Source organism: Panicum virgatum, chromosome 5N (genome assembly GCF_016808335.1).
Source record: "Panicum virgatum strain AP13 chromosome 5N, P.virgatum_v5, whole genome shotgun sequence".
Classification (NCBI taxonomy): domain Eukaryota; kingdom Viridiplantae; phylum Streptophyta; class Magnoliopsida; order Poales; family Poaceae; genus Panicum; species Panicum virgatum.
In genome coordinates, this window is record NC_053149.1 from 60,609,589 (window position 1) to 60,747,051 (window position 137,463).

Genomic DNA, 137,463 nt, shown 5'->3' on the forward strand with positions numbered 1-137,463 from the left:
AGGCCATCCCGGCGGCCGGGGAGGGGTGGGGGAGCATGAGGAACACGAGAGCTACCTCTGGGTGGTCTCGTTGAGAGTTGGGGGCGACCGGAGAGGCGCCGGCGGCGGGAGCATTGAGCGGCGGCGGTGGCGGCGCCATGAACGAGCATGGAAACTTGTGGAACGCGATGGAACGTGGAGAGCACGAGCTTCAGCGAGTCGAGAGGAGTCGATTCTAGCCGTTGGTTGGTGGAAACTGTGGCCGAGAGATGGAGTTCGGCGACGGCCTGAGTTTCGACGAAACTTTAATGGAGACCGGTGGGCGGGGTGTCGATTCCAACTAGGGAGAGCTTGGCTGGGAGCTGAGGTTGCGGGAGGAGGTGCGGGTGGATGTGGTGCGGCTCCTCGCGGAGTGAATCGAGGCGCGGTGGCCCAGGATGGCCGGAGCGGCGGCGATAGCGGCTTGCTCGGCTCGACCAAGCTAGAGGAGGGACGAACTGGAAGAGGGAGAGGAAGTGGATAGAGATACCGAGGGAGGATAAGGCCGGGGAGGTCGCGAAGGCTCGTGCCCAGGCTGCCACGGGAGACGGCGCGTGGCGCGCACAGCACGTCGGCGAGCAGGTGCTCGCCGCGCGTCACGTGGCCATGGGTGGCGGAAGGGAGCAGATAAACACCGGGAGAAAATAGTTCAACGAAACTTAGCTCGATTTTGACCGTCCAAAACTCAAAACTTCATATAGAAACTCGAAAAATTCCAAGAATGAAAGTTGTTCAAAATTTGATTTCCTCCAACGTTTGTTTTAGGCAAAACTTTATTTGAAGATCAAATCATGGTTCAAAATTTGAAATGTTAAAACCAAAGCATTAATGTCCTATTCAAAGCAAAATTAAAAGTTTTCTTCAAATTTTTGTACTGAAACTTGAAAAACCATAAACACGAAAGTTTTTCGCCATTCCAAACTCTACAACTTTGTTTTTAGGCAAAAGTTTATTTGAGCAAGAATTTAAAAGTTATTTTTAAAGCATGTTTCATTGGATTTGAAAATTAGTCATCATTTCATGTGTTAACAAGCTAGCAAAAAATGTAATTAAAAGATTTTATGCATGCAAGGTTAGTGCTAACAACGATATCAAATACACGATTAACCATAACTACAGGTGATTAACACCTGGGGTGTTACACTTCGCCACCGCTTCCTCTTCGCCAATGTCGATGCCGACCTGTGCTAGCTGGTTCACTAGAGATGTGAGCCGCAACGCGAAGTCCTCGATGGCCTCGCCATCGCGGAACGCGATAGCCTCGTACTCCCACCGGAGCTGCTGCGCCTTTGCCTTGCGCACGCGGTCGCCGCCGAGCCGCATCGTCTCTAGGCTCTCCCACGCCTCCTTGGCGGAGTCCTTGGCGCCGAGCGGGACGACGTACTCGGTCGGCACCGACTTGAGAATGGCCTCCATGGCCGACTGGTCGTCTTCTTCATTTGCGGTGCCCACGGTCACCGCCGCCCACAGGCGCCTCGCCTTGAGGATCACCTTCATCAGCACCACCTACTCGGCGTAGTTCGTGCGAGTGAGCATGGGGTACTGCGCGCCACCGACGTCCCGCATCGTCTTCTTCACGACGTATGTCGTCTGGCGCCCACGGCCACGCTCCTGAGAACGTCCGCGCCCATGCTCACGATCCAAGGAAGCCATGGCCACCAAGCTCGAACACTCAAGCTCTGAATACCATTTGTTGGCACTCCCTCACACACACAACACCCTCTTGCTTGCAGGTGGAGGAAGAAGATGAGAGGAAGAAGGACTCAGGAAGAGCATACGAAGTGGAGCTGCTTAATCTGTGAGCTGCAGCTGCTCTCTCCTTTTATAGACACAAGTAGTCAAGGTAAGCATTTACAAGGTAAGACGCTATAGTGTTATGTAGCATCTACTACTATTAGCTACTGCTACTACTAGTCACTACTGCTACCATGCTGCCAACTGCAGCTGCTACTATACACAATAGTGTTTGCCGCTCAACATTGAAGAGACAGTCTTGAGTGCAGCAGGAGCAAGAGTCCCTACGAGCGTAGATCCTAGACAAACTAGAGCATGTGTAATTATCTAATAGGCCCGTGCTCTCACAAGGATAACACTGCGTCCAGGATAGATCAATGCCTGTGTCAAACATGAGGTACCTCGAGGAGATGCGGTCGAGAGATCCACCGATGCGGAGTGGCACGAGGTACAGACCACGGCGGAAATGGGATGGCACAACCATCTTCTCACTAGCCAATGCATCAGACGATGCCAGTTGAATCTCCTCCTCGAACATATCCCAAGTGGTCAGAGTGGAATCTCGAAGTGGACTCGTCAGGGCATTCCGGTGGATGATGGAGAGAGAAAACCCGCCCTTGAAAGAAGGCTCGCCAAACGGAGGAGAAGCAACCTTCTCATGAACGGAAGAATCGACGGCTACGAACAACAGAAGAGCAGCGAGTATAAGAGCAACAATGCTCATTGTGAGTGTGGGAGAGAATTGGTAGATGTGGGAGTTTTGGCTAGCTGCTTAAAAGCTTGAAGGGGCAAGCATGCATGTGGTAATAAGTTTGAACAACTGATTGATCACCTTGTCTGTGCCGTGGACTTAAGCTAGGAAACCCATTTCCAAACCAGACTGAATCATGCATTTCATGACCTCTAGTCATGAGAAAAAGATCCATGTTTTGGTGGCTCACGCAGACCACCCGTTTGATTCATGTTTTGGTGGCTCACGCAGTCCATCCGTTTTTGTCTTTCTGTAGCAGCACACTCATATCAATATAACTTGAACGTTAGGATGCAGTTCGGTTAGTAGCTAAATTTCAAAATAAACATAACTAGGCGTATAGCCCGTGCATTTCCGCGGCTAGTATTGAAAATTCAAAAAAATGCATTGTCGTTGTATTCTTACTTAAAAGTTATACTATCTTTTACCAGACATCACCCTATTCATTATCGTAAATTATGCCTTATTGTTGGTTAAAATGATTCAAATATGATCTACCTATAATAACAATTTGATTTGTTGAGCTTTAATAATACTATGCATATAATTATTCTTATTTTTATTTTATTTTGATTGATTGTTGTTAGTTTTAGTTTTTTATTAATAGTATATGTTTGTAACTGATACATTTGTAATTATTTTTATTTATGTTTTATTTTGATAACATTTTATTTTGATTGTTATTGTTCGCTTTAGTTTTTATTAATAGCATATGTTTATAACTCATACATTGCTAAATGGTATTTTATATTTAATTTTTTATAATGACATTGGTGGGTGTATTTTAGACTAATTTTTATTATAATGGCAATCGTGAGTAATTTTTAGTTTTCTATTTTTCTCTAATTAACGTGATAATTTCTAACCTTGAAAGCGAACGTGAAGGCTCCGTTTGTTATCCAAATAATAAGATAATAGATGAGCATATAGCTTGAAAATAATTGATTCAATCATGTTGTGTTAAATATAATCCATTCCCTCTCTCTCAAGCCATTATGATATAGAAAGCTAGGGTTTAGGTAATAATAAATTGGTATGAACAATGTAATAATAGATATAGAGTAAAATGCAGCAAAGGTCTATCAACTTGTAAAGAGATTTCACTTAGCCATAAATTCGAAAAAGTGTATTTCTATGTTAATATTTTTTTAAAAAATTCACCACCTACATCCATACCTGTCCACGTGTAAAGCTAGCACTAACATGGCACGCTAATTGAGCATCTCCTCCCTCCCGTCCTTAGTTTTCCATTATTATCAAGCAAGTTGCGCTACTATAAAAAGGGCCCTTAGTACCGGTTGGAAACCGGCTTTGGTTCAGATTCTCCAACCGGCACTAGACAACGAAACTTGATGTCTCGATCTAAGACGCATTTTACCCGATACATAAGGCCCCTTTGGTACGCAGTTGGAAAGATCAACTGGTACCAAATGAGCTGCCAGGCTGACGCAAGCAGGCGGGTTCTTTGATACCGATTGATCTTTCCAACTGATACCAAAGGGTTTTCCCGCTTTCTCTCGAATCTTATTTTACTTCAGTTGTTATTTACAATTTACTATTTATTCTTACAAAATTGCTATGTGTGCCTGAGTTCTACGCTACCATACAAATATTCGTCGCATTCAAATTAAAATAATGTACGAAAATAACTAAAAGTCACTAGCAATCATGTAATTAAGTTATTTAGTTATAATAATATTTACAAATATATAAATAATGTGACATCACGTTTACAATTATTTACAAATGAGTACTCTTTACAAATATAAAAGTTACGTTTGTAATGCAAGTACCAAGCCCTTCACGATGTAGATGCGGATAGCCTATTGATGTGGCTGTCGTTGTAGACACGTAAGCCCCTCACGACGTAGATGCGGATAGCTTATTGATGTGGCCATCATTATAGACACGTCTTTAGGATCTAGGATCTCTCTCATAATAAATTCTATGGGCTGCTCCGACACGGCCCTTATAATATCCAGTCCGTAAACTTCATCTTTGATTTGCATCATCTATCATTTTGAAAAAAAAAAACTTGATATTGTTGCGTCAGTGTAATTGGGAAAATGTAGATGTGAACTTGTCACACCCGGTTTTAAGAACAAAACTGAATGCATAGCTATATGTATACCAGGATTAAATTCCATACATATAGAGATATTATAAGTGAATAATCAGTAACAGTATCACGTAAAAGAGAATTACAACAATTAAAAGACTATCGGAGTTATACAGTTTATCCTGGAAACGAATGCTTCAAACTTCACAGGCAATCGACCGGGGGTTGCGTACGCCTAGAACTCAGCATTATCTTCAAAAAACTTCACAGCAACTTCTCTTCTGAGCAGCTGTAAGCAAGGGTGAGTATACTTATGGTTGGTACTCAGCAATGCCACAAAAAATAACTAGAATATGATTTTTATATCCATCTTTAACTTTATTAATAATGTGAGGGTCCAATCCGCTCTTGACCGTGAGCACGGCTGATATATCAGTTTTACACTCTGCAGAGGTTGTACACTTTACTCACAATTTGTGTTTCCCATGTCGCCCGAGGTAGCTAGCCTCTTAAACACTTCCTTCGGTAAGTGGCTAGGGATTCACTACGAGGTCTTTACAAAAATTCCCTAACAAGTGACAATCCGCTAAGGTTTCAAACCAAAGCAGTCATAACCCTCTCTAATGGTCAGCTCCTAAGCAAAGGCCGCTACCCCAAGAGGACCGAGCTATACCCATCGATGCATCCCCTCTTGCCCTTTCAGTAAGACTGTCACAAGCTAGAGTTTCTAATTAATCAGCCAAGACCAGAGCCATATAGTATTGTGGTTGTACTGTTTTCCTAGGTGGTTCTGCATGTTCCAATTAAAACATATAATCTCATAAATAGCATAGATAGAAGTATGGTTAGGGTCACTTGCCTTTCTCCAACAAAAAGCTACTCTTACTGCTCTTCAGCTCTTCCTCATACAAAGTGTCTTGATTCTTCAAGCTTTAAACAACGATCCTTCTACTCGAAGCAATCATCGAGCAACATACAAAGCAAACAATAAATACAGCTAAGAATAATACACCAAAACAAAAGAAAGGCTTAAAAAGAACGCACTAAAAGATAGGGCTCGCGGCTACGGTTACGAGAACGCAAGAAACGCAGAAAACGAAGCTACGGTTGAAAAGAAACGACTATCGGAAGATTTGTGTTATAAAAGAAATAAAAGAACTATAAATTTTATTTATTTATTTTAATTAGAAACCACATGTGAAGGAAATTTAAAAGAATTATCCTTGATTATAATTAACCCACATTATATTTGCATTTATAAAATCAAAGTAAAACTTAGTCAAATTTTATTTAATTACATATGTACAAATTACTATTTTAAATATTTAATTAGAAATAAACCGTTGAGAACATCTAAACGCAAAACTTTATATGAGTCGTGTCGAACTAAACCAATCAAATTATAAACACATTTGAGTTGATATTAATCAAATTAAATTTATATATAAATTTAATTTTAAAACATGAACTACGACAGAACGACACTACTAAACGATAGCTTATGCTAAAACAAGACCAGCGCAACAAGAACGGGTCTAGACAGATCTAAAACGCAGAAACTATAGGCTAAACGGTGATTCAGGGTCCTAGTCATGATTAACTATAGATTGCGAGGGCTAGCAGAAAAGATTTGCAAGACACAGAAAACTGTGCTCAAAGAGGGTAGTAAGGTGATAAAGCTGTTCACACGTTGCAAGGATCACGTGAGCACAAGAATCGTTGAAAACAGAGTTAAAACGAAGAAGTTAGGGCTAAAACAAGGTTCTAGGGGCTTATTTATAAAGTATTTAAAAGGAAAAGGGTCTAACTGAAAGAAACTGAGGACTAAAACAAAATTAAACCTTAGATCTAGGGGTTAGCATGAAAAACCTAGGGTTAGGGATGGTGGGTTTGATTTTAGAAGAGTTCAGGGGCTAAAACAGAAGAAACAAGGCTGATTTGTAAATATTTTTGAACTAGAGTGGGCCGCGGGTTGATTTCTAGAAAATAGAGGGTCTCTTTTGAAGAGATTCCTGGGTTTGACCGGTATCTCCTGGTTTGACTCGAGTCACACTCGACCTGGGCCTTTGAAACTCGATCGGACGGTTCACGGGCGAAGGAGGGTCTTGGCGGCGGTGCTGGCTGCCGGCGGCGGCGCTGCGCGGCGCCGAGCTCGCCGGCACGGAAAGGTCGGGGAGCAAGATCGCAAGACTTCGAACGCATCCAGGGGATCTGCTCAGGGCTTATGTGAGCGGAGCAGGGCGCTCCACGGCGATGAGCAGGCAGTCTGCTCCGGCGAGCTAGTGCGACGGTGAGGAGACGCGAGAGAGAGGGAAAGAGGGGCGGTGAGAGTCTTTACCACCACTCGAAGCTCTTGGGCGGTGAGACGATGGCAAGGGGCCAGCGGAGCAGCAAAATCGTGGCGGCACCGAAGCTCTCGAGCTCCAATGGCGGCGGCGATTAGGGTTTGGGAAAGAGGCGGCGGCAGAGGCTAGAAGAGGGTCAAGAGGGGGAAGGGACTGTCGCGGCGCGCTTTACAAGGGCGTTCGAGGCCCTTGGCATGCGGGCCCAAGGGAGGGAGCGGTGGCGCGTGCGGCACTCGGACTCAGATTGAGTCCGGGCCGAGCATGAGGTGGGGGACTGTTGACGGCCCTTAAGTCCTAAAATCAGCCGTCAACCCCTGCTGCTTTTCATAACATGTCATCACCAAACTTAGTTGTAGGGCTTATATCTAATCAAGTTCCACGAGTTTTGGTGAATCATGGTCTGCAGGCACCCACAGTCGAAATGCAAGGGAAAAGACAAGTGAATGCAGATGAAATGCACAGATGATCCAGTCCTGCGTTACACTTATAAAAAGGGCCCACAAACCATAGGAAACGGGTGTGACAAGCAAGATGCACCCAAGGGATAAGGTTAGGGCCCACCAGCCAGCTAGCCAGAGGAAGGAGGGCCTGGGGGAGTGCCATCTGGGGCCGGCCGACCCCTAGGGTCGCCTGGACCCAGACGGGCACCCGTCCAGGTGCGTCTTGGGGAGGAGTAGCGCCTACTCAACCTTGATTCCTTCCATATATGCATACGACGGGAACCGACCTCCTCAGGCTATAAAAGGGGACCTCTCTCACCCCTCATTTCACACACCACACAAGAGATGTAGAGTTCCATTGCAAAGGCGAGGTGCTGCCTAGGCTAGTGCTTAGAGTAGTAGGAGGTTGAGGAGTAGTTCGGAGGAGCGCAGGCCTGTCGGCGCTCTTCGCCAACTTGTACCTCTACGGATGTTGGCTTCCTCTGGTATGAGTAAGTTGGTTTTTATGATTATTGTATTGCATAGTACTTTCATATGGGTGAGATCAGTTCTCTTACTTACGGGTTCGTCGCTCCGTATTTATATGGAGTGCTGTAGTTTGCTACAGGATATCAGACGTAGTTAGACTGCAGCAGTAATCAGTAGCGTAGACGTGGAGTCTAGGCTAAGGGTTACCTTCGTTTGCCTTATATCCCACGGTCTGTGAGGTAGGCCGCAGATGGTGACAGACCTGTTGGTCCTTAGTAGCCCTCCACGTTCGGATATAGCGTAGAGCCGTTGGCCGGAGTCTCCTGACCATTTCAGGGGTATGCCGGTGCCCGAAGCGAGTCTTACCCGAGAGATCGACCTTTAACTCATCTTTAGTGCTACCACAGGAATCCTCTCTAGCCTTGCCACCTAATCTTGGTGTGTCCTTGGGCCGACTGAGTTAGGAGTTAGTGCACACACGTTCTCTGTGGATGCGATACCCTTGAATACTCACGGGTGAAAGCTACGACGGTATCCGTGCGCTTGCGGATCTAATTCGCATTGTTAAAATACCCAACAAGCTTTATGGCGCCGTTGCCGGGGAACAGTACATGTACCTTTCTTCTTGCCTAGTCGTCCTCATATCTTATCTTTTCAAAAAAAATCTTTTCTTTTTCTCCTTATCTCTATCTTCACCCCTTCTATCATGGAGCAGCCGTCTATCCTAAGCTTCTCTGCTCCTAAGGGCGAGTTCATTGAGCCACCAAAATCCGAACACCCAATTCTTGCATCTTGATATGAGCTCAGCCCCGAACTGATCGCTTTGGTTCAGAAATCTTCCTTCTCCAGGTCAGATTGCGAAAACCCATACCATCATCTGCGGGAGTTTGAGCAAGTGTGTTCTTGTCGTGCCATCACAGGCATGTCACACGATACCCTCAAGTGGAAGTTGTTTCCCTTCTCCCTTTTTGAGAAGGCTAAACAATGGTACACATATACCGTAGGCAGCGTGAATGGAAGCTGGAATGAACTTAGATACAAGTTTTGTCTCTCATTCTTCCCCCAGTCTCGTATCGTCGCACTACGAAGGGATATCCTCTGCTTTCAGCAGAATGAGAAGGAATCCATAGGTGCTGCTTGGGCTAGATTTTGACTTCTTCTAATGCCTGGCCCTAACCTGTCGATACCCAATCATGTGATGCTTCAACATTTTTACATCGGACTCGACACGGAATCCGCCTTTTACCTTGACGTTACCTCTGGAGGATCCTTTACCCACAAAACTCCATGCGAAGGATGGAAAATCCTCGATCGTATCACCGAAAACACTTCCTTCGTTGCCAACTCCGAACCCTCCAAGGAGGAGTGTACGTCAAGCTATGAGGATATTCTAGCAGCCAAATCTGGTCCTTTACCTCCCACAACTCTAGATTCGGCTCTAGAAACCTCTTCTGAACCACAGGCTCCGGAGGAAGAAATTCAACCTTCAGAGTTTCCTTTTGAGTTCGAGGATGATCTTTCTGAAGACTTCGGAAACACCTCGAACTATCACTGCACAAGGAAGCCGCCGGTTCCCATCCCCTCCACGGATTCTATAGAAGCCACATTCCTTAGGGAAAATGTTAAGAAGATAACATCCATTATGGCTAGTGAATGGTCAACGGAGGTAGAGCTCTCATCGGAAGTTCTCTGGATCAACGCCCCTCCATCAACCATTCCTTGCAACATACGGGGAACCCCGGTAGACGTTCTCTATTGTCCCACTATCGGAGCCAACATAATCTCCAGTGAATGCGCGTTCCAACTCTTGGGAGATGAGCCGTTGGTTCAAACCGACAAAACCTTCTAGACTTCCTCTAGAGAAATCCTAGAAGGAATTGGGATTTTGCAGAACGTGACTGTTAAGCACGGGAACATCGATGTGATCCTTGATTTTCATGTCTTCGATGCCCAAGACTTCGATCTCATGATCGGGCACCCATTGAGAAATTGCTCATGGATGCTCCGACTCAAGGTAAGCTCAATGTCCGTCTATGGAAGGAAACCTTTTTTGTCCAAATCTCTAGAGCCACAAACTCTATGGCCGAACCTTCCCCTGAGTCTGAACCGATCGTGGAGGTTACGGGAATTCTCAATTTTTGATTCACCAGAATCCCTCCTTGAAAAATATGCTGAAAAGTTTATTAAAGAGGAGGATGAACCCACAGAACCCATAGAAATATCCGAGTTTGAGACCCCCCCATAGACCTCCAATCAAATTGAAACCCTTACCCGCAGGCCTCCGATACGCCTTCCTACACGGTGATACCGAGTCCCCAGTAATCATTAGTGATAAACTTTCATAAGAAGAATCTGCGAGACTAATCACCGTCCTAGAGAAACATCGAGCCGTTCTGGGATACTCCCTCCATGATCTAAAGGGAATTAGCCCAACTCTTTGTACCCATCGCATCCCCTTGGAACCAGATATCACACCTTCTAGGGAACATCAAAGGAGGTTGAACAATGCGATGAGGGAAGTCGTTAAGAAGAAGGTCCTAAAACTCCTACACGCCGGAGTTATCTACCCCATGCCGTATAGTGAGTGGGTCAGTCCCGTTCAAGTAGTGCCTAAGAAGGGAGGGTTGACAGTTGTCCCTAATGAGAAGAATGAGTTGATCACTCAATGTCTCCCTACTGGATGGAGGATGTGCATAGATTATAAGAAACTCAACAAGGCTACAAAGAAGGATCATTTCCTGCTGTCCTTCATTGATGAAATGCTGGAGCGGCTTGCAAATCATTCCTTCTTCTGTTTCCTTGATGGTTATTCCGGTTATCATCAAATCCCCATCCATCCCGATGACCAAATTAAGACCACGTTCACATGCCCTTATGGAACGTAAGCCTATGTAGGATGTCGTTCGGGTTGTGTAATGCACCCGCTTCATTCCAAAGGTGCATGATGTCTATTTTCTTGGACATGATTGAGCAGATCATGGAAGTTTTCTTGGATGACTTCTCTGTCTATGGAAAAACCTTTGATCATTGCCTTGAGAATTTAGATAAGGTCTTACAACGATGCGCGGAGAAAGATTTGGTGCTTAATTGGGAAAAGTGCCATTTCATGGTCCGCGAGGGCATTGTCTTGGGGCACCATATTTATGAACGTGGGATAGAGGTGGACCGAGCTAAGATTGAGGTTATAGAAAAGCTTCCACCTCCTGTCAATGTCAAGGGAGTCCGTAGCTTCCTTGGCCATGCTGGGTTCTACTGCCGTTTCATCAAAGACTTTTCTCACATCGCTAGACCTCTCACGAGCCTCTTAGCTAAGGATGCACCCTTTGATTTCACCGATGAGTGCCTCGCTGCCTTTCACACTCTCAAGAAGGCACTCATTTCAGCACCAATCATCCAACCTCCAGATTGGACGCTGCCCTTCGAGATCATGTGTGATGCTAGTGACTACGCCGTAGGGGCCGTCCTCGGCCAAACTAAGGATAGGAAGCATCACGCGATCGCTTATGCTAGTAAGACTTTGACAGGAGCTCAACTAAAATATGCTACCACTGAAAAAGAGCTCCTTACCGTTGTCTTTGCTATCGACAAGTTTAGATCTTACTTAGTAGGAGCAAAGATTATTGTTTATACTGATCATGCTGCTTTGAAATACTTGCTCACCAAGAAAGATGCTAAACCACGCTTGATACGTTGGATCCTTCTACTCCAAGAATTTGACATTGAAATAAAGGATAAAAAGGGAGTAGAAAACTCTATTGCAGATCATTTGTCGCGTATGCATTTCACTAACATGTGGGAGCTACCGATAAATGACTTCCTCCGAGATGACATGCTCATGAAGGTAACGGACACCACACCCTGGTATGCGAATATTGTGAATTTTATGGTTGCAGGGTATGTACCACCCGGAGAAAACAAGAAGAAGTTGATCTACGAAAGTAGACGTCACTTGTGGGATGATCCGTACCTCTATAGAGTTTGTGCTGATGGCCTGCTGAGAAGATGTGTACCCATAGCGGAAGGAATGAGAATCATTGAGAAATTTCATGCAGCACCTTATGGTGGACACTATGGTGTATACCGTACTCAGGCCAAGATATGGCAAAGTGGATTCTTTTGGCCAACCATGTACGAGGACACCAAAGACTTCATTCGAAGATGCAGAAGATGCCAGCAGCATGGAGGAATTACTGCACGAGATGCAATGCCCCTACAAAATAACCTCCAGATAGAACTATTTGACGTATGGGGCATTGACTTCATGGGATCATTTCCAAAGTCTTATGACAGCGAATACATCCTGGTGGCAGTTGATTATGTGTCCAAATGGGTAGAAGCAATGCCATGCTGTGCGGCCGACTCCAAGCATGCTCGACGGATGTTCCAAGAGATCATATTTCCTCGTTTTGGGACACCAAGGATGGTGATAAGTGACGGAGGGTCTCACTTCATTGATAAGACCTTCCGAAACTTTCTCAAAGAGCTTGGAGCAGAGCACAACATTGCAACTCCATATCACCCCCAAACCAATGGTCAAGCAGAAACATCAAATAAACAAATCAAAAACATTCTGCAAAAGAGCATACAAGAGATGGGGAAATCATGGAAGACAAAGCTACCCAATGCACTTTGGGCATATCGAACTGCCTACAAAACACCACTGGGCATGTCACCCTATCAGCTAGTGTATGGGAAGACATGCCACCTGCCTGTCGAGCTAGAACACAGGGCACACTGGGCAATCCGAAGATTCAACATGGACTTTAAGAAAGCCGGAATGCACAGAAAACAACAACTATCAGAGCTAGAAGAATGGAGGAACAAAGCATACCATAGTGCCAAGATCTATAAAGAGAAGACCAAGAAGTGTCATGACAAAAGGATCAAGCAAAAGGAGTTCAAGCCAGGAGATAAGGTATTACTCTTTAATTCCAGGGTTAAGTTATTTGGACATGGGAAGCTTCGGAGCAAATGGGAAGGACCGTACACCGTCGCATCACATGGAGCAATCACTCTTCAAGATGACGAAGGTAAGACCTTCAAGGTAAACGGTCATCGTTTAAAAATCTTCCTAGAACCCGATAATAAAGAGTATGATGTGATCAACTTCATCGAAGAAACCTAGCCTTAAAATCAACTTCCAAAATAAAATAGGCTAGATAACACTTATCTTCCTAGGCTCCTTTTTGTTTTTGCTTTGTTCCCTAACAAATTACAAGCAGAAGAATAAGTGTGTGTGTGGGGGGGGGGGGGTTGTCTGACCCCCAGATCATTTACACGCAGCGAAGGTATGCAATTCCAAGCTTCACTCTCCTTGGTTCTAAGTTTGAATAAGTTTTAAAACTGATCTTTTGAATCAAGCTCAAATAAAATGAATCATCATGCTCCGCCCGCTCTACATACTTTCTATGGTTGGCTTGCATTAGTTATATTCCATACTTATTATCTTGATGCTTGTGAACAAATTTCTCTAGGACAACATGCTCATCTAAGTAGTTGATGTGTGCGATATGGTTTGATGACATGATCTTCACTCTTAATGTTTAAGTACTTGGGCAAATTTATTTTTTAAAAAAAACTTGCAAAGCTCCTCTTTGATTTGCCGAAGTCCTACCAAAGCCATATGACTAGTTTTCTTGAAAAGTCTTTCCACATATGCAACTTACTTTCTCATTGAGCTTTGTCAAATTGTTGCGACCCATCGTGAGATTCATTTCATACTCATGTGATCAAGATCATGTACACGTCCACTCACATGCTTTACTTCCACACTGGAAGATAGCAAGCACATCCATCCATACACTCAATAAAACTCCATGCCATAACATGACTCTCTTTCTCTAAGTTACCATCAAGGATACGGGCTATGAAAAAAAAGAAACAAAAGATGCATACCCAAAGAAGGTATGCCACATGCCCACAAGACATGTAAAAATAATAATAATAATAATAAAGATGCATACCCGAAGAAAGTATGCCACATGCCCACAAGGAATGCCAAAAAAAAAGAGAAAAGGGTAGCCCATATCCAAGAAAAAAAAAGGGGAGGGATCGTGCAAATGAGTTCATCCACCATCCACCCAAAAAAAATTTATCCACACACCTGCCCATCTTGATCAAGGTTTATGACTTAGTTCTCCTTTGGATCCAGTTTTTGACTTAGCAAAATATGAGAAGCAAGTTTGCCTTCATATCCTCCATACCTACAGCTCCACAAAAAAGATGCCATTAGGAGTAAGGTGAATAGGAAAGGTACATAAAAGGCCTTGGTGAGGAATGAAACATCATGAGCGATCTAAGAGTATCAAATGAGGAGCTAAGCAAGGTTTGTTTTGAAAACTAAGAAAAAAATCCCAAGCTACTTGACATAAGGAGTTGAGGTGACTTGATTCAAGACCGTTCTACTCCTCAACTACCCGAGATGGCATGATAGACACTTCAAAATTCACAAGTGCAAGGTGAGGTTTGGAATATCTCTTATGCTCATTTCATATCTTTGGAAGTTATGTTTCACCTTTGTCCTTTTTCCTTCACTTGAGGACGAGCAAAGGCTAAGTGTGGGGGTGTTGTTGACGGCCCTTAAGTCCTAAAATCAGCCGTCAACCCCTGCAGCTTTTCATAACATTTTATCACCAAACTTAGTTGTAGGGCTTATATCTAATCAAGTTCCACGAGTTTTGGTGAATCATGGTCTGCAGTCACCCATAGTCGAAATTCAAGGGAAAAGACAAGTGAATGCAGAAGAAATGCACAGATGATCCAGTCCTACGTTACACTTACAAAAAGGGCCCACAAACCATAGGAAACGGGCGTGACAAGCAAGATGCACCCAAGGGATAAGGTTAGGCCCACCTGCCAGCTAGCCAGAGGAAGGAGGGCCTGGGGGAGTGCCGTCTGGGGCCGGCCGACCCCTAGGGTCGCTCGAACCCAGACGGGCACCCGTCCAGGTGCGTCTTGGGGAGCAGTAGCGCCTACTCAAACATGATTCCTTCCATATATGCATACGGCGGGAACCGACCTCCTCAGGCTATAAAAGGGGGACCTCTCTCACCCCTCATTTCACACACCACACAAGAGATGTAGAGCTCCATTGCAAAGGCGAGGCGCTACCTAGGCTAGTGCTTAGAGTAGCAGGAGGTTGAGGAGTAGTTCGGAGGGGCGCCGGCCTGTCGGCGCTCTTCTCCAACTTATACCTCTACGGATGCTGGCTTCCTCTGGTATGAGTAAGTTGGTATTTATGATTCTTGTATTGCATAGTACTTTCGTATGGGTGAGATCAGTTCTCTTACTCACGGGTTCGTCGCTCCGTATTTATACGGAGTGCTGTAGTTTGCTACGGGATATCAGACGTAGTTAGACTGCAGTAGTAATCAGTAGCGTAAACGTGGAGTCTAGGCTAAGGGTTACCTTCGTTTGCCTTATATCCCACAGTCTGTGAGGTAGGCCGCAGGTGGTGACAGCCTTGTTGGTCCTTAGTAGCCCTCCATGTTCGGATATAGCATAGAGCCGTTGGCCAGAGTCTCTTGACCATTTCAAGGGTAAGCCGGTGCCCGAAGCGAGTCTTACCCGAGAGATAGACCTTTAACTCATCTTTAGTGCTACCACAGGAATCCTCTCCAGCCTTGCCACTTAATCTTGGTGTGTCCTTGGGTCGACTGAGTTAGGAGTTAGTGCACACACGTTCCCTGTGGATACGATACCCTTGAATACTCATGGGTGAAAGCTACGGCGTTATCCGTGCGCTTGCGGATCTAATTCGCATCGTTAAAATACCCAACAGGGACGACACCGACAGGTGGTCCGCACCTGGCGGCGAGAGAGGGAGGGAGAGGAAAGGGAGATGGCGGACTGGGCTGAAAGAAGTGAAAACGGGCCGGTGAAATGGGCCGTGCAGGGAGAAAAAAAGAAAAGAGGAAGGGCAGAGGGGATTGGACTGGGCCAAAAGGAAAACGGGCTGGTGGAAGAGAAAGAAAAAGAAAAAGAGAGAGGGATGGAGTTGGGCTGGGCTGAAAGCAGTGAAGGAAAAAGGAGGAAAAGGAAAGCCCTAAGAATTTATGAACAAGCAATCCAATTCAAATTTAAATTCCAAGAATTCAAATTCAAATTCAAATTGAACTCAACGACAAAACAATGCAAAAAAGCATGAATGCAAGACAAAAAGAAGAACCTTATTTCATTTTGATAAACAACTTATTATTATTATTTTTACATTAAATTCCCTATAAAGAAAATAAATGTTGGGAAAATCTTTAAATTTATGACAAAAATGGTTGTTTTATTTTTACTTTTAATCACATCCTGAAATTTAAAAATTTCAGTGTGTGACAGAACTTTTTGTACATACTTAGGTCCTCTGTCGTAATTGTAGGATCCAGGATGTCAACTAGAGCGGGGTGAATAGGCAATTTTAACTAAAAACACAAACACTAGAGAAAAATTGAGTAGTAACACAAGAGAGCTCCTATGTCTAGAAAATCTATCGCCGGTGGGGTTTGCAACCTAGGGTGATAAGAGGCAAAACAAACTCTAGGAAAGTAAAGTGCTCAAAGTAAATTGCAAGAAATCAAATAAGCAAGAGAAATAACTAAGCTTGACACAAGAAATTTTTCTCGTACGTTGTGTCAATTAGTTGCCGATCACCCCTAATCCATGTTGAGGTGGATTCAAAGAATTAACCACTCCTCTATCAAGATTCCTCTTGATCTTGAGCCGGCTTGAATCAATGAACCTCTCTAAACCTCAATTCCACTAGAGTTGCTCTTCACCACTTCGGCGAGGTGAGCACAAGGATCTCTCACAACCAATTTCGGGGCTCCTCCACAAACTTCTTGAAGGGTATCACGAAATCACCTTCTCCAAGCCGTCTAGGGAGCGATAACTCCCAAGAGTAACAAGTCGAAGACGCTTGCTTGAAGATTCTCTAGTGCCACAATGCTCAAACACTTGATGCAATGCACTAGGATGCTCTCACACTCACAAGGATGCAATCTCTAAGCAAAGAGTGAGAGAGAGGAGGAGGAGGCTTGCTCAAATATGTCAAGGAAGCTTTCAAATGTGCCAAGAAACTTCACCCACGGCCGGGCATGAGGTATATATAGCCCCCTTCTCAGGATCTAGCCGTTACACTCCAAATCCGTGAAAACAGAGTTTTCGCGGACTGTCCGTCTCAGAGAAACCGAATTGTCCGCAATTCAAAACTAGTGAGTCAGAGTGCAATAAATGTGTATCAGAGATGACTATTACAGATCGGTCAGACTGTCCGCGCCCTGGGGGCGCATCGTCCACAGTACAAAACTCCAAATGTGCAGAGATGAAAAAAAACTCTCTGTCCAAGTCTGAAAGATACCGGTGGACCGTCCGCCATTCACCCATCGACGCCCATTAGAACAACATTTGCTTCTGTCAAAAATTTGTGTTAGCCGGCAAACTGTCCGCCCCCTGGGGCCGGACCATCCGCTGTTATCCATTTCAGTGCCACACAGAAGCAGAATGTTTATGTCCAAATTTTCAAGAAAGTGGCAAACTTAGTTTGTCATTTTCCAAACGAGTTAGCCCTCATTCATGCAATGCAAATATTTGAGCAAAATGGCACTATAGAACAATCAAGCAAAGGCACAACGACCCCTTTTGATAGTACGACTATCTATCCTATTAATTTGGTCACTTTTCATCCTCTAAACACCTTATGACTGGCAAAATAGAAAGAGACCTATCTTTATACCTTTGACTTGAGCTCATGCCTTGAACATCATCTCCAAATCTTTTCATGGCATCAATGTATTTTCATTCACCCATGGACCAACCTATACTCATTTTTCTCTCAAGAAATTGTTAGTCCATAAATATTGTCATTAATTACCAAAACTTGAATTAGGGGCCTAGATTCTATCAGTATTCCTCCCACAACGGATTAGAGAGTGCATGAACTCGCATGCGTAGTACCCTCCTTATTTTTGTCACGCACACTATAGGAGAGATAAATTAGTTATGCAATATTAGTGGATGCCTATACAAAACAATTGAGATTAGAAAAACATTTGCGACCCCACATATCGGAAAACCATTCTAACATTCAATTCCTCCTTCGATTGACAGCTGCTTTTGTTCCTTTTTCACAATTTTTTTCCACACCTTGTGTTTAAAAATATGTTTGATGTTTAACTAATCTAAAAATAAAAAAAATTTAATTGTGCAAATTAAACTTACCTGTTTATATATTGGATTGCCTCCTTTTTCTTCCTCAACAAGTCGAACACTATGACTCTGCCGCTCTCCATGCAAAGTACGAGCAATACGCAATGAAAACTGCAGATATAAAAATACAAGCATTAGACTTAGTATTTATTTAGGAATTTAAAAGAAGTATCTATCAAGACTTACTAAAAGACCTAGGGTATCATTATATAGGGTTTGTAATATTCTGCAGTCAGGGAACTGTATATGTTTTAACACATCTCCTTATAATTGTCTCAAATTTTTATCGTTGATTAGCAACGGACTCATGAAGCCCACTGGATGTTGCCATCCTTCTTTTCGGCATTTTTGAATCTCCATACCACATGATACAATATAAATTACATACTACATGATACAATATAAATTAGATAGTGCACAAAAAATATGACCCTGGTTAACAAAAACTACTAATCTAGAGCTTAGTAGATACTTACAGAACTCAAATGGTGAGGATAGAGACGTCGAGGGCTTCTCGACGGTATAATGCATAGACAGATTCGAAGTCCACCTAGAAGTCGTTCTCCCCATGGAAGAAATCATGGTCGCGATACTTAACTCCAAATAATCTCATTTCTTCATTCAACTTTTGCATATACAATTATGGAAATTGAACATCTGTGTGCCTCGATTTATCTCCTCCTCCTCAGTGACAAAAGGTTTTCCATGCTTGTGTGGAAAACCAACAACTTCAACGACTGAGATATCATCTGTCTGACTGGCTGCTTGCTCATGCGTCAATCCTGTTTCATGAATAAATTCTGTCGTGTGTTGGTCTTCCTCCCTTGGCACCTGGAGGGCCTCGAGTTCTCTTAATTTTCTGGTGGACCTTTATCAGCATACGGTCGTAGTTTGAGGGTAGTTTTCAGTCCTGGTGGGTTGTTCAAGCATGCATAGACCTCTGCTGCTGCAACTTCTGGATCTACTGGCACTCTCTTCTCCGACACTTTAGGTTTGAAATGTTCTGTTACCTTGCGGGCCACTTGCTCCCTCATTTCCTCATATGTGATCTCATAATCTAATTTCTTACGTGGGCATATTTTCTTTTCGACCTTTCTCCGCTTCATAATGGAGGGAGCATAGCTTTTGCTATGCATCTAGACATATATTACATCTAGGTGCATAGAAAAATTGATGCATCTAGAAAAGTCATACCAATAATTTAGGATGGAGGGGGTAGGAACCAGTATAAAGCAAGCACCGTGCATTAACAACCATTGTAAAGGATCCATATCAATGGTGAACCTCTCTATAACCCAATGGAGGACTCTTGTAAGAATCTTTCTTTTTATAACTACAATCAATGAATACGAGATATTTTGTATGTTTGTTGAAATAAACTAGATGTTTTGCATATATGTTGCCATTAATTAATTGTTCTGAACTTGCCACCTTGTTTGAAATGTTATTGTTATATTCTTTATATAGTAGCATAGTGCATGTGTGTTGCTACGGTTAATATAAATTTTACCCAATTTTTTACTTTTTCATTTCGTGTACAAGCCTTGCTGGTATTGTTTGTTCGGGTTTCGATTGAGATTCTGATTTTGATTGACAGACCAAGAAATTATTGTTTGCTTTAGAAACAGTATAGATAGAGACAGAGATAGAGATTCCCTGAATTCATCATTAAACTTTATGTATTCTCGTAATTGCCTAGTCAGATCAACAAAGAACAACACATACATGCAAGCAAGTGTAAACAAACCACATTCATGTATTCTTCATAACCCATCCACTTCGCTTGCATGCACACCACAAACGGTGAGTGAATTTGAATTCTCAAAATGACGGGGAACTAATCAACACGCATTAGTTAATGGTCGTAACTTGCACGTCCGCTGCATATGCACGTATTTTAGACGGAGTCCAATTTTAGATGGATAATCTACCTAAAATCTCGAATGGATCCAAAGTTTTGCTCCGGCATTGATTATATATATAATAATGAATCTTAGCGTTGATTACCGTAATAGCTCTCGGCTCGGCACGATAGGCTCGCTCGCTGTATCTCGGGCGCATAGGCAGTTGGACCCAGGTGAGGGCCAATCCTAGTGCATTGCTACAGGTAATACAAATTTTACCCAGATATATATAAGAGCCTACCAATTTTATGCTCTTTCACTCTGTGTATAAGTCGTATCTTGATCATACGAGGTATTAATTATTCGAGTTCCTATTAGGATTCGGATTTGATTTATTCGGATTCTGATTGATTTGTGTAAATTTATGAATTTAAAATATTTCTAAAAGATATATTTATAATAGATTTCAAAATGTGCAAAAAAGAATATGAGCAATCTAGTCGCATATCAACAGTTCCTGAATTCGATATTTGATTGTAGAATTATTCTGAATAAAAGAAAAAAGAAGCATGTTGCATGCTTACTTAAGGTGAATGTGTAGAAGGACCGCTTTATTTACTTTGCTCAGCTGGTGGCGTCCGTGTGTGTGAGAAAAGAGGCAAAGAGAGGAAGGAGCATGATGCATGGGTGAAAGCGACATGTGCTGATCTATTACTGTGGATGCTGTTGTATATCACGGGTACGAGGATCGTGTAGGATTTATAGCTGGAGTAGAGGGGACTTAGAAAATGTAAACCGATACGGAAACGGTCAGGATTTTCTATTTTCCTTTGCTCGGCATAAGAAAAGGATCGATGGTGTCACATAATGATGGACGAAGCGAACGGGCAGAGTTCACGAAGGATTCGCACCGTGCTTTAAAATTAGGAGGAACACAAATAAACAAATATGCTCTTACGATGTTATGGACAAATTTAATATATGTACCATATATATATAATTGTCCGTACGACAACTTGTAGGGATCTATGTGATCGAGCCGTGAATGGAGGATTGGTCCGACGACTCGCATAAGATATGAACTAAAGACTGAAGTCCATCTGTCAATGACATAAGGCAGATCAAATCAAAAATTTAGATGAACCAAACCAACAAATTTAGATGAAAATCTTACTCGCCTTAGAAATATGTGTAGAAATAGATATATATTGCCCGTAATAATACACAAGCATCAACCTTGTTTTTTTAAGAAAAAAAAAAGAGAACTTGAATAGAAAGCCCTAGCTGTTACGATACGTATACAAGATGGAGATTGTGGCCCAACTAATTCTCATAAATATACATTGGGAGGATCTCTTGCAGCCCTGAACCGCCGCCGGTAGTTCATATGGGCACCTTCTCCGTGCGTGGCGCTCGCTCGCTCGCCCTCGTGCTCGTCGCGTTGCTCCTCGTCAATGGCGATGCGGCGTCCACCCATCGGGGGTTTCAGGGTACGTAGCACACTACCATCCCGCTCCCGCGTTGCTCATCTCTGCTCTCCTCAATCCCATCAGCTTCTGTTGTTTGACGCGTGCAGCAGACACCGAGGCCTCCAAGCTCCTGTGGCAGGACTGGGCGAACATGACCGCAGACACCGACGCCAACGAGCTCTTGCTGCGCGGCATGCTCTGGGCTAACAACGAGACCGACCCGGTGTACGCGCCGATCGCCAGGCGCATGAAGGCCGTCGGCGCCACCTACGGGAACGCTAGGTGGTGGCTCTCGTGGAGGTGCCCGCGGAGGGAGAGGAACGGGACCCTGTCTCGGATAGCCCGGCGCTGCTACGTTCGCGGGCTCAGGTCGCTGGAGAAGGAGGCGCTGCTGAAGTCACGGCCGCCGCCGCAGGAGACCCCGGAACAGGAGGCTCGCCGCAGAGTGTGGAGCTCTTGAGCATCTGCCCGGTACAGGTGTATCCCTGGCCTAAGATTATTCTCAATCCAGTGATACAGACAAGATTCCGCACGGACAGAGGATCCCTTCTCCCCCGCCGCAAGTCCTGGCGTAGATGGTGATTCCTCTTTTGTGTGTGTGTGTGTGTGTGTGTGTGTGTGTGTGTGTGTGTGTGTGTGTGTGTGTGTGTGTGTGTGTGTGTGTGTGTCATCTGACCTGTGAAAACTGTTCAATGCAGTCCATGTTACTAAAACTGCATCGCAGTGTGATCTCTATTGGAAGCTCTGCCTATTTTCTTTTATCTTGCAAACTGATTGGAAGCTCCACCAAGAGCCTCTATCCTATTTTGTGATTAGAATGTTTTTTAAGTCCAAAAGGACCCGATTAGGGAAAGAAGATTGTAGTCTTGCAAAGAAGGCTACTAAGCAGACCTCACAGAAGAGAAGTCAAGTGAACAATGATAATTGCGAAATCTATGACTTTATTCTTGTGAATATGTTTAGCGCATGTGGTTACAGGTAAAATTAAGTTGATTATTCCTGCAACGCAAAAGATTAATCCTACCATTGGACAACAGAAACTCTGAAGGTACTACGGCACACAACTTCAGGGCCTAGGCAGAGTCAACACTCTTAATGGAATCTCATTCAATCCAAATAAAACTTGGAAGCAGAAAGCATAATACACGTTCCACCAAAGCAACAGGGACTAAGGACCACGGCATCAAAAAAAGATAACTTGAAATTGTGTGGAGAAGGTGATTCAGATGTATTAACCGAAAATGCTACATGATTGTTACAGATAGAAGGAGGCTCAGAAGATTGGATGTAGAAAGCATACTTGCAGTTGCATGCACGTCATATTGCAGTGGAATTAGAACATCCTTTTCTTCCCAGTGGGTGAGTTTGTTCTTGTGCAGAGAACCTTCCTGCCTTTGGCACGCCTGCGCTTCAGTACCTTCCTTCCAGAAGTAGTCCGCATCCGCCTGCGGAAACCATGTGTACGGGCAAGTGACTTCCTAGATTTTGACCTCTTGGTCATGCAGAGGGCAGCCTTTCCAGCCCTAATCTGCAGACCACGTGATCTTCGTGTTCTCATTCTGTTGTAGCTGAACTCAATTCCCAAAGATGAACCTGGCATACAATATGTTAAAAAGTTTCAGAACAATGAAGGCACACGGCATTCATAATCAGTTATTTGTGAATACCCTCTGGTTGTGTTTAGAGTTTGGAAAGAGGTTATATATGCTTAAGTATTTTATTAAATCCAATTTTTTCTATGTTTATTTTAGGAGCTTTGGGATTGCTTTCAGCTGGCTGGTTGAAATGGCGGCAAGCTTCTGGCATCCTTTGTGACAAGAGGGTGCCACAAAAGCTAAAAGGCAAATTCTATAGGACAGCAGTTCGTCCGGCGATACTATACGGTGCTGAATGTTGGCCTACAAAAAGGCGACATGTCCAGCAACTGAGTGTAGCAGAGATGCGGATGTTGCGGTGGTTTTGTGGGCACACAAGGAGGGATAGAGTCCGGAACGAAGTTATTCGGGATAGGGTCAGAGTGGCACCAATTGAGGAGAAACTTACCCAGCATCGGCTGAGATGGTTTGGACATGTCCAACGAAGGCCTCCTGAGGCGCCGGTGCGTAATGGGGTTTTTGAGCGGGTCGATAATGTAAAGAGGGGTAGAGGTAGACCTAAACTGACGTGGGATGAGTCGGTTAAGAGAGACCTTAAGGATTGGAATATCTCTAAAGAGATAGCTTTGGATAGGAGCGCTTGGAGGCTAGCTATCAATGTGCCTGAACCTTGAACTTATTTCTTTCGGGTTTCATCTCTAGCCTACCCCAACTTGCTTGGGAAAAAAGGCTATGTTGTTGTTGTTGTTGTTGTTGGGATTGCTTTAGGTAATGGAAATAACGACTGGGATTAAAGTGGTGTCAGAGCATGGATCTTGAGATCAAGTTTCTTAGAGGTGATTCCTTATGCTTCAACTGTGTTATCTGATTTGTTCTGTCTTGCGGTTAATGGTTAGGTTGTGTGCTGCCCTTATTAAAACTTGATTTCTTGTCAAGCAAAAGAAAAGGCCAATTCAATGTTCTAAGAGGTTGTGATGTCTAGATGATTCAGGACAGAAAACAAGAGGCAAGTTCTATATGGCTGTAGATTTTGCAACATATAAATGATTCAGCACAGAAAACAAAAAGTAAGCACTATGTAGTTATTTTGTAAGAATTTGGCACTTTTGCGATGTTCTCATGATTCAGGACAAATTAAGATGCATGCAGTCTTGAATTCATCAGAAGTTACATGGAGATGACAACAGAGATAAGTGTTTCATATTTACTCCCTTATAGCCCTGAAAACCCCCCATCACATTCACTGAAATAGTCAGGCATGAGCATAGTCAGTTTCATGTTTGGACATTAATACAGCTGGCTCTACAAATTAACTTCATCCCACATTCAAATTACAAATAGAACTTTGCTGATCTGTGATTGATTACAGGAATGCTCAACTGCAAGATATAAATTTCAGATTCCAGACAACCATCCATATCAACTAACAGGTTCAGCATTAACTTAATTTCAGATTTTCATAATACCCACCAGACAAATTCCAATATTTTCAGACAAATAACTAGGATACCTTTATAATTCTGTTTCCACATGTTAAAGCAACACATAGGTCCCCAATTTTTCTTCTGTTCGCTATATCGGACTAGAGGAACACACTATACAAACTCCACCTTCCATGCATACATTTCCACCTTTCTGGTATCATTTATTAACTCTGTATAGCAACACCTACAAAACATCCAATTCAGCAAAACTAGTGCCAACACGGTAACACACAGTGCGGGAAGTCGTAATTTGAAAGTCATTTCCCCGTGCGAGCGCAGTAAGCAACAACCCCCTAATTCCCCATAGGCTTACAAATGGCCGCCCCAAACGCTAGCAAAGGAGTATGGAGAAGAAAAGGAAGAATGATCCATCCTCACCGGCGAACGAGGAAGACGACGTGAAGGCCAGCGACGCCGAGACCGCCGCCGAGAGAGAGGCGGGGGAGGGGGAGGCGGACGACGTGGAGGAGGACGAGACGAAGGAGCTCCTGAGGAACGGGGAGGCGGAGGCGCCCACCGGAGTCGCCCTGCCAGTGCGGGCGACGCCGCCTATAGCCGTCGCGGAGATCCTCCCCGAGCGGAAGGAGAGGGACGCCATTGGAGAGGCCAGCGCGAGCGCCATGGTTGGAGGACTCGCTTGTGCTGCGGGCTGGCCACTCCCAGGCGCTTTGTTTCCTTTATCTTATCCACCAACCCACGCAGGATGAGACAGGCCTTACGGGCCTCAATTTTGGACCCTTTCACAATGGGCCCAGTTGCCAACGCTTCTTTTTCTTTTCTTTTCTCTTTTAGCGTAAACTCATTCTCTTGCTGCTCCTCTCTTGCAATTTGGGACTAAGACTGTGTTTAGTTCATGAATTTTTTTGAATTTGGATACTATATCATTTTCGTTGTTATTTAGTAATTAATGTCCAATCATGAGCTAATTGGGCTTAAAAGATTTATATCGTCATTTACAGTTGAATTGTGTAATTAACTGTATTTAATACTTCATGTATGTATCCGAAGATTCGATGTGATGGGTACTGTAGGAAAAATTTTAGAAATTAAACAGAGCCTAAGCACCCTATTCATCCATCCAAAGAATGGAAACTTCTGATTCCGAACACCACAACGCTAACTCTGACTGAAAGTTGTTATAACGAATTAACGATATATGGACCGCTTTCGGAGATAAGATTTTGTCTTTTTTTTTGGTAAACTCAACTCTATGTAAGGCACATCAGTTCTGATTTAGTTTTTTTTTCTTTTCCTTTTCACCTTCCCAGATTGAGTAATCTAAATCACAATCGAAGCAATGGAGGAGAAACAGGTAAGCTTGCAACATCGCGATAGTAACAACAGAGATCTTCTGTATATATCTTGAAACATTGGATACTGGTTATTGTTGCATATTGCTGTTCTTCCACGAGGACAGAAAATGAACGATTTCAAGTTTGACAGCACTAGTGGCCTAGTGGGCGTACTGTACAGATCTTAGCGGAGCGATGGAGCTAGCTACTGAAGCTATGCTATAAACATGAACGGTGTCCAGTTGACCGTCTGGCACAAAGTATGGCACGTGCTCCTTATTTCTTCTTGAAGGTGATGGCGTTAGGCTCTTCCGGGATCTGCGGCAGGCGCTGCTTCTCTTCCTCCACTTGCTCCAGCAGAGCTTGCAGCTCAGCCTCCGTCAAGCTCTCCAGCCGTTTCTGCAACAAAAGCGGCAGACCCACGGCGATCAGTTTCTATTCTGCAGTGCTAGCAGGTGCGAGAATTCAGAAGCCGCGAAGCAGCTACTCTATTGTACAGAGATCAGAGATGGTGCCAAAGCTGTGCCAACCTCCATGACTTGCTTCTCGTAGTCCCTGAGCTGCTGCGCGTAGGTCATGTCCTTGTTGGCCACCCGGAACATGTAGGTGGAGATCCACCCCACCGTCATCCCGAGCACCACCAGCAGCTGCACCACGTTGCCGGCCTGCAGGGGGTCGACGCCGACGAGCTGCGCGTAGCGTTTATGAGTTACTGAACGAGCTGAAAACCAAAAGCAGCAAGCTTCTTGTAATGGTTGGACATGGCGGCATGGCGCCTCACCTCCAGCCCGTACTTGAGTCCGACGCCGAAGGCCGTGACGCCGGCGCCGATCAGCAGCACGTCCTTCCTCGTGTACCCGAACGGCGCCTGCAACGAGACGCGTGCCCGGCCACCGCGTGGTTAGTTCTGGGTGTTCCGTTCCGTGGCGTGCGTGCTCGTGTTTTCAGTTCAGGAGTTCATCGGTTGGGGGACTTGCCGGAGCAGGACAAGGATTACCTTCTCTTGTTTCGGAGATTGGGAATCGCCCGTGCTCGCCTCCGGGGGCGACGAGGTGCTGCTCCGCGTCGCCAGGCGCCTCCTCTGCCTCGCCGATCTGAGCAGGTCGGTCGGTGGCAACACAGTTATGGCTGGGGAACAGCAGCAAAAAAGAGCAGGATTGCGTTGGATTCCGATCAAATCAGCGGCGAGATGATGAGAAAGCCAAGGAGTAGCAGTGGCACACTGGCACGTACTGGAACGGCGAGTAGTTACGGAGGCTATCCTGGCCGGGCGGACGCCGCCGCCGGGGCCGAGCGTCGCTGCCGCGGGGGAGACGGAGGCGACGGGGGCCGCCAGCGCTGCCGGAGCCATGCTTGCCGAGTGCTGTCGCCGCTCGCTCGCGCGGCTCCTACTATATCTTATCCGCAGGCGGCTGACAAGAGGAGAGGACGCTGCCGAGCCGCGCGTACGCACGCCACTCCACGGACACGGAGGCAGTCACACGAACAGAACAGAGCGAGAAAATATCGCGCGCGCTCATCTGATCTGGATAAGGCGTCGCGCCGCGCGAACCAGACGCGACGCCGTGCCGCGAGCAAGCCCGTTTTTGTGGCACCCATGGCCTCTTCTGTGTCCTCCCCGCTCTTCGCCTCGCTCCGGCCGCCCGCACCCACCAGCTCGCGCTGCTGCGCTGCTCCCCCGCAGGCCGCTGCGCCGTCGGCGGAGAACGCCGTCCCGTCGCGGCCGGCGCCTCTCGTCGCGGTTGGCAGCCACCGGAGGGAGCTGGTGCTAGGGGCGGCGCTGGGCACCGCTGCCGGCCCAGGCGCGCGAGGTCGAGGTCGGCACGTACCTGCCGCCGGCGCCGTCCAATCCCGGCTTCGTCTTCTTCCGGGCCTCCCCCAAGGACACCCCCGCCCTCCGTGCCGGTGACGTCTCGCTTCTTGCCATTCTTTCACCGCAAGTCCAATTGCTCTGGAACAAGGTTGCGTGGCTTCAGTTCGCCGATTGAGCTCATTCGTACCACTTTCCAGGCAATGTGGAACCGTACGAGTTCGTCCTGCCGCCGACCTGGAAGCAGACGCGGGTGGCCAACATCCTGTCCGGGAACTACTGCCAGCCCAAGTGCGCCGAGCCGTGGGTGGAGGTGAAGTTCGAGGACGAGAAGCAGGGCAAGGTGCAGGTGGTGGCCTCGCCGCTCATCCGCTTCACCAACAAGCCCAACGCCACCATCGAGGACATCGGCAGCCCCGAGAGGCTGATCGCCTCCCTGGGGCCCTTCGTCACCGGCAACACCTTCGACTCCGACGAGCTCGTCGACACCAGCGTCCAGAAGATCGACGGCCAAACTGTAATTGAACCTGAACTGAACCCCCTTTGTGGCGCGGGAATTTCCTGTGCAGCAATTGAAATCTGTTTCGTGGTTCCGTTGTTGCAGTACTACAGCTACGTGTTGGAGACTCCGCTGGCACTGACCGGTTCTCACAATCTGGCCAAGGCCACCGCCAAGGGGAACACGGTGGTGCTCTTCGTCGCAAGCGCCAGCGACAAGCAGTGGTCGTCGTCGGAGAAGGTTCTCAAGGCCATAGTGGAGTCGTTTCAAGTATGATTGCAGCAATGGACTCTGTGAGATGCTTGGTTGAGCGGGTGATGACTGATGAATTTTTAGCTAGCAACTCAGGTGATGAAGTGATGAGCTGCTTATCTAGTTATCTGAAGCTCTGAAGTATGAGGTATATAATCTGACGAGGCAAACTGCTAGTTTTGAGGCTTGGGAATTTGGGAAATGGATCGAAGAACATTTTTTTATATGGACTTGCTATGTATACGAGTCTGCTCATAGCTTGCTTATTGAAGAGAGGCTAAGTGTACATCTTATCTTACTATCACTAATTGGAGGCTTTTGAAGGCTCCACGTAAAACCACCTAGGATCTCCGAAAAAAAATAGAGAAATCCCAGAAATTTTCAAAAAATCAAAAACATCCAACCATCAATTCGGCAACTCTAACTACAATAGTCATTGGATCTGTTATCTTTTCTAATAAATTACCCACATCTGTCATTATGAAAATCAACTAAAATAACCCCCTAAATATATCTTGAAATTACCCACCTCTATCATTATAAAAACTAAAGTAACCTCCTAATCTTTGTGTAAATTATTCACCTATGTCATTATAAAAATAATGCAAATAAACCTATAAATTTACATATAAATTATAAAATTATGTCATTACTAAAAGTTAAAGTGACTTCTAAATCAAAATCTAAATTATATAATTATAACAAAATATTAAAGTACAATAATATAACATTCTAAAAAATTCTAAATTACTATTCCTACCATTATTAGTATATTATTTATGTTATTGTTTATATAAAAATACTACTTGGTGTCACCATGTATTCATGTATGATGAAGATACTAATTCACAAACAAATTGTTCAATTAAATATATATCAAATACATATAGAGGTGTGATGCAAAATAAATTTGTTGCAACTAGATTATATATATATATATATATTAGAGTATGTGTTAGAATATTAATAGATGAAAGAGGATATGAGATAGATAATTATAATTATTAGCTATAAGCTTTATTTGTTATATTAATTGTAATTAGCACGTGTAGGAGCACGGGTTGATAGGCTAGTTATTTCTAGTAAGAAATAAAAGTTATAATCAGCTTATTTGGGTATCTTGCAAATGCTTTTCAATATTGCCACTTACTTGTCCGAGTGCAAAAAAACAATCAAGTGCAGTCCATCCTGTGAAACATGTACAAATACAAATTAATCTTCCGGGCCTCATTAGAAATATCCTACCATGATGGAAAAGTGGAACAGCAACCTTGATTTCTAGTACAAGTGTACATCACAAGTTTGCTTTGCGTTTCAAATTTGGTCTGTGGCTAGACTATCATTTGCTCGCCTCCCTGACTTGTCTTTGACTGTGCGAGAGCAGTGAAAAATACACCCGCAAAAATTTGTTGCCTTGTAGTAGTTGTCAAGCTCCACCAAACTCGCTCGGCAGTCTGCCCGTAGTAGCGAAAAATGTCGACGGCGGCCGCGTCTTGCTCTCGGCATGTGGTGGCGGTGCCGTACCCGGGCCGCGGCCACATCAACCCCATGCTCGTCGTGTGCCGCCAGCTCGCCGCCGCCGCCGCCGACCTCGCCGTGACCGTCGTCGTCACGGAGGAGTGGCACGCGCTGCTGGCCGCCGCGGGGGTGCCCGCCACGCTCCCCGGGCGCGTCCGCCTCGCCGCCATCCCCAACGTCATCCCCTCCGAGCGCGGCCGCGGCGCTGACCACGTCGGCTTCATCGAGGCCGCTGCCACCAAGATGGGGGAGCCCGTGGAGCGGCTGCTGGACCGGCTGGCGCTGGAGCGGAGGCCGGACGCCGTCGTGGTCGACACCTACCTGACGTGGGGTGTGGCGGCAGGCGCGGCGCGCGGGATACCGGTGTGCTCGCTGTGGACCATGCCGGCCACGTTCTTCTTGGCTCTGTACCACATGGACCAGTGGCCGCCGGTGGATGGCCCTGAAGTGGAAGAAGGTTATACTTCATCACCTTCCTCTTTTTTGCAGATGTGCTGAATGCTATATTGCAATTTGATCGTGAGGAGTTCGATTGTTCAAACGTAGGGTAAATAAAATCTTTGTGTGTGTGTGTGGGTGGGGGGGGGGGGGGGGGCTGTTTTCTTCTTCTTCCGGCCGATTTAAAGCAATCACTTACAAAAAAAAAATCGCGGTAGTCTGATATATACTCCGAACTGTGTGGTCTGAATTTTCCCATTTCTGAAGAAAACTTTTCCTGTGGCCATTGGCCAAGACAATTACTTAACAAAGATACCTAAAAGGAGAATACCAAATGGCTAAACAACTGTCCTTTTAGTAACACTAATAGTGAAGAACTAAGAGCCATGTTTCATTTTACCATTGTCTATGCTGAAGATTCATGAGTTGTCATGCAATCATGAAGGTTCAGGTATCTGAATGTCTAATGAGCAAAGCTGCTTCCAAGAACTTGGATGCGAAAAGCTTGAATAGTGTGCTGGTGGTTTCAATCTAGAAAAAATTTAAGCGGATCATTTGGTTGAGTAGTGTATTGATGGTTTCGGTCTAGAATAAGTTTAACTGAATCTTTTTCTGAATTTGGTGCGTCTTATTTCATCCAGAACCCTCATAACACTATTAGCAAGCACATCCAAATGCCATTATCCAGGAATAATATGTATACACGCTCAAAAATTCAGGATGTAATCATAATGCTCATCAATCCAGGAAGGTATGCAAGGATTACTAGATTAGACTGTTTCCCACTGCTGTTGTTCGATGAATAAATATCCCTGACATCACTAGCAGATTTTATCCACAGCTGATTACTAGAATCTCTGGAATGCTTGGTCATGAATTTTCAGTTAGCTTGCTTCTGAAACTTTATGCTCATTTTCTGTTTGTATATGTACTAATTCAGTAAAACCCCTGGTTCTTGCATCTGTGCTAATTCTGAACTCGTGTCTTCCGGTTTCCATCTTCTGAACAAGAAAGTTACAGATGCTTATGATCTTCAGAATTCAGAATAACAAAAATCACTTTCTATTAATAAAAAAAATATGAATTGTAGCCCACAAAATTATCTATTGTTGTACCATTAATCAATATCTTTACTCTTTAGTTGATCTGCTGATGGAAGTTCCAACTTCCATGCATTCACCATCTCCAACTAAAAGCACAATGATATTCAGAAATATCACTGTCAATTACAATGCTAATGTGTTTGCAAATGTACTTTTAGTTACTCAACTCAGTAACTATAGATATCTGATCTTCTGTGATCTGCAGGACAAAGCTGCAAGTCCTTGGATCAATATTTGCCATTCCCAACCCTGTCGTCAATAAAATGTTCTGATATCAAGGTATTTCGCTCCTGGGAGCTGCCGATGAAACGAGCTGCGCAAGTGTTCTCCAATGTGCGCAAAGCACAGTGTGTCCTCTTCACCTCCTTCTATGAGCTTGAAGCTGGTTCTATCGATGGAATATCACAAGTGCTTCCATGCCCCATATATACACTTGGTCCTTCAATTCCACATACGCCACCTGAAGGCGAGTCAGACAAGATTCTGCGTGAGAAATACTTGTTGGTGATATGCCCAAGAGCCCATCATCACAATACGGTTTAAAGGCCCAAAAGGATATTGATCCAAGAGGGATTATGGTTACTAATGGGCCTATGAGATAGAAGCTCATTAGTACGCCCTATATATACGAGGGAGGGGCTAGGGGGCGAAACCCTGAGCTGCGCCACCTCCCTAGCCGCCGCCCTTGCCGTGCGTGCGGTGCTAGCACACCGACGCCCGGCGTTTCATCCCCGTACGTGTGGACTCCGTGGAGGCGCTGCTGCGACTGCTGCGCTGATCGGCTGCTGGGATCAAGTACGAGGAGCTCGGTTCGTGGGACGTGATCGACTACTTCCTCTACATCGACGCGCGACTTCTTCCGCTGCGCTGCGCGTCTAGTGGTAACGATCTATGATCTTCTACTCGCAAGCGTCTTGGGTATATGCGGTAGTGGTGCTAGCGTAGCCTACCCGTTTACCTACAGTGGTACCAGAGCCATCTTGCGTAGTTTTTTGTCTGGATCTTTTGCATATAGGTGATATGTTGTTGTAGTAGATTGGATCTATTACTTTTGCACGATTTGATTAGATCAATTGGTCATAAGGGGTTAAAACTGGAGCGAGTTGATTGCGCGGCATGTGACAAAAGATTAGTTTGTGTTCTTTCTCTGTTATGCATACGACATGTCCCTACCGGCTGGAATCACCATCGGGACTAACTGTGTGCATAGTCAGCAGATTGAACCAACAGATCGAGGTCATGTGTAGATGCAGTCTTCTCAAGTGCAAAGTTTGCATGGTCAATGTGATTGACCTAGTGAAAATTGAGGCATTATGAATGGCTCGGATTTGAGGTGATGCGATCACTCTGATGAGATTTTCATAGGGATTCCATAGATGCGATCTGTGTAATCACTCTGTGCAAAGTTTTCATAGGGACCGCCGTTGCTTTCTCGCTGTAGCGGCTTCCCAAGCGCTACTTTGGTAGAACACGTCGTACGCCTAACTTGTTTTTGCAGGCTGTGATGTGAATGGTATGGCCTCAATGTCATGTGATGATGTATGTGATGATTTGTGCGGCCTGCGTGTCGCAAGTTAATACAACCGGGTTGAGGTTGCACCATTATTGTATAACGAACTGCGTGTCGACTTGTGATGTTTGAATCCTCATGTAATTATTTCACTAGCTATTAGATCTAGTAGCTTAGTATCTTTTCATGGAGGCTTCAATCATGATGGCGATGATGATCACCACAAGACAGGACGGATGGCAATGGAGGTCACCTTGGAGCCATGGCGATGGAGCCCATTGTGATGCAAGAGGCCATACTATTCACAATATAATATGATTATATGTATGTGATGTTTATTTTCCTGTCATACTATTCTTTCATGCTTTTACATATGGTGGATGCTTTAATCATGATAGAATAGCTTCCCTCAGAAAAGGTTGAGTTTTTTATGCCTTTTACCAATAGCTGCACCTATAAATTTTGATCGTTGTGTGGTAGGTTTACCAAAGTAGAGTACCCTCAGCTATCACTTTTGTATAGGGTGGATGTCGGACATTCACAAGCATAGTATTGGTTTACTCAGCAAAGCTATCAAAACAGTTTTGGGCTTTAAGGCATAGGGTTGTGGCCGGGGCATTGGATGCCACCCAACAAACAAGAGTCGCATAGAGATGTGATTAGTAATTTGTTACTTACCTGTATCACTACTTTTCTAGCCGTGATGCTAAAGCTCACTAGAATTTTAGTGATTATGGATCTTGAACCACTATATGTTATTAGAGGGAAGATGACTTTGATATAGTAGGTTGTCTTTTGTTAAATCAGTTAATGAAAGTCTTTATATAAACTTAGTGCTGAAATCTTGCTTTACTTTAATGTTGTAGATCATGTCTGCCAGTAATAATTCCGCTTTCAATTTGCGTTCTATTCTTGAGAAAGAAAAGTTGAATGGAACAAACTTTATTGATTGGTACCGCAACCTGAGAATTGTTCTCAGGCAAGAGAAAAAAAAAAGAGTATGTTCTTGAGCAGCCATATCCTAATGATCTCCCTGACAATGCAACTGCTGCTGATCGCAGAGCTTATGAGAAGCACTGCAATGACTCACTTGATGTCAGCTGTCTGATGCTCGCCACCATGTCCCCTGGTCTGCAGAAGCAGTATGAGCATGCGGATGCTCATACCATGATCGAGGGGCTGCGTGGGATGTTTCAGAACCAAGCCAGGACTGAGAGGTTCAATATCTCAAAGTCCTTGTTTGCATGCAAGCTGGCAGAAGGTAGCCCGGTCAGTCCTCATGTGATCAAAATGATTGGTTACATTGAGACTTTGGACAGACTTGGTTCTGAACTTCACCAAGACTTGGCTACTGATGTTATTCTCCAGTCGCTCCCGGCGAGCTATGAGCTTTTTATCATGAACTTTCAGATGAATGGCTTGGATAAAATATTGAGTGAGTTGCATGGGATGCTAAAGACAGCAGAGGAGAGCATTAAGAAGAATCACAATCATGTGATGATGATTCAGAAGGGGAACAAAAAGAGGAAGCGTTGGACGCCTCCTAATCCCAAAGGTAAAGGCAAGGAAAAGAGTTCCGGTGGTGAGTCCTCGGGTTCTAAGCTAAAGCCAGCACCTAAGGCCAAATCTGGCCCTACTTCTGAGGATGAATGCTTCCACTGTCATGAAAAGGGACATTGGTCTAGAAACTGCAAGAAGTACTTGGAAGAAAAGAAGAAGAAGAAGGGAAGTGAGACTTCCACTTCAGGTATAAATGTTATAGAAATAAATATTGCATTATCTTCTAGTGAATCATGGGTATTTGATACTGGATCGATGATTCACACTTGCAAATCGTTGCAGGGTCTAAGTGAGACTAGAAGATTTGCAAGAGGCGAGTTGGACGTTCGTGTCGGCAATGACGCAAAGGTTGCGGTGTTGGCGGTCGGCACCTACCACTTGTCTCTACCCTCCGGATTAGTTTTGGAATTAAATAATTGTTATTGCATTCCTACTTTAAGCAAGAACATTATTTCTTCTTCATGTTTGGAAGAAGTTGGTGATTTTAAGATTGTAATAGAGAACAAACGTTGTTCTATTTTTTGCAATGGTATTTTTTATGCTCATTGTCCATTGGTGAATGGATTATATGTTCTTGATCTTGAGGATAAATCTGTCTGTAACATTAATACTAAGAGGTTTAGACCAAATGATTCGAATCTCACTTTTATTTGGCATTGTCGCTTAGGTCATATAAATGAGAAACGCATTGAACAACTCCATAAAGATGGATTGTTAAGCTCATTTGATTTTGAATCATTTGACACATGTGAGTCTTGTTTGCTTGGAAAGATGACCAAAGCGCCTTTCACTGGTCAGAGTGAGAGGGCGAGTGACTTGTTGGAACTTGTACATACCGATGTATGTGGACCAATGAGCTCAATAGCCAGAGGTGGTTTTCAGTACTTTATTACTTTCACTGATGACTTTAGTAGATATGGCTATATCTACTTAATGAGTCACAAGTCTGAATCGTTTGAAAAGTTCAAAGAATTTCAGAATGAAGTACAAAATCAATTAGGCAAGACAATTAAATTTCTGCGGTCTGATCGTGGAGGAGAATATTTGAGCCTTGAATTTGGTGATCATTTGAAGCAATGTGGAATTATTCCGCAGCTAACTCCGCCCGGAACGCCTCAATGGAATGGGGTATCCGAACGGAGGAACCGAACCTTGTTGGACATGGTTAGGTCCATGATGAGCCAAGCTGATCTTCCATTGTCATTTTGGGGTTATGCTCTTGAAATTGCTGCGTTCACACTGAATAGGGTTCCAAGTAAGTCTGTTGAGAAGACACCATATGAGATATGGACTGGGAAGCGTCCCGGATTATCTTTTCTCAAAGTTTGGGGATGTGAGGCTTATGTCAAACGTTTGATGTCAGATAAGCTCACTCCAAAGTCAGACAAATGCTTTTTTGTGGGGTATCCTAGGGAAACCAAAGGATATTATTTTTACAATAAGGCGGAAGGCAAAGTGTTTGTCGCTCGCAATGGTGTTTTCTTAGAAAAAGAGTTTCTCTCAAAAGGATTTAGTGGGAGCAAGGTGCAACTTGAAGAAATTCAGAAAACACCCGAAACTGTTTCAGCAACCACTGAACATCCACGGGATGTGCAAGATGTTGCACAACCCGTAGTTGAGGCACCAGCCCCACGAAGGTCTATAAGGGTACGTCGCGCTACTGACAAGCTCAACCTCCTTATTACGGAGGAGCGCCACATATTATTGATGGAAAATGATGAGCCCTTGACCTACAAAGAAGCAATGATGGGACCCGACTCCGACAAATGGCTTGAAGCCATGGAATCCGAGTTAAAATCCATGCATGATAATCAAGTTTGGAACTTGGTCGATCAAATTGACAGTGTGAGACCTGTCGACTGTAAGTGGATTTTTAAGAAAAAAATTAGACATGGATGGAAATGTTCACATCTATAAGGCACGATTGGTGGCGAAAGGTTTCCGACAAATTCAAGGTGTTGACTATGAGGAAACCTTTTCGCCCGTCGCAATGCTAAAGTCTGTTCGGATTCTCCTAGCAATTGCCGCATATTATGACTATGAGATATGGCAAATGGATGTCAAAACCGCTTTCCTTAATGGACATCTAAGTGAGGATGTGTATATGACACAGCCTGAAGGTTTTGTCGATCTTAAAAATGCTGGGAAAATATGTAAGCTTCAGAGGTCCATCTATGGATTGAAGCAAGCATCTCGGAGTTGGAATATTCGTTTTGATGAAGTAGTCAAAGGGTTTGGCTTCATCAAGAATGAAGATGAGCCTTGTGTTTACAAAAAGGCTAGTGGGAGCGCACTTGTGTTTATGGTCCTATATGTGGATGACATATTACTGATCGGAAATGATATTCCAATGCTTGAAGCCGTTAAAACCTCATTGAAAAAGAGTTTTTCGATGAAGGATTTAGGAGAGGCGGCTTATATTCTGGGTATTAGGATCTATAGAGATAGATCAAAAAGTCTAATTGGATTAAGCCAAGACACGTACATTGACAAGATATTGAATCGGTTCAATATGCAAGATTCCAAGAAAGGTTTCTTGCCAATGTCACATGGCATTACTCTAAGCAAGAGTCAGTGTGCTACGACACCTGATGAGCAAAAGAGGATGAGTACGATTCCTTATGCTTCAGCCATAGGGTCGATCATGTATGCTATGCTTTGCACGCGCCCAGATGTTTCCTTTGCTCTAAGTGTTACGAGCAGGTATCAGTCAGGTTTCGGTGAAGCTCACTGGACAATTGTAAAGAGTATCCTTAAGTACTTGAGAAGAACTAAGGATATGTTCCTAATATTTGGAGGCGAAGATGAGCTCCTTGTAAAGGGTTACACCGATGCCAGTTTTCAAACAGACAAAGATGACTCCAAATCGCAATCCGGTTTTGTTTTCTGCCTCAATGGTGGGGCAGTGAGCTGGAAGAGTTCCAAGCAAGATACGGTGGCTGATTCGACGACAGAGGCCGAGTATATTGCAGCTTCCGAAGCTGCAAAAGAAGCTGTTTGGATCAGAAAGTTTGTTTCTGACTTGGGTGTTATTCCTATTGCGTCCAGTCCAGTGGACCTCTATTGTGATAATAGTGGTGCCGTTGCACTAGCAAAGGAGCCTAGAACAACTAAGAAGTCCAGACATATACTGCGGAAGTATCACCTCATCCGTAACTTTGTTGAGAAAGGTGATGTGAAGGTTTGCAAGGTGCACACGGATTCAAACGTTGCTGATCCGTTGACGAAGCCTCTCCCACAACCAAAGCATGAGGCGCACATGAGATCTATGGGTATTAGATACTTACATCAGTGATTCTAGTGTGCGTGGGAGATTTTGTGTCATGAGTATGTTTATGTAATAATAAATAATTGTTATTTGTTCCATGGATGATTATTTTTACATTGATTATCAAGTATGTGACTTGTTAGTGAAACTCTTTGTTGACAATGATATGATTCTAAATTATCCCTAGTTTATGTCGTTGTGTGGGACAACAATGACGTTGAGACTAGCACATGCATTAATTGATGATCATGTTTCACGGATCATGGATATGGAGATATCGGATTAATGATGTGGACACATGTTGGTGAACATGGTGTTGGATTGACCCACTCCAAGATAATGTTGGGATTGTTATTTTGTATGTGCCATCAGTTGTTCTTGAGTGTTATACCTACTGGATCCTTAGACCTGAGATCGCCATTGTTTCTCACTGTATGTAGTGGTGCATCTTGGGGCTACTAAACGCTACTCCGTGACTGGGTAGTTATAAAAGTAGCTTACAGGTGTGTCATGAAACATGGAATGAGATGTGAGCGGATCAAGATGGAATTTGCCCCTCCTAGATAACGGGAGAGATATCTCTGGGCCCCTCGAGATAGTTGGATTTGAAAGTGCATGGCCATGCCAAAGTGATTAAAGAGTTAATCATGATGACTAAAGGTTAGTTATGAATAGAATCCATTATTAGATCGAGAGAATGGTCGAGCTATCACAAAGGTGGCACGCATCTCGCTTTAAGCTTGACTGGTATCGTGTGGCAAAGGGATTGGTGTATGAGTATATCTAAGGTTCGGCCGATATGATCTTTATGTGTATTTGTGAGTCACTATGCCCTGCTAGGTGCCGCTATTGACTTGTGATTCGGAAATGATTTCCGATCACGACCACCTACACATGAACCTAACGGGTCACACACTTAAGGGGTTTGGAATGTTGGAAAGCTTGCATGTATGATTGTCTCTAGTACAAGTGGGAGATTGTTGGTGATATGCCCAAGAGCTCATCATCACAATACGGTTTAAAGGCCCAAAAGGATATTGATCCAAGAGGGATTATGGTTACTAATGGAACTATGAGATAGAAGCCCATTAGTACGCCCTATATATACGAGGGAGGGGCTAGGGGGCGAAACCCTGAGCTGCGCCACCTCCCTAGCCGCCGCCCCTCCCTCTCTCTCGGCCGCCGCCCTTGCCGTGCGTGCGGTGCTAGCACACCGACGCCCGGCGTTTCATCCCCGTACGTGTGGACTCCGTGGAGGCGCTGCTGCGACTGCTGCGCTGATCGGCTGCTGGGATCAAGTACGAGGAGCTCGGTTCGTGGGACGTGATCGACTACTTCCTCTACATCGACGCGCGACTTCTTCCGCTGCGCTGCGCGTCTAGTGGTAACGATCTATGATCTTCTACTCGCAAACGTCTTGGGTATATGCGGTAGTGGTGCTAGCGTAGCCTACCCGTTTACCTACAATACTCTGACTGGCTGGATGCCCAACCGAAAAATTCAGTGCTGTACGTCTCTTTCGGCAGCCTCGTTTCAATGCCATCCTCACAGTTGGAAGAGGTTGCCATGGGGCTTCATGACAGCGCAGTCAGGTTCTTCTGGGTGGCCCGGGACAAGGCCACCACCACCACTCTACAGCAGATCGCCGGTGACAAGGGCTTGGTGGTGCCATGGTGTGACCAACTGAAGGTCCTGTCCCACCCCTCGGTCGGCGGCTTCCTGAGCCATTGTGGGTGGAACTCGACCCTGGAGGCCTTATTCGCCGGAGTGCCTGTGCTTGCGTTCCCGGTTGCTTGGGATCAACTGGTGAATGCCCGGCTTCTTGCTGATGAATGGAAGGTCGGGATCAACTTGAGGGAACAGAGAAGGGAGGATGGCACTGTCAGCAGGGCCACAATCTCTTCTGCCGTGACAAAGCTTATGGATTTTGGCGATGATAGTAGGCAAGAAATGAGAAGAAGAGCTGCAGAATTGCGTGACGCTTCACAAAGAGCCATTCAGGAAGGTGGATCATCAAGCCGTTCTTCCAACAGTCTCGTGAGAGATCTCATCGATGGAAGACTGAACGTTGCAGAAACTTCACAGTAGTTGCTCACAGGCAGAAACGTTGCAGTTCTGCACGAGTAGTACGAAGTAGCCAATGAAGTTGTCAGATATGAGGCTCCTCTCATGTTTGGCCCGGGTATATTAGGATGAGTAAAATGCACTGTGGGTCCTTAAACTAGTTGACCTGTTCTGTTTAGGTCCATGAACTCCGAAAGTGCATTTCTGGGTCCCTAAATTTTTTAAGTCGTTCACCGCAGGTCCATACGCATCCATGTGGGTAGCTAGCGCTGATGTGGCACGCTGACTAGGCGCTGACCGTCTACGTGGATCGCCAAGTCGGCTCTGACGTGGATTTTCTTTTTATTGTTCACCCCTCTCTCTCCCCGTCCTCCCCCCTCCATCACGCCTCCGCCTCCGCCTCCGCCTCCCTCTAGCCGGCAGCGCCCCCTGCTCTCTCGGCGCCTCCTCCCTCTCCGGCGAGAAGGGGCCCGGCCCTCCCTCCCTTCGTCTCCTCTCTCTCCCTGCCGGCGAGCCTCCCCAGCCATCCCTTGCTGCCCCGGCCGCGAGCCGTCCCGTCCCCTCCGGCGCGCAGGGCCGGCGGCGGCACGCGCGCCCAGGCCCATGACGGCGACGGCGGCGCCCGCAGGCCCCTCCTCCCTCATCCCTCGCCGCGCAGCCCCCTCCTCCCTCCTCCCGCGCTCGAGACCGGCGAGCCCGAGGCCGCGCTCAAGCTCCGCCGGCCCCCTGCGGCTTTGCGGCGACTCCTTCACCTCCCTCCCGGCGGCACCTCCATCCCAACCCGGCAGCACCACGGCGACCCGCGCGCAACACGGCAGCAAGGTCGAGCTCTCCCCTGCTCCCCTGCCTAGCTCTCCCCTGCGCGGCGGCCAGATCCGCACGCTCCCCCAGCGTCGGGCCTCGCGGCGCAGACGAGGGCGGCGGCGGCGGCGGGCCGGACTGCCACTCCAGCGCCGCCCCTCGAGCCCGCCGTCTGCTGCCTCCTCGCGCGGCGCCCTCCGCTCGTGGTCGGGCCTGTGTGGCGCGGCGTGCGCGTGCGCGGCGGGGCGGCCGCGGCGGCGCGCGCTCGCGCGGCTGGGCGGATTCCGCGGCCATGGCGCCTCCTCGTCCTCCCCCCTCCTTCTTGGGCAGCGGCCATGGCGGGTCCTCCGCGATCCGGCGGCCGGCATGGCGCATGGCGCACGGCGAGGCGGGGCGGCGCGGCCGCGGACCGGCGCGCACCCTCCGCCCCACCGCCGGCGAGGCTCTGTGCTCGCCATTCTCCCTCTCCCCCACCTTCGCAGTGGGCCCCACTCACGGCCGCCGATCGGGAGCTCCGCCGGGCCAGCGCGCGCGAGCTCCACCACGGCCGACGCGAGGACCCGAGGAGGAGCTTGGGAGGGAGGAGGGAGGCGTGGAGGGATAGGGCGAGGAGCGGAGGGGAGGTGGTTCGCCGCCGTGGCCGCTCGCCGGCCGCACAGCGGCCGCCGGTCCGCCCCGCCGCAGCCGCCGCATGGAGGGGACAGGGGATCCGCCGTAGCCGGTCGAGGAGAGGGAGGAGGGGCGAGCGCGGCGTGGCGAGGAGGGAGGAGGGACGGCGGCGCTCACGGGCGGCGTCGCCGCCGTCCAGGTGGGTCGGGGCTTGGGAGAGAAAGAGAGAGAGAAAGAGAGAGAGCGTCTAGTCAGCGCCTAGTCAGCGTGCCACATCAGCGCTAGCTGCCCACATGGATGCGTATGGACCTGCGGTGAACGACTTAAAAAGTTTAGGGACCCAGAAATGCACTTTCGGAGTTTATGGACCTAAACAGAACAGGTCAACTAGTTTAAGGACCCCCAGTGCATTTTACTCTATTAGGATTGAGACGCCACGCTTGGGCGCTTGGCACTCCACCTGGTACGTCCTTTTGCATGTGTTGAATTCTAGATTGAAATTTGACCGTGAGGAGCTCTGTCATTCAAATGTATGTAAAATAAATCTCGTTCTTCAGCATACTGGTACAAGACAATTGCTTGAAAAATCGCTGTAGACTGATATTTCCACTCTGCAATTCATTATCTGAGTTTCCCCTCATTTCTGAAGGAAATGTGTTCTTTCACCATCTGTCCAGCATATAGTCACCAAAATTTCCGGAACGACGGATCGAGGAATGAGGAACGAGAAACAAAGAACAGCGTTTGGGATGGATTTTTACACTGCAGGAACGAAAATATTCACGGTTCCCATCCCCCGAAATCTCGGCTTCATACACTTCCTTGTATTCTGCCAGGGCCCTACTTCAGGTTCCGCCAAATTTGAGGAGATATTCTCACACGACAATATCTCTTTGATATATATAAAAAATCCAGTCTTTGCTGAGTTGTGACACACTGTTTCGGTGTTGATTAGTACAAGGATATCTAAAGCGGAAGCTGCTGATACGGGAAGATCTCCGTCTCCCCGGACTCTTGCGCGCACCCCGCATGTGCGCCGCTGCCAGTGGCTGTGCCTGTGCTCGTCGGATCGGAGGGATTAGGGAAGGGAGCAGTCGTCAGTAGTGAACCCCAGTGGAGCTGTCGCACACCACCGTACGCTTCGCTCACTTGAGCAGCAACAGCAGCCATCGAGCGCCCAGGCGAGGCGAGGAGGCTACGCTACTTAGAGCCACACACCGAGACGCCAGCCACGAGCGGAAGCGCCGAAGCGGATGGCCGCCGCCGCGGGGGACGAGCCGCGCGCCCGCGGCTGCCACATTGTGGCGGTGCCCTTCCCGGGCCGCGGCCACGTCAACGCCATGATGAACCTCAGCCGCCTCCTGGCCGCGCGCGGCGCCGCGATCACCTTCGTCGTCACCGAGGAGTGGCTCGGCATCATCCGCTCGTCCTCCTCCTCCTCCCCGGCCGGCGGCGTCCGCCTGCGCACCATCCCCAACGTCATCCCCTCCGAGCACGGCCGCGCCGCCGACCACTCGGGCTTCCTCGACGCCGTCGCCACCGAGATGGAGGCGCCCTTCGAGCGCCTGCTCGACGGGCTCGAGGGACCGCCGCCCGCCGCGCTCGTGGCGGACGCCTACGTCCCCTGGGTCGTCGGCGTCGGCAACCGGAGGGGCGTCCCCGTCTGGCTGCTCTTCCCCATGGCCGCCACCTTCTTCTACGCCTACTACCACTTCGACCGCCTCCCGGCCTGGCTTACCGGCGACGGCGAGCAAGCGCCGGACTCCGGTGAGACTGTAGGTGAGAGTCCTTGCTGCCATTGCCTGCTGCTGCCAGGGTTTTAGCTTGTCGTGAATCTCCTGATTAATGAATCGTCCACGCATAATAACTCGACCTTTGGACTTCTGCATCTGTATCCTGAATTATGCTTCTAGGAGTGAATTGCTGAATCTGGAGCTAGTATCTGTTTTCTGATTACGAATTTATGTTCTGAAGAAAGCATTTCGTGTTTGTGTGGCTCCCAAAAATTTTCACGTTCTACAGTAACTTCAAACGTATGACCACTAATTAGAAGTACTAGTCTATTAACCCGTGCTTCCATACGGGCTAATTAGAATTAATATAAAGATAAATTCAATAATTATAATTATCTATCTCACGCCTTTTTTATCTATTAAATATTCTAACACATACTATAAAATATATATTTATCATTATCTAATTACAATAGATTTCATTTTGTGTGCACATCCATATGTATTCAATATATGTTTAGTTGAACTATTTGTTTGTGAATTGATATTCTCATCTCTTTCATCATGCATGAATATATGGTGACATATATTGCGGGTAGTATTTTTTATATAAATAATAATATAAATAATATAATAATAATGAAAGAAGAAGTAATAATTTTAGAATTTTATATTGCTGCACTTTAATATATTATTATAATTATATAATTTAGATTCAGATTTATGAGTAATTTAACTTGTAATAATAATGACATAATTGAATAATTTATATGCAAATTTAGAGGGGTATTTATATTATTTTTATAATGGTATAGGTGGATAATTTTCACAAAGATTAGGGGGTTACTTTAGATTTTTTTTTATAATGTCAGAGGTGGGTAATTTAGATACATATTTAGAGAGTTACTTTAGTCTATTTTTATAATGGCAGAGGTGGGTAATTTATTAGAAAAGATAACAGATCCGATGGTTATTATAATTATAGTTGTTGGATAGATGGCTGGATGTTTCTAATTTTTGTGAGAATTTATAAGATTTCTCTATTTTTTCAGAGTGTCCACTTAGAATCCTAGATGGTTATTATAATTACTATTACTAATTGGAGCCTCCAATTAGTAATAGTAAGATTAAATATGGATAACTGGTGAACCCCATTCCATAACCCCCGGGCAAAATCGCGAGACGAATCTAATGAACCTAATTATGCAATGATTAGACAATATCGTGCTACTGTAAACAACCTCTAATGACAAATTAATTAGACCTAATAGATTCATCTCGTGATTTTCCGTCCATCCGTGTAATTAGTTTTATAATTAGTCTATGTCTAGTACTCCTAATTAGTGTTATAAACATCCCAAAAAAAGTTGCCCAAAATTTTTTGGGAAGTAAACGGGCTTTGTGTATTAATACTGCTGCACATATGCTGTTCGCCAGGCTGTTCAGCAGTCTATACAGAAGTATTTCTCACAGCGGATTCAAATGTCATTATTCATTTGCACAACCCGAAGTTACTAAAGTGCTTCTGGAGGGGTGCAAACAATTTAATGGTAACGAGGCATGGATCACATGGAACTCTGCACTTGTCATGGAGTCTGCGATAACCTCACGTGATTTCATTCTTAAAATATGCTCACGTTCTTGAGGAAATGCAATCTTCAGCAATCACCCTAGCTTAAAATTGTTATTTAGTACCCCGAAAATTTAACAAATCTCCAACCCTGCTACTCATACTCAATAATCGCCTTGCACATTCAGCTAACCACTAGGATTTGTTTTTTGGTGGGAAGTTAGGCTGGATGGCCACCATACCCAACCGGTTTTGATGCCCTTCTGGTGCTGCATGGTGAGTCCCTACTTCAGGGGGAAAAAAGTAGTACATCAAGCAGAGTATGAGCATTAATCAAGCTTGCAAAACTGTTACTTCTCACTTTGTCTTGGTAGAATTAACCTGTTTCACATCATGCTAATTCGTATATTTTCGATTCCTCCACCACACCACAGCTTTGGAACTGTATTTTTCGTCATTGTACCTCATACTTCTCATTTCTGGTGATTCTATGTCAAACACTGATAAGGCAGGCTGCAACATTTTCTCATGCATCTATTTTACGACCTGCAGATAAATCTGATCAGATACTTGGGCACCATATCTCCAGTCAAGCTTCAAGTTCGATAAGGTTGTCTGATCTTGAGCCCTTAATTCACAACAAGAGAGCAGTAAAGCATATCCTATCAGCGATCTCAAGCGTTAGAAATGCTCAGTGCCTCCTTTTCACCACCATGTATGAGCTTGAGGCCAGTGTCATCGACTCACTACAGCCAGTACACTCTCGCCCAGTGTACCCAATCGGTCCTTGTGTTCCCTACATGACACTTGAAGACCACCGGACCCTGAGCAATGGGGATACCAGCCAAGTAGACTACTTCACATGGTTGGATTCTCAACCTGTAAACTCAGTGTTATATGTGTCCCTTGGAAGCTTTGTCTCAGTGTCAGCCGCTCAGCTTGACGAGATTGCGTTGGGGCTAGCAGCAAGTGAGGTCAGGTTCTTGTGGATTCTTCGCGAACAATCCCCTCGGGTGCGCGAAGTCATTGGTGATACTGATAAGGGGATGATACTGCCGTGGTGTGAGCAGCTGAAGGTTTTGTGCCATTCATCTGTTGGGGGCTTCTTATCCCATTGCGGGTTGAACTCGACACGTGAAGCCATCTTTGCTGGTGTACCCATACTTGCCTTACCACTATTCTTTGATCAACCGCTTGATGGCCGATTAATTGTGGAAGAGTGGAAGATTGGCCTGAACTTGAGGGATTGTGCTAGCAAGGATGGTCTGATTGGGAGAGAGGATATTGCACGGGCTGCAAAGAGGCTGATGTCTTCTGATGAACCTGAGACAAAGGCAGTGAGGAGATGTGCTCTTGAGTGGAAAGAAGTTTCTCGCAAAGCAGTTGACAAGGGTGGATCTTCATACCGCAATCTGAGTGCATTGATGGAGATGGCATGTTCTTCAGCATAATTGGAATCAGTATGGTATGTGCTGAAACCGATCTCGTCATACTCTAATGGTGTTGTAATCATCAGTGTTTCAAATACGGATGCTACAATCATCCCTCTTTAAAATTCATGCGATTTCTGAAAGGTGAAAGGTGACGCACATAATCACCTTTACTTATGATTTGTTCGACATACAAACCAGTTCTTTTCTCAGAGTTTCATTTGGATTGTACTACTACTATGGCTCTCTGTCATCTTTTAAAGAAACAACAGTACTTACTTTTAGATGTTATATTTTGCCAAATGCTGAAATACTGGTATACAGTGTTTTCTTCTCATTATTGAAATTTAAGGCCTTGTAGGATCTAATGTATGAACGATGTAGGCCTTGTGGTATACTGGTATAGCTTAAGATTTTGGTCCTCTAGACTTCAACAATTTTGTCAAGGACAAAGGTGCCTGCGTGGTCTGCTCTCAACCCAACAAGATGACACTATGTATAATATCTGAAGGCGGTAATGGCACAGGACAAAAATATATGTAAGCGTCTGAACATCAGCATCACGGCATCACCTACACGATATTTCTTCACCGAAGACGCAGCGGCTGACGAGTGGAGGGACGCACCGCTTTGGAGTGGTAGCAAGCAGCAATGGCTTCCCTCGAGATGGCGGGTGGCCTTGGCAGACGCCAGCCTCGCCGTTGACCGTTGGCCGTGTCACATCGTGGCGCTGCCGTACCCAGTAACCCAGACAGTGGCCACATCAACCCCACGCTGAGCCTGTGCCGGCTGCTCGCCGCGCGCAGCAGCAGCATCGCCGTCACCGTCGTGTCGTCCTCACCGAGGAGTGGCTCGGCCCGCTTGGCGCGCCCGAACCGTCTCTGCCACAGCGCGCCCGCCTCGCCAGTCGCCACCATGCCGTGATTCCCTCGGAGCACGTTGACAGCAATGACATACACGTCCTGTGGTGCAACCAGGAAGGTGCTGTGCCATTGTTCAATTGGAGGCCTTTTGCTGGGGTGCCAATGCTCACTATTCCCATAGCGCTGGATCAACGATAGCTGTCTTATCGTTGATGTGTGGAAGATTGGGTTCAGTCTGACAGTCTTAAAGAGAAGATGCGATCTCACGGGCTCATTGGAACAGAGATGGAGATTGTGCTGGCTGTTAAGAATCTGATGAGTGTGAATGCATCAGACACAGACAGCAAGGATGTGAGGAGAAGAGCAAATTTGCTGAAAGGAGCTTCTCGCAGATAATTGAAGAGAGAGAGAGGGGGGGTCTTTGTGGGGTGATATCATCTCTCTCTCTCTCTCTCTCTCTCTCTCTCTCTCTCTCTCTCTTTGAGGGAAACAGAAGGGGGTACTGGAAGTGCAGTTGACAGGTACTGAAATTCCCATGTTCGAAATGTGTACAGGACTTTTGAGTTTTGAGCATCATACATAAGGAGCATCATACATAATAATCATCATCATCAGTTGATCATAATACTTCGTGACTGCTGTTCCTTATGTGCTTTACATTTTTTTTTCCCTGAAGATTTGTGTATCCAAGCAGTCGGTCAAATAAAATCCAGATGGATTTTCCAGACAACATACATGATAAAAGTTTGAGAAATGTTCTAATCTGCAACCCGATCATGCTTGATTCAGATTGAGCAAAACGAATTTCCAATCAGCAAACATTCCAATTCATCATTCATATTTATGAATAACTTGTTACTGATAAATTCTGACAGACTGGAATATACACCAAGGTGTATACACAAGATAGTAGCAGAACATCCCAAATCCTAATTGCCAATACAAGTCAGATAGCATTACTGACTCCTTCCTGAGAACAACCCAGCAAACAAACGACTGTCTCAAGTGTTCAAATTTTCTTCAAACAAGCATAAAACCTAGCGAATGTCAGGACGAATTTATCTTCGTTTATTTGCAGATCTCCTCTGCCGGTGGACGTAGTGCGACCCCCCCATACTTCTCGCTGGAATACTTCTTGTAGACGACCCTCAACTTGCTCTCGGGTGCAGTCAAATGTGCGCTCACGAGCATTTTTGTGCATTCCCTGAAACCATCACAGCAAAAGGTCATTATGTCTAGTCCAACTTACGTTGTTACATGATTTAGGAAGAGATGGCAATTGGCAATGGGGTCTTACATTAGCTCCGACTCTCTGAAGCCTGTGTGATGCTTGAGCGTGTCAGTCCAAAGTGGAGCCCTCTTGAGAGTGAGCCTTGCCGCATAGACAGCAGAGGCAGCAACCATCGAAGGCAGGTGCGTCACCAAGCCGTATTGCATCAGTGATAACTCCGCGAAGAAGAAGACCATGTTCTCCATCTGCATTCAAACATCAGGATTTTAGATCATTCAAACATCAGAATTTTAGATCACAACAAGATCGATATTGCTGCACCTCTGGATGACCAACCCAATGAGAACAATTTGGATCTTTACCTCTTTGTCAGTTTTGATGCCCGAAGACGCCGCCTTGAGAAAGCGAACGAGGAACATGTATGATGTAGGAACAGTTAAGTTCCATTCAAGCCTATTTAGTATTCCCTTCTCCATTGAAAGAATCTGCTCCCTACTGTATGCACTATCTGATATCAGGATGAAATCGTTGACCTATGAAGCACACAAACAATTAGAACAAGAACTTGAAAAAAGAAGCATCAAACAGGGTAGGAGAGAGACATGGAAGCTTTCTGTGTACCTCGGGGGCCCAAATCTCCTCGTATTTGCAGGCGATCAGCATGGCTGAAACGCCCACAAGCTGCAGCTCCCTTCGCAGGACTGGTTGCAGCGAGAGATATTGGTCGACGATGTACATAGTCAAGTAGAGAGTCTCGGGCATCAGTTCAAACTTGTGGTGTACTTCAATTATCCAATCGGCCAAGATAGCCCTCATCTTTGAGTTGATCTCCACCTGAGTTTCAATGTAGTCACATGGCCGGCTCTCATGCTGCAATAAACCAGGAAGAAATTCTTTCAGTGACTGCTGCTAACAGATGACGTAATTTACATAGCAGATATCTCGGTAGTTACCTGTGCAGTCCTGTAGAAGGTGTAGATGTCCTCAATATACTCCACGACAGCGAGCTCATTATTGGCGTCCAACTTGTCGATGTCTTCAATCACTTCTCGAGGCTTGTCAGTGATTCCACAGGCAGCCTGACATTCAGATGTACAAGAATCAGACTAATTCCTCCTGCTTTCTGTGGAACTGGAATTACTAGAGCAAGGAAATCTTTGACAGATCACGCACCTTTGAGCGAGCCGAGAGAACAGAAGTGAGGGTGTTAATGACCTTCTTCCTCGAGCGGACGGAGCTGGCGCTGCTCTCAGACTGCGTGTTGCTCTGGTCGGAGTCGGAGCTGATCTCTATGACATGCTCGGGAGGAGGCGGCCTGGTCCAAACCTTCCTCTCCTGCCTCGGCGCAGGCCTCGCAGGTGGGATCGCCGCATTCTGCTGCAAATAGACGTTCCACAGTCAGAAACAGACGGAATGGAATGCTTCAAGTTCCAAATTACTCTTGCAGGAAGAACCAATAGAGAAGGGTACCTTGATTGCGGCGGCATTCGCCTGCGCGCTCTTCACAAGTTGAGCACCGAAGCTTCTCGTGATGGGGCGGTTGACATGCTCGTGCGGCTTCCTGCAACCAAGAATGAGCTCGTTCTCAGAAGAAGAACGGGCAAGGAAACAGTGAGAAATAAAACAGCGCTTGGTTTCGTTCGTACCCTTCGGTCGCGCGGACGCCGACGAAGTTGCCGATGTCGCCCAGGGGGGCTCGCCGGTTCATGGCGTCAGCTCGGCCGGCCGCGACGGCCTTCTGCTTTCCCAGAGCAGGAACACCACCTGACGATTGCACAGGAGACACGAGATGAGAAATTCTTTCTTCTAGAATCCGGCAGTCGAACAGAGACAAGAACATAGATTAATAGATTAGGGGGACGAGGATAACAAAGATCCAATATTTCTCGTGAATCCGGGTGAAAGAACTTGCTAGAGAGGCTAATCGTTCCGAGATCACCCAAAGTCACCTTCAGCAAGAAACCAGGAAGGGGGCAACCAAGAACTCAGGGGATCCATGGGCAGATGGGCTCACCTCGGTTGTGATGGTGAAGCTGCGGAGCGGCAGCGGCGGCGGCGTTGCGGTCGCGCGTGGCCATCTCTTCCTCGTCCTCGCCCTGTCCGAAGAGCCCGGAGAGCACGGAGGTGAAGAAAGACTGGAGGCGCGCCGCCCGCGTCCCCTCTTCCCCGACGGCGAGCGCAGCCACCGCGGATCCCTCCTCTTCACTCTTTCTCCTCCCTTGCCCCCTCCCTGTTCAATCAATGGAGTCGCGTGGTGGTACAGTTCAGAGTAGGAGGCTATAGGCTCGGGAAGAGGAGGAGCCGATATATCATATATCGAGCGTGCGGGCGCTGTCAGGCCAGGGGCGGCGCGGCGGGGAGCGGGTCTGGGGGGGGAGCGGCTCCAACGGTCGGGAAGGGTTCGTATCGCAACGGTCGGGAGGAGCGGATCGGACGGCTGGGATCGGCTCCAGGGGGACTAGCCGTTGCGACGCCGAGTGGGATTCGCTCCCGAGCTGGAAAGGGCCTGGCCTTTCTTTACGGCGTGTCGAGTTCCTTTCCTGATAAAGATAGTCGCGTAAACAGGGCAAGCGCAGCAATAAATGACAGGGATTCGCGTTATCGTCGAGTTTTCGCATCATCAACGTCTCACACAGTGATGCTGGCTTCGGTTCATCAGTTTATGAATTTCTGTTGTTGGTGTTTGGGTTTGGGTTTGTGAACGCCAAGTCAAATTCCGTTCAAAACTGCTTGTCAGATACAGAAATTTGGATGAAATTCACGGGAGCGTGTACGGCTACTTCATCGTGGAAAAGCCAGCTAACCTTATCTGGTCATCCGTCCAATGAACAAGTTGGGGCATTGAACGGCCGGGAGACACCAGTCGCGTACTCATGTGACGATGCGGTCCAGGTCAGTACTCGGTACTAGCCAGCGGATAGACTCGCTGACAAAAAGGCTCCGTGCTTAGCTTTGGACCGAAGATAAATGTCTTCAATTGCGTCGCAAGCATGTGACTATTCTTCCCAGAATATGAAATAGTATATTGTAATGCTCGTCAGTTCGTCCAATCAGAGATTGACGTCTATTTTGGCTCATCCGAGTATTTTACACGGCACTTTCTTTTTTATGTTTAGATGAAGTGTGTGGTTAGCACTTATCACTCCTTTGCTCAGTAAGTCTTCAGAGTTTCAGAGTCGTATTCACGCTTTCAGGCTTTAGTTATGCCACCTCATGCTCCAGCTGATAATCAGCAGATAAAACTCTGAGTCAGGTTGGGCTACACCAAGGTGTCCACACATCACAAATCCACTAAATACCACCTGAATAACATCAATAATATGACTTCGGGAGACCAGCTGTCTGTACATCTTGGTAACTCAATAAGGTAAGTCTCCCAGCGAGACTAACGACCAAGCCTATTCCGCTCAGTATTACAGGCTTAACGCACAAGAACAGTGATCGATTTGCACATCTGGCAGGCAAACAAAAACAATGCTTCCATAAAACATATGAAAAGGGGAAAGCCTCACGCAGTGTACAACCTCTAGTGGACAACCACCCAATCAGCCAATCCACACCCTAATTATGTACTGTGTCACTGTCAAAAACATGCATGATCACTTCATCAGGTGAATTGATTGCCTGGGCCAGTGAGAGCGACCTGCAGAGCCATTAAAAAGGCATAAACCATGTTGTTTTCTGAATACCATTCGCACAGCAACACAAAACCTGAAAAAAAAACATACATTGCAATTTGAAGCAAATTTGCGAGCAATCATAATGGCAGCATTCCTGTCCCTGTCTGTTTCGAAAGCTAGAGTATAGGACAAGCCTTTCCTGGCTTGCCAGAAAACTGCCCTAGCTGCAGCATTACCGCCACCACGGCTCCCACATAGCTGTAAATGGAACAAGAAAAATAGGTAATCAGAAAATTAATCAAAAATTAGTCTTGAATTTTAAGGCTTGGGCTACAACATAAAAAAGTTCTGTCAAAGAATGAACATGTCCAACGAAGGCCTCCTGAGGCGCCGGTGCGTAATGGGGTTCTTGAGCGGATCGATAATGTAAAGAGGGGTAGAGGTAGACCTAAACTGACGTGGGATGAGTCGGTTAAGAGAGACCTTAAGGATTGGAATATCTCTAAAGAGATAGCTTTGGATAGGAGCGCTTGGAGACTAGCTATCAATGTGCCTGAACCTTGAACTTATATCTTTCGGGTTTCATCTCTAGCCTACCTCAACTTGCTTGGGAAAAAAGGCTATGTTGTTGTTTTTGTTGTTGTTGTAAAGAATGAACAGCATTTGACACTCAAGTCACAGTCAATGAACTAAGCGCACATAACACATGCAACAATAATGAGCACATGAGACCAATATTCTTTTAAACATGTCTACCACTACAACACAGGATAGGCAATATGTCAAGCAAGTGCATCTTAGTTAAGCCCTAGAGTACTTTGGTTACACATATACTGTGATCAGACTTTACCTTCATCGTAGTAGAATACGATTCTCTTGCTTTTGTAGACCATCCTTTTCGGAGTTTTATTCTTAGCTTTCCAATGTGAAGTACATGGACAGAATTTGATGAGTAATCCTTCCCATTCATATGGGCGACTACCACCTGTAACGCAGCGCAGGTGCAAATCTTAGTTCAAAACGTAAAAGCTCAAACATTGCTTTTCTACCCGCAAATACTCATGCCAAAATACAGTCAAATTCAGTGTTCAACTGATTGAAAAATGAAGGGCCTGATCACATGTGGGGGGACTTGATGAATTCATCTTTGGAGGCTCAGATCCACACCCCCCCCCCCCCCCCCCATCTGAGCAGGCCCTAAATAAGTTCAACATAGTGCTCACTGGTTTCAGTAACTCATAGAAGGTGGTTTTCGAAAAAGAATAAAAGAAACTGTATCATATAGGGTGATAGGCAAGATGAAATCATACATTGAACTCAATATCTGTCCTTCTCATTAGTGAGTCCACATAACGTTCAAGTCCTGCAGCTGTTCGAAGCACAAGTAGTCAGCTATTTAAGAGCTTCAGAAGCTTGTATTGAACTAGTAGTGCCTTGCTGCTTTTGCATGATTGCTATAAAATATGACAAGACAATCATACAATGCTTGTATTATCTGATATATGATAACTGTCATATCAAGCTGTAATTTAACAGTAGGAAGAGAGATAAAGACACAAATGTAGTAGGAATGCACAAACAAGGAAAGTCAAAATAGTGAGTGTCAGAGATAACTCAATATCAGTATTTTCTGGAAGACATATTTAGGATTGCCATTGCAATTAGTTTACAAGATAGATTGGGAAATGAATTAAATATGTTAAAAACCTTGGGAGAGGACTAACCATTCTCTATAGGACCATCTGTCTGAACTATAATTTTATCTGAATTCAAAACTATCTCTGCTTGCAATAATCGACCAACATCAAACGGTTCCGGAGCATATGTAAATTTTGTTGCTCCTGCAGGAAGAGTTCAAAAAATCTTACCACATATATATGAACAAAGTGGAATGGGATCAATTTACAAATTTTAGGAATGACTGCATGAGATGCCAAAGAAAATACCAACAGAATGATAGTAATTATAAATATTATAATCAAAGGAGACTGTTTCTATGAATGACTTAGGAAGAAATCATATTAATTTGTGTGCACTTTATTGATAACATACCGGATATGAGCTCTCTGGTGCCTCCAGAAATTACGCGGTACCACTGAATTGGACAGTTTGTGATGTTTGGAGCACCATCAACTCGAGGGATAATACAAAACTGTGATCCAAGGGTATCAGAACCTTCAAGCTCAAAGAGGTCGGAACTATCCTCCTCCAGCCTCTTGATCATGGCAAGCTATAAAATAGAAAGTAATGGATGATCATTACTAACATTAGAAGACCCTATGAGCTCTGCATTATATATCTGACAGGAAATACCTCTTTCTTTAGCTGATTGCAAAGCTGAGTTTTCTCTGAGATGAGGGTCCGCAGTGCCTTAAGTTCAAACTCCATGTCCATGACCTGTGATTGTTTTTACAGCCACTAGTAATGAGAAGATGGTCTGTTTTTTTACTAGCTACCTCAAACAAACTGCAGAGAATGTACATCAAGTAGATTGAGACTTGGATGCAAGATATTTAAAGAAAACCATGATAACCAATGATGTGAACAAACCTTGCTTGGCTGGTGTAGCATTTTTATTCTCCTAGCCTCTCGGACCTCTTTCCTAAGTTCCTCTATCTCCTGATTATTAGGGGGTGCACAGATCAATATACAAAATAAACATGGGCTAATGGCAACTTGCAACAACTCAAAGAACAAACTATACACTGGTCACAAGTCAAAGGAACATTCAGTGTGATGATGCAGTACCTCCTTCTCCCTGCTACTTGAAGCAGAATCATGCACCTGCAATGCTTTCTCAACCTTTTCTATTGCAGCTCTAGCCTTTTCAATTTCAGCAAGCGCAAGAGCCCTTTCCTCTTCAGCCACTTTACGTGCATCTTCAGTAGCCTAAAATAAATGTGAAAGTCTGAAATATTACGGTTCAACTAGGCTAGTCTGCTAATAAGTCTCCAAAAAAAGGAAGCCCCTAGGTTGCAGTAAGAAAGTAGGATGCGTATAATGTGGTCGATGTATTGCATTGAGCCCCTAGGGCGAATATATAGGAGTACATGGCTTGGAGGGCAAGTAGCCTCTTCTAGAGATAAGGAAGGTTATCCCGGGATTACAATCAATCCTAAACTAACCATATCCGGAGTTGCCTAATATACTCTAACATCCCCCCGCAGTCGTAGCGGTAGCAACACGAACAGTTAGACTGGAGAACAATGGAGATGTATCCCCCCTGCAGTCGGAATGCCGGTGCGAAAGCTTTGACTGGAGACTCATGCAGATGATAGACTTTTAGTGCCGTAGTAGCCGAAGTCGAGGTGGACGTGGTCGAAGCCGTGGAAGGGGCGCGGGGTCGAAGCGTCGTCGAGGTGCTCGAGTACACAAACTCAGCAGCTTCTTGCCGAAGACAGCAACAGGACAGTGCGGCGGATGACGATGGTAGATGGCGCGGTTTGCGACTTAGGCCACGCTCAGGATAGGGGTGGCGACGGCGCAGGTTGCAGCAAGTGTCGCGCTCAGATCAGGGGTGGCGACGACGTCTTCCTTCAGGAACATCGGCGGCTATGTCCGCGCGAAAACGGCTGGAGGCACGGAGGCGGATCGAGTGCCTGCTTGACGAAGACCGGCGGCGAGTGGCGCCACCGGCTAAAAAGGCGATGACACCGGTAGGGTGGCTTGATCACGAACGTCGTCGCTGCAGCCTGGAGGGCGCAACAACAACCTCGTCCTTCGGGAGTGTCGACGATGAACGGCGACGAACGGCAGGGCGACGCAAACCGATCTTAGATCGTAAAAAAAAAAAAGAAAATCAGCAGCAGTAAACGAACCATTGATACATTCTCGGGGTACCCCTAGCGGTGCCCCTCCCCCTCCCTTATCCGTTCCTCCCGTGGTCAACACAGGAAGAGAAGAAAAGGAGGGAGTGGGTCGTCGGCGCTGCCTTCTCGATTCCGGCGCGGCGGTGGCGTAGCGGCGGGCCTCCGTCTCCAGCAAGTGGATCCGCTCCAGGAATGCGCGGATCGGGACTTTGGGGGCGGCGCCGCTGCAGAAGGCGCGGACGAGGCCGGTCTCGACGGGTCGGGAGGCGACGGCGGCGAGGACCTCCGATAACAATGCTTTCATATATCTCCTTCATGTAGTCCTCCATACTGCAGCACTTTTTCTTTGGTGGGCTGTTAACCTCGTTGTCCTCGGCCGCTCTTTTGGAGGAGGGGCCAGCAGGATCATGGCTTGGAAGGGTGGTTGACTCACTTAAACCGCCGGCACACATGAATGATCCCCTATCTTGGTGGGATCAGAACAGAATATCCAGTTTGTCAAGGTTAGGAGGTTGTGCACCACGCGGTTTAGTAGCCTCTGCGGTATCCTGCAGCAGAGAGGTGGTTAGCTCAAAGAGATTGGCCCCAATGCAGAATTGAGAAACAAAGCAAATGAGTATCTGACTAGACTTACCTCCGTCTCTATGGCATCCTGCTGGGTTTGTTGCTCATCCCACCAATCGGCATCGAAATCAACACCACCTGTACTCTTGTTACGCCCTGGGCCACTGGTGTTGTGCAGATCCTTCCAGGCCCGGTATCTTTTTTTCAAAGCCTGCAGTTTGTTGCTCATCTGCTTGTTTGTATATCGAGCGCCTGCAAGTTCTTTGAAACTGCGTTGCACGTTATGCCACCCGTCCCTAGTTAACCCCTGATTAGTGAAGTTGAATTTATCCTTCTCAGCAATACAGAGGTCAAGGAACAATCGGGTAGTTGGGCCGTCCCAATTACAACAGTCTCGATCCATCTGTGGACAAAGGCATTGTACAGTTTTGGGTGCAACGGGCAGGAGAAGCAGCAGAAAATAACAACATAAGAGATGTGGAATGCAAAGGAACGAAAACTTGCCTTGCCTGTGGTCTTCACTCGTTTTGCACGCAGGTTGTACTGTCCAGCTGAAGGCAAGGAGCACGATCCTGTAGAAGAAGGTGCCAGCGCTGTGACTGGTGAGCAAGTTCACAAGATGTTTTGACGTGGCTGTCTTCTCCAAATGGCACGACCTGTGGGTGAACATAGAGCTCACAGTTGATTCAGCACTCAAAGCAAATCCATCTACGAATGCAGTACAATGAGCACGTACAAATACAACTAGTTCCTTTCTTTGGCTTGCACAAAATCCGAAACTCTAACTTTCCCCAATGGACTGACCTGCACGAGGGGGTACTGCAGCAACGAGCTCCCACGGCCGTATTAGGTCGCGGCGAAGACGGCCCCCTATAGCGCCCCTCGGAACCAAGCGCAGCGAGTGCAGCCCACTCGACGTTGTCGTGGTCAATCGCAGCGGCGGCGCCCACGGACCGCCGCACCGCGTGCCGACGACAGCGAGGAGGACGGTAGTGAGGAGGCCGGTCGCGCCGCAGACGACGACCGGCCTAGAGCACGAGGAGCAGGCCGACGCCAGGGGACACCGAGGAGGGGGTGGAGCTTGAGGGAGCCGGCGGTGGGGCCGAATCCATCGGCAGCGGCGCGAAACGGTCGGGACCCGGCTGGATCTGCGCGGTCCAGACGGCGGGGAAGACAGAGGGACGCCGATGCCTCCCGCGGTGACGACGGGAATGGCGGAGTGTAACCTAGCGTCTGCGATCTTGGATCCGGACTGAGGGAGTCTTCGAGAGCGAGGCGGACGGCGACCGGGTCTGCTATTTTTGGGCAGTTGCCCAGCCGAACGGCTCGGGCTGCTGCAGAAGCAGCCCAGCAGCCGAGAGCAGCCGAAAAGAGTACAGCCGAACAGAGTGAATGTGCGGTGCCCCGACGGTCGGAGTAGCTCGTGTACTCTGCAAGTTGTTGGCTGCCAAAGCCTTAACACTGGTACCAGTGAGAGATTGCAGCCGGTCCGGTCCTGGTGCCGTGTGCTGTGGCCGTGGTCACGTCTCCACGGTGGATGGCTCGATCAGGATTCACTTCGACCGCTCGCATGTTCGGACCGGACGAGCAGTGCCGACTGCCAATTGCCCAACACGCATATGGGCATATGGCAATGCGTTTCCATGGATCCTAGGCCTCCCATAGAGAAAAGCATTTTCACCACTGATTGTGTTTCGCAATTGTCATTGTTGACACCATTTTTTGACATGTGTCAAAGAAGGTGATTTTTGTGAAGAGAAGGTGGCCGATTTGGAAGAAACCAAAAGATACATAGTGTTGGAATCGACCGATGGAGTCCGTCCGATGGACCAGAGGAATATGCCGTGAAGATGCTGATTTGTTCGTTCTGGTGTTCGGCCGATAGATAGTTGTCGATGAAGTCAAGTAAGGATGAGAAGATACGGACTCTACGAGAATCTTGATGATTCGGTTGTAGTATTTAAAGTAGTTTATCTTTAGATGGTTTTTTTTAAGTCAAGTAATATTCGTTGTAATCAGCTAGGACTTGATAGCGCTAGACTATAAAAATGGGTTGTAAGGGACTGGAAAAACTCGATACACATCCAATACAACAAATTTTACAATTTCTTTGCACTTTTTCGGCGACTTCGCCTTTTCTCTTCTTTTTTCGACGAGTTCTTTCAAGTTGATCAAGGACGCCTCACATTAGAGCGACTTGATTTGCTGGTGAGTTTTCGTTTTACCGAGTATATTTGAGATTTATCTACCGGGCGCATCGCTGTAGCTTCGTTCAAATATATTCAAAAGTTATCGAGTTTATCTAGGCTTTGACTTCTGGGCGCGTCGCTGTCGTCTCGTCTAGATTTATTCACTAATTATCGATATCGGCTAGATTTGTAGGTTTTCCTATGCTTTTTGGCCATTATCACATCTAAAAACATATTAGATCGGCTTTAGGTTTTGGAGTAACACTTTTGTTATCTCAAGAGTCGGTTTAGATCTGTTTTTAGCTTCACATCATCTGAGTTACACATTCATAGTTTAGATCTTGTCATACATACACGATCGACTGTTCAAAGCTGGTTTTGTCGTTTAGTGTATCGGCTAATCCTGCCGATACGCTCGTTTACTACGCGCTTGCATTTAATATCTTTTTGTCGTCTATAGTATCGGCAAAGCTTGCCGATACGCCCATCTGAGAGATATTCGGAATCCCGGCCGATACGCTCTCGAATTTGACTTTGTTTTCTTCCTTGTCAATTTCAGGTCAAATTGACTGGCACGCTTGGTTGACTTTCCGTGACTCGGTGAACACCTGTCCTCGGATTCCAGTGTATTGATTTTTGCGTCAACACATCTTTTGGCACGCCCAGTGGGACTGAAAGTTTCAACATAGTGGAAATCATAGATAAATCTGCGGTCAGTGAAGAGAACCAGATTCTTGTTCTTGAAGATAAGCTCAAAGAAGAACAAAAGAAGGAATATGATGAGCTGGTGGAGAAATTCAAAAGTGAATGCCTCAAGTCGTACAGCGTCAACAGATCTGGTGAGGTGCTCAAGAAGTTTAATCTTCCATCTTTCCAGCAATTGACAGAGGCTCAACGTGAAAGCAAGATGATAGACGCAGTTGGCCAATCTGTGGCACAAGCCTTCATCAAGAGTGCAACAATCATGGGCAACACGGTGCACAATACAGTGGTCAAGACTTTTGCTGAAGGCACGTTTCCAGGGTGCATGGGTCCTTGTTATATACAACCAGATCAAATGCAATATACTCCCTTGGATGTGTCTATGGTAGCAGCCCTGTCGGCTCAAGATAGCCAGGCATAAACAAGCAACAGTCAAACTCCGCCCCAGATGACTACTGCAGCATCGGCGGGTACAGCAGATCCTATCTACTCAACCACGCCGCCGATTGCTACAACTGTGCAAGATGGATCTGCGTCTGTATTTCCTAAAGGGTGGAATCCTGCTACTGGGTATGGTATGCATCCAGATTTCTTTTCTACGCCATCCAAGATGCAGTTTAATGCATCAGCTTCTCAGTCTGATCCATCGGTCGTTCAGCTGAATGCACAAGGCGCATGGAGTCCACAATAGATGGCGTAAGCTAATGCATCGGCGCCATCGCCAATGATCCCACAACAGCGTCTTGCTATCCTGCTCCAACCCCAGTCTCCTTCAGAAGTGTTATTGTCGCAATCTGTGCATCAGAAGTGAATCAACTTGGTATTCCATAATCAAGCAACTGGACAGATACAATATGTCAATGTGCCATACATGGATATTACTGGTCAACAATCGGCTAACCCATCAGCTACACAGCCGACGATGACTCAGCAGATACCCAATCGGATGTCCCAGCAAGCACAACAGATGCAATCGGCTGGACAGCCGATGAACCATGTAGCTCAGCAACTTGCGATGATGACCAATACAGCGAGCACGGTTTCCCCTCAGCAAATGCCAATAGTTGAGCCGCAAGTTGATTGGAGCACAAAGATAGATAAAGTGATGAGGGAGCAGTTTGGTTTGAGGCCAATGCAACAATCTGTTATGTACAAGACTCCCTATCCTCCGGCTTATGATCAGATTCCTCTCCCACACAAGTATATGATGCCTGACTTCACAAAGTTCTCAGGGTAGGGAGAAGTTTCTATGATGGAGCATGTTAATATGTTCCTTCTACAGTTGGGAGAGGTGGGCAACCATGATGCACTCAGAGTCCGTTTGTTCTTCTTGTCTTTATCTGGATCGGCCTTTACTTGGTTCACCACTTTGCCGGCAAACTCCATATTATATTGGGCCGATCTAGAGAGACAATTTCATCAGTTCATCTTCTCTGGGATTACTGAGTTAAAGTTGACCGATTTGACCGGTTTGAGACAAAGAAACGATGAATCGGTTGCTGCTTTTATCCAAAGGTTCAGAGATGTCAAGAACCGATGTTACAGTTTGGTTCTGTCCGATCAGCAGTTGGCCGATGCAACATTTAATGGGCTCTTGCCACGTATTAAAGATAAATATGCATCGCAGGAGTTTGAAAGTATTAGCCAGATCGCGAGTTGGATGACAGGAGAGACTCGATCCTACAAGTTCAAGAAGCCTTTTCAGAAGAAGATCAACTATGTGAAGTATTCTACCAATGATGAGTCTGAAGAAGAGCAAGAAACGGTTGCATCGGCTGAGTGGATACAGAACAGTAAAAAGCTGGTGACGTGTCCGTTTGGAAAGAAAGAGCCTGAGTCGTATGTGTTTGACATCACCAAAGCCGACAAGATCTTTAACTTGTTATTGTTGGAAGGGTTGATCAAGTTGAAGCCATATCACAAGATTCCATCGGAGGACGAGGTCAAGAATATAAAGTACTACAAGTGGCACAACGCCACGTCGCATGACACAAATGAGTGCAAGGTCTTTCGACAACAGATTCAGATGGCTTTCGAACAAGAGAGATTGAAATTTGAGGCTCCCAAGAAGGTGATGAAGATCGACGGGCATTCTTTCGCCACAAACATGGTTGATGTGGCCAGAGATGAGGGTTCTCCTCAATCCAAGATTCTGACATCGTCATCGGCCAAGAGATCTGGGGCTGTTGTTCCTAAAGCGCAGATAGCGGCCGATGAGGTCAAAGGAAAGGGCCCGATGAAGGATGTTGGACGTTCATCGGCACCACGTAGACGTGTAACGTCTCAAATGCTGTTGAACAAGTTTCAGCATGATCGTGAAAGGCGGCAGCGTAGAGAAGAAGAGGAACGACGTGAGCAAGATCATTGGAGGTGTCCTTTCTTTGTCTACTGCTGGGAAGAATGGTTGACATTGCCATCGGCATATGATTGTCCCGAATGCAATGGTTAAGGCAGCCGATCATATGAAAAGTCACGTCATGAGCCCTATCGGCGTGAGCGCACTCCTGTGTATGATCGGCTAGAAAAAAGGGTATCGGTGCATGATTGACTGGGGGGCAGGACAATGCTGCGTGATCCTACTGGGAGAAGAGTACCTGCACACGATCGGCTAGAACAGATGGCCAATGAAAGAGTGCAAGATGATCAGCCGATGCGGAGAGATCCAGAACGCGAGCCTGATCGCACGAATCAATCTCAATGGTGCCCAGGAGGTTTGACCAGGTCTCAGAAGCGACGTGTTCAGAGATTACGCCAGCTGGAGATCATTGAAGAAGAACAAGAACAGATTCTGCGCAAGAAATGGATCAGGTCACAAGTTTGGCGTGCTAAGCCCAGGGCCGATAGTGATCAAGATTCTGGATCATCGGCTGTGCCAATTAATATGGTTTTCATAATGCCGAAAGAGTTTATGGCGCCAGGTGACGAAGGTCATGAACCAGAATTAGAGAAAGCCATGGCACAGTTAAATTTGGAACCATTGCCAGCAACATTTGAGAAGCCAGAAAATGATAAGAGGTAGCATCTTAAGGCACTGTTCCTGAAGGGATTCGTTGATGGCAAGCCTGTTACGAAGATGTTGGTTGATGGAGGTGCAGCCATGAATATAATGCCCTATGTTATGCTACGCAAGCTTGGGAAGAATCAAGATGATCTGACGAAGACTGATATGATGCTCAAAGATTTTGAATGAGTCGTATCTTCTGCTTTGGGGGCATTATGCGTCGATCTCACAATTGGCAATAAGACCATTCCCACTACTTTCTTCATTATTAATGGCAAAGGTTCATACAGTTTGTTGTTGGGTCGGGATTGGATACATGCCAATTATTGCATTCCATCTACTATGCATCAATATTTGATTCAGTGGATTGACGATACTGTTGAAATAGTATCGGCCGATTCGTCATTCAGTGTGGCATCGGCTGAAGCCTATATAGTGAGTTATGATCGGATGAATTGTCCTTCTGGTCAAGCATGGGAGAAGGATTTCTTTCGGATGGCTGATTATGAAGTTACGTCAGAAAAGTCAGGAGATTCTTCGGGAGAATCTTGATCAATGAGGGATATGGCCAATTGTAGTATCGGTCGGATTTTGTAAGTTATAGCCAATATTATGAAGTATTACCTTTAGTATAAACAATATGTAAAAGCTGATTTGCCAGTTAAATGCATCAGTTGTAACATGGCCGACACGATATGAGTCGCCCTTAGAGCAATAAATCATAAAGATAAATTTCTGGATTAAGATCAAGTTGTCTGCCAATTCTGGAGGTTGCCAAGAATGTCAGAAGTTTGGGAGCGTGCAAAGAGTTCATGCGTCAGCCATGAATACCGTAATCAAGCCGTGGCCGTTTAGAGGATGGGGAATTGATTTGATCGGCTAGATATATCCTCCATCCAGTAAAAATCATAAGTTTATCTTGGTGGCCACTGATTATTTCACCAAGTGGGTTGAAGCAATTCCTCTGAAAAATGTTACGTCGAAAGAGATGATTGAATTCGTCAAAGAACAAATTATCTATCGGTTTGGTATTCCACAGACCATTACGACCGATCAGGGTACTATGTTTATGTCAGATGAATTTGAGGAATTTGCTACTGGAATGGGGATTAAATTGCTGAATTTTTCTCCATATTATGCCCAAGCTAACAGTCAGGCAGAAGCATTTAATAAAGAGGCCATCAAATTGATCAAGAGGAAGATTGATGAATATCCTAGAAAATGGTATATTGTGCTTCATGAAGCTTTATGGGCATACAGAATAGCTTGTCATGGCGCTACAAAGGTGTCTCCATATTATTTGGTATATGGACATGAAGTTGTTCTCCCATGGGAGTTGAAACTTGATTCACGGCGTGTCACGTTTCAGAATCGATTGACAACCGATGAATATTCTGCTCTGATGAAAGATGAATTAGAGGATCTGGCTGGCCATCGGCTGAAGGCTCTTATCAATGCTGAGGCGAATAAAGCCAGAGTTAGCCGATGGTATAATAAGAAGGTAAAAGCCAAAACTTTTGAGCAAGGCGAATTGGTTTGGAAGTTGATACTGCCGATTGGAGCAAAGAGTTCAAAATTCGGCAAATAGTCGCCAACGTGAGAAGGATCATTCAGAGTAAACAGATGCGTTCCTGGCAATGCTTATATTTTAGAGACACTCGAAGGGGAAGAGTATTCTAGAGCTCTTAACGGAAAATATTTGAATAAGTATTACCCTAGCGTTTGAGTGGATGGATAGCCGATTAATTGAGTTATCGGTTGAATTATTATGGCCGACGCGATATGTGTCGCCCTTAGTGCAAAAAATCTGCGCAATCCAGATTGTTCAAATTCGGGTCAGAGTTGGTTTTTTGCAACGTCAATTGAGAAATTGCAATTGGAATTGGCAAGAAAAGGGAAATACTTCATTAATAATACTGTTTACAAAGGGGCCGATCTGAGGATCTGGCCGATACAACAAAAGATTGTTTCTAGGAAGATGTTACTCCTAGAAATCTAATCATCGGCAAAGATGTTGCCGATGACCGCCTCTATACTGACATCTTCGGAGATGGCGGCGGCTGCCATCTCCATGTCGTCGGCGAGCTCTTCGAAGACCCACCAGTCCTCGCTGCCCAGCGGAAGGTGGACCGGTTCGATCTGCAGGAGGTCGTGACCAGTCAGAAACTGGGCAGTAGCAAGGGCTACAGCGGCGCCGCGGCGGACCCCATCTCCGGCGACCTCCCGGACGCAGTTGGGGATGTCCTATAGACGGGCAGCGACGGTGTCACCGCGAGTGTTCACCGACCCAGTTGCGGTGGCGGCTGCGGCATGGAGGGTTTGGACCTGCGACTCCAGGACTGAAGCAAGATGTCAAAAAAAGAGTCAGAAAAATAGAAGAGAGCAATACTTCAGAAGGGGCAACTTACAAGCGACCCTAGAGTCGGCGGCGGTGAGCTGGGCCTAGAGGATTGCCCGATCGAATTGCGCCGCCTCCAGTTCGACGGCAAGATACTGAGACCAGATAGTCTCCTGGGAATAATTCTACCGAGCTTCGTCCTTCTCGTGAAGGAGCTGGCGAATGTACTCCTTGGTGCTCTCGGGAACACCAGGAAAAGGGGGTCCCCCCGAGTTGGAGGAACCAGAAGAGGCATCGTCACTTTACAGAAAAGAGACAAAGAAATTAGAGATCGAAGTTGAATAAAAGCATGGCAATCCAAAGACGGAAGAAAGAGGGGCTTACTCCACGCGGCGACAGATCGCCGGCGGGGCATTGGAGGGACCCTCATCGGGGCGCTCAGATCCCGCCATTGCAACAGGAAGACCTAGGTTTTTTTCTGAAGAAAGAAGAGAGGAGGCTTTTTTAGCTAATGGAGACTTGTTGCCGATATAAGGACGGAAGGTGATATTTATGGCCCAGTCTGGGTAAGTGAAAAGACGAAAGGTGAATCGGCGTATTGGGTTTGTGCGGACGGAAGGTAAAAGGCCAGCGGCAAAAAAGAGTTTTACCCGATCGTATGGGGTAAACCAAAAGATGCACAGTGTTGGAATCGACCGATGGAGTCCGTCCAATGGACCAGAGGAATATGCCGTGAAGATGCTGATTTGTCCGTTCTGGTGTTCGGCCGATGGATAGTTGCCGATGAAGTCAAGGAAGGAGGAGAAGATCCGGACTCTACGAGAATCTTGATGATTCGGTTGTAGTATTTAAATTAGTTTATCTTTAGATGGTATTTTCTTTTAAGTCAAGTAATATTCGCCGTAATCGGCTAGGACTTGATAGCGCTAGGCTATAAATATGGGTTGTAAGGGACCGGAAAAAATCGATACACATCCAATACAACAAACTTTACAATTCCTTTGCACTTTTTCGGCGGCTTCAACTTTTCTCTTCTTTTTTCGACGAGTTCTTTCAAGTTGATCAAGGACGCCTCACATTAGAGCGACTTGATTTGCTGGTGAGTTTTCGTTTTACCGAGTATATTTGAGCTTTAGCTACCGGGCGCATCGCTGTGGTTTCGTTCAAATCTATTCAAAAGTTATCGAGTTTATTTAGTTTTTGACTTCCGGGCGCATCGCTGTCGTCTCGTCTAGATTTATTCACTAATTATCGATATCGGCTAGATTTGTAGGTTTTCCTATGCTTTACAGCCATTATCACATCTAAAAACATACTAGATCGGCTTTAGGTTTTGGAGTAACACTTTTGTTATCTCAAGAGCCGGTTTAGATCTGTTTTTAGCTTCACATCATCTGAGTTACACATTCGTAGCTTAGATCTTGTCATACATACACGATCGACTGTTCAAAGCTGGTTTTGTCGTTTAGTGTATCGACTGATCCTGCCGATACGCTCGTTTACTACACGCTTGCATTTAATATCTTTTTGTCGTCTATAGTATCGGCAAGGGGCTTTGGCGTTTATGCCCTCATTTTGATGTCTAATGGTGATTTTACCCCTATTTTTTTAACTTTGTGAATTTGCCCTTACGATCTCAAAATGAAGCAAAGATTTACCCCTATTCCGTGTACCTCTCCTAACGGTGTCAACTTTCATTCAAAAAGACCATCATGTCCATCTGCCCAAATGATTTTGCCTCTATTTTTTGTTGTGGGACATAACTGCTAAACAGCGCACGGCTTGTCTTGGTTGAGTCTCTGGCTGCATGCAGGGCGCCATGCATGTACTGTGTTCGCCGCTGCTGCCGCACCCATGGTCACGCGCGCCGCGGACGCCGGCCGCTGCTACCGCGCCTGTCTCGCCGCGTTCGCCGGCCGCTACTGCGATGCCCGTCTCGCTTGCCCGCGCCGCGTCCGCCGGTCCCTGCTGCTACGCCCACCCCCGTCCGGCTCGCGCGCGCTGCGTCCGCCGGCTGCTGCTGCCGCGCCCTCGTCCGCCCCCGTCCGGCTCGCGCGCGCCGCGTCCCCCGACCGCTGCTGCCGTGGCCGTCCCTCTCGCGCGCGCCGTGTACCTCGGCCGCACATGCATCGCCCGTCCCACTGGCACGCGCCGCGTCCTCCGGCCGCTGCTGCCGTGGCAGTCCCTCTCGCGCGCGTCGTACGCCGGCCATTGCTGCAGCGCCTGTCCCGCTCGCGCGCGCCGCGTCCCCCGACCGCTGCTGCCGTGGCCGTCCCTCTCGCGCGCGCCGCGTACCTCGGCCGCAGATGCATCGCCCGTCCCACTGGCACGCGCCGCGTCCTCCGGCCGCTGCTGCTGCGGCCGTCCCTCTCGCGCACGCCGGCCAATGCTGCAGCGCCTGTCCCGCTCGCGCGCGCCACTTCCGCCAAAAATAGCACTTCCGCCGCCTCGACGCGCGCTGACGCCGAGGCCATACCGCGGCCTCGACCTGTGCCGCCGGGCGCGCCGACTCCGGAGCCCGACCGCCTTGACCCGCGCGGCCGCGCCGCCTTGCTGAAAGAGATGAGAGAGACGAGGGTGGGAAGAAAGAGATAAGAGAGACACGAGGGAGGTGCTGCCGGGTCGGATGAAAGGATAAGGGGCAATCTAGTCTTTTCCCCCTATTTTGCAAGGTTTTCTTATTTATTTTTAGCTGTTTATTTTGACTGCATGTGACGGAGCTACAACCAGGGGCAAACGGAGCCTTCGTTTTGAAAACACAGGGGCAAATTCACAAAGTTTTAAAAGTGGGGGTAAAAATGCAATTGGAGTTGCTAGCAGGGGCAAGAACACCAATCTCCCTATCGGCAAAACTTGCCGATACGCCCATCTGAGAGATATTCGGAATCCCAGCCAATACGCTCTCGAATTTGACTTTGTTTTCTCCTTTGTCAATTTCAGGTCAAACTGACTGGCACGCTTGGTTAACTTTCCGTGACTCGACAAACACTTATCCTCGGATTCTAGTGTGTCGATTTTTGCGTCAACAGTCAGGACTCCGCAGAGATTTTCAGCCGGTGGCTGTAGGCCCTCCTGGGGCCTCCGACTAAAGCCGAAGACCCATGCTAAGACAGGCCAGCCCAAGGCCTGATAAATCTGAGGTCTATTTTCTCAAAGATTCGTCACGAGCCTGATATGATTCCGGCTGGCCTCAACCCCTCAAAAAAAAAAAAGGTCCAGCCGCATCTGCTTATCATCCAAAGTTCAAAATTATTGCTCGGTTCTCATTCATCTCGCAAGTATCTCAAAACAAAAGGATTCGGCAGGAGTGCTGGACGCCCAAGAGTCATCCATGAGCAATTTCAGGAGCTTCAATCGCTCCGAAAACAAGCTTCTGTTATTATGTAGTAGTGTTTATACAGATCATTCATCAAAAAGTGTACAGCGTGAGAATTCATGTGTCCCATATACTCGGCTTATTCAAATTCACTTAAACGGCATCCACTGTTCGATCGCTGACAGTGTCTGCTACAAAGCGATACTGATTTCTCCAAGCACACGGGGTGTATGTGTTTATAACTTCAAAAATTACCATATCTATGGTTCTCTTCTTCAGTTCACTTGTGTTCTGAGTTTCACGACGTTGTCTCATACAACGTAGCGGTATGTGACGTATCTGCCGGCCGTCTCACTGGGCCTGATGATCTTCACCACCTGACCTCGTCTCAGGCCATAGTACCTTGCAATGGGATCCGAAATCTGTATTCTTGGAAGCTGTTTGGTCCAATGCGTTCAGGAAAAGGAGGGGTTACAAACTTGAATGCATGCTAATTGCTAGCAACGTACTGAAATATGCTGAGGATAGGGAAAAAAACAGAGGCTTTCTGTGGTTAATCTGGCAAGCTAGCAACAATACTGAAGTACTACTGAACAATGCAAGAAACCATTACAGTTTTCAGTGGTTAACCCGGCACACTTCCAACAGGATAACTATGGACCAATTCTCTTGGAGCAAACTGCAGAGAATGAGGACACTCTCTGACAGCCTGACCCATCTATATTTGTGACTGATTTAGTGCTTCCTTCTTTTTTTGGAAGAGCTAGCAATTGTTCAGGTGACCTATGTATGTTTGTCTAATTAGAAAATTTCTACTATAAATGATAGCTACAAACTAGAATTGTGGAACAAAAGATGATCAAAGATGGTTGATCGAAAGTGACTACTGACTACTTAAAATGGCTGGGGCTCTAGAAAGTTAAACTTCATGTTAACCTGATCCTTCACCCAATTGGTAAATTAGAGAAGTATAAATGTATGATTGGCTCCACTGCCCCCAAAAGCTAAACTTGTAAGTGTGAATAAGTAGTAATACCTGAGTCTCCTTTAAGGTGTACCGCTCCAATAGTGTCTTCTTCTCCTCATTTGTGAGCACCTGATGCTCAGGAACAAGAACATGCTCCTTGATGTTTATAAGCAACTCGGCCTCCTGTTCATTTCTTCAGTTAGCATAAGAACATGGCACAATAGCACGCTGACCAAGTGATTCCGATGGTCAAAAACTCAAAATGCAGTGGCTTGTTGTTGTTGAAGACTCACCTGGAAAACTTCCAAGTGGATCTTTGGCTCTAATTCTATGAGAAATGACTTGGCAAATGGAGTTAGATTCTGCTGAAGAACCACCACAGCTTTGGAGACGTTCTCATGTGTCATCATTTCAACATACTTCTTGATGTGTTTCATCCCCACCTTGTCATCGTTGGGGAAGAAAACATATATCTGATTGAACACAGAAAAAAGAAATCACGCACCCAATTCAACTTTACGATTAATATGGATAGAATTGATGCTGACAAAATGGCACAATTGCTATCTGAACCCTCTTTTCAATGCAATCTGAACCTATATCGAATTACCAAAGCATTGAAACGCTGACCACATTAAATTGCTGCGGTAGGTTCACACACTTCATCAACAAGCTAGTAGTAGTTGCAGCAGTTGACTGCAGATGCGGTCGTGCGAATTTTGGAATAGGTCACCATGCTGAATTATGGTGTGACCACACAGAATCTAAACGCTAGTCTGGCATGGTTCGATTCGTGAGCTGGGATCAGGCAGACGACAAGCTCGATCGGGTGCTCAGTGATGGGAGACGCCACTTGTGTCTCTCTGTTCTTCACGGGAAGCATTTAGCTTGCCGCAGTATCCACACCATCGATCGCGATTCGGACCTCGATTTGACCGATCGTGCAAGAGCAGAGCTACGGATTCAAGGAGAGACGCACCCATCCAGAGAAAGGGGCATCAAACGCAAAGGGAGCTGGATCGAGCGCCTAGCTATAGGCGTCCGTACTGTCTGATCCGATCAAGAGCGGCTGGAAGCAGGGGAGGCAGTTGACCGGCGCGGCGGGATTGGATCGGGCGCTGACCGGACCTGAGCTGCTGACTGACCTGATCGGAGGGGTCGTTCTTCTTGTACTTGTTGATGAGGAGGTCCTCGCGGTGGAAGGACTCGCCGAACTTGCGGAGGAAGTCGCGGCGGCTGGTGGCGAGCTCGTGCTCACCCACCAGGTACCCGCGGTCGCGCAGCATCTGCATCACCGTCCGCCGGATCCGGTAGAGCCGGCCCATGGTCGCCTCGTCGGTCACCAGCCCCGTCGACATCTCCGCCGCCTCCGCCGGCTCGCTTCCTCTGCTTCGCGTTCTTCCGGGCTCGACGCTCGAGCGAGGCGAGCTGAGCGGAAGGTGACGTCGTCCTAGCTCCGCACCGCACCGCACCAGCGGAGTGGGTATGGGTCGGGTGCGGGTGGGCCCGCTTTCCGGATGCGCGCGAGGAAGCGAACGTGCCGGATCCACGCATGTGTGCGATGCGGGTGACGTGTGGGGCCACAGCTAGGGGTGGTAATGGGCCATGGCCCTAATGGCCTCTTCACAGCCCAATAAAGCCCTTAAAATTTTTAGTTAAAAAATACATATGTTTAGAGCCCGGCCCTTTTAGAGCCCGATCCTTAGATTTTCTAGTTCAAAATGTTGGGCCCTTTACCACCCCTAGCCACAGCACGGCAGCGGCGCGCGGGAAGCAGCTGTGGGCCGGGCCATCGTTTACAGCTGTGCCGCTTTACAAATTACCACTCTGATTTTCACCAGAAAAATAGTGACCAGAGAGATTTGCTCGGTGCCCATGCTCAATCAAAGCTGCAACCTGCAAGTACGAAAACATAGCGCCAATGGGCCTAACTTTTGAGTTCGATTGGACTCGTTTCCTAGAAGCAGCAACTGGGCCTGAGCAAGCCGTGTTCCCATCTGAAACGATCACGATTCACGACTTCCTGTTATGCTCACCAAATACAAAACTGAAACAGAAAAGGTTACGCTCAAATAATCGGACAGACTGCACGAACGAACAATCCTCCAATTTTCGTTGGGAGAAACCGTACCCGTTGTCAAACAAGTTGGAAGGACGTTTTCGGACACCTGCCGAGCTCAATCATGGCGCATACCTAGCCCCAGGGCCCCAGCTGCTCAGCTCTCGTGTCCAGCAAAGCAACGCCGCAGCTTATCCACAGACCTCACACCTAGCCTCTCTGGCCACTAGTTAAAAAAAAAACCTATCTGGCCAAAGATTCTTCAGGACGCCATCCCATTCCTCCCACAGGCCACAGCCACAGCCCACAAGTGCCAGGCATCAGCCCATGAGGCCGACGGTGTGAAGAAGAACAGAACGGTCCCCCTCAAAAAAAAAAAGAACAGAACGGTGCGCTACTCCTGCCAAGATCCAGTGTGGATGAACAGCTCAGAACAGGGGAGCAACAGAGCACTGACGGCCGCGGGCACACGTGCCCCGCACATGAGGCCCCCCGGAAAAGCTGAGGGGGTGGTCGCTCACATGCCGCCGGGGCCCAGGGCGCCTCGCGGCCTCGCCGGAGCCGTAGCGCGGACGCGTCGGGAACTCGCGCACTGAGAGTCACTGATGGCTGGACCTCGCACCAACCGGAACCCACACCACCTACCAATGAGCGTACCCCAGCATCGCACCCCCGCACATGGGCCAGCCGCTGCCCTGGCCCGCCGCAAACGCGCCCTGGCTTTCACCCTCTCACTGACTCGTGGGATCAAGGATTGATAATCCCACCTGTCAGTGGAGGTGGCTGTCAACGAAGATAAACCCAGCTTGCGCCGACAGGCGGGGGCCAGCGAGGCGAAATGTTACCCCTGGGGCAGTTTGGGAACAGGCCAGGCGGGTCGCGGGCCCCGGTGGGGTGGCGATATTTGCAGGGGCAGTTCGGGTAGTTCGCCCGCAGGGGGGGAAATTTGAAAATCACGCAAGGGGGGAGAGATCCGGGCCGTGCGCCGCGAGGAGGGTTCGGAACGGGAGGGCGCCGGGCCGTCGGATGCCGGCCGCAGGCCGCTGCCTCCGCCGCCTACGGCTATTTAACCCCGCACTGCCGACGCCGCACTCGCCCCGCCCCTCCTCTACCTCCCCGATCTATCTCGCTCCCTCGACGCCGGTCTCCTCGCCGTTTGGATCATCTCCTACATCGTAAGGATCTCTGAACTGCCTTCTGATCGAGTTTTTGAATTGCGCTGCGTCACTTCTTATTATGGTTGGCGATTTGGGCCGTCGTTTTTGCGATGGGACCGATAATGCGCATGGATCTGCTGATTTCCACCGAGGCTTGTCCTGTATCTGTGCTTGTTTTGATCTATTTGAACAAAATGATTCGATTAGGTTAGCGCAAGTGCGTAGTTGTGTGGATCTCTGGTGGTTGGATTTGTGGAATTTCCTGGTACTTCTGCGCCTAATCACTCGATCTCGGGAATGTAACTGTTAGATGTAGCGAGCTTAGTGGGTTTATTATGGTAACCTAAGCACATATTTGGGCATTGTACTTTCGGGCTGAAGCTGGATCTGAAAACGACGTCTCCATTTGAGCGGTTTAGCTCGTGAAATTGTAATCACACGGAATCTGAAGTCGTAGATCTGATATAGATGCTGATGATTCTGCGATTGATGTGTGTAAGATGGTTTGCAAGCCCCAGATCTGGACATGCTTGATCTAATCAACTTGAGTAGGGTAGCAACTAGCAAATGTTTTGCTTTGGCACTGTATTTTAAGTTAGTGCGCTTGCTGCAACATCTGAAATTAATTCCTATATGCTTTCCTTGTTTCTAGGGCGAAGATGAGAGAGATCTTGCACATCCAGGGTGGGCAATGTGGCAACCAGATTGGTGCCAAGTTCTGGGAGGTGGTGTGTGATGAGCATGGCATTGACCCTACTGGGCGGTACACTGGCACCTCTGACCTGCAGTTGGAGCGTGTCAATGTCTACTACAATGAGGCGTCCTGTGGCCGCTTTGTGCCCCGTGCTGTTCTCATGGACCTTGAGCCTGGGACAATGGACAGTGTCCGCACTGGACCATATGGGCAGATCTTCCGCCCTGACAACTTTGTGTTTGGGCAATCTGGAGCTGGTAACAACTGGGCTAAGGGCCATTACACTGAAGGTGCTGAGCTCATTGACTCTGTTCTGGATGTTGTGAGGAAGGAAGCTGAGAACTGTGACTGTCTGCAAGGTATTTTCGCTTGTTGACAACAACTGATTGCTGATATAGCTGTTAAGTTCAATTTCCATTGAAGCAATTAGAGTGAGATGCTCATGTGAAAGTATCTCCTGCTTTGAATTTTTTTAGCATGAATGAGTTTTTACTATGATGCAGCACATCGTGTTCAATTCATATGGCTGATGCTATCCAGGGCATGATGATGTCTTGTTATCATGAAGCTGCTTTTGCTCTTGAACTGTAGTCATTAGGGGTGTCAATGGGTAACCCTTAGGTGCACCCCCAACCCACTTTAATTCAAAATCTTGTACAACGTCTCAAAAATGTTCTGGATGCTATCCCATTTTGGAGAAGTAGTACAAAATTTTCAACTAGAGAGAGTTGAAGGTGCATCTAAGGGTCATCAATTTGCACCCCTAGTAGTCATTTGCTCGTCTTAGTTCAAATCATATGTTTCAGCATTGTCCTAAATGACCTTGATACTTATTACTGATTGCTTGATACTTTTGTATTTGAGTATCTATCCTGTGTGATGTTGGCATGTTTTTTTGTCACCTGGCCAGCAATTATTTCATTCTACAATTTATATCAAACAAATAGGATACGTAACACACTATTATAACTGTGATTATACAATCACCTGTCTGTGTCCTGTATCTTGGTTAGCATTTGTTTTTCTATTGCCTAAGCACCTTTCCCATGTTACAACAAACATTAACACCATCTGTTTGTGTTCAGGATTCCAAGTATGCCACTCTCTTGGTGGTGGAACTGGATCTGGTATGGGTACACTGTTGATCTCAAAGATCAGGGAGGAGTACCCTGACCGCATGATGCTGACATTCTCAGTTTTCCCCTCACCAAAAGTATCTGATACTGTGGTTGAGCCATACAATGCCACTCTTTCAGTCCATCAGTTGGTTGAGAATGCCGATGAGTGCATGGTTCTTGACAATGAGGCCCTCTATGACATTTGCTTCAGGACTCTCAAGCTGACCACGCCTAGCTGTAAGCTCCTTCAATCTTTCACAGTTTTATCTTCTTGGTACTGCAGATATATGCATGCTTGTCTTGCCTCTGTATGATAACATATTCTGCATGTTTTTTAATTTTTGCAGTTGGGGATTTGAACCATTTGATCTCTGCCACCATGAGTGGAGTCACCTGCTGCCTTAGGTTCCCTGGTCAGCTTAACTCTGATCTCCGGAAGCTGGCAGTGAACCTGATCCCCTTTCCCCGTCTACACTTTTTCATGGTTGGCTTCGCCCCACTGACATCCCGTGGCTCTCAGCAGTACCGTGCCCTCACTGTCCCCGAGCTCACACAGCAGATGTGGGATTCCAAGAACATGATGTGTGCTGCTGACCCTCGCCACGGGCGTTACCTCACTGCCTCAGCCATGTTCCGTGGGAAGATGAGCACCAAGGAGGTTGATGAGCAGATGATCAATGTCCAGAACAAGAACTCGTCCTACTTCGTGGAGTGGATCCCCAACAACGTGAAGTCCAGCGTGTGTGACATCCCACCTATGGGCCTGTCCATGGCGTCCACCTTCATCGGCAACTCCACCTCCATCCAGGAGATGTTCCGGAGGGTGAGCGAGCAGTTCACGGCCATGTTCAGGAGGAAGGCTTTCTTGCACTGGTACACAGGCGAGGGCATGGACGAGATGGAGTTCACTGAGGCTGAGAGCAACATGAACGACCTCGTGTCAGAGTACCAGCAGTACCAGGATGCGACAGCTGAAGAGGAGGGCGAGTACGACGAGGAGGAGGAGATGCACCCCGACGACCTGTGAGACCTGAGGCCCATGAGGCTTGGTGGTTGCGTTCATTCCGTGTTGTTGCCATGTTATTACTGCTAGCGTACCATCATCCTCCGTCGCAGTTGATGCTTGTATTTTCCTTGTGCTATGGAATCTTGCTTTTGGTACTGTATCACTTATGCTGCTAGTATGCTCTGCGTTTATGAGGTTTCTCGTAAATTTGAGTCTTTTATGTTGATGCATCTAGCAGTGAGGTTTCTGTTCTATGACCTGACTGCATCCTAGAAATACTTGTTCGGTTTGATGGGTTTTGAAGAGTACTGGAGGGAATTAAAAGGTGCTTAAACCCTTTATAGGTAAGGAATGTCATTCCTTTAATTTCCTTCAGGCAGGATTAATCGAACAAGCTTTGCAACGGACAGTTTCATGATAAGTTCTCGTCCCTTTCATCTCGATTCAACGTGTCTCCAATTTCCTTGAGAGGAGATTAACTGATGACAAGGTCAAGCAACGAGTTACTATATGATGAGCCACCCCTGCCCCGTTTCCATGTCGACTCTACGTGTTAGTCTTCCAAACCCCTCGTTTGTAATTTTAATATCATTGACAAAGGTGGGTTGCGTGGTTAGCCCTTACATCCCTAGCATCCACTTTGCCAGTGTAGTGTAGAGTGCTGACCAATTGAACGGGGAAATGGGATGACATGGCTGGGAAATGCAAGACATTCGGCATTTAATACAACAATGCAAAAATAGAGTATCCGAGCAAGCAAATAGAGAGCTCATGTATTCATTGTGCTTCGTTCCTCTAGTTCTGTGTTGTACAATGGCTTGTTTGTGTCAATAAATTCTGAGATAAAATCTGGTACATAAGAATGAATGAAACACTTCACATCCATTAATGTACAGTGCGTCTATATTTTGACTACAAGGTATCATTGCTGCAGGGCTTGTGTTTCAAGCAGAATGTTCGAGGCCAAATTAACGTCATAGTTTGTCAATACAAGTGCCTGAACTGCAGAGTTACGATCGAAGCCAATGGACACGAGAGCGGCAATAGAGGACTCTGCAGGGTCTTGGGTAGCTGTGTGCGCAGCCTGAATGAAACACAGTGATCAGAAGCAGGAGAATCTATTGTGTTCAAACTACATAGTAGAGTCAAACACAACGAATAATGGACACCAACCTATAAAATGAGATCAGCTGGAGGTTAACATCTTTGGCTAAGGTGTTGGAAATATATCCTAGAGACAATTATATTTCCTTGTATTCATGATTAATAAAGTGTTCATTGAATATTCATGGATGACAACTTGTATTGATTAATGCTTATGTGAAGTATTTGTGAAACTCTTTACTTGTATGAATATTCTAAAGTGTTCCTAGTCGGAGTTCATGTGAGGACACACATGAATATTAGACTAGCACATGTATTAGTTGATTGACTACGTTTCACAAGTCATGGACATGGGGATGTCAAACTAATAATGTGGACTCATGTGAGACATGAGATTGAACTGACCCAACACGAGATGATGACTTCTCATTACACAATATGTACGCTGTGTCCTAAGACCTGAGATCGTCGTACGTACTCAAGATGTGAACCGACTTACTTAGGAGCCATCAAACGCTGCACCGTAACAGGGTAGTTATAAAGGTTGCTTTCGGGTCTGTCAAGAAGCATGCTGTGAGACATGGTCGGTCAAGACGGGGTTTGCCCCTCTCTACAAGAGAGATATCTCTGGGCCCCTCGAGTGATTCGGATCAGGAAATGCATGGTCATGCTAGGGTTAAGAGTTAACCAAGGATTCCGAATCACTGGATCAAGAAAGAGTGGTCGGCTTCCAACTAGACCAAATATCGTGAGGCAAAGGGAACAACATGTATATGATATTGTGGCGGCTCGTCTGATATGATCTTTGTGTGCGTATAGGAGTTGACATGTCTTGCTAGAGGCCACTGTCTACTATTGGGCCGAGTAACAGTACTCGGGCCATGTCTATTCGCATGTGAGCCCATAGGGTCACACACTTAAGAGAAAGAAGCCTGATAAGGATGAGATCCGAATTAGACTGGGCTTAGGTGCACTAATGGGCCTTTTAGGCCCAAAAGGGGGCGCCCAAGGTGGGGCCCAAGGCAGCCCACCTAAGGGGCTATATAAACAGAGGAAGGGCTCACCTAAGTTCGTTCTTGCGGATCTAGCAATCCGGAGTGCGAAGCTTCTTCCTGTACGTGTGGACTTCGTGGAGGTGCTGCGCTTGCTGCACAAGGACGAGCCGTTCGTGAGGTGGTTCACGCAACTGCACTGCCGGCTTCCATCTGCACTAATTCCATGATCTATAACTGCAGTAATCCTGGTTTATGCGGTGGAAAATTTTTGTTTTTGCTACCCCATATTCCTACATAAGGTGCTCACATCCTAGATATTTAACTTATTTGTTTTATTATCCATTTCAAAAAAAAGTATAACAAACATAGTCAGGCATACATAATCAAGACAACTCTCAAGTGTTGTAAATCATGTTCCAGAGGACCTCCTGATTGGCTGATTTAGTACCTAAAATCCGCTGATCGCCCAATATATGTCAACATCTATCAAATATAAGGGTTGTAGCAATAATACTTGCCTCAGTTTGATGTACCTGGTGAGAAGAAATGTTTGCATCATTTTCTGTAGTCGGCAACCCTTGATAAGGATTTCTAGAAAACGGCCACGATACACGCGTGAAGAGTGATGCTACAAACTCTGGGAACTATTAAAGATAATGAAATCGTGTTAGCTGTAAAGAGTGTACTACTCATCACATTTCAGGAAGGATCTTGAAAGCATTACCTTCAACCTGCGGATGCCAAATGTATTCAGGCGATACAAAAGGCCAGCTAGTATGCCAGAAACTCCAGGTACAACAGAACGTCTTCCAGATGAGCAAAGAAGCTGTTGATAGAGACGAAATATGTAAAAGATGTGATATAGAGGAAGACTTGAAACAAGTGAAGCCAAAGGTATTTTAGAACTGAACCTGGAGTCCAGCCAAATATACAAATGACTTATCACTTAAGCTCAGTCCAAATATGCGGAACCTCATTGAGACCGGAATGTCAAAGAAGAATGGCACATAAGATGCAAAAATGAGGCCATAGGGTCCTGACGTCAGAGGATTTATAGAAGGATCTGCAATTCTGACACTAACTTGTCACATAAAAACTATATAGAATATAGTACAAAAAAACTGAAGTTTGTATTGTAAAACAAGAAAAAGGAATGATGACAAGCACAAGTAAAAAATAATAAGGATAGTTAGTATTGTTCATTCTCTTAGCTACTACTTGTTCTCTAAGTTTACAATAGAATAGGCACAATGCATTTTCTTTTTTAATGGACAGTTTAGTTTCCCCAGTTAGAATATGCAAAAGCAATTTAAATGGTGCGGGACTAACAACTCTATAACAAATGTGCCTTCCATTTTGCCCCTAGACAAGTCTTGAACTCTTGACAACTAGATATGGATTTCTAGAATGATGGCTATGGACATGGTAAGTTGAAATAAAGTAGGTGAAATGTGACAACAGTTGAACCAGGATTTAACAGAGGCACATAATACAAAGAACCGACAAAAGGCATACCTTTCAGGTAACCTAAAGCAAGGATCTGAAGCAGGACAGAGACCATGGTTGAGAATATGATGAAGACCTATATGTTCACTACATCAGCATAAGTAAATGATGATCGACAGACTGCATGTCAAATGCCTTGAGCACAAAATTACTTACAGCATACTTGTTAGAACCTATTTGCCTTTCGAACACCCGGAAGTAGTACAGCAGCGCGGCTCCAAATATCAGCTCAGGGGTCGACGAGAAAGCAAACAACGAGGTGATAAGCCTCCATATACTCAAACTTTGGTAAACATTCTGCATTTGATAGTGATGATGGGCCAATTAGCTGCAATATTATGGCACTGCAGTCCCTGTACTCATCTAGGCTCTAGCCGATTGCAGATGAAACAAGGACAAGTGCATGGACAATTCTGCTAGACACGCATTTTCAGAAACAAAAGAGCTAAACACACATATACAACGAACCAGGAATTTCCCTGCAAACCCAACTCGTTAATTCGAAAAAAAAAATCAAGCAGGTGCTGCCCTCGGTGAAAATGTTCGCCGGACCACCTAGGATCTTACTATTTAATACAAAAGCGTAAGGGCGACTTGCCTGGTAGGAAAGGCCGAGGTCGAAGAAGCGGCCGCGGAAGCCGAAGGGGACGGAGAAGAGCGCGGAGGCGACGACCACGGCCCTCGATGCCGGCGCATTGTCTGCGGAGAACCAGATCGGATCGTGGTAAGATCGAAGCCGTAGCACGGCAGCCGCTTCGAATCGAAAAGGAGGGGGGAAATATGAGAACGAGGGAGCTTGAGGGCGTACGGAATCCAGGGAGCCCGCCGTTCATCGCCGGTAACCGCCGTGGCGGAGGCCGGAGCCCCGGAGGCGGCGAGCGGCTCCGTGCCTGACCTGGCCCGGTCTGGTTGGAGGACGCGTGCGAGCCGCGGCCTGCCAGCTGCCAGGGAGCAGCAAGCCAGCAACTTCTGGAAGCGCTGGAGAGTGGAGAGACGAGTCAGTCCACTGGAGCCCGCACACACAGGATGCAAGTTTTGCTGGGCCAACGTTTCAAAAAAAAAAAGTTTAGTTGGGCCCACGAGCGGGGCCATTATTGATACGGGCTCTGGAGCATGGGCCAACCCAGTCGACCTAACACGAAGGGGTTATTGGGCTACGCGCGCAAAAGTTGATGTGTGTGCTTTCAAAAAGCTGGTGTAAACATTTGAACCTTTTTCCCAGCACATCTGAATGATTTTTTTAACACGCTTATCGTATGTGATGGTTGTTAATTTTTACCTATTTGCTCACATATGTATTTTTTTAGTACATGTACCTTACTTTCCGCTTTTTTTATGGCTGAAAGGCCACTGTGTACTGGCAACATGGATTGGAAAAGCACAGCAAGATAATAAACACTAATAAAATATCTAAAGAGTGGTTCCACCAACCGATCTTATCATCTGCCGAATTGTGCTACGCTAAACTGAGAGCTTTTAGCAATGTCGCGATTCCGTGCCCACCGCCCTTGCCAAAGTCGCCATCTCCGATCGACACGTCACGAGGACCCGAAAAAGTGGCGATGCCCTGCGTCGCCATTGTGATCTGCGTAATAATCAAGGGTTTCGACCGCTGTGGCCCACTTGGCTGGTGCAAGAGATGTGGAAGGTTAGTTCCAAACACAGATCGACAGGGATTCGGCAGCCCCATCAATTAGCCCGCCACTTTCGGCGGCGCCATTTTCCTCTCCCAATTCTCAAACCTGTTCAACTTTCACTTGGCAGTAATCTGCCTGCTCGTTGAACATCCCGTCGTCAAGGCCGAGTTAGGCACGGCGCTGCTGGCGGATTCATCCGCAAAGACTTAAAGACTAAGCTAATCTCCTCACTTGCAGAGCATGTTAGGCACCTGACCAGATCGAGTCGTGCAGGGCTTTCAGAACGCACACGCTACCAGCGCAGGTGACACCGCCGCGGACACTCCATTGAGTTCCGTGGCTGCCGTGAAGGAAAAACTGGCAGCAGCAGACAGAGACTTCAAATTGGCCGGATCCTCCCTTATTTTTATCAATGAAATGATGAATGACACCATCGCATACCCACTCATTCAAAAAAAAAAAGGCCGAATCGCGATCCTTCCCATAGCATTTCTGAAGAATTACTTTGCATATGAAACCAGGATACAGCGACAGCACAAAGGCAAGTCGAAAACTGGGTAAATCTGTACACGGTTCGTGGCCTATTCTTCTTCTAACAATCTTGATCGGATTGAATGCCCTGCGCCATAAATCTCTAGGGAAAAAGAGATCCTTCAGACCCGAGAAAAAGGTTCAGACTTCAGAGTTATTTCAGACGAATGCTGAAAGCTCTCCATAACTGTACATGGGGGAATTTTGGGACGCGGGCGCGCAGGCCCGTTGCAAATGCGATCTCCATCAGTTGAGGACGTCCACGGGCCAGAATCGGCGCCACGTCGAGATCTCGTCCTTGGTCTGCAGCTTCCTGATGCCCCCGTAGAAGCCGCCGGTCTCGTCCCCCGTCTCCCTGTGATCCTTCCTGCTCACGGTGGTCTGCCTCCACCGCGACCCGGGGGCGTAGTGCTGGAACTCCAGGACGATCGTATCTGCAACAAACAGATGGTGAGCAGAATTGCAGATGCTGAAAAAAAAAATACTGCTACTACTACTAGTGCTCGGCTGAGCAGACTGATTCGCTGCTTGGAAAATTCAGAGACTTGTGCTATGTTCAGATGCTCTATGTTTATCTGTACTACTACACGAGATACAACGGAAAGAGAGAAATTGCCATACATAGATACTGGGAAGAAGATGATAGAATATGAACAAAGTATGGCTCAGGTTCTGAATGGAATGGCACAAGATCCACGTGAGAAGAATGAAGAATAGGTTATGGCAAGTTGTTCTTTTTCGGGGACAAAACAACGAATATTGATCCACGAAAAGAGGAAAGGTGCCAAGAATCTTATGTTCCTCCCCAATATGTTCCCGAATATTTTTTTTCCTTTCTCCATCTATGAGGGCATCCTGTCAGTCAGGAGCAGTCGACTACTATACAGTAGGCAAATAGACGCCCTCCTCTGTACGGTAATGTTTTATGTTTATCCTGTCCGCACGTGTTACTGCCGACAATATCCAGAGGGGGGTTGGGGGGGGGGGGGGGGGGGGAATCTTTACCGTCCTCGTGGCAGCGACACAGATGCTCGTTCGGGTTGCACGGTGCCTGGTGACCCACGACGCCATACCACCAGCCTGTAGCAACGCATCGCAAAAGGCATCGGATCAGATCAGCCATTGGAAGTACTTGAACCAGTAGAGCGAGTAGAACCGTGGTGCCGTCCGTGGGCATCTCTCGCCGTCGCCGGCCGAGTATGCAGGCGGTCCGGGACTCCGGGCACAGGCACCGTCGTACCGTATGGGAAGTCCTTGTTCTTGCGCCACTGGATCTCGAAGTGGTCGCCGGGGCGCAGCGCCTCCAGGCAGTCCGACGCGTGCAGCTCGTGCGCCGGCGTGCCCACCGGCGGCGCGCGGATCCTGCCCCACTGCACGCCGGCCTCCTCCTTGGCCGGCTTCCGGCCGTGCGGCGGGTACCTGTCAAACGATCGCCCATTACCACCCATAAAAACCACTCGCGATCACAGCGAATTGCAGCCCAAAAGATCTCGGTCTCTCCATGCTTTGCATAAACATTTCTCTGTCACCGGTTTAAATGCACATGCTGGCATGCTAATCTGAATGAGTGATTCACTGATGCGAACTCGACGGCTACATACAGAGATCTAATTGGCTTCCACATCGCGGTCAATTCAGTCGGCCTCGGATGAGGATCACAACAGCAAACTGCTACCGGCGACAGGAGGTGGAGCTGGATCGGTTGGTTACCTCGCCGTGAAGGTGTCAGTTCGCCGGTCGTAGCGGAGGTGCGCGTCGTAGCACGAGAGCACGAAGCCGACGTGCCCGTCCTGCAAAAGAGAAAGCGCATTCTCCCAGCGTTAGTTAAACAAATCGTGCGCTTAACCTAAGGTGAACTGCAATCAGCGGCGATCAAAGCATGGAGTGGTGGGTGGGTTGGTAGTACGCACCTCGCGGTTGTACACCTGCGCGGGGAACCAGAACTCGCCGCACTCGAGCGCGCGGTACCACGCGGCCACCGTGTCCGTCGGTGCCGCGGCGGGCGAGGGCGCGGGCGCTGGCTCAGAGGCAACGGCGGCCGGTGCCGTGGGGGCGTCCCCCTTGAGCCAGCGGCAGGCGATCCAGGAGAAGGGCCACGCGCAGGCCAGCGAGTCCACCCAGGTCCTGCGTCGGGGCGGCCGCGGCGCGCTCGCGCGGGCGACCCTGGCGCCGAGCTCCGCCTCCCACTCCTTCCGCGCGGTGGCGCCCAGCACGCGCCCCCACTTGGCGCGGAGGTGGCGCTCCCACAGCGCGTCGGCGGAGCACCGGTCCCGGAGCGCGGCGCACACGCACGCCATCGCGGCGAGCGAGGCCGGCGAGAGCTCCTCCAGCACGCGGTCTAGCGCGAGCTCCGCGAGGTCGAGCAGCGGGAGCCCCGCCGCGGCGGGCGTTGCCTCCTCGCCCGGCGCCGCCAATGCGGCCGGCCTCGGCCTGGGCGGAGCGGGCATCGCCCTCGCGCCGCGCTCCGGCTCCCGCCCCCGGCCCCGCAGCCTCCTCCCCGCGGCGGTGGCGTGGCGCAGCAGCTCCGTGGCGAGCAGCAGCGCGAGGAGGCCGAGCTCCCGCGCGAGCTTGCAGCCGGACTTGGTGGCGGGCGCGACGAGGAGCAGCGTGAAGGCCGGGAGCGTGGATATAAGCAGCAGCGGAAGCATCTCAGGAATTAAAAAAAATGGCTAGCGCCCCGCCCGCCCGTACCAATCAGCAAAGGCGGCTGGCTGGCTGGCGGCGGTGGTGGTGGTGCGACGACAGCGCCACCCAAACGAAGAAATGCCCCAATGCGCACGACGCGGACGCGGGCAGCGTGGGAGGACGATGCCGGCCGGAGAGGATAGGCGCGCGCTGCGCCGGGCCGCCCGGCTCCGGAAAGCGGGGGCAGCGGCGCGGGCGGCAGACTCGCGAGCGGAATGATTCCTGCCCTGCCTCCCCGCTCCGCGCTACTCGCCGTGCCGCGCTGCTAGATGCTGCCGCGACCTTGCTCCCCCCTCTGCTTTTGAGGAGCCCCACCCAAAAGGCGCGCACAGAGGGCGGGGCAGCACTACGGGCTGGCACCTCGGCTCGTCCTGCTCGGCTGCTCCTGTGATCCTCCGGACCTGGACGCCGGGACGCGCGTGCGTCACTGCTCAGTGCTCACAGCCACCGGACTGGAGGGAGCAGCTCCAGCGCGTCTGCTGCCTTTGCCCACGCACACATGCCGGCGGCATGTCCGATCACCATCCTGCCGCCTCTTTGTTTACTCCCCCGATTCGGTTGGTGCGGTGTGGATTTGCGTTTGGTGGATGGCGAGCGGGGTGGTGGCTGGTGGTGGTGGGTTAACGGAACAGACCACCAACGCCAACGGTGCACCAGCGGATGCGCAGAGACCAGGGACAGGGCTGGCTGAGGTAAGATGGGTCGCAGGGAGGAAGAAGGCCCGAGCCTCGTCCTGGCGTTTTGTACGGCATTTGTAGGGTGGGCGGAAGAGTGAGGTGAGGTGAGGTGGTTGGTGGGTGAACGGAGGCAACCACTCGCCGCTAATCCCCAACACCGCCTTCCTACCAAATTACGCGCCAAACTTTTTTTTCTTTTTCTCTTGCTATATCTTAAATCTCTCTCGCAAGTAAGCCAAAAGCATTCGTCCCATTTCTGCTTTCGCCGAGGCGTTGTTTGTCCTAAACCTTCCGTGCTTAGAATAACCTTCCGCGCTCGTCTCAGACAAGACACTTAGACACGGGAGGTGATTGGTGGGGGTGGTTAAGCAGCCAGAATGCTGGGTCGCGTCCAAAGGCTGCCGTGGAGAAAACAAGAGGGGAGGTGGGAGTTCTTCCTTGGTTGCTCAGACCGACAGATATGGCCTAAGATGCACGGATACGGGTACGTGTATCGGATACGATACGTATCGGATACACGGATACGCTATTTCAAGAAAAACACCAATACGCGGATACGGATACAAATTTTTTAATAGAAATAAAAACATACAGCAACTTGCAGTCTTATAAATAATTTTAAAACTTAGTTCCAAACAAGCAAACATAATAGTCTCATAAGTCATAAATAACTGAAATCATAGTTCCAAACAAGCAAACACAATAGTAGTAAATAACATAACAGCAAATTGCATCCTCTAGACTATTGCTGAAATTGGAATCCATGGTATTATATGCCATAGAAGGCTCTGTGCCCCCAATCTATATTTGAAAACATCACACTACTACCTCGGATAAGGATGGTATATATTGGCCGGCGGGGGCATCCCTGCAGCAGCACACATCAAGGATGGTACTAATCAATTGTCACAACTAGTACTAGCTGCAAAGCTAACAGCACATGAACAAATTTCTATTGCCATGTCTCACGGATCAAGCACACTACTAATCAATTGTTACAACTAGTACTAACTAATTACTATTAGATCGAGAACTAACATATCAAGAATTAACAAATCTAGCCCTAACAGATCAAGTCCTAATAGATCAAGAACAGACCAAGAATGCATAGATCGAGCACTTACAAATCACCGTTCCTCAGGGAGCCACCAGCCACGTTCACCTCCGGGTCAGGCTCCGCCGCTAGGTCCTCGGGAAGAGGCGCCACCTGTCCCGTGCGGAGGAGGAAGCTCCGGCCCGCCGCTGCCCGCTGCAACCTGCAGGAGGCTGTGCCTTGGGGGCTCCTTCCGTCGTTGGAGTGGAGGCGCCGCCGCCGCTGCCTGTAGGCCTCGGCACCTTGCTATCGCCATCACTGCGCGGGTGCTTGGCGGGAGGGGCTGTGGCGGCCACCTATGCGGGCGGTGGTGGGAGGGACGGCAGAGGCTGAGGAGAGGCCGTGCGGGAGCAGGACAGGCGGCCGGCGCGTCGGCGGCGTCGCGCGGGGTCGCCGGCGTCCGCGGCGTCGGGCGGCGTCGCAGGTGGCGCTGGCGGATGCGGGAGCAGGGCACCCCCCCTGGCGGCTGGCGGCTGCTGCTCGTGGAGTCGTGGGATACTGGGAGAGTGGGAGGGTTAGGGTTATATGTGTTTGTGGGCTGAATGGGCCAGAAATTATGTTGGGCCGTATTCAAAGCGGCCCATACGTATCGATACGCGTATTCTATGCACAGAAGTATCCGAAAATAATAAAAATCGCCGGATACGTATCCGAGACGTATCCCAGCCGTATCCGTATCCGATACGTATCGGATACGGGATACACTAGGTGAGCGGAGTATCGGCGCATCATAGGATATGGCGAGGCCCTCACTTCGGCGACAACCAGAGTGCTGAGGGGAGGAGGTCAGGCGCGCTGCCGGGCTCAGCAGAGCTGGCGGCCAGCCAGCGGCGACCGGCGGGGCGTGCCGCGCCTGCGCGGCGGTCGGAGAGGCCCGCGCACACGCCCGCGGCAGCGGCCTGCGGCGGTGGCGGCAGCACCCGTGCGCATGCCCGCGGCCTGTAGCGGCTCTGCTCCACGGCTCTGCTCCACTTTTTAGTGGCGGCGCCGGCTCACTGCTGTAGAATCACTTGCACTGGTATGACGAATTATCGCTAGCTGATGCTGAGATAGAATTGGCTCACTAAAAATATATGTATATATAAATCATTTACTATTGCCTAAATCATGGGTGAATGGTGGAGCAGAGCTACACAGACCACACAGACCGCGGGCGCCATGGAGGCAATGGCGTCGGTGGTGACGCAGCTCCTTGCCCGCGTCTCCGAGCTCCCGCCTCCTCCGCGTGAGCCGATCGTCCACCCGAGTCTATCTGACCCTGTAAACTCCGTAAACGCAAAAAAAACATCACATCAAATATTTCGATACATGTATGGAGTATTAAATAAAGTATATTTACGAAACTTTTTGTATGAATGGGCTGTAAATCGCGAGACGGATCTAATGAGCCTACTTAATTCATAATTTACAACAGTGATGCTATAGTAACCATTCGTTAATTATTGATTAATCATATATTAATTAGCATCATTAGATTCGTCTCGCGATTTACAACCCATCTATGCAAAAAAAATTGTAAATACACTTCATTTAGTATTTTAAATTAGTAAGATTCTTTTGGAAAAAAAATTGCAACGGAACTAAACCGGCCTTTGTCCGCTGATTGACTCTGATACTTTGGCTACAAAGGTGGGATGGGAAGCGGCGGCGGAGGAGCACCGCAGACAGTGGCGAAGCTAGAGTAAATTAGAGGGGGTGCGCTTACCTCGTGAATGCATAAGGTTGAATTATGGAGGTGCAAATATGGTGAAAATTTTAACGTGATCACTGTTTTTTCAATTTTAGGGGGTGCATTAGCACCCCCTAATTACAATGTGGCTTCGCCCCTGACCGCAGGGAGGCTCGGGAGCTGCACGCGGAGGTGGCAGCGCGGGACGACGCGCTGCGGAAGCTCGAGGCACGGGCATGCGCGCGGGCCCCTCCGGCCGCCGTTGGCCGGACGCCGGCCCTCCTGAGCACGGGCCGTTTTCATGAAGAAAGAGAGTAAGCGACAGAGGAAAGGAAAAGAAAAAAAAGAGGGCGGGCTCACATATCAGGGCTACCTAACGGGGGAGTTGGACGGAACTGCAACGGAATGGAAGTTTGCACGATGGTACACATGTGCGTCTCGATTTTTTAGTGGTACATAGATAACCACCAATTTTTATAATAATATACAGATAAATGACTCACTAATAAGTGCTTTAGCCATTCCCAACTAGAGTAGACCCCTTGCAATTTGCAAAGCCCATCTTCCAGCCTCCGTGTCGCTTGCTCTGGCCACCACACACGCGGTGGTACCGTATGTGCAGCGATTCTCCGCCCCGATTCCTTCAGAAAACATTATCGCGTGGAAGAAACGGGCAGTACTCTTAAGGGCTAAGGTGACAGAGCTGCACGGCACGTTTTCCTCGGTGAAAAAGTTGGGAGTGGGACGACGAACGCGAGCACCACCGCACTACCACTACGAGTCTACCACTCGGACTTTCGTACGACTTTCTCGAGCAGCCGGCTAATGAACGGGAGTCTCGCCTGCCGACCGGTGTCCTCAATTTGACCAGGGACGTCTCAAGTCTGACACGCAAACAGAAAGCATCAAAGCAAGACACACATCGCTAACTCAGGTGTGTCGTGTCGACTGTCAATGCCAACGTGCAACCATCTCTCTTTAAGTTTTTTATAATGCCTCCGTGAATTGCAGCTCCAGCAGGTTGCCATTACTCGGTAGCGGCTGTGGCCGGGCGCCTGCAGCCTGCTCCGCCAGTTTCAACATCCGCCGAGAGTTGGCTCTCGTTGAAGCAATGGAGCTGACTGTTGTTCAGCGATGTGATCGTGACGCTAGTCCACTCTAATCCTGCTCCAGTCCTTCGTGACAGAGAAAAGGTGAAGGAAAATGGCTACCGCTGCTTCCATGGGCATCAGGGGCGGCCCGCCGCCGGCGGCTTCCAGGGTCGTGTCGCCCCCGAAGAGAGCGTGGCTTGAACGAAACCTCGGGCTCGACGACGTGTCGTGCTCGAACTCCGAGGGCTGGACGAATGAAGCTGCGACGGGGCCAGACAAGATTAAAAAAAAAGGGTAAGCGTTCTTTTTCATCTCTGCGCACAAATTTTCAAAAGGAAACTATTTACTTCTTTTAAGTAGACAAAATTTAAATAACCTCTTAAACTATAATTTAGTTCAATTTACCCCTAAATTATGTAATTTAGTCCATTTTACCCCATATATAATTTGTCCTTTTTGTTTCTCCATACACAAGTTGAATTTTAATATCAAATTTTGCAGGGTAGTAGTAGACATCACAATGCATATTTAAAATTTTGTTATAATTTATTATCATTATTTTCATATAATTTTGTACTACAATTTAATTTATTATTAAATATCCTAACCTATTAAAATAGTTATAAAAAATTATGATGTATTTTTCTAAGATGTGTTATGATGTGTACTATCATTTGTAAAATTTAATCTTAAAACTCCATCCAAGCATGGAGAAATAAAAAAGATAAATTATATTAAAGGGTAATTTAAACCAAAAGGTATAGTTTGGGGTGTAAATGAACCAAACGATAGTTTAGGGGATTAGCGAAACTTTAGCTATAATTTAGAGGAGTAATTTAGACTTTTCCTTTTTAAAATTTCCCCTTTGGTAAACAAAGCTATAGAAGAGGGAAAGTTTCTCGGGGCGGTAGACGGCGCCACGAGTGTTACGAACGCAGTAGGTCAGCTGCATGCGTGCTGCTAGCTTCTTCAACTCGAGCAGGAGGCGCGCGCGCGGGCAGCTGCGTGCTTCGGGTGCGTCGACCGTGTCCGGGCGCTGGTCGCGCACGGCCAACTGCATGGCGTCAAACCCCATGAGATCGCCGCCGGCCATGCCGGTAATCGGAATCAACACCGGACCACGCGCCACAGCCCCGGCACAGTACCCCGCCACTACTACACGACCACTTAAACTACGTCCGTGTTCAGTTCCAAAATTCTAAATTCTAAATTTTTTTTCGGCATCTGCATGGAGACTTAAATCTAGACGAAATAAAAAACGCATTGCGACTGCTGTCTGTAAATGGCGAGACGAATTTAATGAACATAATTAGGCTGTAACCAGACGTTAAATTGCTACAGTAATGCTACAGTAAACAACCTCTAATGACGAATTAATTATGCTCGCTAGATTCGTCTCGCGATTTACAGACGAGTTCTGTAATTATTTTTATGATTACACTATGTTTAGTATTTTAATTGTAGAAAGATGACTTTTCAAAATTTTTACGCCTACTTCCTGAGTACACTGTACACATACCACCCTCGCGTGGCGTGGGCTAGACTCTAGAGCATGGCTCGAGCGTCATGTCAATTGTTCAATGATGTGCAGACTTGAAGCATGGACCAGGCAGAGGCAGGAATAGTACACTTCACAGTTCACCGAGGCATCAAGCCCGGGGCGGCGTCAACTCGACGGGCCTGTCACCGATTATTCCCCTCCCGCATCGCCGCCGGTGCGCGTCTTTCACTGCTCGCTATCGTGCCACCGCCTCCGATCCAGCTCGGGCAGCCGGCCCCCCACCGTTCCAGCGAGGAGACTTTCCGGCTGGACTGCTTCTTCACTTGAAGGATCATCGATTCATCGAACGCCTGCGTCCTTCTAGCGAAGGCGACGGGCACGTTCGTTGTATGGTGTCTGATGGGTGGATGCCTCGACTTCCGCCGGCCCAGGTTCGCCGGGAGGCGCTGTCCTTTCCGTGTATTGCGCATTTGCGCTGGCGCTGGCCCATCGGCGAGCTGTGGCTGGCGCAGTGTGCGGCGATCGGAGATGTCCGGCCCCTATCCCCTATCATTGCTCCACCAAGCCGTGCGGCGCCGTAGTTACGCCATGGACCATCACGATCTGCGCCTTGCACCCTCCGGCCTCCGCCCTGCCCGCGCATGATTGCGCCCGCCATCCATCCTGCTCCTGGACGGACCAAACGTCTCCGGTGTTCCAGATGGAGCCGGCTGAGCTGGCTGGCTGCTGCTCCAGTGGTGATACGACGAGTGCAGGTGGTGCCAGTGCGGGGTACACGTTACGGCCTGCCGGCTAAGCTAGCTTGCTAGGTGGGGGGCACGGGTGTGTGATCCAGTGATGATGCTGGGTGTGCGTGGAACGCGCGCGAGACGACAGGCGACGGTGGTGCGCCGGCGCCCGGCGGTGGTCTGGGGGACGGCCCGCGCGCGGGGTCAGCGACACGGAGTATCCGACGCTTTCGGGACGCGAGGGGATCGAGTGAGTTGAGAGAGACCCGGCGGCACCAGGCCGGCAGTGCCGGCCGTGCTGTTTGCTGGGTGGGCCGGGCGTTCTCGAGTCCATGATAATCGATTGTCGTTCGCCCAGTGTTGGTTGCCCCACTATAGCCCATGTATTAACTGGACCAGCATCCCATTCCCGAACAACCAATCACCGCGCTTTTTTATTTTTATATTTTTCAATTTCGTTTTTTACATAAATATTTTTTTGTTTTCAAAATTTACAGGAATATACTCCGGCGGCCCCGCTGCCGGGCGGCAGGGGCTTTTCTATAAAAAAAATTCGCAGAAAATTTGCGCCCGGGTCCCTTGAGGACCGGTCGCCCCGCAGCGGGGCGGCCGGCCCCCCAGGCCGGCCGGCAGCGGGGCGGCTGGATCTGGCCGCCTGGCTGCAGGGCGACCACCTCTCATTCCCTTCTAAAAGGGATGCCTCCCTCATTTGGTTCAAAAATTCCAGGAAAAAATACTCGGTTCGTCGTAACACTATTTATACACCATATCATGGTCTAACAGTTCATTAGTACTGCAAAAGTGTGCTTGCATTGCAAGGTAGCATAGACGAAGTTTGAGTACGGAATATGAAAACCAAGACGACAGGTCCATAATGACAATAGAAAAACAAGTGGCAACAACTAACCACCCCTGTCATGCCGACCTCTCTTACGTTGTGCGTGTACGTGATATGTAGGGTAGCTATGACGGTCCGGTGGTCTCACGTCTCTGGCAGGACGGCATAACAGAGCCACAGGCATATGCAAGCTGGGATCATCGTCCTGGGCAGGCGTAGTAAACAACCGTGTAAAGTCGTCGAAGTTGGCCTCGTCATTGTCTTGAGACCACCCTACAGATCACCAAATTTTTTTTAAGCAACGTTCAATAGGTGAATGCAATTCCGTACAAATTATTGTACGTACCCTGTGTTGGAGGTGGTGGTGGTGGTGGATAGGAAGAAGCTCCTTCATATTCTCCTGATGGTGGCATAGGGTGATACGAAGAAGGCCCCGCTCCGGTGAACTGTTGTGATCCTGAGTGTAAATAATAACATATGAGCATTCGATCATAAAACATAAACAAATAAAATTATACACCACATATTTACCTAAAGTCCCTGCAGCTGGTGTCATAGAGGTAAATTGGGTTCCTTGAAATGGAGCCCCTTGCGAGGCATCTAGCCCTCCATAGGACTGAGAACCGGGGTACCCGTATCCTGTGTGGAGTCGTATTTAAATACTGCCTACAAACATACGGATCGGTAAATATCACCATACATTTGTACCGTCGGTGGTATGAGGGAGGCTGCTGACATGCGGGACCACAAGGAACCGACGTCGACGCTTGCGACGATCCGTAGGAATCCTCGTACTCCGTCCGCGTACCAAAGGCCTGAAGGATGCCTCAGGTTCTATCACGTTGAGTGGTCCAGGCCTCGAGTTGTGCCGGCATGCTCATCGTAGACCCGCCATGAATCCTCATTACATTCAGTGGGCAATCTAATTCAAACAACCTACACATTTCGAATTGCAACCAAGAAAACTTAGTACACAAATCTTAAAAAATCGAAAATGTCGTCAACATTTACTCACCGCCCCAGTTAGTGCCTCATCCCTGTGTCGTGCATAGCCATCCTGCGAAGTCACAACATGCGGCTGTGGATGCATGTCAGCATACGTCAAACGGCAACGAGTCTTTGGTTCGTACCAGGTCAGGTACGCCCGAAACGAACCCTCAGTGTGTGGACCGGTATCCTCAGCCAACTGCTCGTCTGCATCATCCTACGCAGCCATCCACGGTTGTAATCTAGTGACCCACATTGTCGAGAAAGGATGTCCAGCCCTTGATAAACTGTACGTTAAATAGAAATTAGTTACACGTTACTAGTACATGGGAACTTATACGTTTTTGTTACCTATGATCGTGGCGCTGAACACGATCTAACGCTGAAGACACAGGGAAAGACTGGCGTTGACCAAACTGTCCGGGCAGTGGGCCTCAACTGCAACGTCGTACACCAAAGCTGCAGTAGTCATCCATAGGCCCTGGTCCTGTGTGCACACCGAAGATATCCCAAGCGGTACACGTGATATCCCAAGCGGTACACGTGTGGCTATTGTCGAAGGACTGTATGGCTCCCACACAATATCTTCTGGGGTCAATCGATCAAATTCCGCAACAAACTCAGATTAAGACCGCCAGGTCTGTACATGTGCCCATGTTTTCTGCAAAAATAAAAATTATGTGTCCATAAGAAAGGTATTGAGGAAACAATGTATGACCATAATATGCATAGAATACAAATTTTTATCGGGTCCATACCTGTCGAGAGTACCAGAGAGTCCCCATGGTGGACCTGTCGTCCTCAGTGTCACCTTACATATCCGGCTTGTATGGTGACTGGTCAATCATGGGACGACCGATAGCAATCCTCTCGTAAGACCAAAGCTGTAACAGAATTGGACACCCCGTTAGAACAGCATTCCTATCATTCTGCCGTGATGTCTTGCAGAGTCCACGATATGTGCATGCAAGAACCGCTGAACCCCAACTATATAAGGGTATAACATCCTCATCTGCATCGGCGATCTCCTGTGTGTAGGGCACAAGCACCCTATCCACACAGTGGCCGTGTGAGTTGTTGAACATGATGTACCCAAACAACCACAACAGGTATGCCTCGAGTGATCTAGTCACACTGTACTCATCAGCATCGACTACCAACAGATCCGGTTGCAATGAATTACGAACATTGAGAATAAGAAATACATGAGGTACTTCAAAGCCATAAAATGCATCAACACATCGTTTTGTAAGAAGTTGTACCTGAAACTGTAGGAGCCATGATTTGGAAGGGTCTTTCGACTGTGGGTGCTCATTGAAATCTTCAGGATCAATCGTAGTGGCAATACTTGCAAAACGTTGCTCAAGATCCTCCAGCCACGTAGAAGGTACCATGCGGGGCCCGATAGCGTCTCCGGTGATAGGAAGACCAAGCAACATCGCAACGTCCTGCAGAGTCGGTGTCATCTCCCCACAAGGGAGGTGGAACGTGTGTGTCTCAGGTCTCCATCTGTCAACGAGAGCTGAAAGTAGAGACATGTCTAGCTTCACCAAGGCACTCTCAGCAAGACGAGCCACAGTGAGAAGACCTACCTCGCTCAGCCTGCATCATACAGTGCACAAACGTTAGTACATTATGTAACGAAATGTATAACGGATAAAAACAGAAAATAGACGACATATCACCTGGGCACCCATCGTGGGTCTACAGGAACCAACTCTGCATGTGGATGTGGACGCAGCACGTTGAGTTGTTGGTGCTGAACCACAGCAAGGAAGGACCGGTGACCCGAGTCTATTGTTGGGTCCAGCAACGCAGGAGTAACCCCGGCCATACCTACCACGTAAGATCAAAATAATGCAATAGAATCACACACATCTAAATTAAATAGTATCATCGTACAACACTATATATCCATACATAATAAAATTATATTGTTACATGCTACCATCTGGTTCAACTACACATACATACATAATAAAATTATATTGTTACATGCTACCATCCGGTTCAAATACATATCCATACATAACCGTAGCTAAATCCTTAATCTAATACTAATCACTACTAATATTAATTAATCAGATTGCTAATGTATTGTATCAACGCTAATCACTACAAGTAACTACACCTGAACTTGAAAACTATATTTTTACATTAACCACTATAGTACCACTAAATCCTTAATTAAAATCCTTAATGTACCACTAATCACTCCTGACAATAATTAAAATGATTGCTAATCTACTGTGTCAATAAAAAAAATTACAATATAATCTATTTGTAAAGTGTAGAAAATTTTAGTTACCTGCAATCGCCGGCTTGAAAATCCGGCAGGTCTTCGCCGCTTTTCCTCTCTCTCACCCCTCCTCTCCCTCCCCCTCTCTTTTCTTTTTTTCTGGATTTTTAGTGAGGCAAATGAGGGGTGGGGTGGCAGCCAAACCCTTATATAGTGGAGGGGGAGGCGGTCGCCCCGCAGCCGGGCGGCCTGGGGGGCCGGCCGCCCCGCTGCCGGCCGACCGGTCCTCCAGGGACCCGGACGCAAATTTTCTGCGAATTTTTTTTGCAGAAAAGCCCCTGCCGCCCGGCAGCGGAGCGGCCGGGGTATATTCCTGTAAATTTCGAAAAAAAAATATTTTTGTAAATAACGAAATTGAAAAATATAAAAATAAAAAAAGCGCACCAATCACCCAATCGCACCACCGTCGCCTGATTAAAAAAACGCGCCGGCTAATAATTGGGTCGCAGCCTGAACTTTTTTCTTCTTTCAAACTGCCTGGACTAACATATGGCGTGCCAATTTCAAACTGATAAGGTGAACGCCCTCGTCGGAGTTGCCAAGCAAAATTTGAGGAAAAATCCGTGCCCCATGGACGTGCACGCCTTACCCTAACTCGTGAACGTGCATTCCACCATCCTCATTCCTCATCATAATCTAAGCACCCACAACCTATCATAAACGCTGATATGCTCCCTCCCTCAAAGCATCACCGTGGGTAGCTCCAAACAAAATCCCCTTAACATTGATCGATCCCCCAAACCCCAAGTGGCGTCCGGTTCACCCCGCGTCGTTTCAGCTCGCCGCCGGCCATGCTGCGTTACACCACCACGCCGCAGCCCTCCCCGCCGATGTCGCCGCTGGTCGCCCCCGCGACGCCCCGCACCCCGGGCGCCGGCGCGGCTCCGGCGCTCCCGCCGGCCTCGCCGCGCACGCCCCGCCCCGCGATCACGCTCACCGCGCCGCCGTCCAACAAGCGGAGGCGCCGCGGGGCCGCGCGCTCGTCCCTGCGCGCCATCCGCGCCGTGCGCGCGCTGTTCCGGTCCCTCCCGATCCTCGCCCCGGCGTGCCGCTTCCCGGGCGTCATCCCGCGGCACGGCGGCGGCGGCGGGCCGCGCGGGCAGGACGGCCACATCAGCGGCGCGTCGCGCACCACGGGGACGCTGTTCGGGCACCGCAGGGCGCGGGTGACGCTGGCGGTGCAGGAGACGCCCGGGAGCGTGCCCATCCTGCTGCTCGAGCTCGCCATGCAGACGGGGAGGTTCATGCAGGAGATGGGCGCCGAGCACCTGCGCGTCGCGCTCGAGTGCGAGAAGAAGCCGCCGGGCGCCGGCGCGGGGATCGGCCGCACCAGGCTGCTCGACGAGCCGCTGTGGACGGCCTACGTCAATGGCCGCAAGGTCGGGTACGCCGTGCGCCGGGAGCCCACGGACGACGACCTCACGGTCATGCAGCTCCTGCGCACCGTGTCGGCTGGCGCCGGCGTCCTGCCGGCTGACGTCGTTGGCGCTGGAACAGCGCCGGAGGGGCAGGAGGCCGGCGACCTGGCGTACATGCGCGCGCACTTCGACCGAGTGGTTGGGTCTCGGGACTCGGAGTCGTTCTACATGCTCAACCCTGATGGTAACAATGGTCCGGAGCTTAGCATCTTCTTCATCAGGATATGAAAGTACGTTGTGACACTGCTTCCTTTTTCACATTTTCGATTTTTTGTGTGACAGAAACTAGCATGTACAACATAGTTTTAGCTCCCCCTAGTTTTAAGCTGTACGGGTAGCTCAAATTGGTATGTTTGTCTCTGTTCCGTGTTGCTCCCGGATGATATAGATGTCTCGATGCTATTCTGATCTAGTCGAATTTGCTGAAAAATGTTGCGCTGTTTAGTCAAATCGGTATGTTTTGTCTGTGTTGTTTTGTCAAACTGGGATGATATAGATCTAGTTGAATATTATGCTGCAAAATGTTGGGCTGTTTAGTCCAAATTGCTTAAACAAAAAAAAGTTAAAAATAGCTTGGGTAAGCTCCGCCAAAAGCAGTAGCCTTAACCGCTATATATATATATATATATATATATATATATATATATATATATATATATATATATATATATATATATATATACTTGAAGGAAAGCCCGAAAATCGTTCCCGTCTTTGTCAGGGGAGATGCCAATCTTCTCTTCTTTGTACACACACACACACAATTATTTCAGGCAGACTGAAGCTTATAATATACATGAGCATGGAGTCCGCTCCCCTTGCCAAGCCTGCAACGTTTCACGGGAGTGCAGAATAGCACCAAGCCACTGGACGCAGCTGCACCGAGTTCAACCAGTTGCCAGCTAGCCAGTTACATAAATAGCAGAGATACATACATGTTTTTTTTGTCATAATAACAATTTCAGTTGTCTAAGGCCCAGTTTAGTTTCCAAAAATTTTCACACGCTACATTAATTTCGAACGTTTGATTAAATGTGGATAACTGACAAAACTCATTCCACAATCCCCGGATGAAATCGCGAGACCAATCTAATGATCCTAATTACACAATGATTAGACAATGTCGTGTTACAGTAAACAACCTCTAATGACGGCTTAAATTAGGCTTAATAGATTCGTCTCGTAATTTCCCGTCCATCCGTGTAATCGTTTTTATAATTAATTTATGTTTAATACTCGTAATTAGTGTTGAAAAAGATATCAAAATTTTTTGCCCTAAAACTGTTAAAACATTGATTAGTCGTCATAAGATTTCTTTGTCAGTGGAACTCTAACTTTGTTCGATTAACCTTGAATCGCTAACTTTAGAACAATTTTTGCTGCTTCTCAAGATCAAATATGTTAATCACCCCCAATCTATTATCTTATTATTTGGCCAACAAACGAAACCTCCACGTTCGCTCTCAAGGCTTAGAAATTCTCACGTTAATCGGAGAAAAAAAGAAAAAAAATAAAATTACCCACCACTACCATTACGAAAAAATTAGCTTAAAATACCCCTGTGTCTAATTAAAAATCACTCACCAATGCCATTATGAAAAATTAAATATGAAAAGGCCTAAAAATTCTCACGTTAATCGGAGAAAAAAAAAGAAAAAATAATAAAATTACCCACCACTGCCATTACGAAAAAATTAGCCTAAAATACCCCTATGTCTAATTAAAAATCACCCACCAATGCCATTATAAAAAACTAAATATGAAATATCATTTAACTATGTATCAGTTACAAATAGATACTATTAATACAAACAAAAGCTAACAATCAATCAAAATAAAATGAAAATAATAATAATTATATGCATAATATTATTAAAGCTCGACAAGTCAAATTGTTATTATAGGTAGATCATATTTAAATTGTTTTAACCAACAATAACACATAATTTGTGATAATGAACATGGTGATGTATGATAAAAAAAATAGTATAATCTTAAGTAAGGATGTAACGACATGTGAATTTTTGAATTTTCAGTATAGCCCGCGCATTAAGGTGATGTATGGTAAAAAATAGTATAATATTTAAGTAAGGATATAACGATATGTGAATTTTTAAATTTCCAGTCCTAGCCGCACGGGCTGTACGCCTAGTTCTAATTAGCCAGGGTCGGTCTATACAAAGGTTAAAGAGGCTTTCATGATTCCCGGCCCGTTTGGCCCGCTTAAGGTCCTGCATCGTGGAGCAATAACTACTCGTGTACTGTAGTGGGTGTGATCAAGTAAGAGACTTCAGAAAAAGAAAAAAGAGTAAGAGACTTCACTCCCGCACAAACATACGGGTTTTCTAATTGCGATATATAGCTGCATTCGGCACTCCACGCAAATTGTAACTGAAACTACGAACGAACAAAACCAATCACAACACCTGCAAATTTCACTCTAAATTTTGTAAGAATCCATAGAAGAGCAAGCACAGGAGGTGCAGGGGCGGAGCCAGGATTGGATTTTTTCCATTGTTAGGGGGGCCAATCATACAAACTTACATAAAAATTTAATCAAAATTTAAATTTGTAGTGCAAATTTAGGGATCATAGGGGGGCCAGGCCCCTGCCCGCCCCCCTGTCTCCGCCCCTGAGGAGGTGGATCACCATGTGTTCACCGAATTGGTGCGGGCAATTCGACTCTGCAATCTATTTGGAATGAGATGCACTGGGAACCCGAGCTAAAACGAAACTGGTGTTGTTCGCCCTTGTTCATGGACAGGAAGGTTTTGGATCCGGGAAATGTCGTCACAAGCTGGGAGCTGAGTTTGTGCCGAACTTGTTGTCTTCAGGGGTATGATGATCTACAGTGCAACTGCCACAGGATTTTCTGCAGACGAGACAGACACACCAACAGCTTGTCAAAGACCAAAAGCTGAGGTGCCCATAATCGGTACTGGAGGGAGCGGTAGCGGCTCCCTCGTCCGAATACTCGGTGCAGATAGCCTAACAAAAAATATCAGTCATGTCTGTTTGTACTGTTCACTAATAAATTTTGACTTATTTTTTTACCATGTGGCTGCATATAAATCGACTGTGATCCATTCTATGCTACATTTAATTTGTGTACAATAAACATAATATATATTTATTATTTGGAAGAGCAAAAATTTTACTTTTAGAAAATGGGATAAAAAAAATGTATGCGTTTGGCATCCACTATACATAAAATTAACTATGTTTCCACGCCTGACTCATCTTCCATAATGATGATTGATGAAGAGAAAGAAGGAGCTCATCTGCTGCCCGGTGGATCATTGAATTGTTCGAGTTATTCCATCCGACAACGCATCCAGAGCAGCCTAGCTATTTAAGTACCATAGGCTCCCAAGGCATTGGCCGAAACCCCAAAACCCCAAAACCAACGCTCACATCATTTCCATAGGGACCATATAAATATAAAGCTTACACACTTGCCGCGCATTTCTCCTGCGTATTCCAGAAGAAAACAAAAAGGTTATCACTTGCCGGAATGGTATGCATTGGGAACTTGAGCTTAATTTATACTCCGGCAAGCGCGAAGTGATCGTCCTACACGTTTTCTCCGGCAATAGACCCAACCAGGGGATAGGCTGCATACGTCTAGAAGATTTGCTTGTCTTGCTGGGATTGTGTAACTTCTCGTGTACCGGCGACGGCCGCGGATCAGCTTGGTCCATCAACCAACTTGGTTGACGTAGAGGAAGATGAGCCAAAGCACTCACGTGAACTACCACCTATGCAAGTGCTTTTAGATTATCTCGATGCTGTGCTGATCTAGTTAAATTTACTCAGAGTTAGTGATGTAGATGTTCAAATCCGCATAGTCGTCCCAGCGGATTGAAGCATATTTATTTGCACCTGAGAATTTCAGTCGCTCTAAATGTTGCTAAAGTTGATATTATGAATCCTATTTGCTAGAGAGTGCCCACCTTTCTTTTCTTAGTGGAACTGCTACCTTTCTTAATCGAACCAGCTCTCTTTCATTTTGGCTAGCACTGCTACTCAAAATCACCCAAACTCTAGTTATGCAGGCCGGCCTCCAGAATTAAAAGGTTTACCCCCCAAAGAAAAAAGAATTAAAAGGCTTGTGGTTCTCGTTCGGCCTGTTTGGCCTACTTGAGGCCCATCACCATTGAACATTGACTGCCGGTAGGTGAAGCAGCAACTGCTCCTGTGCCTAGTGGTAGTGGATGCGATGAAGTAAACAGATTTCACTTCTGCTGTTCGGCATAAGCATAAACATAGGGTCTTACAATTGCTGATATATAGCTGGTCTGGCTTCTCCACGCCATGTAACTGAAACTACCAAGAAAACTAACACCTGCAGAGTTCGCTACAAATTCTTGTATAAACCATAAGAGGAAGCCCGGGGGAGGATTGGCGATGGATTCATCGAACTGGCGCGGTCAATTGGACACTGCAGCCTCGTTGGAATGAGATGCACCGGGAATCTGAGCTGAACCGACACCCGGAAAGCTCGCCCGTGCTTTGCGCCCTGATGGACAAGAGAAACTCGCTTCCGGGCAAGCAGTTTCGCGGGGGCGCTTCCTCGTCTCAAGCTGCAGGCTGAGTTTGTGCCTAGCCTGTTGTCTTCCTTCAGAGGCATGAAAAAACTCCGGGAAACCTCCATCGGATTCTGCAGACAGCTCAGTACGACAGCTGGGAAACGGACAGGTGCTCAGAACGCTTGCAATCTGATAGCATCACACGGTGACAGATGGAGTTCGAGCGAGCATCACACGGTGACAGATGGAGTTCGAGCGCCACAAGTGCTTGTAAGTCTGACAGCGACATTCTCAATTTCTCATCATATGGCTTCATGCATGAGTATGTTCTGACTTGCGACTTGTGAGCCCTTAGTTTGCCGCAAAATTTAGGTGAGAGGATATACCTTAGCTAGCAATGATCTGCACGAATGTTAAGAAATGAAAGGAAGCTAGCTAAAGCAAATTTTCTGAGATGACAGAGAATGCAACTATACTATACCACAGTCCCAAGACAGAAACTGCATTATGATCGCTGTAAGTCGTTTTTAGCAACGAACCATCAGACGGTAGAGTTATGCCGATTATAACTATGGCAACGTATCTAGTGCAAACCAAGGACCTCGTGCAAACCAGTGCAAACCTACTAAACAAAGTTTCAAAAAATTCTGAAAAAAATCATGAATGTTCTTCTCAGCTTACCTCATCTATATATAAAATTTCATGGTCAAATTCGTCTTACTATAGAAGTTACAAAAAAGACAAATTTTCTGACAACAATAATGGTTCAAATGCATCTCAAATTTGTCTTTTTTGTAACTTCTAGAGTAAGACGAATTTGACCATGAAATTTTATATATAGATGATGTAATATGAGAAGCACATTCATGATTTTTTCAGAATTTTTTGAAACTTTGTTTAGTAGGTTTGCACGAGTTTGCACGAGATTCTTGGTTTGCACGGGTTTGATCGTCGGGATGAGTTTTCACCTACCGATGGGGTTTTTACAGCCAACCATTCAATACAATACAAACAAAGATATTATCGACTGATAGTTCAATAGAATAATTCAAATTAATTTTTATTTACTATCTCTACTACTTAAAAAGACCCCAGCCTCGTGAGTCTACATCTCCTGACTTCCCCACGGTCTCAATAGCGGTTTTGCTCCCAAGCTGGCACCTCTCTCCACTCCACCGCACCTCCCTAGCCGCTTCCTCCTCCGGCCACGCGCCCTGCCTCCACCGTGCCTCCCCTGCCGCCCCTGCACCCTGCTGGCGATTCGTCATCCGCCCCTGCACACTCGCCGACGAGCTGGCCCCAATGGTCCGTCTAAAGAGGAGGGCGCGAACCGCTGCATCTCCACCCGCGTGTTCTAACCGAGCCACATCGACGGCGAGCAGCCACCAGCGGAGTCTCCGAGCCACACATCCAAGGAGCGTTGCATCGGGTGCGAGGGTTGGCCATCGCGCCCGCCATAGGCCTACCCCTGACCGCTTGCGCGAGGCACCCCACACCCCCGCCGCGAGGGGCCCCGTCCACACGAGGACTCAGCGTACAGGAGGACAGGTACGCCCGTGACCCCTCCAGCACGACACGAGCAAGGACCCAGGAACACCTGCCGCCATCTACCGTCCAGGAGTGCGAGCCCTGGCCGCCGGCTGTGTGCGCCCGCCTGCCGTCGACCGTCGTACACCCGCAGGGCCACGCCGCCACCACCTCCTTGTCTTCCCCTTCCTGCATCACCATTGGAATCAAACTGATCCAAATCGAATGATTCAATGTGTTTTTGGGTGCGTGCAGGAGACAGGAGGTTCGTGACTTTGGGAGGAGCGTTGGGAGGTATCTCCATCTATTTTCAGTATGAGTTCGTTGATCTGTAATTTAGTGCGATCTGTAATGTAGTGCGAGTCTGCTACATCACTTTTATTTTGCTGTACAGATTCATCTCAACCTTTTGCATCAATGGTTCTGTCAGATAACTAAAATGATAACTGAATGGCTAAAATTGGATTTTGTTTGGCCTCCAGTTCTGTTAGAATGTTCAGCTAAAGATAAAGGTGTGGTCGTGTATGCTCATGCTTAGATCAAATCTGGTATTGCGATTAATTTTCATTCGGTGAAGTTAGATCAAATCTGGGATTTGCATGCAGTGAAGCTTTTATTTAAGGAGTAAAATAGTTGAACAAATTCTGAAGGATTAGCATTTGTTTTAGTCTGCAGTTTCTTTTTCTTAGGCTGAAAGTAATAAGGCATTGCACTGCAGGTTGAAGCTTTAGTTGACAGACCTGCTACGACCATAAATAACTTACAAATTCATGAGCACCACATCTATTTTGTATGTTCAAGTTAGGACGTGATAGCATAAGCGGAGAACATATTGGTACAAACCACTTGTCTTTCATAGATGAGTTCTTCCATTTCGTTTTGTGGAGATGTAGCGCTATCAAGACTCTTCTCCTGTCGTTGGACGTGACAGAAAACTGATAGAAATCTGCGCAGACAACAATTTTGCCACTGCATGATTTCTGGTTACTTAACACTTTGCACATAAAATCTATATATACTTAATACTGTAATATCACATATCGCCAAGCTCTGCTACACTGAGTTCAGTCCATGAACTGAAATAAACTCGTCTATCTCTGTATGACTAAATTATCAGGCTGACAGTAAGTTGTGCTGTTGGGTAAATCATATGAAATGCAAATTCTTAATATGCTTAGCACCGTTATCCTATTTTTCTAGCAAAATATACTGTGTGAGAACATGCATTTTAATTATATCTGAACGTGTAAATATGTCATGGTTTCAGTTATTCCAATGAATATTATAAAATGACTAAATTTTTCAGGGCAAAGGTGATTTCACTCAATTACTTTTCACAAGTTTAATGTATGCTGTATTCTTATGATTAGTAGGACAATAACATTTAGTTCATGCTCACCTTATTGCATTTTTTTCAGTTTCTGTGTCCCCAAGCATACAACACAATCTTACTGCATTACCGATAAACCCATTTAAAAACACTGCAATAAAATTTAATATCATAATGTACCTTTCTTTCTATATATGTTAAAATTACGAGCTTGAAATAGAGATTTGATTTTGTGTGATAAAATTATTCAATAATTAGTGGATTAGAATATTTTTGAAACAATGTTGTTTACTTTATCTTTTAGGTTACATTGAATTACTTTGATGTATTTAACAAAAAATACTTTAGTTCAACAAATAATTCTTATGAAAAAGTTTTGCCACCCGTAGCAACTTATGGGTATTCAACTAGTAAAAAAAGAAACCTAATCTAACCATATCAATAGCCACATTAACCAAGCGAGCACAGAACGAAATATATTTAAGATCCATGAAAAGAAAATTCAAAATATTATTTCATTTATACAGAGTTACTCCAGTAAACAGAGTGGTCATACAAAGTTATTTGGCTTCGCAGCACCAAGACAAAAGGATAAAGCTAGGATAAAGCTTTTTTTCGCGACCGTGCCTGAGCACGTTTTTCATTAAGAAGAAATAGTTACAAACACAATCTTGATGTGGCCAAACAGAGCTTGATAAAGCTCAGTCAAGTGCTATATCCCTATGCCTGATAACATTATAATACTGACTTAAATCACGGACAGAACCTACTACAGATGTAAATCACTATAGGCACTGCTGATTTCATTGCAGCATATTTGTATATTTACACAAATATTGGACTATACTGAGCAAAACTTCATTGCAGCATATCTGTATCAAGCTATAGGCAAAATTAGTAATCAGAGCAAATAAAACTAGGCAATGGGATCAGTAGGATACTGAACCAAGTAAAACTAATTACAACTTAGCAATGTCAATAGACAGGTGAGAGAGAAAAGCATAATCTCTGAGCTAGAACCCCTTATAGTTCAACGGTGATTTTCTACTTATACCGACAAGTGTCAGACGCTATATGGAGTTGTGGTACATAGTGTAATAAAATATGATCTGTCATGCTTGTCTGTTCAAAGATTGAATTTTAACTGTAATACTCTAAACATTTGGCTACACACACACAACGATTATATGTCATGTTAACTATAATCTGTTTATTATTCTTTTTTTTGAAAACATCTGTTTATTATTCTAAAAGAGCAAACGGTGTATTTTCTAGGTAATGGAATAAAAAGTGTATGGGCTTGGCATCCATGCATAAAATGAACAGTGTTCCATTATCATTCCTATGTGTCTCACGTTTAGTGATGATGAAGAGCATTTAGCCCCCATCATAACTAGTGTACTGCCAATGTACGATGTAATTACTAAATCAGCTAGCCGGTTCATCATTGAAGTGTTCCAAGTTATTCCATCCACAAATGCAGCCACACGTCTTAGATACTTTTTGTGCATTGGCCCCAAGGCACCGGCAGAACGAAACCCCAAAACCAACACACACATCTTTCGACACAAATATAAGGCTTACAACCGGAGAAGAGGAAACTCTCCTCATCATGCCATCTACGGCTCAATTATAGTATTGTTCCTGCTGTCGAGATTATTTTTCTCGTGGGAATGGGATGCATTAGGAACTTGAGCTGAAGAACAGGCAAGGCAAGTGGCCGATACCTTAATCCAGCAAGCCCAGCTAGGGGACATGTTGCACGCGTGTAGAAGATTTCCCTCATTCCCTGGCCTACAGGCATGGTGGAACATCTGTACGTTTAAGTGTTCACGCGACAGTTCCTTTATGACTTATTGGACAGGACTTTACCCACCGGAGATGCAAGGGAAAATCCTAGAGGGCGTTAAGGCTTTGCTGGCATGCGTTCATCGGGCGGTGGAGGTGCAACCAGGCAACATCCCAAGGATCTTACCTGCTGTGACCGAAGAAAACAAGGATGAGGATGTAGCTGATGAGTGATCTCTGCGTTGCGGGGCTGGTTGTAGGCTCGTTGTTTTCTGTTAAGTTGTAGTTTGCTGTTAAACTTCTTAGCACTCCTGGGAGCCCTGGGAGCTTAAATTCTCTGTGTATGTTGTCAGGTTGCATGACCTGAATCAGGTCAAGTGATCCTGACGTTGACGGGTTAAACTTGTTCCCCCTCTTCTCCCCCCTTGCCGTTCTGAACGTCTGTATTTCCGTTATCTCGTGTAATGGAAATGGGGTGATCCCGTCTCGAAAAAAAGTGTTCACGCGACAGTGTCTGCAACCCAGCTTTGTTCAGTTAATCCGGATTGTAGAAGGTTAACTGAATAAGGGTTAGGCAGCTCTTTGACGCTAGACACTCTGGCCTTGACGCTTGAGTTGACCAGCTATATCATGAACACTTGCTTCCTCTCTTACTGGCTAGGTCATCTGCTCTCGCTGGAAAAAAGTGGCTTTCCATTGCAGATCGCATTTGCCTCCAGCTAAATAATGCTTAATGATGCTTCGGCAACAAACGGACTTTGGACTTCGGGGGAGTTCTGGCTACCGTCAAAAGCTAGCGTGACTAGATGACGTGACAGTGGTGAGAGCTGAGAATAGCTAGTTTGTTGGTCCGATGTTAGAAAATAGTAACACGAGGCACAAGATATGGTTTAACAATGAAAAAGAAAAAAAACTAATAGCACTTCATCACTTTTTTGTACAAAATTGATAGATCAGGGTGGAAGAGAGATGGTTCATCATGAGTGCATTTGTAATAGAATTACCAGTAGCGAGGTCCCTTTGGGTGCACTACTGAAGTGTTAGCTCCGCGTTCATCCTGAAACGATCTCAGGCGAAGAATGTGATGTAATTTTTTGTCTAATCACACTAGGCGCGTGGGTCATCTTGGTCAGCGTGAGCTGGATTCCATAGTATTCCGATTCACTTTTGGCCAAAAAGAAAAATGTTGTCTCCGTGGTCCCCCTTTACCCTTTTCAGCTTTTTCTTTTTACTTTTCACGTCACAAAAGAAAAAAGTTTGGAGATTTGTTTAGAAAATAGTTTAGGCAAAATTAAATGCTAATAAGCCCAGACAAATTACTTTACTAAAGAAGTTCTATGGAATACATATGTACGGAGAAATTTTCCTGGAGGCAAACTTGTGTGGAGAAGTTTTTTTTACAGACTTTAACTTAATGCTATATTTCTTTATCTTTGTGCTATTGCTAGGGCTTCCATAGTTATAAATGTCACAAGTGAAAAGCTTTACAAGCTAGTAGATTGTATCAATGCTTGATGATCTCTCCAAGTTAAATACACACAAGAAGAAAAACAAAAAGTTAAATAAAATTTGTTTAAGATCCACCCAAGCAAGTAGCCTCTACAACAAATGTGTTCTTATAGGAAAGATCTAAGGTTTACTTATTACAAACAATAAGTTAAAAAGTTTAGAAAGTTCAGTAAAATTCACAAAAGCATCTGGAATCTTATCTTACTATAAAACAAAAAGGAAGAAAAAAAATCAATCAATATTTAAAAATTCAAAAAAATTGGGTAAGATCCGCCGAAGCGGGTAGCCTTAACCACAATGTGTGCTATAGGAAAGCCCGAAGGCTATTCCCGTCCCTGTCGGGGGAGATGCCAACCGTCTCTCCTTTCTACGAACACAATTCACAAGTGAAAGCTGAAACTTATCAACACGGACATTCCTCTCTTGTAAAGCAGTATGGTACTAATATAAACACTGGTCACCCCTGCAAGCCTGCAACGTCTCAAGCGAGTACAAAAATACTGGCAAACCTTCAACGTAGCTTCACTGAGTTCCACTAGTTACTGGATAGAAGCGTTTTTTTTATTTGTTTCTGGTCATTAGATCATAACAACGCAGCAAAGGTCCGAGTGGACTGCAGCATGTGACAACTCGTATTCATTTGCACCTGCATGTGACAACAAATATGAAAGGCCTTTCAGATTCTCTGTTCGGCCTGTTTGGCCCACTTGAAGCCCAGCGTCATTGATCAATCATTAATTGCCGGGAAGCTAAGGCACCAACTGCTCCGACTTCAAGCTGTAAACTCGGCGTTTCTCTTTTCTTGAAGAGCGATGGCGAGCGGTGGCTCCGACTTCCGACAACGAAGATGACCGGGGTGCTTCTTGCAAGGACATGGATGTATTTTTTCTTTTATCAGGGATGTTCTTGTAAGGAAGTTTATGTAATCTTTCATACAAATATATGATATGTGACCCGGTTTCTCAAAAAAAAAAAAAAAAAACTGCTCCTGCACAGTCTAGTGGCTGCGATCAAGAATATAACAGGCTTCCACTACTGCACAAACATACGGACACACTCTTGATATATAGCTGCCTTCGTCTTGCCATGTAAATGAAACTAAAAAGAAGAGAAGCACCTCAAAGTTCACTAAGCTCTCCTTAAGAATCGAAAGAGGAAGCACGGTTGAGGATCGCGATGGGTTCATTGAATTGCCGAGGGCAATTTGGCACCGCAATCTTGCTGGGATGAGATGTATTGGGAATTAGATCTGAACCTGCAAGTTGAAAAAAAGCGTCTTCCTGGACACAAACACTGGTCTCGTACGTACAAATTGATAGAATCGAGAGTCAAAACGTTTTCCGGGAAGAAGCACAACAACTAGTTGTTCCAAAGTGTGAGTATCCACGGACCCGATCTCCAGGAAAAGATCAAGATGAACATTAAATTATGGATTGATGCGGGGGTGAGGCGCTTGAGTTGTTTAAAACGGGAGTAGTACTTATATGGGTTGCCCCCCCTGGGGTATCCTTTTCTTGTACCGATTGCCCCTTAGCGTTCTTCTGGGGTGTTGTAAAACTTATGTTTTTTTGCTTAATACAATGATACGTAGCTCTCCTGCATATTCGAGAAAAAAAACATGTCCAATGCACTCACCATAACTGAACTTCCTGTGGAACTATGATTTCTAGAGTACACAAACTTGTAAAAATGTTGGGCAGATATGATGATAATGGAACTCGGATGCCTCTTGCATGCTTGTTTCTTTGGGGTTTGACATGCATGCAGAAGGAAACCGTGTTCCATGCTTCACTATATCACTCTCCCATATTAGTGAGAGAGAGAGAGAGACACACATGTCAGCCCATCGTAACTAGTGTGCTGCTAGTGTACAGTACGATCTGCTAGCTGCTGAATCACTGGAAGTGTTCGGGCGACTTACTATTCAGATTCAACATGATGCAACCACGCCACGCTACTTTAACATTTACAGTGCATTCAGATTTATATACATTAGTCTGTTCCCACTGAAAAAGGACACCCAGAGCAACACACACATCATTTTCCATACTAAATGCAGGACTTAGAACAGACGAGGAGAGACGCAGCTGTGAGCTGTCGCGCTAGATGCCAGCAGTATGCCATCGATGGCCGAAATGGTGCGGCCGTGCAGGACTAGTGAGGTGCACTAGTGGGGTTGGGATGCGTGAGGAATTTGAGCTGAACGAGTGTTGACGAAGCAGCCGCCCAACATGTTGCCGCCGGCAAGTACAACGCCTGGACCTGGCTGCACGCGTGCAGAAGACTTCCATCCTCCCTGTCTGGGACTGCCCACACCTCTTGTGGTCGCGGACGTTGTTGCCTCCAGCTGAATCAAACCATCAAGAAGCTGAAGCCATCAGATCTAGCAGTGCTGCAGCGAAGACCACATTTAGATAATTGTTAACTTTCTTTTTTTCTGGTGGAGTTTTTTCTGCGCATTCTTTTGTAGAGTTTTTGCTGCAAATTAAATTATTGATCATCCCAACTCTCTAATTAGGATTAGGAAGGGTCGGCCTCCATTGTTACAAGGGCCATCTAGATTTTCTGACGGGCCTGTTCAATCCCGATTGGGACCCAGCATAATTGATCACTCGCTGCCCTGCTGGTAAAGGCAGCAGCAACTGCCGTTGTACTCGAGTCGTTGTGATCAAGTAAGAGACCTACACTTCTGTACACACATACGGGCCCTACGGTTGTTATAATAATATATAGGATTCTCCACACCATGTAGTTGAGACTATGAACAAATTTGACAGCTGAAAATTTCATTCGTTCCGATCTCTCTAGTTTCTTGTAAAAATCTGAAAAGTAAGCACGGAGAAGGACCACTAAGATATGGAATTGTCCAATTGAGCTGCAGGCAATTGAGCAGTGAGACCTCGTTGGAATGAGATGCATGGGGAGCCTGAGCAGGACTAACAAACTCAAGTCCCCACCACGGGAGAGTGTGTTGCTTCGGGGCAATGGAAATTTTCTTCCTCGACTTCCATGTCAGCTAACGCGAGGTGTGACCGAAGCGAGGTCTTCTCCTGTCTGGACTAGCTTGTCCTCGGCGGTAGCTCTCAAGCCGAGTTCTTCGCGAAGATTTCTCTTGAGGCCTTGGTTTTCCTGGTTTGCATGAAGTGTAGCCTCAGTTGCTTTGGTGTAGGATGTAGACCACCTCTGAACTTCCTCCTCCAACGCGTGGATGCGCCGAGCACACGAGGCATAGCCCATGTGCATGAGGCGGAAGCCAACACTACTACCCATCCATACTACCTGGTAAATCATTGTGGAGCCATCCAACAGCACTACCCATCCATACTACTCTAGAACCTTAGATACATGAGCCTCCCAAGGCAGTGATGGAACAGGCTGGATGTCCGGCTTGAAGGTCTGGTCTGCCAAACGCTACCTCTCCTCCTTCGCCTGTTGCCATTTTTCATCAGCTTCTGCGATGTCCTGCCATACCATGTTTTTTTTTTCGAAAGATCTGGACATATTGCCCAGCATTCATTAATAAGCAGGAATAGAGAGTTTACAAGGCGCCAGTAGCGCCAATTACAACTTCCTTTTCCTGCCATACCATGTAGTTCTATTGTGCGCACAACCCTACTACATCTTCCGCACGACACACCTCGTCATCACTATATGCTAACCCGACTGACGTGGCTTGCCAGTCGTTAGACCGTTCACCCTTATCGTAGCATGTTTGTCAAGAACCCGCCTACCATCATCGAAGCACCACGTGTGAATCCATCTGCTCACGCCATTGCTTTCCCGACTTTCCATGCATGAATCGAGCACTTGCCCACATCTAGTCATCTAGCATCTTGCCCTCGGGAATCCTTTGATGAGTACCGATACTTTCTTCGATACAAGTAAGCATCTGATCCATCTGCTTTCTCTACTCTTGACTCCCCACCTTCTTTTATTATTTCCGTGCTTCTCCCATATCGATAACTCAATCAATCAAGAAGCCTCACGTGCATGTCAACTTCAAGAGTCCTGACCAAGTTGGAAAAATAAAGCAAAACAGAAAAAATAAAAAACTAAAGGTGGCATGTAATGATTTCGGACTGCACCACATGAATCTCCCAGAGACCCTCTCTGACTCCATGCATATTGGGCCTTGCTCTGTTTCACAAGTGACCATGAATCCCTGAATTCCTCCGTGCATAGAAGTAAGCCAAAAGCAATCTACTTTGAGCAATACACAACACAAAACGAAAGCAACACCAAAAAGCTTTTTCGAAAGGATTATAACTAATCACTACAAGTCAACCAAGTATGCAAAGATCTAATAGAGATTAGTAAGAACAAGTACTTGACTAAGCATGCAAAGGTTAACAAAGCGAGCAGCGGTAAACAATAATAGCTTGCACAGAGAAAGTACTCCCTCTATACTTGAAAAGAATATCGTTTTGGACAACGACACGGTCTCCAAAGCTTAACTTTAACTTCTTATGTTTTAAAAAATATTTATTGTAAAGTAATATATTTATACTTTTATGAAAGTATTTTTCAAGACAAATCTATTCATATGATTTTTTTTATTTTGAAACTCAACAATTTAAAAGTTATTCATGATTTATGTTCCCAATGTTTGACCCAAACTTTATCCAAAACGACATTCTTTTCGAGTATGGAGGGAGTACCAGCATACTAATACATCATTAGTCGAAGCAAGTAGCACTGTTGAATGAAAGCAACGTTTCACACGAGCAAATCAATTTTACGATGCCGGCCTACAATGATATGCACAAGATACTACTGTCTCTGCAAGTCTGCATAAAAGAGCCAAGCAGACAAAGTTCGTGACAGCTTGGTTTATTGTGGGGATGGGATGTGTCGAGAACTGAACCTGAACACCGTTCAAATCATAGGCGCATGAGATGAGAGTCCCGGCCTGCATTTGGATGAGATTCTCTGAACCTTGGTGGTAAGGTACAAGAGCGACTGAGCGAGGTGGCAATGCTTCGCTTCTCTTCTCATCTGTTCCTCAGAGCTTTCGAAGTCACTTATGTTACTGCCATTTAAAACTTATGCACCTATGTACCTTCCATATTGAACTCGCTGGAACCGGCGCGTTCTCATGCCATGGGCTACTGTGCTGATTCACAGTAGCAGAAGCAAGGTTCTGCCCCATGCATATAGCTGTACCGCGAGTCGATGCACCGAGAGGTGTTATGTATATCGATCATGATCCATGATGCTTGTTTTATGTCGAAATAAAGGTCCTTCATAACTATAAGATGGAGTAGTATTAGAAAATGTTGAATTATTGAATTTCAAGAAAAATAAAAGTAAAAAAAAAGAACATGGAGAAGAAAACTCATGTTGCATATGCGAGAAGCTACTAATTATATTAAATGGCTATTGTACTGGACTCGCGATGCATATTTATTCTTTTTCCATTTTTGTTTACTCAGTCCACCAAATTTAACTTTCAAGATAGTTCCATTAATGTTCTTGATATTGGGTCAACTGCTGAGGTCTAACTCCATCCTTGCACTTATTTAGACTTCAACTCTGGCATAATATGTGAAGCGTCATCTCATAAGAGAAGACTTAAAAGTGATACAATATCAGTCCCAGGAGGCTGATAACACTTTTATTACATCAGATGGTACATCACTGTACAACTCTACGCGGAAGTGGACAGTGAAGCGCCACTATCGCGAGGATAACAACTAACACCCACACAACGATATTAACTACGAAGAGGGGGTCATCAGAGTCTTGCGCCATACGGAACTTCCTGCGGGTGACCCTATCCACAGGCAAGGTTGGGTGCAGGACAGGGCCCCTACTCAACATCTTCGGGAACAAAGTCCGGATCTTTCTCTGTAAAAATTTAAGAATGGGGTGAGTACAAACGTACTCAGCAAGTCCAACCACACCCACGGAGGGGGTATAAACAGAATATAATGCACAGGGTAAATCAAGGATAAGGCTAGGGTTTTATTTGCGGAAAGCAAATTTTGATGCAGGGGTTCATTTAAAAGAAAGGATTTTCAAAGCAAGTTTTCTTGTACCAAGTAACACGTAGTGTTGATCCACACAGGATCCAAGTTTTAAACTGCTACCGGACTCTAGGGCTGGAAACGAGCCGAGCCGAGCTGAGCTCGGCTCGGTTCGGCTCGGCAAGTGAACGAGCCGAGCTCGGCTCGGCTCGCTATTTTTGCGAGCCAGAAAATCAGGCTCGGCTCGGCTCGGTGGAGGCTCGCGAGCCGGCTCGAGCCGGCTCGCGAGCCACACTAAACAATGTGAACTAAACTCAAAATAAATTAATTTACTTTTTTTAATGATAACAATAATTATGTGGCATATATTTCTTATGTACATACAAATTGCTATGTTATGTGTATAAATATTAATTTATACTACTAATGATGAAGAATTAATTCACCAATCATCGTGAAATTATTCTTAAACTGTATTGGGTCGAGCTCGCGAGCCGGAACGAGCCGGCTCGGCTCGGCTCGCTATTTTTGCGAGCCAAAAAATCTGGCTCGGCTCGGCTCGTTTGAGGCTCGCGAGCTGCTCCGAGCCGAGGCGAGCCGTTCCGAGCCCGAGCCGAGCTACGAGCCACGAGCTATTTTTCCAGCCCTACCGGACTCCTCATCCGCCGTAGCACACGGCACAACTGCCGGACACTTTTCCCAAAACAACTCACGCCAACCCATCACAAAAGAAACAATAGTTGCGTGACCACACCGTAACTCGCTCAGTACCGTGGTCACGGCTATTCGAATAGATTTTAACTTTGCAGAGGTGTGCAACTTTACCTACAAGCGGGGTACCGCAACTCAATCACCTTAGTGTCGGTGCAGATCCCAACAAAGCCATTACCCACCTTAGCTAGACCTGATTAGCCATCACGGGATCCACCAAGGGGTCATTGACCTATCATAGAGGTTTTAACCGGGGCATAAGTCACACAGAGCTAATCCCTTCTCCTTGATCACCCGTTGCTCTCAGCTCTCCTGATGACTATCAGACTAACTAGTGGGGTTTATGCTAAGCTGTTGCCCATACAACGGTCGAGTGGTTTGCACGATAGTGGAGTTTGGTGAGATGACACACTAACTCGGTCCTTAATTGTGACAAGATGTATATCTCCCTTCCCTGCTCTGCCACACAGGCACAAGCACACCAATCGGCAAATCACACAGAAATACTATCCATCCCGTCTAAACTCATCTTTCGAAAATTCCACATTTTTCCATTCCCACATACTCACGCATTTTCTGTTTATAAAACAAGTTGTATCGTGTTTAAGGTCCTAAGCGTTCTAGCGGCGATTAACGTCCAAACACATTTATACATTAATCTAGATGGTCAAGGAATGGTTATAACAAATCAAGGGGTGGCTATCCAACCATGTTTTCAGCAGGCAAAACATATGAAGTTTTATAAAACATGCCAATAGGTTGTGTTTATAAAAACTAGGACAAAATATGCATCAAAGGGCGGGATTGAACTTGCCGTCTTCAAAGCCTTCCGGGAGGTCCTGGTCGAAGTACTGTCCTTCGGGCTCCGAGTCGCGGAACTGGTCCTCGTTCGCTTGCTCGCACTACTGCTCGTCGACGGGTTCTCCCTCGTTCACACCGTGATCTACGACGCATATAAACACACAATCAAGAAAAAGAAATAAAAGTTTTATCGCTGAGCTCGATTCGGAAACAATTAAGATATGGAGATAGAAGTAATATTTTTGGGCGGTTTCCTAATGGCAAGGCCAAAACTATGTTAGGATTGGCGTGGTAAAGTTTCAGGTCGATCAGAGATTTTTTGTCACATGAAATGATAAGTTAACGGGGTGTTTAGGGTCTAAACAAGGATCCAAGGGCCTATTTGTAAATAGTTTTGGGATGGCAAGGGCTTGTTTATAATATTCAGAAATGTCAGGGTCACTCTTGGAAAGAGCAGGGATCTATTTAGAATTATTTTCATTTAGTGGAAGGGTTTGTTTGCAAAAAGGAAAAATAGAAAGGGCCTCTTTTGAAAAAGGATTATAAAGGGGTGGGGACACATAACTAAAAAGGAAGAGGGCAGGGGGCTAAGGGCAAAACACCCTTCTTCAACCTCCCTCCCGAACAGAATAGAGGAGGGGGTCAGGGGCGTCGGCGGGCGGCCGGTTCCGGCGGCCTGGGGCTCGGCGGCGGCCGGGAAGGAGGGGAAAAGGGAGAGGAGGAGGAGGGGGTCCGATTCCCCTACTCACCTCGGGGCGGAGGTGGTCTGTGGAGGGCGAGCAACGGTGGCGGGCGGAGGTGGCCGGCTATGGCCGTGGCGGCGGCGCTGCAGACTTGGGGAAGGGGCGAGCGGTGGTGGAGATGGTTGTGGTGGCCGAGAGCTGCGCGGAGGCCCTCTTTATAGGCCTAGTAAGGCGGTGGAGCGGGCGGGGCAGGTGGTGCCGGCCGGCGGGCAGCGCGGTGAGCCTTAATGGCGTTCGGCCGTGTTTGCGTGTCGCGGAGCGGTGTGTGCGTCGAGGGCGGCGTCCGGGAGCGGGGCGCGCACGTGGCCGGTTGCTATGGCTGATGTCGAGCTTGGCTCGCGCCCCCGCGTCGAGGCGGCACAGGCGGTGGCGATGTTCGCACATAGTGCGCTTACGGCGGCGCGAGCGGCGACGGCCAGGTGATGTGACAAGGCTAGCAGCGGCGAGCAGCACGGCCGCGTGAAGCGCGTGCGCGCGTTCGTGGACGGGAGGGTGGCGGCGAGCGGCTCGGCAGCGTGCGGCGCGCGGCGAGCGGCGCGGCGGGCGTTGCGGCACGCGGAGCGCGTGCGCGGGGCGCGTGCGTGGGCGCGTGGAGGCGGCCGGGAGTGAGCGCGCGTGAGCTAGGCAGGGATCGGGGGCCGGCGTGCGCGGGCAGGGAGCGGCCGGGGTGAGGCGGTGGCCGGTGCAAGGGGCACGGCGGCGTCGAGCTGCTCTGCGCGTGCGCGAGAGCGTGGCAGAGGAGGGAGAGAGAGAAGAAAAAAAAGAAAAATGGAAAAGGAAAAGAAAAAAATGGAAAAAAAAGAAAAAGGAGAAAGAGAGAGAGATTCGCTCGGCGGATTTCGCGGCGGCGACCGCGGCCGGTCGCGCACGCGCGCCGGTCGGGCGTGGTGCGGCGGTGATCGGTACGTGACGCGCGGAATAGGAAAAGAAAGAGACACACAGTGATTGATTTCGTGTGTCGGGGCGGAGATCCGATGGGACAGGTTTCAAGAATTAGGGCTCAGGGGTTTAGGAAGGTTTTGAGCTCAACGATGAAAAACTTTGAAAATTATATTTAGCACGTGATTTAACTGGGTGAATTTTCCGGGACGTTACAATTTGTATAAAGCAGGGCCTATTGTTGTGCACTTGTGCGTGCTAGGGAGGGACAACACTGTATATAGGAACCAAAACTCTCTCCATGGCACACCCAAATGCCTTATTAGGAACACAGGCAATAGAGTTGAACGAGAGGGCAAGGGGCACCCTAATACTAAACCATCCTCAAAAACGCAAAACGCGATTGGGCAATCAGGCCCATAGTACCTACCACCACGTCATATTCTACCGTTATGATGAACTGAGGCAAACAGTTTTCCTCCGATCCGAAGGAAAAGAAGGACTACTCGACGGCGATCCTAGAGAGGAAGAAATCCTCTCCAGATCCCGAAGAGGCCCAATTCGCACTCGGCCCACGGCCCAGCTCCGCAGTACGACCCATCCGAGGCCCCCCCTCGAACCCGCGGAGCGATCTCCGCCTCGCTCGAGGCCCCCCACCCCCCGCCAAACCCTTGACAGCGCATCACCTCTCCACCTCGCTCGAGGGTAGCGGACCTACCCTCGGGAGAGCGGACCAACTCCGCCTCGCTCGAGGCCATCCCTCGGCAGACGAAACTAGTAACCCATCTGCTCACCCACCCAACGGACGAAGGCATTAAATACCAACCACTCCACTGCAGGGTCCGGGTGAGACGGCGTCAGGCCGCCATGCCGCACAGCAGCTGTGACCGAAGTCACGTCCGCCAACTCCGGTCACTGCTCCGCCATCCCCAGCACTGTGTCGGCATTGTGGGAACCTGCGGCGTCCTGTGTAGACGTGACCGGCGCTGCTCCCGCCACTGTGCTGCCTACTTCGCGTACTTTCTCTGCTGTAGAACCCTCGATCGGCATGGGCACGACCCTCGAACACGGTCCGAGCCTCGACCGGGGCAAGACCCCTGCCTGCAGGACCCTCGGCTCACTGCCACGCCACGCCTGAAGGACGGTACCCTCCACAGCGACCGCCACGACGCCCACATGAGCCATCAGGACGCTTGTCTGATCTCCGCAAAACCGAGGACATCGCCCAGGACAACTGCCACGTCCGGCGCCTTGCTCTCCAATGCGCTGCAGTGTACTTTCCACATTAGATATCCACTGCACACCCCTGATTCGGGAAGAAAACGACGACTTCTGATCCCCCCGTGGCATGTGCACCGCCATTCCTTGTGTCTATAAAAGGAGGAGGCGGGCCTCTCATTCGTTCAGATCACCACACGACGCACAACTCACCCCGCTCTCTAGAGCACGATATTGGCACTCGCCTCAATCACTTAGCAGAGACTTGGGGGCTTCCCTCCCTCTCTCGCCTCGTTTGTACTCCCCTACTACGGTCACTCAGGTACAAGATAATACAGCGCCCTCGCGCACCCCTGCTGGACGTACGGCCCCACGGCCAGAACCAGGATAAACCCGCGCGTTACTGTATTGCCTCTTGCATCAACCATATAGGGTTAGGGACCACGCAACATCTTCACTAATTGGTGTCAGGCCGCCGGGTCTGGACACCGACAACACCGCACGCATGTGCGGGGTTGGTTCGTGACAGCTTGGTTTATTGTGGGGATGGGATGTGTCGAGAACTGAACCTGAACACCGTTCAAGTCATAGGCGCATGAGAGTGCCGGCCTCAGCATTTGGATGAGCTTCGCTGAACCTTGGTGATAAGGTACAAGAGCGATTTGGCAATGCTTCGCTTCTCTTCTCGTCTGTTCCTCAGAGCCTTCGAAGTCACTTATGTTACTGCCATTTAAAATTTATGCACCTATGTACTTCCATGTTGAACTCGCTGGAACCGGCGTGTTCTCATGCCATGCCATGAGCTACTGTGCTGATTCACTGTAGCAAAGGTTCTGCCCCATGCATGGCTGTACCGCGACTCCGGCACTTGCCTCTGTACCAATTCAACAGGGAAACTCCCTCACTTGCCTCTGTACCGATTTGATAGGAAGATGTATGAATAGGAATATGTATAGCGAGCTCAGTGAAAGCTATGTTCCATTTGTGACTGTATCAATGCCGTGCACTGAAGAATCCAAGAAGCAGCAAAGAAACATTATTCAAGGCCATGCGTTACCATCATGTGATGAGATGGTAGCAACACCATCTTTTTTCAAAGCAAGACGACCCGCAAGGACCTAGATGTGATTTTGTACCAAGAGTTGTTCATGATACTCTTCATAATACGGTTCGTATTTTTAGGAAAAGACAAGGCATGCAGCAGCGTGCAGTGCATGTTTTTTTCTATTGCTACTGTCTGCCATTTACTGTATATATATATATGAACTGTACTTAATTTCTTCCTGCTATATGGTAGGTACAGTGATTGAACTCTGAATGCTGCTTTCAGCTGTGATATGACTACAACTACGTTTTTCTAGTTTGTTTCTACTAATAATATTAAGGTATCTCCATCTCATTACTCAAACCACCTAGCGAACCACCCAAAATATATACCACGCCTCCCCCGTCTCTCTCCAAAGCTGAGATAAAAGCAATAGCAGATCGAGCTGCCCTCACAATCCACCGGTTGTGCAGAGCAGGCTGCAATGCCGCCTGCTAAGCTGTTGGGAATGGGATGCAACGGGAGTATGGATTTTGTGCCCACGTGGCAGCTGCTCACCAGAGCATGCAACCGTAGATCCTCTGTCTGCGCCGAGATGCGTGCGTTTCGTTAGGGGTGGTTTCCTTTAATACTGCAGCATTGAACAGTAACGACTGTATGTTGTACGGAGCACCTTTCAACTTTATTTTGAAACTTCACTGAACTTTTTGTTCCACTCAAAACGTTAGTGCTAAAACAGGGCAAAAAGTTGTTGTCCATCGTGGGGAAGTGCCCACTCACAATCTCGAAAAGCTGTTGAAGATTCAAATCGTGTATCAAACTATCAATTTGCTGGTGTCCATGGTGGCAAACCATTTGTGCATATATTTCCTCTTGCTAGAGCTGACCATCTCTTTTGTGTTTCTTCATGCATATGTAGACTCATTGCATCTTCCTGGAGTTTCCCATATCCTAAATCACAGAGTGAGGGTAAGACATAGTGAGCAATGGACAAGTTGCTCGAAGGTAGGTATATATTTTTTTTCTGTGCAGGCTCATTCGTTTTGGTGTTAACAATACAGGAAGAAGAGTGAAGAAATTGTGCATGTTTTGCATTTGCATCTGGTATAGTACAAACAAATGCACATTGGGCCGCTGTTTCTTTTTTCTTGCCACCGGCCTGAAGAAAAATAATTCTAAAGTTCTTTCCACAGAGGCATATGACACCTGCCTTTATAGCTTGATTTTGTTGGATCAAAATCACTCCTACTACGGTCAACCACTCATCCATTACAAATGATTTCGTCCTAATTTGCAAAAGGTATATATGTTATAATTCAAAAGATCGGGTATCCTGGACCCGTGTGAGGTATTCTTCATTTCTTCGTCTAGCTGCCACATAGCGGCGGAGTACAGGATACTCCTTGGTCGGCACTACGTACTCGAAGTCAACAATGAGATTTGCCTCAGCATGTTCATTTGCCACTACGTTGAACTTGGGTGATGGATGCAGATGGAGCAGCTAGAGGTGCCTGGATGCAGATGGAGCAGCAGGGTAGAAAAAGAGGACGCTTGCTGGGGTTGTGGGAGGACAGTGACGGGTTGTGGGAGGACAGTGCGGGTGGTCACTTCCAGCGATGAGTGCTGGTAGTAACGTGCACCCTCTACTAGCGCACTGCCGCGTAGGTAGGGATGCAAGTGGGTACCTAATGGTAATTTTTGGGTTAGCTAACTAATTACTATGGCATGCCATTTTTGTTCATTTTTTCCCAAATTATTTACGCATAATGTTATTCTAGTTTATTTTTTCAACTTTTTGGGTCGACCCAATGACCCAAAAACTATCTAGTTTGCATCCCTACGCGTAGGTCATGTCAAAGTCAAAACCACCATGTAATGGTAACCGCACTCTTAAGATAGAGGTTTTACTATTGAGCCACGCAATCGTCGTTACAAGTCATCCTTATTTTACACAAGTCACACTGCAAACTGGTGTGCACCTGCCCCAGTGTTCACCCAATACTTTCCCAGCTGGAGCCGAACGAACCCAACACAAATCTCAAGCAGCTTCGGGTCTCGTGGCTTCTTCGCAGTTCCCACTCGGCCGTGGCTGTGCATATATGTAGCTGCTGCTATCGACTTCGACGAGGTGGTGGGATTTAGTAGCGCGGCGACCACTGCTGGCTACACTCGCAGGTTGGCCAAAAGGCGGGAGAAACCTTCTGCAAATGGAGTTCAGTTTTTGTCAAGTATGATCATGCTGCCACGGAAATAATGCAGGCGTTCTTGACTGGCTAGGATAGCTGATGAATAGGCTGTTAATCATGTGCATGTGGTTGTTGTGAGGCATGATGAGGTAGCGATGGATCAACGAACCCATTTCATTCCCAAACCAACCAAACATTTAAAGACTCGGAAGGTGGTAGGTGATCCCATTACTCAAATCAAACATCCGACAATATATACCGCGCCTCGATCCCCCGTCTCTCCAAAGCTGAGAGAAAAGGAAGCAGATCGAGCTGCCTTCTCGGTCCTTGCGGTAGTGCAGAGCAGGCTAGCTACAATGCTGCATGCTGCTGGGAGTGGGATGCACTAGGAACTCGAGACCTCGAGTTGAAGGGACAAGCCAAACTAGTCATGCAGCTAATATACCAATTATTGCCTTCTGAGTTGTGAGCACTTTCCGCGCATCTTACACTCGCCAGTAAATAGCTAGCTACACTGGCTGAGATGGAAAAAGAAAATGCAAATGAAGGTTCCTCTTCGGACTTGTAGATCGAGCTGTCCCGTTGGGTCATTGGGTGGGAGGCTGGCCGGCCGATTGGCAGATAGGAATGGGATGCATCGGGACTTCAGCGAAGTTCTTGCTGAGCTAAGTTGAGCTGAGCTGAGTTGAGTTGGGTAGTTTGTTGCTCTGTAGTTTTGTTCGCACTATTATAGTGTTCTCTTGACTTGTAGTCCGTTCGACAAAAGAACAAAGGGGTTGCGGCAATCAGTAGCAATGTAAACAGTGTTGAACTCAATATATGATCGTCCGAACCGAATCTCCTCCTCTAGTATATATTCACTCAGAAATAGGGCAAATGTGCCAGAGGAAATTGAATTGCAAGACGCATCCGGAAGAACAAGAAGAGCAGTTCGAGCCCAAACATTTCATGTGTTCTTTTCAACACCAGAGATACGGATGGCAGCCGTCCAAACAACATACATGGATATGAGTAGCTCCACCAGAAAGAATTAATCCGTTCTTGTAAGGTTGCAGATAGCTGGCTGGCTATATATGCACTCACACTCGTCAAGTCTTAGTACTGAAGATTTGGACGGTTGAACCTCTTTAAGTGAGTGACCAAGAAAGCACAGAAACGAGATGCATATATAAAGTGCAAGCTAGACAGGAGGGAAAAACGAAGAGAAGACATGGACGGCTTACTTCCACTCAGAATGATTGCGGGGTTGAAATGAAGCCGCGCCGGTCTGCACGTTCTTTAGGAAGATTTAGTAGGAATAAGATGCAACGAGAACCACAGAGCTACGAGTTGCACTTCATGAGGCTCATTTTGAACTCATATTGTTCAGGTCTTTTGCATATTTTGTGCTGCCAGCGATGTAACCATGACTCCTTGTTACCTGAGTGCCAGCGATGTATCCATGACTCCATGTTACCTGAGGAAGATGAATCGCAAGGGCATTCCGCATTGTGGATGGATTAGTTTTCTCATTGAAAACAATGAAATGGCAAGATGTACAAGTTAATACATTATCCAGGGGGCCATGGTAAAGATCAACTTTTCATAAGTAGCTGATGATCAGGTATTCTATATTTCTATGACAAGTTTAGAGGAAAACCAAGTTTTCAAGGCTTAGTCACCCACTCTCTCTAGGGCAAATGAAATAGTAACAAAATGAAAATATGAGAAATAGGATGAATACTGCAGAAACTGAACAAATGTGGGGGAAAGGGCACTGCTTTCTCGGCTCCAAGGCAGCACTATAATTTGTCTCAAAACAAAATTGACTATTGAGAGATAAATCTAGCTAGATGATATTACAACAACAATTTCATCTTTGATTTTATCAAGAGTAACTCCTCTTCAGACACCTTTTCCCAAACACCACCAACCAGTAATCTACCCTTCAAAGGGGAGGTCAATTCTGGCATATCTGAAATATCATATTCTGGTGATGATCTTGATATTTTCAGAATGCTTTCATCATCCAACTCATCAGACTGGGATTCAAACCTTTCAGAATGATCAACCTCCTCAAAATGTCCATGCTGTTCTAATGTGGCAACCTCCAGTCCATGATCCACAACATCTAAGGCAGGAAGAACAACACATGAACTAAATGAGCAGGGTATTGTTCCTATTGGACAGGGAGTCCATGACTTTGCAACAGACCATCTATTATGTTTCTCTGGTGTGCTTGTGTTGAATGGTCCTTCAGTGGTGCCAGTTTCTGTAAAGCATGCATTCTTCTGCCCCTTCAACTGCAACTTGAACATTTCCAGCATCTCTGTTGCCTTTTCAAGTGATCCCTGTTCATTGCATTCGGTTCTTGATTGTGGGAGGGAAGAAACTTTAGCAAACCTAGGCAAAGACAACACAGGAAGTTTCCTCAATTTCTCCTTCACACTGTTACTGTTGACCATCTCAATCAACAGCAGCGCTGCATCTATGATACATCTTTCACCTAGAGTGGATAGATTCAGTAACTTCCGTAGAAGTTTTGCGAGGCAAAAACGAGGAACTGCATTCTTGTCTGAAGAAAGTACTCCTATCTCATGAACAAGCCCAATGTAGCCTGAAACCTTGAGCTCTTTTATGCTCTTGACAAGCCATAGAACCAAGGAACATAGCCTTTTCACTTTAGATGGCCCAACTGGTTGAAAAGCGTAAGATTCACCTACAAATATAACAACCAATAAGGCCAGAAACAAGGGAGCACAAATTGTACTTTACAGGACTGAATGGAGAACTAACATCAAGTGTAGACAGCATATCAGGGTTGTTAAGCAATTCATAGGAAATACCAGACTAATTTCTGCAGAAAGCATTATGATACATTTCAAAGTACCTTTGTTTGTGAGTTCTTCCTTGGCTTCGATCATTTCAATTACTAACTTCAGTACACTAAGCAACAATCTTGGTTCTTTCTCTGAAAGTTTCATTATGATAGTTTTCATATCACTGTTTGATATTTGAGTGTCAGATGAGTGATAAACACCCAAACTATGAATTTCTTGCATGTCACTGCTTTCAGGGGACTCTGGAGCATCCAGTTGCATATGATCCAGTAGAATAGAGACAACCTCAAAGGGACAAGCATAGTATAGCCGTCGAGTGTACTTTATGGCTTTGATAATCAGTTTCTCAGAACCTGCAATTTAGAAGTAACACACAAATAGTGAGATGTCTTGGTTGTGACAATTTATTCCCTTGACAGCAATTTATATCCTTTGATAATGGCACTTTACTCATTTCTTATAAGTAGTAAATACTACTAAAGCAGAATTGACATGCACAGATGGTAGCAATCACACATTCCCAATAAGAATATAAAGAAAGTAGATGATGTGATTGTAATAAATAAATGAGGATGCTTAGCTATACAGTTATACAACTGTAAGAAAAGGTTCAGATTAATGGAAGAGATAAGTAAATTCAAAATTTATCATAAGGTGCATATAAAATTCATTAATCTTCCTTGCAAAGTGCAATGCATGTTGACCAAACCAAACCATATTGGAGAAGTCAGTTGAGAACTGTATTTCATGGACTGAATATCTATATTTCTAGATTTGCATATTCATGGAAAGTGGGTTCCATTTGTCTTTCCTTGAAGTTATGTTTTCGATGGAAAATTGTCCCTATGAGGTTTCTAATTACTATAATGAAAAAAAATCAAGTACAAATAATAATGAACTATCATCTCGAGATGTGGTAATGCATCTCTAACCAGGCCTACCAGAAGGTCCTACGGCACCAAACAAGATCAAGTGGCTGGCTCAATCACAGTTCTACCTATAAGCTGCTGATACTCACGTTTCCTTTTGGAACCTGATTTTGATTCTTTTGAATCATTCTCCTTCAGAAAGGAAGAAATCTCATGCAATCTTGACCTCAGTTCCACTTGAACATCAGGAATGGAATTAGTCTGGCGATCCCAGTAAATACACTTCAACCAATCAAATGCCTGAAAGTAATTTTATCTTATAAAGTAAAATATCATGACTAAGAAGTGAAGGAACAAATCGAATTTCCCAGAACTATCAAAATTATATGAGAACCACGAAACAGCACTTGGTAGCAAAGTGAAAGAACTATATGACAGGAAATCTCATAGACGATAGCAAACTCATTTTACCTTAATACTTGCCAGGCGTAACAGTCGCAGGGAGGGAAGGTTGCGATGGGAACTTTCTACATGCAGCATAAACAATCATCAGGACATAAATGACCATATGAAAATCAGTTAAAACAAGTAATCAAATATAACCAGATGTAAAAACTAAAAAGACACGAGAAACAAAATCTTCTAACCATGGCGAATGTCCACCAGAACTCGTGGTATTCCAACAGCCTCAGCTAGTTCAGATATTGAACGGCCAGTTTTCTTATGTTGATTCTCCACAAAACCATTTACAAGCCTGGCAGTAGAAAAAAAAAAGGAGAGAATAAATGTTTGTTGTACTTTGTCGAAGTTTAACTCTGGAAAATAAAACAAAAGCATGTATTACACACAAGATGATAATTGCAGTGAGAATTTCCTCACCTCATGATTGCCATACTGTACAGCATCACGAGCATTTCCTCTGACTCCATGGCATCATCACCAGCTAATCCGCTCCTAGGGGAAAGAGCGAACAGCTTATGGCATATAAAACCACCCAAATTTTGGAGCTACAAACAGTTTCAAACTTTCTACAAACATCTTACCGGAAGAAGGGATCCCGCAGCCGTATCTCGACGAAGGCTGCGGTAACGTCCACGGGGATCACGACGGAGCCCCTGCTCCGCCACGCAGCGATCTGAACCAATCAACGAAACACTCAGAAAAATCACACCCTTGTGCTGAAAAATCGGGACGGGGGCTTCTCGGGCTATGGGGAGGAGGGTGTTTGTTACCCTGCGAAGAGCGGCTGCGGGGAAGGGAGAGAAGAGGCCGTCGCGCACGAAGCTCCATTCTGCCCAGCTCGACCACGGCACCAGCTTCCGGCCGGTGGAGAGGCCGCCGGCACCAGCATAGAAGCCGCTTGCTTCGGGCACCGGCGCCACCTCTGCCGCCGCCATGGGAAGCGAGACAAGCGAGAGTCTGAACCCGACTAAACCTGTCGCCGTGCGACAGTGGCAGAACCAGCATTCAAACCTGGGGTAGTCCTGAGCAATTTTTAAACATGCAATTCAGTATAATCCAATACACAATATGGTATACAAGTACAAAATATGCATACAAACATAAACTATCTAAAACCAAGGTACACGTAGCAAAAATATTTTTAGAAACTTGCATACATCACAGTAAGTCCCAACACTAGCAGTAGCAGATAACATCCAATTTACATATCAGGCAAAAATGTAGAAATTGGATTGGGCAAAAATGAAAAGGGAGGTGAAATTAGAGCTCACCACTGAATGAGATGATAGAAACGAAGACGGCGAACCGACCGGCGCCCTGGCCGCAGCGATTTTTGGCCGAAACCCTAGCTCCGGCCGTCCGGCGGCAGCTTGGCACTCCGAGGCGGGGCCGCGAGGGAGAGCAGGGAGCACGGCAGCAGCGACCGGCGCAGGCGGAGGAGGTGCAGCAGGAGGATAGCAAGAAGGGGCCGCGGAGGTAAGGAAGGCGGAGGGCGGAGGGCGGGCGCGGGGCGGCGGCGCTTCAGCGCCTGGGAAGAAGAGGCGCGGTGGGCAGGTCGCGAACTCCAACAACGTAAATACGTAATGCTATGGGCTATGGGCTATGGCGATGCGCCTCTCGGTCAGGTCAAGGCCTAGGGGAGCAGATGTATTTTGGGCCATTAGTGGGCTATTTGCTCATTTCTTGAGTTTGGGCCATATTATTAATCTTTTTGGGCCAAATCCAGGGTACTCCTGGGTCTACCTACCCTCTGGATCCGCCACTGCCTGGCAACTGGCCGGTGGGGCCGCACAGTTTTGGTTAGGCAGGAGCCTGACTCACTGGCTCGTGGGACCACAATGTAAGCGTTGGTAGCAGGTAGGGTGTTCTCTGCAAGTTGCAACTTGACCAGAGGAGTTAAGGAGCACCGCCGCCCAGGCCCAGGCACATTCTAGCGGCGTGCGGCCCTCCTGCCAGCGTGACCTCGCCGGGGCGGATGCGCGCAGGCGACCGCGTTCGCGACGCCGGAGCTAGTACCACCAGTGCTGCCGGCGTCCTCCTTCCGCTGCTCGCATTGTCCGGTGCACCCTGTCCAGTATCAGCAAGTAAGTACCCTAAATCAAATTTCCTGCTTCCATTCGTGTTAATTTGATGTGATGAGATGGACACCTAGATGTTATATTTACATCATTGGAATGAGATGTTTGCGAGACATAATAACTATACGAAACAGATCGTTCTTTTAAAATTATTGGGCCGAGCCTGAATTGCTTTAGTGTGACTTCGATTTTCAGGTTTATAAAGAGATGGATTTAGTTTTTATTTGATTACACTTCTTAACCAAAGGATATTGGAATAAAAGGCCGACTACATTTTAAACTTTAAAATTTATTGCATAAAGTGGTGGACTATGATCTAAATTGGCCAAAATGTTATAAGCAGCTAGATAGAAGATAGTGATGGCCTGGATAAGTATGCTTTGCATGGTAGCTCTTAGCTTTAGTACAAGCATTTGTAGCTAGATTACAGATTATGTGTGCTACCATTTCCTTTTAATGAGTATATTAAAATTCCGCAAAGAACTCAATTATTTTGTAGCAGTACCTATGGTCCTTGACAATCTTATCAGTACAGTATTCTTGTAGTCCATACTTTTGTTATATTGCTATATGTGCATACTGCATATGCATACATGATCATAACCCACTTGGTAGCAGCTACTCCCTCCGTTCCAAATTGTAATCATTTTAGCAAATCTAGATACATAGTTTTTACTAGGCACCTAGATATACCCTATGTCTAGATACATAGTACTAAAATTATGTATCTAGATTTGCCAAAACAACCTACAATTTGGAACGGAGGGAGTAGTTACCATCAAGCTACTGTACTGGGGGATTTGCCAAAGCAAGAGCAAGTAGAATGTTTCTCTTAGAAATGTTTTGCAGTCTAGTTTCTTTCATTCCTCCTAATTTAGTTAACCATTCTGTTAATGTTGAGATTTTTAAGCAAGTAACAAGAAATATCTAAAATTCATATTTGTAATATTAACGGTTGTGCTCTCACCAGTTCGTTATGTTACTGGAGATGATAGCCTTTGTTGTGCATCATCAAAATCACTGAGCAAAAGTTCCACCTTCTATATCTGATCAGGTACAATAACATCTCCATCTATCTCAATGTCTCTGATACGAACAATCTTGCCTCGATCCAGCCCGCCTTCTTTGCACCGTTGGTTGATTAGGGGGCATTGTTTAATGTAGAGTTCCTTGAGCCCACTGGGAAGGCCTTTTTCTGGCAAGCTTTCAATTGCAGGACAGTTGTCAATGAATAGTGTTTCGAGTGAGGAGACTTCATACAGGCTTGAAGGCAAACACTGGAGATCATCACAGCATGATATCTTCAAGAATTGAAGTGTATGAGGTAAGCCCGCCACTGGGAAGTTACTGATATCAGGGCAGTCAGCAATCTCAAAATGCTTGAGATGAGGAAGATATCTTAGGCTGTTTAGAAGCACACATGATAATTGAGAGCATGAGTTTAGACGGATATCTTCTATTGAAGTGGGAAGCAAGCCTCCCTCAAGCGCTGTCCAAGGCACCAGACAAGGGCACTCATAGATATGCAGGCTCTGTAGTGATATAAGAGGACGGAAACACTCCTCTGGCAGTGAAACTAGCCGTTCACAGTGGGCTATTGTTAGACTCTTGAGAACTGCCAGTTTGCATGCAAGCAAGCCGACACGCAAGGATGTTAGATCTGGGCAATCATTTATGTACAGAGATGTTAGAGAAGATTGACTGACTCCACTTTGAAGCTCCGGAAGTGACTCGAGTCCAGATTCATATATAGTTAACGATGTCAGCGTTGATGGAAGAGGGGGTAACTTCTTCAGCTTTGGGCACCTGAAAATACCAAGTTCAGTTAATTGAGGAAACAACTGCTCAGCATCATCAAACATCCACTCTCTCAAGTTCGGCATGTCTTCCAATAGGAGTTCTTCTAAAGCTGGAAAACATTTTGGTTGACCAAATCCTGTGAACTCATGTCCAAGTTGTGTGACCTCAGTTGCTCCCGCTATATCGAGATTTTTAAGAAAAGGAAGTTGACCTAGAGGTGGAAGAACCTTGCTTTTGCAATTACATATGTGAACGGTTTGCAGATTAGGAAGAGATGAACTAACCAGCCAGCTAGGGAACCTCACCACTGGGAATCCTTTGATCATTAACTCCTTGAGATCAAGATGTGGTTGAAGACCTTCTAGGACCTCTTCTTGTTGTTCTGAAGGAATTGTTGTGCAGTTCTCATCCCATATGAGGTGTAAAGTTCGAAGATGTTCTTTGGTCCTCAGCTTTGCTACAAGTGCCTCTTGTCCATCAACTACATTGTTAAGGCCACGAATTGAAAGCTGTCCATGAAGCTGGTCCATGTTCGTCAATTCTGTGATCTTGTATCCTTGGCACTTCCGGACAACAAATTCCTCCAGTTCCTGGAGGCAGATCAAACTTCCAATTCCAGGTATCCTGGACAATAGCCTTGTGCTTGCCTCTAAGTGCCGCATGTTAGTGAGCTTAGTGATGCCTTTTGGCACTTCTCTTAGTGAATTGCAGTCACTCAGTTTCAGTATTTGCAGATTATAGAGCTGAATAATAGTTTCGGGTAATGTTTCGATTTCTGTACTGGTGAGGTCTAGGAAGTGCAGCTGTTTCAAATTTCCTATAGATTCTGGTAGCTCTTTAAGACCTATTCCATGCATATCAAGCACTCTAATAAATCGAAGTTTTATAAATACACCACTAGGCAGTTGAGACATCTTAGACTTGTGTCCATGCATAATGATTAGTGTCCTTAACTTCCTATAAAGATAAAGTGGATCAGACTGCATGCACTTGCCATCCTTGCATGGTAATGAAAGATGATGGATCTTGATAGCATTCTCATGTCTCCTTTCATGCTCAAATTGGTCACAGTCTTCCATGGAGATAGACTTAGCAAGGTCATGCATTGCATCATGCATGACATAGTTATCCTTGTAAGGCTGGAAGAAAGATCTGCTTAGTAGCTCATTAAAGTATCCATTGCCTGTATCCTCCAGTCTCTTCTTGCTAGATTGCCTGATGAAACCAAGTGCTAGCCAAATCTTAACCAACTTCTCTCTCCTGAAGATGTAATCTTTGGGATACACAGAACAAAACGCAAAGCACTGCTTGAGATGTGGTGGCAAGTGGTTGTAGCTTAGCCGTAGAGCTGGCAGTATGTTATTCCTCTCTGCTGATAGTTCCCATATATCATTGTTTAGTATGTGCTTCCACTCTTCTTCATCTGTTATGCAAAAGAGGAGACTCCCTAACGCCTTTGATGCAAGAGGTAGTCCCTTCAGCTTCTTTACAATGTCCTTGCCTATCACCTCCAACTTTGGATGTATGCTGCAGTCACCATCCCTGAATGCATGGTTCTTGAATACAGACCAGCTATCATCATCTGATAGTTGTTGTAGCTTGTAGGGCTCTATTCCTCCCATTATTCTGCCGACATTCTCATTTCGTGATGTTACCACTATCTTGCTTCCGGAACCTCCTGAAAGTAAAGCCGCTCTATAGCTGAACCATTTGTCACGGTCTTCATTCCAGACGTCATCCAAGACAAGCAAATACTTTTTGCCCTGTAGTACTCTGTGTAGTGTTTCTTGAAGCATGTTCATGTTAGTACTGGCCAAGGATTGGTCATAGTCAGCAGACTCAAGAGTTTCTTGTGTTATCTTTCTCTCGTCAAAACTTTCGGAAACATAAATCCATATCCTCAATTGAAAGTGTTCTTTCACTCTCTCGTCATTGTACACAATCTGTGTAATAGTGGTCTTACCAAGGCCCCCCATGCCTACAACTGGTATGACACAAACATTGCAGGAATTATGTCCACTGTCAGACAGCACAAGCCTTACAATTTCCTCCCTGTCTGCCTCTCTGCCGAATACAGCTGAACTGTCTACAAGGGAACTCGTCTGCGGTCGCTCTAAGGTCTCAGACCTACTCATTCCGCCTAACATCTGGAGCCCAATAGTCTCCCGTTCTTTTGCAATCTTTTCCAACCTCGCCAATATGCTGCTAATCTGTTGCTTTATTCTATATTGATGTAGATTCCTACGCAAGAAAGAGCTGGGAGAACCGACACTTGCCTTTGTGGGAAGCCTCATCTGCCTCTGCCTCTGCCTCTGCCTCAGGTGCATACTCTTCGCTGAATAGCTGTCCAGTAGATCATCAATGTCGTAAGCTACATCTTTGAGCTTTGCTAGCCATCCCCTCACAGATGCATCTGCCAACTTCTTTGCCTCTGCATCGTCGAGGAAGGCCTGCAATTGAGAGAGGGTGCAAGAGAGGGCATCTAGTTTGCCTTGGATGCCTTTATAAGATCTGAACTGATCAAGAGCTACTTCTGAAAATTTCTGGAAGAGGATCTGCATGAAGGCTCCCAAAATTGCTTCTGCAGCCATGGGAGTATGCTTCAGACCTTCAGTGTTTCCTCTCTCCTTGCCTGAATCTTGGTTTGTTTCAATTATTAGTTGGAAGCATGAAGTGGGGGAAAGCTGAAAGGTGTTCACACTCCCAGAGAGCCAAAGCGTGTGTTGACATGTTGACCTGAAGATGGCGGATGGCCTTTTCCATTCAATTTCGATACTCCAAGCATCACTAGCAAGTGGAGCTCGTCCATGTGGAAACAAGATATGTAAACAATCTGCTCCTCTGATGGGAAAGGTCGTCCGCAACTTTTTTTTCCGTACGATTGAAGCAACCTGCTCCTTGCCCATGTCGGTTTTTTGTTCTGTAGCACGGTGCACAGAGGTTTTCTTGAAGACTATCTGAAAATTTCCGAGAAAAGAAGTTCTAGTGGAGTAGTGGTGATAGTTCAATGCAGATTCGTTGAACAGGATGTTGGTAAGTGGTGACTGGTGAGTGAGGAAGCTTCCCTCGTTTAAAGCCGCAGGAAAGGACTGGGGGAGCTAGTTTTTGACTTGCTGAAGGGGACAGGCGGACAGCTAATCAGCTGATTTTCGTAGGGAGCAGGGAGCTTCCGGTGGTAGATAGTATACCTAACCTTTCGTCATTTGTATATGCTACTTCGGTGGACTTCTCAATCCTCAGTGACAGTATCGACTCATTGATGTTCGTGTCGAAGTGTCTCTGAAAAAAAAGTGTTAAATTCCTGGTCTGTTCTACAACCCTAGAGTGAAGTTGGAGGAGGAGAAAATTTGGTTTCTTCATATTTGCGCATAAAGCAGTGACGACGTGTAGCTAGCTCTGCAGAGTTGCTGTGGGGGCAGTGTAAGAAGGCGTCAAGATTATTGTGGCGGCCAGAGGAAGTGGTGCCAGTTCCAGGGATCACGGAGCATTTTGCAGCACCCCCATTGTCGCGCTCCTGTTAGTTTCAGTTCTGAGGGTCTGCGTCTCTTCTTTTTGCTGAAACGTTCGCCCCGGTGAATGTTGATTCTTTGTGATGTTCCGGAGTAGTACCATGATCAAATCCATGACCCTGTGGATCTGGGAATCTATGCATGTGATGAGACAGTTTACTCCGATGGTTTTGGTTCCAATGGACAGACTCAGCGCGACCGTGGTCGGGCTTTCCGGCGCGAGTAACACAGATAGACCTCGCACTTTTCAGAGCTTGCACTTCTATCAGCATCGGCAATGGCGCGAAGACAGATGGCTCAGTGGGCAGGCTCCCATGGATATTGCTCCGTTGTGTTTCGCTCTAGCCTGGCGAAAAAACATGACTGTGGCTTGCAGCTTGCCACCAGCACTAGTGCCCAGCTTCATCAGTTTGTGTCCCTATGGGAGCAGCTCCAGACGGTTCAACTCAATCACGAGCCGGACCAGATAAGGTGGAACTCCACGGCAGACGGTAGCTACTCATCCCGTTCGGCATATGCAGTCCAATTCCACGGATCCTATCCGGATTTCACCTGGTCAAAGGTCTGGGACCTCAAGGTGGAGAACAAATGCAAATTCTTTCTGTGGCTACTCCTCCAACGGAAGTTAATGACTGCAGACCGCATAATCAAGAGGGGTGGACAGGCAAACCCCATTTGTCAACTCTGCAGAACGAGAGAAGAATCCACCCTGCACCTCGCTGTCATCTGCTCCTTCACGCAGTTGGTCTGGTCCCTGGTTTCGCAGCAGACGGGACAACATAACCTCACGAGCACAACAACAGACCTCAAGAAATGGTGGTTAGATCTGCTGTCTCACTCACAAGAACGAAACCAAATCATCACCTACACCGTCTGGAATTGTGGAAGGAACGCTGCCGACGTTTCTATGACAACAAAGCTCTCAATGCTTTACAACTAACCAGTTTGATCCGCCATGATGTTGCTGCGCTGAGTGCAGCGCTCATTGTTCAAGTTGTAAATTAGTTTCCCTTTTCTAGTTGCGCTCGTGCTGCCGCTTCTGGTAGCCGGCGCTAGTTGTTTGTTTTTTTGTTGTGCTTTTGGTTCCTGTTTTTGTTTTTGTTCTTCATGCTTCCTACTATTAATGAAAAGGCAGAGCACCTGCTATTTCCTTAAAAAAATGAGAGTTTACTTTTGTGTTGACGAAGATGAAGTGTTTGGAGGAGCTAAAGTTTAGTTCTAAATTTTAACACATATTAGCGCTCATACACACATGCAAAAAAAATTTAACTTTGCTAAAATTTAGCCTACCCTATAGCACTTTCATTTGGATGAGCTAATGCTAAGTTTAGCACTTTCACTCATTAGCATTTCGATCCAAACAGAGCCGAGACTGTTTGCACAGGCCTAGCAACACGTGTCGATTTGTGTGTCCAGTCGATGAGGATAATACTCTCTAACGAAGTGTTCTCGCTGGTGACTCTTCTGACTGTCGATTGTCAAAGGCACGTGCAGGGCTGCCTCTCAGTGACGCTGACGAGCAGAGCCAAATTGTGGTGTGATATGAGCACGATGAACGGGGAACTTGCGCCGATTGGTTCTTGTGTTGTGATCGTCAGAGCCGGTAGTCGATGCCCAACAGCTTGGATGGAAATATCCGAATAGATTGGGACGGAGCCGCCCCATACCCCCACCAATCGCTGAGCTGCTTTTCGATTGTTATTAAATTAAATAGCTCGTCGCGCACTCCACGCCAAGCGAGCTGCCACGGCGACTCTCTCATGGTCTCATCTGCTCTGCTTCTCCACTCGACCACTCCGCCGGCAGCGCGGGCCATGGCGACGCCCTCGCGCCGACTCCTCCTCCTGCTGCTGCCGCTGCTCGCCGTCGCCGTCGCGGCGTCTCATCCGGCGCACGAGGTGGGTGTGCTTCCACTCTGTCCCGTTGTCCTTCCCTTGGTCGTCGCACGCTTGGAGGCTCTGGCGGGTCGCCTGACATGGCTGGATTCGGCTGCGCCGGTGGCAGTTCTGCACGGCGGGGGGTGACGCCGGCTGCGGCGGAGGGGACGGGGCGAGGATCCTGATCAAGGGCGGCACGGTGGTGAACGCGCACCGGGCGGAGGAGGCCGACGTCTACATCGAGGACGGCGTCGTCGCCGCCGTCCGGCCCAACATCCCGGTGAGTGCTCGCCGCGCCTCCGCGAGATTGCTTAGATCCCAGTGTTCCACTTGGTTCGAGGATGGCTCCCACTTGCAGCCATGGCATGTTCATGGATGCCAAGTGCCTCGCTGCCTCGGGATTCCTGACTCTTTATTTTTCTATGATGGAAGAATCAATTGTTTATGATCGCAAAAAAATCACGCAGTTTACAAGTCTTCTGTCATCGACTCATCGTGTCATTTACTACTAGGTCGGTGATGATAATGTAAGGGTGATCGACGCAACTGGAAAATATGTCATGCCAGGTGATTTCTTACTGCAGTACTGCTGTGATGCGGTGAACATTTACGCAATCTGTTGTTACTTGTTGCTCGGTTTATCAGCCTTCCGGGGGAATTTCCAGGTGGAATTGACCCTCACACGCACTTGGCAATGGAGTTCATGGGCACCGTGACCATAGATGACTTCTTCAGTGGGCATGCTGCTGCACTGGCTGGTGGGACGACTATGCACATTGACTTCGTCATTCCTGTGAACGGCAACTTGACTGCAGGCTTGGAGTCCTACAAGCAGAAAGCAGCAAATGCTGCCATGGATTATGGCTTTCACATGGCCATTACCAAGTGGAATGACGAGGTTGCAAGGGAAATGGAAGTCATGGTTAAGGAACATGGTCAGTCTGCATTTTGGTTTTCTGTACTTATAATTGCTTTGTAGAAAAATTGCATTACTGTTACATGAAGTAAAGTTGCCCCTTTGTGTGGCTTTACAATTAACTTCAATGACACGATTGATATTTTGTTAGATGCTAAAATGAATACATTGTAACAATTGCAGGGATCAATTCTTTCAAGTTCTTCATGGCATATAAGGGTTCCCTGATGGTCACTGATGACCTCCTCCTGCAAGGCCTACAGAAATGCAAGTCGCTTGGTGCCCTGGCTATGGTTCATGCAGAGAATGGGGATGCTGTTGCCGAAGGACAACAGCGGATGATCGACCTTGGGATAACTGGTCCAGAAGGGCATGCTCTCTCAAGGCCTCCAATTGTAATACAAGTTTTTATTGTACTGAAGAACTTTTGTACTTCACTCACATGAAGCTACTGGAAGAGTCAAATAATTTTATTTTCCTATTCACCACAGTTGGAAGGAGAAGCAACTGCACGGGCTATCCGCTTAGCAAAGTTCATCAATACGCCACTGTACGTTGTTCATGTTATGAGCATTGATGCAATGGAGGAGATTGCCAAGGCTAAAAGAGAAGGTGAGCTGCCTGAAACCTTTTCTTCCACTATTTGGTTTGTCTCCACTTTGGAGCCATACCAGAGTTCCTACTCTCAAATGGAGCTACTGGTTTCAGAGGTTGCCTGGTTTTTTGTGACCTCACGGGGCCTGAGAACTGGATGATTCTATATTTTGTCATGTACTGAATATCGTGCTAGACTTACTAAGTAACATTCAACAGCTTGACTAGGTTAATGTAAACTGAAACTTTGCAGGGCAGAGAGTTATTGGTGAACCAGTGGTTTCTGGACTAGTCCTTGATGATTCTTGGCTTTGGAATCCTGACTTCACAATTGCTTCAAAGTAAATTGGAAAATAAGCTCACTAGTATTTTTTTGGATTATATATCATTTATCTCATATGTGCTTCTAGGTATGTGATGAGTCCTCCAATCCGGGAAGCAGGGCACAGTAAAGCACTCCAAGCTGCTCTTTCATCGGGAATTTTACAGGTGACGCATTTGTGGCATACTCCAAAATGTGGAGTCAGTCACCACTGAAAATTGTACTTTCCTTGTTAGAAAATAATCAATGTATTTTAATTTCTGAACAACGTTTACTTACCTGCATAGTCGCATAAGCATCTAATTGTACTTTGTTTCTATGCAGCTTGTAGGTACTGATCACTGCACATTCAATTCCACACAGAAAGCATTTGGCTCTGATGATTTTCGGAAGATTCCCAATGGTGTAAATGGTAGGGCCTATGGACCTAATAATTGCTAAAAGTGAATATTGTAATCTTGTCCTGTTTCAGTGTTAATTTTAGTCAAGTAACATCTCTCCCTTGAATACTTGAATCCAGGTCTGGAGGAACGGATGCATATAATTTGGGATAGCATGGTGGTAAGTTCAGCTTTTAAAACGGTTTAAAAAGAAATCGGCATCAGTAATCCTTAGGTTCTGTAGCCAGTTCTTGTGCTCTGATGTTTATGCAATTTCTACAGGAGACCGGCAAGATTTCTGTCACCGATTATGTCAGAGTGACAAGCACGGAATGGTATCACATATTAACTCTGCTGGAACCAGGATTTACTTTTGCAGTAACCAGTTAGTCTTGTCCGAATGCATTGTTCAACTACCAATCTACAATGATAGAAATTACTGAACTCTTTTCAGTGCCAAGATCTTCAACATATACCCTCGGAAAGGAGCAATCCTGGAAGGTTCTGACGCAGATATCATCATCCTAAACCCTGAACGGAGCTTTGTGATGGGTGCCCACACACACCATTCAAGGTCCAACACAAATGTATATGAAGGCAGGAAAGGAAAGGTCAGTTCTTCACACACATTAAACAACAGTATTTGGTATGGAACTTTTTTTGGTATGGAACTCAAATCCGACTTCTGAGTGTTCATTTGGTGTAGGGAATGGTGGAAGTCACGATATCAAGGGGCCGAGTGGTATGGGAGGATGGTGTGCTGAATATAGCTCCTGGTTCAGGAAGATACGTCAGGATGCTGCCTTTTGGCTACGTCTTTGATGGCATTGAGAAGTCAGATGCCGCCTACAGAGCTTCCCTCCGAGCTCCTGTACAGCGTGGTAAAGCTTCTGCTTAACGATGCCCTGCTCCATCTAGTTCGAGACTGCTGCTTAACGATGCCTCGCTCCATCTAGTTCGAGGAGCTGCTCCAATGTGAACGCCGTTCGTTCCATGTGTATATACAAAAAAGAACAATTTACTGAAGTTCAGATTCAGCATAGGTAAAGGCCTTAACTTGCCTATGTACATCGAACACATTTACCAGTTCCGGTCAGTTTGTACAACTAGAAACTTGCTATTCTAATAAATGAAAGGAAAAACTGGTTTCTACCACCAAACTTGAATTCAGACATTTATGATAATGCAATAATAATCTTGTTACATCATTTATCACCGACATTGTAACATCTGGTAAATCCTTCATAATATTCATCAAGAATGCCAATACATACTAAAGAACATGATTATCGTTTGGTTCACGAAGGATGGCCAACGCAGTACTGTGATTTCTTTGGAGGAATGCAAACAGGTGTTCAAATGCTTAGTTTGGTATAGTCACTCCGTATTACTCTCAGTCACAGGGATATTGCACAGGTTTGTCTGTGGATCATATCCGCCAATGTCATCCCCTAATAAGATCTCAGATTATTCCGCATCTATTTACAACTCTGTTTTTTTCCCAAAATTGTTACAAACTTGCCCAATAATTCCATAATGACCTACAATATGAACTGAACGTTCACTTGAACACATACACGAGAAGTTTCTGATCCAAATAACGCACCAACACATGAGCAATGTGAAGAAACTAATGGGCATACTAGAGAGTACCTAAAATTATCCTATCATGAATTAATTGAATTTATTCCCGTGGACGAGCAAGCCAAAGAGAACTCAGAGCACGCAGCCGAGAGAAGTAGTCGCTTATTGCAAGTAGAGCTCGTGCAGATTGCCGCGTGGTTAAGATGCGTTGCATTTGCTGAAGTGTTTGTAGCCGCAGATTATCAGCCTGCAGATGACATTGTTAAAAAGAATTATATATATTTAAAAAATGGATGGAGTGTGTCATTATCTATCAACAACATTTTGAAAAAAATAGTATTCCATCAGCCTTTCCAATAATGCAATTGTCATTGAGGTATTTCAATCAGAGTAAACTTGTATCAGCTGCCCAGCAATTTTGTTCTTTGAGATATGGCTTTTAAGTATAAGTACATAACTCATATAATCTGCACAATATGCCTTAAACAGTATCCAATAAATTAAGTAAAAGAAAGATAATACTGTATTATAAAACTTGCAAAGCCATGATTTGCATGACAAACCTGTCGTAGGAAGTTTTCAAGGGTGCCAAGTTTTCCCATAGCCATCGCCATTTGTCCCATGTAATTCGCAACATTGCCAGAAGATCCAGCAGGGCCCAGGGATCCAGATGCTAGAGTTTCTGCAAGTGACTGTTGTAATGCTTCCATCCCTTGGGAAAGAGCATCCTCTGCTTGTTGGGAGGACTGTTGCAGGTTGGATATACCAAC

At 46.7% G+C, this 137,463-nt stretch overlaps 15 protein-coding genes, 1 long non-coding RNA gene, 2 other non-coding genes and 1 pseudogene across 31 annotated transcripts in view; 7 read left to right on the forward strand and 12 right to left on the reverse strand.

Moving 5' to 3' along the window:
- Positions 1-22,402: 22,402 nt before the first annotated feature.
- On the reverse strand, positions 22,403-25,066 carry LOC120673005 (50S ribosomal protein L34, chloroplastic-like). The gene is made up of 2 exons (XM_039953675.1): positions 24,780-25,066; positions 22,403-22,915 (listed from the first exon to the last, which is right to left on the reverse strand). Exons 1-2 carry the CDS (start codon positions 25,021-25,023, stop codon positions 22,656-22,658), a joined length of 504 nt encoding a protein of 167 aa, XP_039809609.1. The 5' UTR covers positions 25,024-25,066; the 3' UTR covers positions 22,403-22,655.
- A 667-nt stretch (positions 25,067-25,733) lies between these two features.
- On the reverse strand, positions 25,734-27,185 carry LOC120673479. The gene is made up of 5 exons (XM_039954324.1): positions 26,927-27,185; positions 26,691-26,821; positions 26,475-26,561; positions 26,224-26,382; positions 25,734-26,092 (listed from the first exon to the last, which is right to left on the reverse strand). The coding sequence occupies exons 1-5, from the start codon at positions 27,042-27,044 to the stop codon at positions 25,970-25,972; spliced, it is 618 nt and encodes a 205-aa protein (XP_039810258.1). The 5' UTR covers positions 27,045-27,185; the 3' UTR covers positions 25,734-25,969.
- A 55-nt stretch (positions 27,186-27,240) lies between these two features.
- Positions 27,241-28,540, forward strand: LOC120673478 (annotated as a pseudogene). Its single transcript, XR_005674666.1, has 3 exons — positions 27,241-27,598; positions 27,704-28,020; positions 28,108-28,540. The product of XR_005674666.1 is annotated as a psbP domain-containing protein 6, chloroplastic-like (transcript).
- Positions 28,541-29,324: 784 nt separating this feature from the next.
- On the forward strand, positions 29,325-41,765 carry LOC120672628 (UDP-glycosyltransferase 87A2-like). Its single transcript, XM_039953131.1, has 4 exons — positions 29,325-30,229; positions 31,519-31,811; positions 39,122-39,842; positions 41,550-41,765. The coding sequence occupies exons 1-3, from the start codon at positions 29,728-29,730 to the stop codon at positions 39,737-39,739; spliced, it is 1,413 nt and encodes a 470-aa protein (XP_039809065.1). The 5' UTR covers positions 29,325-29,727; the 3' UTR covers positions 39,740-39,842; positions 41,550-41,765.
- On the forward strand, positions 41,553-46,144 carry LOC120672627 (UDP-glycosyltransferase 87A2-like). Of its 2 annotated transcripts, none has more exons than XM_039953129.1 (3): positions 41,553-41,588; positions 41,803-42,904; positions 44,981-46,144. In XM_039953129.1, the coding sequence occupies exons 2-3, from the start codon at positions 42,379-42,381 to the stop codon at positions 45,877-45,879; spliced, it is 1,425 nt and encodes a 474-aa protein (XP_039809063.1). In that variant the 5' UTR covers positions 41,553-41,588; positions 41,803-42,378; the 3' UTR covers positions 45,880-46,144. The 2 variants fall into 2 exon arrangements, with proteins under 2 accessions (XP_039809063.1, XP_039809064.1); XM_039953130.1 differs by having other exon boundaries at positions 41,570-41,588; positions 41,775-42,904.
- A 1,381-nt stretch (positions 46,145-47,525) lies between these two features.
- Positions 47,526-50,260, reverse strand: LOC120672629 (cyclin-B1-1-like). 2 transcript variants are annotated; one of them, XM_039953132.1, is made up of 9 exons: positions 49,967-50,260; positions 49,599-49,716; positions 49,423-49,513; positions 49,126-49,329; positions 48,906-49,031; positions 48,574-48,822; positions 48,315-48,485; positions 48,019-48,197; positions 47,526-47,925 (listed from the first exon to the last, which is right to left on the reverse strand). In XM_039953132.1, the coding sequence occupies exons 1-9, from the start codon at positions 50,028-50,030 to the stop codon at positions 47,790-47,792; spliced, it is 1,338 nt and encodes a 445-aa protein (XP_039809066.1). In that variant the 5' UTR covers positions 50,031-50,260; the 3' UTR covers positions 47,526-47,789. The 2 variants fall into 2 exon arrangements, with proteins under 2 accessions (XP_039809066.1, XP_039809068.1); XM_039953134.1 differs by having other exon boundaries at positions 47,767-47,925; positions 49,126-49,326; positions 49,967-50,231.
- Positions 50,261-51,224: 964 nt separating this feature from the next.
- On the reverse strand, positions 51,225-55,035 carry LOC120672630 (stomatal closure-related actin-binding protein 1-like). Its single transcript, XM_039953135.1, has 9 exons — positions 54,321-55,035; positions 54,123-54,191; positions 53,886-53,969; positions 53,625-53,802; positions 53,297-53,413; positions 52,883-52,941; positions 52,423-52,557; positions 51,681-51,830; positions 51,225-51,595 (listed from the first exon to the last, which is right to left on the reverse strand). Exons 2-9 carry the CDS (start codon positions 54,141-54,143, stop codon positions 51,560-51,562), a joined length of 780 nt encoding a protein of 259 aa, XP_039809069.1. The 5' UTR covers positions 54,144-54,191; positions 54,321-55,035; the 3' UTR covers positions 51,225-51,559.
- Positions 54,395-58,203, reverse strand: LOC120675021. Its single transcript, XM_039956109.1, has 4 exons — positions 58,195-58,203; positions 56,750-56,973; positions 56,016-56,601; positions 54,395-55,929 (listed from the first exon to the last, which is right to left on the reverse strand). Exons 1-4 carry the CDS (start codon positions 58,201-58,203, stop codon positions 55,858-55,860), a joined length of 891 nt encoding a protein of 296 aa, XP_039812043.1. The 3' UTR covers positions 54,395-55,857.
- A 9,304-nt stretch (positions 58,204-67,507) lies between these two features.
- Positions 67,508-69,969, reverse strand: LOC120674180 (DNA-directed RNA polymerases II and IV subunit 5A-like). The gene is made up of 4 exons (XM_039955319.1): positions 69,604-69,969; positions 68,752-68,931; positions 68,528-68,641; positions 67,508-67,928 (listed from the first exon to the last, which is right to left on the reverse strand). Exons 1-4 carry the CDS (start codon positions 69,814-69,816, stop codon positions 67,803-67,805), a joined length of 633 nt encoding a protein of 210 aa, XP_039811253.1. The 5' UTR covers positions 69,817-69,969; the 3' UTR covers positions 67,508-67,802.
- Positions 69,970-71,483: 1,514 nt separating this feature from the next.
- LOC120672615 (tubulin beta-4 chain-like) lies at positions 71,484-74,768 on the forward strand. Its single transcript, XM_039953113.1, has 4 exons — positions 71,484-71,692; positions 72,327-72,727; positions 73,454-73,723; positions 73,834-74,768. The coding sequence occupies exons 1-4, from the start codon at positions 71,544-71,546 to the stop codon at positions 74,511-74,513; spliced, it is 1,500 nt and encodes a 499-aa protein (XP_039809047.1). The 5' UTR covers positions 71,484-71,543; the 3' UTR covers positions 74,514-74,768.
- Positions 74,769-75,237: 469 nt separating this feature from the next.
- Positions 75,238-79,072, reverse strand: LOC120672618 (rhomboid-like protein 20). 5 transcript variants are annotated; one of them, XR_005674216.1, is made up of 8 exons: positions 78,906-79,072; positions 78,696-78,796; positions 78,254-78,394; positions 78,107-78,173; positions 77,503-77,654; positions 77,316-77,417; positions 76,886-77,235; positions 75,238-75,702 (listed from the first exon to the last, which is right to left on the reverse strand). XR_005674216.1 is itself a non-coding variant. In XM_039953119.1 (8 exons), exons 1-8 carry the CDS (start codon positions 78,928-78,930, stop codon positions 75,415-75,417), a joined length of 765 nt encoding a protein of 254 aa, XP_039809053.1. In that variant the 5' UTR covers positions 78,931-79,072; the 3' UTR covers positions 75,238-75,414. The 5 variants fall into 5 exon arrangements, 3 of the variants coding, with proteins under 3 accessions (XP_039809053.1, XP_039809052.1, XP_039809050.1); XR_005674217.1 differs by having other exon boundaries at positions 75,238-75,576; positions 76,661-77,235; XM_039953119.1 differs by having other exon boundaries at positions 75,238-75,576; positions 77,110-77,124.
- A 1,117-nt stretch (positions 79,073-80,189) lies between these two features.
- On the reverse strand, positions 80,190-85,050 carry LOC120672617 (F-box protein At2g26850-like). 2 transcript variants are annotated; one of them, XM_039953115.1, is made up of 6 exons: positions 84,752-85,050; positions 82,176-84,495; positions 81,976-82,055; positions 81,506-81,684; positions 81,271-81,345; positions 80,190-80,699 (listed from the first exon to the last, which is right to left on the reverse strand). In XM_039953115.1, the coding sequence occupies exons 2-6, from the start codon at positions 82,911-82,913 to the stop codon at positions 80,512-80,514; spliced, it is 1,260 nt and encodes a 419-aa protein (XP_039809049.1). In that variant the 5' UTR covers positions 82,914-84,495; positions 84,752-85,050; the 3' UTR covers positions 80,190-80,511. The 2 variants fall into 2 exon arrangements, with proteins under 2 accessions (XP_039809049.1, XP_039809048.1); XM_039953114.1 differs by having other exon boundaries at positions 82,176-85,050.
- A 9,444-nt stretch (positions 85,051-94,494) lies between these two features.
- Positions 94,495-95,732, forward strand: LOC120673297 (protein MIZU-KUSSEI 1). Its single transcript, XM_039954070.1, has one exon. The coding sequence runs from the start codon at positions 94,625-94,627 to the stop codon at positions 95,477-95,479; it is 855 nt and encodes a 284-aa protein (XP_039810004.1). The 5' UTR covers positions 94,495-94,624; the 3' UTR covers positions 95,480-95,732.
- A 156-nt stretch (positions 95,733-95,888) lies between these two features.
- LOC120677109 lies at positions 95,889-96,007 on the reverse strand. The gene has a single exon (XR_005676172.1). It is a non-coding gene; the product is annotated as a U6atac minor spliceosomal RNA (small nuclear RNA).
- A 4,908-nt stretch (positions 96,008-100,915) lies between these two features.
- LOC120673298 lies at positions 100,916-101,784 on the forward strand. Its single transcript, XR_005674607.1, has 2 exons — positions 100,916-101,328; positions 101,563-101,784. It is a non-coding gene; the product is annotated as an uncharacterized LOC120673298 (long non-coding RNA).
- A 4,402-nt stretch (positions 101,785-106,186) lies between these two features.
- LOC120677108 lies at positions 106,187-106,311 on the reverse strand. The gene has a single exon (XR_005676171.1). It is a non-coding gene; the product is annotated as a U6atac minor spliceosomal RNA (small nuclear RNA).
- A 14,740-nt stretch (positions 106,312-121,051) lies between these two features.
- On the reverse strand, positions 121,052-130,684 carry LOC120673299. 2 transcript variants are annotated; one of them, XM_039954072.1, is made up of 10 exons: positions 126,679-130,684; positions 124,905-125,700; positions 124,404-124,655; positions 124,215-124,306; positions 124,051-124,125; positions 123,819-123,925; positions 123,643-123,698; positions 123,321-123,471; positions 122,353-122,655; positions 121,052-122,181 (listed from the first exon to the last, which is right to left on the reverse strand). In XM_039954072.1, exons 3-10 carry the CDS (start codon positions 124,566-124,568, stop codon positions 121,322-121,324), a joined length of 1,809 nt encoding a protein of 602 aa, XP_039810006.1. In that variant the 5' UTR covers positions 124,569-124,655; positions 124,905-125,700; positions 126,679-130,684; the 3' UTR covers positions 121,052-121,321. The 2 variants fall into 2 exon arrangements, 1 of the variants encoding a protein (XP_039810006.1); XR_005674608.1 differs by lacking the exons at positions 121,052-122,181; positions 122,353-122,655; positions 123,321-123,471; ... (3 more) ...; positions 124,215-124,306; positions 124,404-124,655 and having other exon boundaries at positions 125,303-125,700; positions 126,679-130,451.
- Positions 130,685-132,748: 2,064 nt separating this feature from the next.
- Positions 132,749-136,275, forward strand: LOC120673300 (dihydropyrimidinase-like). The gene is made up of 13 exons (XM_039954073.1): positions 132,749-132,918; positions 133,025-133,177; positions 133,410-133,464; positions 133,563-133,832; positions 133,997-134,208; positions 134,305-134,425; positions 134,661-134,748; positions 134,818-134,896; positions 135,054-135,141; positions 135,250-135,290; positions 135,392-135,444; positions 135,564-135,720; positions 135,816-136,275. Exons 1-13 carry the CDS (start codon positions 132,781-132,783, stop codon positions 136,005-136,007), a joined length of 1,647 nt encoding a protein of 548 aa, XP_039810007.1. The 5' UTR covers positions 132,749-132,780; the 3' UTR covers positions 136,008-136,275.
- A 188-nt stretch (positions 136,276-136,463) lies between these two features.
- The window catches only part of LOC120673301 (transcription factor TGAL1-like), an 8,227-nt gene continuing 7,227 nt past the window's right edge, over positions 136,464-137,463 (reverse strand). For all 5 annotated transcript variants that reach the window (XM_039954075.1, XM_039954074.1, XM_039954078.1 and 2 more), the window contains 2 exons: positions 137,257-137,463; positions 136,464-136,940 (listed from right to left, as the gene is read on the reverse strand). The exon at positions 137,257-137,463 is cut by the window's right edge and continues 42 nt beyond it. In XM_039954075.1, coding sequence (XP_039810009.1) covers positions 136,794-136,940; positions 137,257-137,463 — 354 coding nt within the window. In that variant the 3' untranslated portion in view covers positions 136,464-136,793. The remainder of the gene's footprint in view (positions 136,941-137,256) is intronic.

Coding starts and splice junctions, on each gene's coding strand:
- LOC120673005 (XM_039953675.1), bottom strand. CDS start 25,023: ATGGCGCTCGCGCTGGCCTCTCCAATGGCGTCCCTCTCCTTCCGCTCG. Junction 22,916..24,779: donor GTCGTCTTCCTCGTTCGCCG/GTGAGGATGGAT, acceptor ATTGTATGCCAG/GTTCATCTTTGGGAATTGAG.
- LOC120673479 (XM_039954324.1), bottom strand. CDS start 27,044: ATGGCTCCGGCAGCGCTGGCGGCCCCCGTCGCCTCCGTCTCCCCCGCG. Junction 26,383..26,474: donor GACTCAAGTACGGGCTGGAG/GTGAGGCGCCAT, acceptor CGCTACGCGCAG/CTCGTCGGCGTCGACCCCCT. Junction 26,093..26,223: donor ACGAGAAGCAAGTCATGGAG/GTTGGCACAGCT, acceptor CTTTTGTTGCAG/AAACGGCTGGAGAGCTTGAC.
- LOC120672628 (XM_039953131.1), top strand. CDS start 29,728: ATGTCGACGGCGGCCGCGTCTTGCTCTCGGCATGTGGTGGCGGTGCCG. Junction 30,230..31,518: donor TGGCCCTGAAGTGGAAGAAG/GTTATACTTCAT, acceptor TGTGATCTGCAG/GACAAAGCTGCAAGTCCTTG. Junction 31,812..39,121: donor AGATTCTGCGTGAGAAATAC/TTGTTGGTGATA, acceptor TACCTACAATAC/TCTGACTGGCTGGATGCCCA.
- LOC120672627 (XM_039953129.1), top strand. CDS start 42,379: ATGGCCGCCGCCGCGGGGGACGAGCCGCGCGCCCGCGGCTGCCACATT. Junction 42,905..44,980: donor GGACTCCGGTGAGACTGTAG/GTGAGAGTCCTT, acceptor TACGACCTGCAG/ATAAATCTGATCAGATACTT.
- LOC120672629 (XM_039953132.1), bottom strand. CDS start 50,030: ATGGCCACGCGCGACCGCAACGCCGCCGCCGCTGCCGCTCCGCAGCTT. Junction 49,032..49,125: donor TTCTCTCGGCTCGCTCAAAG/GTGCGTGATCTG, acceptor TCTGAATGTCAG/GCTGCCTGTGGAATCACTGA. Junction 48,486..48,573: donor AGGAGATTTGGGCCCCCGAG/GTACACAGAAAG, acceptor TGTGCTTCATAG/GTCAACGATTTCATCCTGAT.
- LOC120672630 (XM_039953135.1), bottom strand. CDS start 54,143: ATGCTACACCAGCCAAGCAAG. Junction 52,942..53,296: donor AGATGGTCCTATAGAGAATG/GTTAGTCCTCTC, acceptor TGCTTCGAACAG/CTGCAGGACTTGAACGTTAT. Junction 51,596..51,680: donor AATTTGCTTCAAATTGCAAT/GTATGTTTTTTT, acceptor ATGGCTCTGCAG/GTCGCTCTCACTGGCCCAGG.
- LOC120675021 (XM_039956109.1), bottom strand. Junction 56,602..56,749: donor TGCAGTACCCCCTCGTGCAG/GTCAGTCCATTG, acceptor GTTCACCCACAG/GTCGTGCCATTTGGAGAAGA. Junction 55,930..56,015: donor AGGATGCCATAGAGACGGAG/GTAAGTCTAGTC, acceptor TCTCTGCTGCAG/GATACCGCAGAGGCTACTAA.
- LOC120674180 (XM_039955319.1), bottom strand. CDS start 69,816: ATGTCGACGGGGCTGGTGACCGACGAGGCGACCATGGGCCGGCTCTAC. Junction 68,642..68,751: donor TCCACTTGGAAGTTTTCCAG/GTGAGTCTTCAA, acceptor AGAAATGAACAG/GAGGCCGAGTTGCTTATAAA. Junction 67,929..68,527: donor ACACCTTAAAGGAGACTCAG/GTATTACTACTT, acceptor TGGACCAAACAG/CTTCCAAGAATACAGATTTC.
- LOC120672615 (XM_039953113.1), top strand. CDS start 71,544: ATGCCGGCCGCAGGCCGCTGCCTCCGCCGCCTACGGCTATTTAACCCC. Junction 71,693..72,326: donor TTTGGATCATCTCCTACATC/GTAAGGATCTCT, acceptor CCTTGTTTCTAG/GGCGAAGATGAGAGAGATCT. Junction 73,724..73,833: donor CAAGCTGACCACGCCTAGCT/GTAAGCTCCTTC, acceptor TAATTTTTGCAG/TTGGGGATTTGAACCATTTG.
- LOC120672618 (XM_039953116.1), bottom strand. CDS start 78,930: ATGAACGGCGGGCTCCCTGGATTCC. Junction 78,395..78,695: donor ACCTCGGCCTTTCCTACCAG/GCAAGTCGCCCT, acceptor TATCAAATGCAG/AATGTTTACCAAAGTTTGAG. Junction 77,418..77,502: donor TATATTTGGCTGGACTCCAG/GTTCAGTTCTAA, acceptor CTCTATCAACAG/CTTCTTTGCTCATCTGGAAG.
- LOC120672617 (XM_039953115.1), bottom strand. CDS start 82,913: ATGCTTCCGCTGCTGCTTATATCCACGCTCCCGGCCTTCACGCTGCTC. Junction 82,056..82,175: donor CGCAGGTGTACAACCGCGAG/GTGCGTACTACC, acceptor TCTCTTTTGCAG/GACGGGCACGTCGGCTTCGT. Junction 81,346..81,505: donor GAACAAGGACTTCCCATACG/GTACGACGGTGC, acceptor GCGTTGCTACAG/GCTGGTGGTATGGCGTCGTG.
- LOC120673297 (XM_039954070.1), top strand. CDS start 94,625: ATGCTGCGTTACACCACCACGCCGCAGCCCTCCCCGCCGATGTCGCCG.
- LOC120673299 (XM_039954072.1), bottom strand. CDS start 124,568: ATGGCGGCGGCAGAGGTGGCGCCGGTGCCCGAAGCAAGCGGCTTCTAT. Junction 123,926..124,050: donor TACAGTATGGCAATCATGAG/GTGAGGAAATTC, acceptor TTCTACTGCCAG/GCTTGTAAATGGTTTTGTGG. Junction 123,699..123,818: donor TCTGGTGGACATTCGCCATG/GTTAGAAGATTT, acceptor TGCTGCATGTAG/AAAGTTCCCATCGCAACCTT.
- LOC120673300 (XM_039954073.1), top strand. CDS start 132,781: ATGGTCTCATCTGCTCTGCTTCTCCACTCGACCACTCCGCCGGCAGCG. Junction 134,426..134,660: donor TGCCAAGGCTAAAAGAGAAG/GTGAGCTGCCTG, acceptor GAAACTTTGCAG/GGCAGAGAGTTATTGGTGAA. Junction 135,721..135,815: donor ATGAAGGCAGGAAAGGAAAG/GTCAGTTCTTCA, acceptor CATTTGGTGTAG/GGAATGGTGGAAGTCACGAT.